Here is a 119942-nt window from a genome sequence, read left to right on the forward strand (position 1 = left end):
CTGGAGGAGAAAAGAAAGGTACGAAATCTCTATTTCTGCTGTTTTACAAGTATAGTTATCCCTTTTACTCTCTTCAGAGAAATAAAGTGCGGGAACGGGATAATGTATAATATAACGAGATACCATCAAAAAGTGATGTATCAACCGCGCAGTCAAGGCACTGAGATATAGCACTACAATTGTCAAATATCTATCGTTCTTCTTTATATTTCGTGCAAGATATAGCCATCTTAAATTAAAAAAAAATACACATATTGTGTATTGTATATTACTAGATATTAATTTACTAGCTGGCCTCGCAACTCCGTCTACTATCTATAGACCGTCCGTATTACCTATATTAAAAGAGATATTATATGAATTAGCAGTAATATGCTAATTAATATAATATCTCTTTAAATTATAGCCTATGTGTTATTCTGATGCATAAGCTATATTATTGTGAAGTTTCTTTAAAATCCGTTCTGTAGCTTTTACGCGAAAGAGTAAAAAACATCCATCCATACTCACAAACTTTCAAGTTTATAATATTAGTGTTAGATGTTACAATTCAATATAGTACAGATTGAACTAAATGTTATATACATAACTTTGAAATACATAAACTAATGTATTTTCTTTTTAAAAGCAATTTCTAAATATTGATTTGTGGGAATATTATTATCCAAAGTTATATTTTATTCAGCAAGTAATCGATTTTTCCGCAACAGATTATTTTTTCACATCCACGTGTAGAACACTATACTATCGGTGTGATAGCGTATCAGTATGATAAAGGCATACGTAAATATTAATTGTGTTTCTACTCAACAACTGTACTGTTTAAGAATTCTTAAACTTTAAGATTTCAATAACATTTGCATGCCTAAAATGTCGTGTACATAAAACATTTTAGCCTTTATGCTAGTTGGATTTATGCAGATAAAGGCAAAGGACGACCCAAGAAAAGATGCATGAACTGATTTGAAAGATGATAGTACAAAAAAGGAGAGTAAGATCAGATATTACAGCGAATAGGGAGATCTATGGAAGATGATATATTGTATCGACAACAGGGCAATGATAATGCCTTGTTTTTTTTATGTTATGTATTGATTATACCGTACAATTAATATGCCAATTTCTATAAGATATATAACTATAAAAGGACAGGAAACTAAACTATACTTCTTATTAGAGTCAATCCGCAAAATATCGGATAAAAATATGTTTATTCTTACTTTCTTACTAATATTATAAATGCGAAAGTAACTCTGTCTGTCTGTCTGTCTCGTTTTCACGCCAAAACTACTGAACCGATTTAAATGAAATTTGGTACACACATAGTCTAGACCCTGAGAAAGGACATAGGCTACTTTTTAATGCGAAAATAGGGTTGTAAGGGTTTGAAATTGGGGATGAAAAATTGTATGGAAGAATCGTCACTTTTGAAGCTAGAATATTGAAACTTGTTTTTGAGGCTGATAAATATATATAAATAAATATGACATACAAAGTTTTTAAAAATTTTACCCTTAAGGGGGTTAAATAAATTAGGGGATAATTTTTTTATGTAAATTCGTCATTTTTGAAGCTAGAAGCTTGAAACTTATTTTTGAGGCTGTTGATTAAATATAAATAAATATGACATTCTAAGTTTGTAAAAATTTTACCATTAGGGCTGTAAAATAAAACAGGGGGTGAAAGTTTTTATGTAAATTCGTCAGTTTTGAAGCTAGAAACTGATGTTTTAGGCTGTTGATTAAATATAAATAAATAGGCCTTCAAAGTTTATAAAAATGTTACCCTTAAGGGGGTAAAATTAAATAGGGGATGAAAGTTTTTATGTAAATTCGTCATTTTGAAGCTATGTGATACCAAGAAATACAGTATTGTGAACAAAATTAATAGGTTTATTGTCCAATACGATTTTTGAATCTTACATTGGGGAGCGTAAATTTGATATATTTAGTTTTATTTGCATTTAGTAGCATATTATTAGCTGTAAACCATTTTAAAACAGAAGAGAGAGCACCGTTTACTTCGTCCAGCAAACAGAACTATGTCAGCTATCTTTTCTACCATGTGAGGAAGATCATTTATGTAAACTAAAAATAAGAAAGGACCTAGAATAGAGCCCTGAGGAACACCTATTTTAATACTAGTTCCCTCAGACTTTCCACCATTTATTTCATCAACTTGCATTCTATTATTTAGATAGGATTTCATCATGTTTAGTGCTTCATATCTAATACCGTAATGTTCAAGTTTGAGCAAAAGTGTTTCATGTTCAACCCAATCAAATGCTTTTGAAAGACACCAAACTGACACCGACTGCATCCTGAGACCTCTCCCAAGAATCAAATATATATTTAATGAGAGCTGTACCGGTATCAGTAGTTGATTTATCAGTCGTGAAACCAAATTGTCGACTGTGAAGCAGTTTAATTACTTTAAAGTGATGCAGCATTTGATTGAGCATTATTTTTTCAAACACTTTACTCAATACTGGTAATATAGATATAGGCCTATAATTGCCTACCACAATTTTTTCTCCTGACTTAGAGTGGAGTTATTTTACTATGTTTAATTAAATTGGGAAAAACACCGTTAGAAATACATTTATTAAAGATAGTTACTAAATATGGAGCAATAACATCTATAGCACAACAGACATGCTCCCATGGTCTTCAGTATTTTTTAAATTTAATTGTTTAAATGTTTTCATAATTGTAGCAATATCAATAAATGTAAATTTAAATGTAACCGGATAAGAAACTATATTGTTGATAAGGGATGATTTAGCTGTACTTGGAGAAGAGTCCAAAGAAGAAGTAATATCAGTAGGAATATTAGCGAAATTTTTTTCAAAAATATTGACAATTTCTTTTGTGGACGTTACTAGTTTATCATTATAATTTAATGTAAAATGGACTTTTAACTTTGCCAGTTTCTTTATTAATAATATTCCACACTGTCCTTATCTTATCTTTGGATTCTTTAATTTTTTTATTTAGACAATTAGACTTTGCAACATTACATACCTTTTTAAAAGTTTTTGAGTATCATTTTACATAATTTACAAATATACTATCAAAACGGTATTTTTTTGAGCATATAAATCAAATAATATATTTCTACATTTAAGAATTCCCTTCGTAGCCCATTCAAAATTTTGAATGAAATGAAAATTTTGTTTTGTTACTAATACTGATAATTTTTTTTTGTTAAAAGCCTTATTATATTCGTTATTGAAGAAATATGTATAAAGTTTGTTAGGTACATTAGATTGAAGATAAAAATATAATTTATTACGTACTGATATTTTAAATTTATTTATCTTATAGACCAATCAAGTCTCTTTTTAATAAATTAATTTTTCCAATTTTATTTACGTGTTTTGGGAAAGTTACTATTTGACCACAGTGATCAGAAGGAAGGTTATTTATTATTATTTTATCTATTTAAATATTCACTGTTGCTAAATGTGTTATCCAAACAAGTAGCAGACGTGGCTGTGATACGAGTGGGTTCGTGAAAGACATTACTCAAGTCAAAAGATTGAAATAAACTCATTAATTTAGTTTTTGCGGTATTATGTGATATGTCAACATTAAAATCACCACAGACTATAATTTTTTTGTTAATATTAAATATTCTTTTTAAAATATCCTCCATTACCTACTTCTACAAATAAATTATAATCACTATTTGGAGGTCTATATACACGCATAACTATATAATTTTTAATTCTGATAACTTTCCCTTTGTCTTTTTCAGCAGTTTAAATCTGCAGTCATGTTGTGCATCAATATGTTCAGTATGTTTAGTATTATTATTAGTACAAATACTACTAATTGGATTAATGCAACGCGTTACATTACTTATAATGGGGTCATTTATATTATAAGCTAGTAAACTAGCTATATTTCTTATTTGCTTTTTTAGGCAGATAATTAATTATTAAGATTGTTCATTCTTAAAACCAAAGTATTTCGTCGAATTAAAAAAAATATTTGCAATATTATTCAATAATATTAAATCTAAAGAATATCCACAATTTCCACCACACATCCACAGTAAAAACAAAAAACCTACGTTCTTAGTAATTTCACTGCCATATCTCAACCCTGTAAATAGCTTAGAAACGAGTAATGTACGTAAGTTTATCTGTATTGGCACCTCATGAAAATTCATTACGGGCATCACATGATGATATGGTTGCCCTCCGTCCGGGTTTCCCCGGATTTGTCCTAGTTTAGAGGGCATCGTTAAGGGGAGCATCCAGGGTAATTAATTTTTTTTAGATTTAATATTAAAGTATATCAATAACTTGTTTTATTTTAAGAACAAAAAAAATCGAACTGATTATTAAAACAATTTGTATCAAACTGTAATAATATTCTGTTTTATCATCCTACATATAATTTAAAAGTCGGAAAATAAATAGAAAGGTGACCTTATGACATTTTTAACTGTTGTATTTATTACATTGACTATTTTTAAAAAAACCTTTTCATATATCCGGGTTCTGGACTCTAATAACCGGGACTTTCACGCGTATTGTTCTAGTTTCTAAATTTTAGAGATGGCAACCCTACATGATTATAACGATAAAATAATGAATAAGGCTTAGCCAAGTTTAGACAATATGTCACTGGGCTTGTTGTTAAAGTTTTTAAGTACCACTTACATTATATCTACCTACTGAGTATAGAAACTTAGTTCAGTCCATTTTGTAACTGTTTTTTGCAAAATACACCTATTATTATTATTGTTGTCTCGTTTTCACAGCTTTTGCTGGCCCCTTAATATTATGTATTGTTTTATATACACTAATATATAAAATTCTCGTGTCACAGTTTTCGTTCCCATACTCCTCCGAAACGCCTTGACCGATTCTCATATTTTGTGAGCGTATTGAGTAGGTCTGAGAATCGGCCAATATCTATTTTTCATCCCCCTAAATGTTAAGGGTAGTCCAACCCTAAATTTTTTTTTTAAATTTCTTAGACAAAATTTTTAGTTTCTATTTTTTTATGATACAACATACAATAATAAATTTTCACCCTTCTATCATCAACCCCTATTTTTTTATAGCGTTATTAATTTATATGGCAAAACAACGTTTGCCGAGACACCTAGTAATATATATATTATTACAGCTTTACGGAGAAGTATGAAAGTAAGTGGGTGAAGTTGTAATTACTTGAGGCTAGTGTGTAAGGATGTTGGAATGGCATCTGTTGACGAGGTAATAATTGGGGGAGTTTTCACTGTTTTTTTATTATAATGTCCATGGCTCTTTTCATATATATCTACGACGGTGGTTACCACAGGTGGGCCGACAGTTTGTTTGCCACTCCAATTAAATGAATAATAACATAATACACCTGGGAAAATCACACAACGCCATGTAGTCACCTGAGGTAGAACAGCTTGTGTTAGGTATGGGTACTAGACAACTCATCATCTGCTTTTTCCTTATCCCATTTATTTGGGGTCGGCGTAATATGTTTTTCGCTTCCATTCATCCCTGTTCGCAGTCATCGCGTTATTTACTTCCTTTCTTATCATATCATCTTTCACACAGTCCATCCATCTCTTTTTCGGCCTTCCTCTGCCCTTATAACCAACCACATTCATTTGTAACTTCTTTCTTAAAATATTATCCTCGTTCTAGTCAACTTCATGGGTACTAGACAACTGATGTAATAAATACTTAGATATATATATATTTATAAATACATACTAATATAAATAGAAAATACCCAGACCGATACAAACAATCATACTCATGAAAACAAATGTTTATACCGTGCGAAAGATCGAACCCGCGACCATCGGAAGTAAAGCAGTGGGCTAAACCGCTAGACCACTGAGACTGTCAATCTGTCGAAGAAAATTTGATTTTGTTACGTGTAGGTACTTATTGCGTCGTTGCTGTATTAATTAATAATTCCATATCTATCTAATTAAACATTATAATGCACCAATAAAGTTTATATACATATAAATATTGTTTTTATGTCTTTATGTAACTCATAAGACAGAAAAGCTGATGATGAATTGCAGCCTTCGTCTTATTATATGACGGCCTCGGTGGTCTAGCGGTTTAACACACGGCCTTACTTGCGATGGTTGCGGGTTCGATTTCTCGCACGGCACAAACATTTGTATTCATAAGTATAATTCAGTCTGGGTGTTTTCTATTTATAATATGTCTATATTTTCGAAAAAAAATATGTATACGTATTTGTATCAGTTATCTAGTACCCATAACACAATCTTTAGATAACTTAACTTGGGTCTTGTGGTGCGAATTGTCCTGAGAGTGTAAATGTAAATTTGCCCTCAAAGTTTTTTGTGTTAGTCAGATCTGCACTCACGACCTCTGGGTGTAAGCCGTGGTAGTAAACCACTAGATTTCGACGTCTTCTGTAAAAAGGGCTGTTTTTTAATAAGGGAAAGGGGAAGAGAAAGCAATTCCTGACAAACAAGAATCGACGACGCGCGACGTTATGGGAAAGTACCTTTACATACTTTGAATTCTATTATCTTCGTTGTATCATATTGATAAGATACACAATAAAAAATAGTCTGTATCGCTTCAATATCCTAATTTATAGAAATTTCTATATCAAGCGAAATCAGACGTGTATTACTTTTACCAATGTGGAATTTTGATTCTGAAGGGGATGAAAATGTTGAAGTGAACAGTGAAGATGACCAAACAATTTACCAAGATGCCGGGGCATATAGCCCAGGCCAATTTGGAGACCAAGACGATACTGTATTGAGCAAGAATGATACACCACCTGAATATGCAGCTACGAAAACAAAAGATGAACCAATACCTAATTCAAATAATAACTTTTACAACTATATGGCATTATCGAAAGACGCCTCCACTTATGAATTAGAGAAGTTTCAATCGAGTATTCTTCTTATTTTCAATCATGTAAAGTTCATCGGTCACAGCGAAAGGCTGGGTTCGGAAAAAGATGTTGAAGCTTTGACAACTACATTTCAGAAACTAGGATTTCAAGTACTACCAACATTTACTGACAAAACGGAAGAGGAAATTAAAACAATATTGAAGGAATGTAAGTAAATTGAAATTTAGATAAATTTAACAGTTCTTTATATTAATAAGAAAGTGTATCTGCCTATCTGTTTGTTACTTTTTTACGATTGAACGGGAGCTTAATGAATTGTGGCGTAAATATAGATTGTATTCAGAGTAACAAAGTTTCAATAGGAAATAATAAACAACAAAAAATAACTATCTCGAGTGACGCATCAATCTAGTTTGTTTCTTTTTTTAAAGATAGAAGTAATCGAATAATCATTGACCTCAATAATTTATCACACATAGATATTACACTTAATATTATAAACAGGAAGTTTGAATGTTTGCAGTAATATCCGATATCAATACTTATTATCCGATTATGAAAATTCTTTCCGGATATCAAAAGGTCCTCCACATTAGTCTATTTTCATAGTGACCATTCGAGGTTTCTCTCCTAGCTTGTTTCCCATTTAAATTCTAATAATAACAACTCCAAGCAGAGTTTCTGTGACTGGTACTAAAGAACTGTTTGAAATTTGTACATACATATATGCGAGTACATAGAAAACATAATGACCGATACAATAATATAAATGAATGCAAATGTTTGTATCCTGCGAGGAACTGAATCAGCGACCATTTGAAGTAAAGCGTTGTGATAAATAGCTACTGATACCATTACATAAAAAAATGAGCCACCGTTTAGGACTGCTATATTCACATATTTTTCATGTATCCTTTGTTAGTGGTACGTTATTGAAAATTGTAACGTGATCACTAGCAGCAAGGTATAAAATTGTTTGAAATTGATACACTATAGCAATGTTCGTGTTATGTACATACAATGTTATGATAACAAACGATATCATACCACATGTTTTAGGGCTGATAACAAGTAGATTTAAGTAAATGAATTAAAGTATAATACACCTTCACGAATAATATAGAAGATGGAGTAGTTAGAGGCATTTTTAAAGGATTGTATGAAGTTATACTGCGGTTGCCAAATCTAGCATGTGGCAGAGAGCGAAACTCCGAGCAGTTCCCGGGACGTATGACCCAGATGTAGGTTTATAGGGCCGTTCTAGACGGTCCAAAATCTTTTAGAGAAATGTAGAGAGGTTTAGCTGGTATATGGCTTGTCGAAATGGGACTACGACCACTTATAAGTTCATTCATTAATTCGTAATATTTATTCGTTTTAATTGCATGTTCTTTACGTATATTTGTTTCTCACGATACAGTGAACTCTACCAGTATTACAGATTTAGTTTTTTTTTTAGTACAGTAATATATCGGGTCTGGATGACGTAGCACCTACATCTACATAGAATTTTACAATGATTTTCATATGTGTCCTTTAAAATAATTCAGTTAGGTGCAATACCAAGAATAGTAAGTTCATAGATTTCCGTACATATAAAATACAAACAAGGTAAACAAGGTACAGATTGACATTGCATTGCAATAATTTCAATACCAACATGCATAAAACTCTGAAGTGCGTTTATATAAAACTAGCTGTCCCGGCAAACGTTGTTTTGCCTTAATATAAAAAAATAAAATTATAGATATTAAAAACATTTAGGGGGATGAAAAATAGATGTTGGCCGATTCTCAGACCTACTCAATACGCTCACAAAATTTCATGAGAATCGGTCAAGCCGTTTCGTAGGAGTATGGGAACGAAAACTGTGACACGAGAATTTGATATATAAAATAAGTCATCGTTTCATATGTCAGATAAGACAGGCACGTTGCCACTTCAGCTATCGCAACTTCCTATATGTAGCATTCTTACGCATATATAATATAATTTGATAGTTTACATACCTATATTTGACGCCCTGGTGATCTAGCGGTATAGCCCATCGCCTTACTTCTTTGTGCTCCTGATGGTTGCGAGTTCGATGCAAACATTCATAATTATGAGTCTTTTAATCCAACAATAATGAAAATTAATATAAAAGCTTCTTAGTAAAAATAAAAAAATATGTATTTCGTCGTTTTCCGAAATTCCTCCTTTAACGCTTCTGCTGAATCCAAAGTGCTGGAAAGAGTCCAGCGCTTTTTTGTTGGACTCAATACAAATTTTAAAGAAATGTTTATTTACAGTTACAAGCCAAGATTTGACTAGTTATGGTTGTATAGCGGTGGCTGTGCTCACTCACGGACAAGATAATGGTATGCTGTTGGCAGCAGACGTCTCATACCCTGAACAAATGATCGTGGACTACCTGAAAGTACAATGGAATCCGTCATTGATTACAAAGCCTAGGATTGTAATTATCCAGGTATGTATAAAATCCCTAAAAGCGCTGATGTTAAATTAATGCACAATGTTATTAACAGATTTTTTAATTATATTACATGCCATTAGGAATGGTGGTCATTCCAGACGTCAGTATACCAGAATTACACGACGTAATCAATTTTATATTTTACCCAGGTATACTTACGTACTTCAGGGTATATAGTTCAGCAGGGTTGGTAACTTTAAAAAACATAGGCTCATGGTAATAAATCAAGTATGTTGTATATTTGGTTTAATTAACTCTCAACTCTCGTACATTATCGCATTATGTGCGTTTTAGGTCAATCAACATCTAATGTAATCTTGAAATAAAATCGTATCTTAGACTAAAATCTCGTACCTATACTAAGCTTTTCGTACGGTTGGCATGTCTGGGAGGCAGGACACTCTCAATCGATATTGTCAAATTATTTTATTATTTTTGTATAGGCTTGCAGAGGCGATGGCGATATATCCGGTGTTAACGTATTAGAACCTCATACAATGATTTTTCGTGACAGTGTTAAGAAACCTGAACCTTACACTCTACCCATGGAGTCAGATATTTTGGTTCTACATAGTTGTTACGCCGGGAACCCTGCTCACAGGTAATCATTACTTATTATTATCAGCTATACCCGCGACTTCGTCCGCGTGGAATTTAACTTTAATTTCTAATTTCTAACTCTACGCTTTTGTATTGATTGCCGCATGCATCCTCATGTAAAGTGCGAATACTATAACTACCATATAGTAATTTTTGTAGCTGTGACGTGGTCGAGTGGAATGAGTAGTCATGCTCACTAAAATGTCATGTGGCGGCGTGGTGGGCCGGGTCATTGGGCTCCCTAAATTATGGTCGAGCGCAGTGATGGCTGGCTCATCCGTCATAGTCGTGAACGAGTGCTGCTTGTAGGGACTGGTCTGCTCTTATCACTACGACTGATTTAATCTTATTGTATATTTATATTTGACCCAAAAAATTGTGCTGGTTGGTAGTTTGTATTCACACGTTTCGACTTGTAAATGTAAATTTACAAGGATTATTTAAAAGAGCAACACACAAGTTTCTTGCTCGTTTTTCTTGTGATGAGTCAGCTTTCCGAACGAGTGGTAGATAAAAAACAAATTGTTATGACTATTCAAAAGTGCTTAAATTAAGTTTATTTGAATAAATGCTTTTCTATTCTATTCTATTCAAAATTAAAAGATTTTTCTAAAACAAAAGCATAAGTTACTCCTTATTACATCAGGTATCTGCCAATAAAAGACCCGTTAAAATCGGTCATTTCAGAGATTAGCCGGACCAAACATACAGACACACAGACAGACAAAAATTGTAAAAAATGTTATTTTGGTGTATGTACCGTATTATATTCATATGCATTTATTAAACAATATAATTAATAGTGATAATTTATCTTGATTACAGGACAATGAAAGGTTCTTGGTTTATAATGACTCTCTGTGAGGAAATAGACAGACTTGCGTGTAGTCTAGACTTGCAGTCAATTGTAACAGTGGTCAAACGTAAAGTCGCTATAAACAATACTCATCCGGTATACAACACACAAACCATGGAACATCAGAACAACAAACAAATGCCTGTGTCGACCTCTACGTTTACAAGGTAAAATAATTTTACTAGCTTTGCGAGCGTCATATATTTATTTTTATCATCCATATATTACATACTTTATTATCCATATATTACAATTTAATTAATATTTTAAGTTAGGATTAATTTATTTTCTTTATATATATGGTCCCATGTGTGGAAAAGCGTCTTCCAACTTATTCCATTGTCCTGTATTCACAGCCACGCTCATCCAGTTTTCCCATATCAGAAGACAACCTTTCTCTCATATTTTTTAATTTTTTTCTTTGTCGACCTACTCTTGCTGAAAGCGTCATACCCTAATGTTATTCATTATTAACATCAGACCACTGAAGGCTACTAGGGTTCTCTTAAGGTACGATCTTTAGATCTTCTCTTGCAGTTGTTAACAGCAACCCTACTGTTGTTATATATCCACCTCGCTGCAGGCCGTTCTACACTACGTTTGCAGATTTGCGGTCTACATGCTAAAACACGTTTACTCTAGTGACTATTGCTTCTATGAGAGTCATAACCAGCCCACTGCCTCTTCAGCTTGCAAATTCGTTGTTAATGTTATTATTATTATCTGAACGGCTGAACAGATCTTAATGAAATTCGACATATATGTAAATAGTATCACTAGAATGGATATAGACTATCTTCGTCAAAAAAAGCAAGCGAAGTTGACAGAAATAGCTAGTAATGGTCACAAGTGCATCATGACCTAACCAGTATTCCGTTAGTTTTCAATAATATTTTCTCTTTTCTCTTCAACGAAAATGGACTTTGTTTGATGTACTGCCTCTATTTCATCTATATCAGTTTGCTTTGTAAGATGTGTTTTGGTTGAAGGAATGAAATAAGGCAGAGAAATTACAGGATACGTAGACGTCACATCTTAATCCTCCAGAATGGCAAAGCATGATCGTGATCTTTTGATAATGTGCCATCACTTACCATTAGGTGAGCTAGCAGTTTGCATGCCATTATAATTGAATAAAGAAATATGTTTTTCTTTTTAAGGAAATTGTTTCTAAGAAAACCAAAGAAGGAAGAATTGGATGAATCAAGAGGGTTAACCCAAGTGGACTGCGTCAACATTGTGGAGAAACTGGAAGAAACTTCCATCACATCCACCGGTTGTGACTGTAGCTTGTCCCGCTTCGACTCCATGGTGGAATGCTTAAAGTAATCTATAAATTCATACTAATTACAAACACAAAAGCGTCTCTATCAGTCTGTTCGTTAAATTTTCACATCTTTCCATTTTTTCCTGAATGGAAACTGTATTTCAACATACATAGATTATATTACGACGATATAGGCTATTTTTAATTGCAAAATAAGCAGTCAAAATAGTGGATGACAGCTAATAATCATATTAATTGGAAAGGGCCTCTGTTTTTATGTCTATCTGTTTCCTACCATTTCTCGATTAAATAACTGACTCACCTTAATATTCAACCAGAAGATAGGCGATATCACGAGGATAGGCATAGGCTATCTTTTATGTCAATAAATAATGTGGAAATAAATTGAAAAAACATTTATTATTATAAAAATATATCAACAATGATAATAATAGTCATCATGAGCTGGCAAAAAACCAGCAAAAGCTGAGAAAATGCGACAATAGTGAAAATAATAATCATCATCTTTATTTGTCTGAAATAAACTAATACAATAATGGCTTATAATAAAATAAAAAAGTAATAGCCGAGACAAATGGATCTATAATTTAGAGGGTGCAGTGAGTCCACCCTGTTTGCTTATATGTTGCAGCCTTTATTTAGTATATTAATACAAAAAAAATTGAATAATATGACAATAACTTAACAAAATAACAAACTAATAAAATTTACTCATTATATTGTATTTATTTTACAGAAAATATTTGAACGATCACCGTGACGATCAGACAGCTACAGATTTCCTAGCTCTCTGCACTACAAGTGATCCACCAACGGCAGAATCGAAGAGTCTTATTATAAAGATGGTTAGTAGACATTTAGCAAGTAAATTAAATGTTTCTTATTTACAATATTTGTATGACCACGATAAGGAGACGGAGTCACCTTAGCACGGGCTGATCTGAAAATTAAAAGTGAATTTTTGAACACAACTCTTTATTAGCTATATTACCTTTAATTCGTGTTTCTGTATAAATTATTTTATTTTAGACATTCAGTAATAATGTAACTGTCCTTATCTGTACGTGAAAGTATTTGAGATGTAACTAATTAATAATTTTCAGGCCATTTAAGAATTGTACCTATTTACCTTTTTTATTCATATGTTTAAAATGTGCATTTTCTTATATATTATAAAGAAGGTTGTTGTTTATTAGATGTTTTATTTTTTTATTCATGATTATATAGACAAAGGACTATATGATTTTTTGTTTTATTAATTAGTATTATTTATTTTTACAATTTTTATAACTAAATTTAATGTATGTTTACCAAAACAACTACCGATAGAAGAAACTTTTCCAAATAATGTGTTCTTGTTTCTCTATTACCTTTCCTTCACTGTCCACCATCTTGAGAAGTAAGGAAAGAACTTTAACTTGTTTGTAGTGTTAATAATAAACATCTACATATGTTTCTTTCCCTTGGAAGTAGAAATTCTCGTTTTTATTGTGTTTTTAGGATACTAGATTAAATCCACATCTCTTAAGAAAACGCCTTAACGAATTTATAGACCAATTATTGATAACCTCAAGTTCAGATACATGGCTGACTCTATTATAACAGGCGTTAGGCACGAGCATGCTGAGGACTATGAGGATATTCTTCATATCCAACGTGGTATTATCACTGATATTACCTTAAAATGCAAAATACAGTTTACTGTTATTCAATCTGAATGCGTTGGCGGGGCCAAGAATCCTATCATAACCGTTAACTCAAGCGGGCGCACCATTCCAATCACAATAATATAAAAAATGTCAATCCTCAAATTTGTTTTGAATTTACAACATTGGCCAGAATATGTACAATGTGTACCAATAATATTCTAAGTAGGTAATACTGCAATACTGCATAGCTAGAGACAGTTACACAGCCAACCGACTTACGAATTAATATAAACTGTATCTAATAGTGAAGACGATTTAATTTCCTTTACTGACTGTGAAACGCTCCAGGAGGCGTGCATAGAGTAAGTATGAACTTTGAACCAAGGCCGTGGAAACAAAATGTTAACCCGCCGGTAAAGTAAACCCAATACACTGGCTATATTTTGTGTCAGTGACCGGCGATAAGTTTTGGTTTTTCAAATATATAAATAAAATTTTATATTAAATAAAAAGATAAATTTGGTCTAGCGATTTTAACACATTCAAGTATTTTTAAGTATTTCTATTACAGAATATAATCTTACATTTTTATAATATTATTTTATAACTACGTAAGAGAATTAATGAATTTACTGTTTTTGTCTTTCGTGACAACAATTGTTGCGACTAAGATTGTTGTTAAGACTAAAACAAATAAGGTCATTAAATTCCCGTATAAAACATTTGTGCAAAAAAAAACATAACTTTAACAATATATAATATTTATGTAAATAACTACAAATATATATTTAATACGACGTAATAATTGTAGAAATGGCCATGGTCGGAGGCAAGGATAGTGGACATTTGGGATCGAACCACCCAGCATCAATTAAGCCCATCATCAAAAGACCTTTTTGACGATGGACGTATAAGACACTTGACACAGAACCTTCTAGAGTGGCGTAAAAGTATCAGTAGGTTTGACCCTAAATAAGGGAAGAACCAGGAGAATGAGAAATGACGATAATGATGATCATTGTAGAATAAAATATCCGGATATAAGTTTAAGATTTTTTTTTATTAATTTGATTTCGTGACACTTTTTGTCGTTGTTATGACCATCGCTGATACTAAATGTATCGCGTGTGCTCAGAATCTTAGGTATTTGTTTCCGTGACCTCAACTTTATGATTTAGCATGCTTGCAGTTTATCTACTCGTATCTTTACTTTCTCTGCGTTTACAGATCCACCTTATGGCGACTTAGATATAGTTTGCGATAGGTGACTTAGATAAAGTTAGAATTTAATACAAATTAAACAAATTAAAGTACGAGAGCCGACCCCGCATAAAGTGGTCAGTGCTAAGAGGAAGAAACAATAAAATAAAGTACGCATACTCAATAAAATGGTGTTAACAATTCAGGACTGTTTGCCCTGAATTATTTGTGTTTGTATGTTACACATAAATTCAGTTTAGAAATGTGTCTGACCAAGTTTCGATATCACCTGACATGTCGAAAATTGGCAATGGTACGGGATGAACCTATCGGTGTCTGTTAGACTAGTCTAATTTGTTATTGGTATTGCCTTTACCAGAGAGCCAGTGAGAAATATAAATAGTCACACAATGATTTTTGGTGTTGATCAGATATGAACTCACTACCCTTCTGTCTCAATTATAATTTCTTGTACATAAACATTTGGAAAAATAATTGTATGAATATAAAAATAATATTAAAGTCGTTTGCGTTGTAGTCTCACCTATTTCAGCCCCTAAGCAGCTTGCTTACGGATGAGGATGTAGTCAGGACAGTTAGTATATCGTTGAGAACTCACCACTAAAAAACTACAATTGTTTCTAGGAGGGACCGCGTGCAGGTGGACCCGAATTGTTTCATTTCTAACCCTAGCCCTCGATACAAACACCCTATCTCCCACGGTCTCAATACAAGTACCCCACGGAATGGTACCATATTGCAAGCAATTGCTAGCATATACCCTATATTGGTAGCAATGGGACCAGTAGTCCTCATCACTAACAATAAGCCCGTCTCAGATCACTGGGTTTGTTCAATTTGCTATCAAATAACGATATGACAAAAGCTTATTGAGACATCATTCCAACAATTAGTTTAATTGAACAACACCTAAAAGTAATTGGTTTGTCCTTAACCCGTCTGCCACGTGTTAACCCTCAAATTCTCATTAAATTATTAAAAGCCACACAATCACAATTGCTCCAGACTTTATTTTTTATTTATGTGATTAACAAACAAGCAGACGGTCCACGTGATAGTAATCGGTAACCGTCGACATCACTTTATCACATAATACCCGTGATAATATGATGTCCGTAAATACGAGTGATAACGTTTCCAATCTAAGATGTCATGCCTATTATCTTGTAATTTCATTGCCTGATCGCTGTCTACAACCGAAACAACAGCATAAAAAGCAAATTACAAGGCGGCTGAAACAGGTGGGTTAAGTACAACCATATCCTGTACTTTTATTACTATATCTCACTCTCTAAAAGGAACGTTTTTATAAAGAACTCAAGTGGCAGTCATCTATGTGCACAGCTTCATGCAAAGTCTTCTGGTATAGCTGGAATTAAAGTATATACTAGATGCCTCGCACCAGCTGTCTTCTGAAACTAAAAATATGAAGATTTTTATTTAGAAAATTAACGAAAGTGTAAAGGGAGCTTTGAGAAAAATATGTAATGTACATATTTTTCTCAAAGCTCCCTTTACACAACACGTTCTTGCATGCGTAATCAAATGTGATTTTTCCTTTTCATTAATTCACTCTAATCTATATTCCTGTTAAAGCTTCCTTTACACAATTCGTTCTTTCACGCGCAATCAGATGTGATTTTTTTTCATTAATTCACACCAATATATATTCCTGTCAAGGCTCAACTCAACAACTCGTTCTTTCACACGCAATCATATGTAATTTCCTCTTTTCATTAATTCAAAGTGATTTTTCCTTTTCATTAATTCACGCTAATGTACATTCCTGTCAAAGCTCCCTTCACATGATACGTTCTTTCACGCATTATCGTATGTGCGCGGGAAACCAAAAGCGCGTAATCGTATTTGTTTTTATTTATTTTTTGTGTCCATTAAATCGCGTGCGATCGCGTCTGATACGTGTACGAATTTTCTTTTGTTTTTTTAAATAACAGATTCATTTTCTAAAGACACGTTTAAGATTTATACATTAGTAACTACTCTTTAATTAAGTTTATGCTCCATAGTCAGTCCGCTATTTTATGTTAATCATTATTTATTTAAAAACCGCATAAAAACAAGCAGGACTTAGCAACGAGGTGGTGCGAGAGGGCGGCGCGTGCGCGCTGTTGCTCGTTTTTTTTGTCTACTTTTATACACTTTTTCGCCGTATGACAGTCGATTCACGTGTGCAAGTTTTAAATAAACACCACTCATTTATGCTGTTTTACGCAACAAAAACTATACGCAAAAGGTTCTTTACACATACGTTACATGTAAATAACCTATTAATATAGTAAAACAGCGAATGTGTGATGTTTATTTAAAAAAAACCCGCGGGAATACCTTTACTGTTATTGTAATATATTCATAATGAAGTCGTTGTTTACGGCTGCTATTTTTAAATGGCCATGAACATAACCGAAATCAATATAGACTGCACAATGTCTGTCAATTTCGTGAGAATGTTACCAAAATACCCCGGTAATAACAGCTCTAGATATTAATAATTACCGAGGTAGAGATTACAGATTACGGAGGCACATGGCACTTTGAAATGGCGGCATCAAAAGCCGAGGGCACTACTAGTTTCTTAATAAGAATGTAGCTTATTCGTGTTTACTCGAACAAAAAAGAACCTCTATATAACCTTGTAGCGTGATAGAATGCAGGTATAAACAATACATTGGTGTAGATGAAGGTAGAAAAATAGAGATGACATTGCAGTGTTGCAGATATAAAAATCTAAAACAAACATCAACGTATCGACTCGAAATAGAATTACGAAATGAAATCGTTGAGAATACCGAATGCTACGTGGTATCCCGAAATAAATCATTCATTTGATACACCATTGAAGTGGTAGTAGACTTGAGACTTTTGGCAAACAGATCCAAAATGGTTAATTTTTGTAACGTGACATACGAATATTTCAAGTGTTAAAAAATTCGCTTCAATAAAAGTTTACCAGTTCATTATAGGATACAAAATATCTAATCGAAATAGTTATACTGGTTATACCTAAAATTGTAAAATACAATAAACGATCCTGTGTGTGCATAGAGATATTCTGCTTTCAGTACACTACTACGCTAAATTTGTCTTATATTATTTTTAAATAATTATAGACAAAATGTACTATTACGATTATTTTCCCAGTTAATTATTGATGTCGCGGTGAACGCAAATTCTTACATGACCACATTTCGCTGATTAACTTTGAATCCAAAGTAGCAAAGAGCGAACCTACAGTCGACTGTCATATATTTTTTGTTTCGGTGATTTCTTCACCTATATGTCGGTCACAAATAGAAATTAACACCATTTTTAGCTAGATGTGAACAGACTACATTTTGGTTGTAAGATCACCTATTTAATGCAAGGCCAAGATACGACTTCTTAGTAGTAAATCTAATGGTTAACCATTACTTACTGCAAAGCTCTTCTTTCATTCCATTTTCAATAAATGGCGATAAAAAATCGCAAGTGTGCATAGTTCAGATAGGTATGCCAATATTAATACTTACATTCCTAATGGAATTCTGATCGAGGCGGTGAGAAGTTAAATTTAGTAAGAGTAATCATACACATAGCTGTTCTAAATATTTGCTTTGTGTTTTTACAGCAGCATATTAACACATTTCTTATAATTGGAATGGCAAACAAGTTGATGGCATATGGTAACCTGATGGTAACCGTCGTTTATTTACAACAACAGTACCATAGAAATCATGTTATTATATGATGCCCATAATTCATCATGTTGCAATTCTAGAGGTGTACGATGTGTGCCCCTTATTCTGTAATTTCAAAGCCTTATTATCCCTGCCTTTTTGACCTTCAACTGAACCAACCCACTACAATAAACAGACCTTGTGTTATGGGTATTGGACAACTGATATATATACTTAAATATATGTAATATACATAGCATCATCCTGACTAATACAAACGTTCATACTCATGCATATAAATGTTTGAAGAATCAAACCCGTGAAAAGGAGTTATGCTAAACCGCAAGACCACCGAAGCAGTCAACCAAAAAGCAGGAGAAGGCGTGGAAAACAGATGTAACTTCGTAAATACCTTTAGTAATTTTATGAATCAGTTTTCTATATTCACAATACTACTCATAAAATCAATGACGTCATGGAAAACGTCATACTACGTCGTGTTATGGTGTACTGTATGACGATGTTTATTCTTGTGGAGATATTATTATGCATTTTGTATTATGACTAACCTCTTAGTCATTACTTACAGCATTTTAAGTACTGCTACATGAATACTTACATTACAAATGCGAAAATGTCTGTCTGTCTGTCTATTTATTACCTTTGTATTGCTAAACGCCCGTATGTATTTTAATTGAAATTGAATTATGTGATAATACCTACTTATATATACGTTTTTCATTAAGATCTGTTCAACCGTAAATAGGTAACAAACAGATAGCTAGTCAGGTGTAGACTTTATAATTTTAGTATGGAAATATACAAAAATAGTTATTACTCGCGTCTTCGAGTTTGCAATCCTTCATCCCAAATTTCACATACCTTCAGAATTTTTTTGCTTTATATCAAATTTCATTAAGAATAATTGAGATTATTATTCATGAAAAGGTACTATATACAGCATTGGTAGTATAGACAGACAGACATGCGCTTGTAATATTGGTACAGATTTAAATACCTTTATATGTATTTATTTATTACTGTTTATGGCATTTGAAAAATATAAACAACAAAATTTAAAGAGTATGAAGATTATAATAGGCGGTCTTATTGCTTAAGCAAGACAACCTTTGGGTAGAGGAGAAACCATTGTATAAGTGTATATTAATTAGATTGTAGATAATTTTAAACTTCAAGTAAGACTGACTTGTAAGCTGTACTTAGCCTGTGTTGAAAATGTTAAGCCTCTTTAAATATTCTTTGTAAGATTCACTTGTAAGTTGTGTTTCGGTTCGAGCGTTTATCTCTGTACCCTGGCATAGACATCCTGCTTGAGACCAGGGTATATACTATCAGGGGCAGTGAAATCACGGCATAGAAGAGATATTTCTTTATTTCTTAACCTTAAAGTCATCTGTTCACTCAATCTCCTCTATTTTTCCGCCAAACACCTTGCTTTCTAAGCTGTGTTTCAGTTGTAGGGTGCAACTGGGCAGTGAAATTACAGAATAAGAAGCATGACATCCTAGTCTTCTGGAATGGTAATGCATGTATCACGGGCGTTATATGTTAACGTGATATCCTTAGTGCTGTTTATGAGTTGGTGCTGTGAGTTGGTGTTGGTTTATGCTGTGATAGGCGTTGGTTGCAACTCACTGTGGAGTGAGAAGTAGTGTTTGTTTATTGCTGTTAAATACTATATATTGTAGGTGAAGTTCATAGGGTTATCTAGTTCAATAAAAGTGTTACGATGTTTATTTATTAGCGGGCCGCATGGCAAATCAGTTGATACGATAAGTGAAGTAGGTAAATGACATATAGTGCACTGCAGGAGTATGAGAATATTAAAAAATACATTTGTGAGCACAACAATACGGATACTATGTAGGTACAGATGTTCCTGATACAATTTTAATTATTAATATATTCTTGTTATCTTATTAATATCAATTTTATAATCATATATATATATACATATAAATAAAATTATAGTGTCTGTTTGTAATATTGAAATAACCGTGTTTTTCTACATGCACATGAATATAAATACGATATATACACCAAAATAACATTTTTACAATTTTTGTCTGTCTGTCTGTTAGTCTGTGTGTTCCGGATAATCTCTGATATGGCTGGATTGATTTTGACGGGACTTATTTTGACAGGTAGCTGATATAATAAGGAGTAACTTAGGCTACTTTTATTTTGAAAAAATAAAGTTAAATTCTACGCGGAAGAAGTCGCGGGAACAGATAGTACATTATATTAATAGAAGAATGAAAATCTTGATATCCCTTCTCACGAAAATTGCGCGGACGGGATATGAAATTCCGCACATTTATAGTTTACCTGCCATGTATATTTATAGCTGTCCCGGCAAACGTTGTTTTGCCGGGACAGCTATAAATAAAAAAAAATTTAGGGGTGGACAACCCCTAACATTTAGGAGGATGAAAAATAGATGTTGGCCGATTTTCAGACCTACTCAATACGCTCACAAAATTTCATGAGAATCGGTCAAGCCGTTTCGGAGGAGTATGGGAACGAAAACTGTGACACGAGAATTTTATATATAAGATATAAAGAAGGAGTACAGAATACTAATATTGTTTTGAAACTAAGCATAAAATACATTAAATCATTAAAAAAAATCATTACACGTACTATCACGTACCTACTTGATATACATAAGCAAAGAAGTTGTTTTTGACAATAGAATCTTAATAATGTTCAAATTAATTGTGATCGAATTTACCCTATTGGGCAACCACAAGTAATGTTAAATTATTTTAATATCATTTTACATTCGTTTGATTAATCTTAATTATTGATATTAGTGAGGGTTAATTATCGTTTTGAACTTAACACTGATAAGTACAATTTAGTATTTACCCTGTGACTAATTAAATTTATTATTTAATAAACTATTGTGTTTTTTATATAATTAATGATCTCATTTATTTACTTCATTGCTACGAGTTGAGTCATGTATTTGCTTATACTCTGTTTTTATATGTAATTGGTTTTACTTTGTAAACTCAATGACTGATCATATTTAATCAGAAGAAATATAATTTAATATACTTTTTATTACTTATGACGACCTCGGTGGTCTAGCGGTCTAGCACATCGCTTTACGACCGATGGTCGCGGGTTCGATTGCTCGCACGGCACAAACAATTATATTCATGAGTATGATTGTTTGTATCGGTCTGGGTGTTTTCTATGTATAATATGTATATATTTACAAAAAAGATCTATGTATATGTATCAGTTATCTAGTACCCATACCACAAGCTTTAGCTAGCTTAACTTGGGTCTAGATGGCGCTGTGCAAATTGTCCTGAGATTATTATTTTTATTTTTCTGCATAAATATATTTAATTATGAATCAGTACTGCGTACTTTTACAAAAATGTTTGGACTGATTGTTATCTATCTTGGGTGCTAATCTCTTATTATTATTATTAATATCATAAACGCGAAAGTTTGTGAGTATGGATGGATGCTTGTTACTCTTTCACGCAAAAAATACTGAACGGATTTTGATGAAAGTAATATAGCTTATACATCAGAATAACATATACCTAGGCCATAAATTTCAGGCGAGTGAAACCGCGGGCACAGCTAATAATACATAAAATAAACATAGAGTGAGAGAGAATAAAAACTTAATTAAACCAAAGGAGATTTTGTAAATAGTCGTTACATTGTCATATCTTATCATTCCGAGATAATGTGTTGTGTTGTGCTTCTGTAGCCATTACTTTTAGTATCTCACACTCAACCGAAACACCAAACTTCTTGGCGACAGCAAGGGTCTATTATTTAAAAATTAATTTTATATTGACGGCCTCTGTGGTATAGTGGTATTGCACACCGCCTTACTTCCGATGGTCGCAGGTTCGATTCCTCGCACGGCAAAAATATTTGTATTCATGAGTATAACTGTTTTTATATTATGTATACATATTCTATGTATATTATGCATGTATTTACGATAAAAATATATATTTAAGTATTTGTATCAGTTATCTAGTGCCCATATTACAAGCTTTAACTAACTTAACTTGGGTTTAGATGGCGCTGTGTGAATTGTCCTGAGATTATTATTATTATTATTATTATGCCATTTACATAAAAATGTATTTAAGTATTTATCACTAAGTATCACTTGTCTAGTACTTACACATAATATAAGTTCTGCTTAGCTTGGGATTAGCTGGACGATGAGAGAATGGGCATAAAGTTACGTCAGTTAGCAAATTAGGACAGGACAGGACCATACGTCCTGATATTATTAATATATATGCATCTTAAGTCTGTCATTCGAATGATATAACACGCAGAACGCACATTCCGATGTCTCGAAGTCATCATCCAAAGCAGTATTTGACGTGTGAACGTGATAAAGACCATACTTGTAGTACAGTCCAACTAAAGCCGTTACACACGTCTTCAAATCAGTGCCTACAATTGGGGCTAAGGTTGGAAATACTCCAAATCACCTAAAACTATAGTATCCTAAATTATATTATAACTACTGCGGCAGTTAAGATGTAAGGCACGCCCCATCTCATTGTTAGGGCGACCTATTTCGCCCTATACGAAACGTTTATCCTAAAGTAACTCAACTTGAGAAAAATATATAAAAAAAAATTCTTATAGCGCGTATATAAATAAAATTATTGACAATAAAATTTATATATTTTTTAATTTATATTAAATATTATATACTTATATATTACTAGCTGTACCCGCTAATTCTTCCGAATTATATTTCGAAAATAAAAGTAGCCTAAGTTACTCCTTATTACATCAGCTACCTGCCAATAAAAGTCCCGTCAAAATTGGTCCAGCCATTTCAGAGATTAGCCGGAACAAACAGACACACAGACAAAAAATTTAAAAATTGTTATTTTGGTGAATGTACCGTATTTATACTCATATGCATGTAGTAAAAACGGTTAGTTCAATATTACAAACAGACACTCCAATTTTATTTATATATGTAGATTGAGATGCCCGCGACTTCGTCTTCATATAGGTATGTAGATCGCCATTTTCTTGGTTGAAATTTGAATATGTATTAATTTCTATCACCTCCCTCTTAAAAGTGATTAATTAAGTATATTAATAATGTTTTTATAACATTGTCATTTTCAAGCTTTCATTGTTAAACTTACGTATTTAATCAATAATGATAAGTATAGTGATGATGATCATACATATCGCTGATAAAATACCAAAGGGCCACAACGCAAAAAGGAATTAAACTATTTTTATTCCAAAAATGATATCTAATTTGTTATAATTTCTATATTAAAAAAAGACTCCCATGATTCTTGAGCTAACACATAGATATACCACTTACAGATTCGTAAAAAAAGTAAAAATACACAGTGAAAATTTTGATGACCTGTCCAGTGTAAAATTTACCGTTCGCATCATGTGGTCCTTTGGCATTTTATCAGCCATATATCATTGTCATTATATACACATAATATCTTTATTTATATCAACTATGACACCTTTCATGCATTAGATTAATATAGGATTCCCACTGTTAAAAATCTTGTGGTTTTTTACTTTACAATTATTAATAATTAGTATTAATAATTAAAACCACAATAATTAACAAGAATTAGTGACGTAGTTATGACATGACTACACAATTATTTAAGGTCTTGTAATGGAGTATTATTAGATAGGCCCGGCTTCGCTCGGGTATTCATAACTTTATGTTTCGTATGTACTATGATAAGCATGTACAGCTTGTGTGACCTCTGGGTTAATACACTTTTCAAATAGTGACAGATTCTTTAAATCCTTAATAATAATAATGTCATATTGTAAGAAAATTTCTTTAATCATGACATGCATCATTACTCATATAACTTAACTCATCCACGCTTGGCTAAGTATGCCGTATTTGAACATATTACCCCCGTTAAAAAGGAGATATATAACATACACATAAATAATAATAATAATAACTCTTTTATATGACAGGTAACATATAAAAATAAAGAACAGTATGTTAAAAAATTAATTACATAATGTGGTCATAAACAATCTGAAGAAAAAAGAGAGATACAGCAATTATTTTTTTTTAATTGGAATGGTAAACCACCTAGTCCCACTTGATCTTAATTGGTAACCATTGCCTGTATAAATGAACCCTATTCTGGACTTCTACTAAGCATTGGTTGTGAAATAAAAAGTATAATCCATTAATTAGTACTGTTGTTGTTAAACAATAGATAGGTGTTAAGTGCGATTGTGATGAAATAAAGAATAAATTGTATTTACTGCTGTGTATCCACTGAATATCTTCATCGACATCACGTTATCATGTGACGCCATTCAGGCGTCCCTGTTCCAGAGGACAGAAATGACTTTTATTCTATAATTTCGTAACAAAAACCACAGCTTACAAAGCAAGCAGCTTGGCGGCGGAAATAGTAATTGTTAAAAACAGAATTACTTAATTAAGGGTGAGTTTGTAAAACATCGTAAGCTGACGGATATCTGTTTATTACATGATATAGTAAACGGACGTCTCGATTGTCCAGATTTAGTATCGAGTATATCATACAATGTACCAATTAACCGTTCACGACGCAACACTCCACCATTGCTACACATACAAAGAGTATACACCAACTGCGCAAGGAACGCACCACGAATGCGACTACCGAAGCTATATAACGATGTTTTTAGTGAAATCGATATATTAAGCTTAAAAAAGGTAACATTTAAATCTAATTCTACAAAGTTGTTACTCCGTAGTAAGAAACTAGTAAAATTTGCATAAATTAGATGGTATAAGCATTATATTGTATAAATTAGACTTGTGGATAAACAGAACAATAATATGTTAATACTATAGTGTTGTAATACTGAATATTATAATTGTGAGAAAACCTTTAATTGGCCTTATTTTTAAATAAATATTATTTGTATTTCGCTGTTGGTTTTCAATATATTATTAAAAAAAAAGGGTGAGTTTGTAAAACATGAAATTAATGGTCTTCTCAGAATTTTCGACTGCCTCGGTGGTGGTTTAGCACACCACTTTACTTGCAATTGTTTGTATTGATCTGGGTGATTTCTACACATACATATATTACGTAGGTATTTACAAAAATGTATTTAAGTGTTGTTGTGCAGTATTATGGATACTGCACAACAACAACAACAATTGGTAGACAAGCAACATAGGTAACATAGGTACAGTACAACTTGATGGCGTTGTGTGAATTGTTAGGGGTTATTATTATTATTACAATCTATATATATAATATATCAATATATATAATTGTAAAGACATTCATAATGTGAACATTCTGTACGTTCGTTCACATTACTTCCACGAATAACTAAAGTATTTTTGAATACACTTAATTGATTTATCGGCCAATTGAGTTGCGTCTTGTTCTTCAATAAAGGCAGGTCGGAGTCCGTTGGTGATTTTTGTAGGAATAATGTACCTTCATGACAGTACGTCAGTGGGTTGTGGAGGCACTTTTAATCAGATTGGCCGTCAGCTTGTTTGTCATTCAAATTACATCAAAGGAGCGTTAACCCTATACTAAAAGAGAGAACATTGTTATTAAAGGATACGATTGCCAGAAATGTACCCTGATTGACAGGTCCTTCATTTTAACACAAAAAGAAGCCTATATGTATATCCCTATCCATCACAATTACTGTACATATTCTAAATTTTATGACGATTTCCTAAGCCTTTTAAGACATAAAAACGTAATAAAAAACTCACATTCTAATTTTCTTTTTTTTATTACCACACAAATTTAACACAATACAAATAAGTGAAACTGATGAGCAGTTTGTCTGCGGCTAAAGCACTTAATATTTATTTTTTATTTATTTAAACTTTATTGCATTGTACAATAGGCGAGCTTAATGCTATTAGCATTCTCTACCAGCCAACCTTAGGGAGTGCAGAGATACTCGAAGGCGATAATACCTATTTATATGCATACATGTGTGTACCTATATACATATAACAATAACGAGTATAGAAAAAGTGTAGATACGACACGACACAATAGTTAAAGTTGTAATTTGTATTAATAAATAATAATAATAATAAATAATCTCAGAACTATTCATAAAGCGCCATCTCTAGATGGCGCTGTGTGAATTGTTCTGTAACTTGGGTCTATTTAAGTTAAGCTAGCTAAAACTTGTGTTATGGGTCTAAGATAACTGATACAAATACATAGTTTTTTTCGTAAATACATACATATTATACATAGAAAACATCCAGACAGATACAAACAATTATATTCATAAATACAAATGTTTGTGCCGTAAGAGGAAACAAACCCGCGACGGGAAGGCGGTGTGCTAAACCGGTGGACCACCGAGGCCGTCGTATATATATTATTTGTATAAAGCAAACCATGTGTGTTATGGTAAACAATATGGGCTATGTCAAAACCCATTGGAATTATTTCGCTAAACAGCGACATCGTATTATTATAATAGGTTAAAATTTGTGAGTAGACTAAAATAATAATTTAATAATAAATAATATATGCAAAGAACAAAACCGACTTGTCATGCATTTTTAAGGATAACTCAAAAGCTACCAGTCAGACCTTTATATAATGGAAATGGAAATGAACTCGGTTACAGATTTTTTTTAACATATTTAATTTAATGAACTTACTATGTTTTCATCTTTTGTGACAATTGTAACCATTTACTATCCAATATTAGTGCAAAATTAACGCAAGTTTTAGAGATAACATCATCAGATCTTAATACAATTTAGACAGAACAATAGCACTAGCTTTCAAAAGTAAGGAAAAATTATTCAAAGTAGAAAAGATGTCTATTGTAACGCAAAAATACAGTCGATACATATTAAATAAATAGCTCCTCCTTTTTTTGAAGCCGATTATAAAATGTAAATGTTGCTTGTATTCTGGGTTAAAAGATAGCCTAGAAATATATACAGACGGGCAGATAATAAACACATTTTATGATCAAAAGTATAGCCTACATTCTTTCTCGCGATAATCTATTTTCACTTTAAATTTTATTAAACCTTGTTAAACCGTTTAATCGTGAATAGGTAACAAATAGACAGACAGACACATTTTCACTTCATAATTAAAATTCAAATTAAAAAATCATTTATGCATGTAGAACATTTCATTCGCTTATGAACGTCAAATTTTTATAAAATATTTTTTTCCCTATCGTCCAGTTCATTATACAAATACAATTGCGAAGAACTGGCAAAAAACTCAATGAAATTTCTTATTATTATTTTTCTTAAAAGTCAGTTTATTTACAACTTTTACTTATACAGGTCTATGTCTAACATTAAATGAAAATCCCGTGCATGAACAACTATTGCCATGTACGCTCGTCATTCAAGTAATCGTTTAGTGAGTAATATACTCTGCTCAGTTTTGCTATATGATTTAACAGATGTTTTTAAATATAATTTGATAGATGATAATAAATCGAATAGATGAAAAAAATAATATAAATTGATACTAATAAAATACGGATTACTAGAAAGTGAAAGCATATGTGTTATGGCAAACATGGCCTACATCAAATCCATAAAGAATTGTTTGAACGGCCTATTAACTATCGTGAGGTTTTGGTTCGCGAAATAATAACGATAGTATATAGGTCAAATATAAATATATGACTATAGATATATTATTATTTACTACTGTGTAAATATCATTTTGAACTCCAATAAAGATTTTATTTCATACATTTTGTACTCTCGATTTTATTCGGTGTTGTAGTTTAGAGTTACGGGTCATACTGACCACCTATTTATTATTATTATTATTATTATTATTATTATTATATACTAGGACTTTCCTATGTCAACATCTGCTTTTTCTGAGAAAGAATATGACATGGATGTACATGTCCATCGTCTATTTTCACGTTGAATTTGATTAAGATCCGTGTATATGCTAATACACATTCTGTACTAGTCTATATATGTTTTATGTTATATATGCAGTATGATTTAACTCGTACAAAGTCAGCATCTGCTTCTTCCTTATCACATTTATTTGGGGTCGGCGTAATATGTTTTTCGCTTCCATTCATCCCTGTTCCCAGTCATCGCGTTATTTACTTCCTTTCTTACCATATCATCTTTCCATCCATTTCTTTTTCGGCCTTCCTCTGCCCTTATAACCATCCACATACATATGTAACACCTTTCTTAAAACTCGTTTAACTCGTACAAAGTCTCCGCTGAAAATAAGCACTGTAATTTATACAGCATACGCTGAGCGAGGTCCTTTTTAACAGATATTTTATAAAAGCATTTTGGTATAGTTTTTTAGAATGTCGTTGTAGCTATGTGTATGAATTTTTTTTATTCTTTTGCACACAAAAATGTATATATGGCGGACTTAATGTCTGATGGCATTCAACAACCAGTCAAACAAGTCAAGTCTAAATGTATATATAGGTATATATGTATATATGTACGTGTATATACATGCTGCCAATTGAATTTAAACTACAGATATATGTATGGTAAGGCCAGTAACATTTCTTAAATAAATATTTGTATTACAATGGAATGGTGCACCCCCCTGCGCTAACGGTTTACGCTTGCGAGGACCAGTGGAGGATGATAAGATGAGCATGAAGTCAGGTCAGTTAGCCCATCGTGACAAATTCACCAGTAATTTATCACGATGGTTTCCAGGGGGAACCGCGTGTAGGTCAATCTGACATGGTACATTGCTAGCAATGAGATCATCAGTCCACATTACTAATATTCCCTTTCCCCCCAATAAATATATATTATTATTACATATCTATTCACGACTTTTTCTATATATATATATATATATATTTATTCTATCCTCGATTTCAAAAGTAAAAATATATTGATATTATAGTTAACAATGTGACTGTCATACTCTAAGATAAAACCCATACAAATTATTTAAATTACCTATAAACCGTCATGGGATATTGCTTCGCAAAATAGTAACCATATTGTTCAAATTGAAATATGTCACTATAGACTATGTCAAATACAATAAAAATATATACACTATTGTGTTATCTGTGATTTTATATGTTTTGTAGTTTTGCGGATGTGGTAACGCCCGGTCATGTAGAACGAACCGATACGATATTGAAACCTTCAAGAAAATAGCTCATTCTTCTTAAAAGGCCGGCAACGCACTTGAATTTCCCTGGTGTTGCAGATGCTTATGAGCTGCGGTAATCACTTACCATCAGGTGAGCTGAAGTCTTGTCCCCTGTACTATATAAAAAAAAACATTTTTTATATGAATTTCTACTTGCATGCACTTTTTTAATAAAGTTAAACTTGGCATATTTACAAGCAATTGATTATTGATATTAATTTTGTACGTAACGAATTATAAGCATTACAGGATATTAAAGGACCAAATTAATAAATCTTTTTAAAATTTTATTTGAAAGACTGTATGTTTCTAGTGGATAAATAAATAAGCATGTTGCGTCACTGAACTAAAACTAAATTAATAAGGCAAAGGTACCCTTTATATGAAGTATAGATTTAAAAAAAAAACACACATTCAATTTAGGTTTCGTTCTCATAAATGGCCAGTGTCATCTCTTAAAACATAATGTTTACCTGCTCATTGATTGTGGTATTTCTATTGTAAGTTCAGAAATGACAGTCCATTGTAAAGAACTCGTTAAGAACTTCGACAGTGAAGAATTATTGCAGTAAGGATATGTATTTACTTCTAAAACAATAGGATTGCTTTTGTTATTGTAATGTCCACAGTTTATCCGTCCATAGGCAATTTAATATTCAAACACACGTGGATTGAGGCGACGTTGACATTAAAATCCTTCATAGATACTGCTCTTTATGGAAAACGTTCGATTTTCAAACGTGAACCTCAAATCAATAGTCTACGGTCTCGGTGGTCTAGCGATTTAGCACACCGCCTTACTTCCGATGGTCGCAGGTTCGATTCCTCGTACGGCACAAACATGTGTATTCATGAGTCAGATTGTTTGTATCGGTCTGGCTGTTTTCTATGTATAAATGCATCTATTTACGAAAAAAAATCTATGTATTTGTATCAGCTATCTAGTATCCATAACACAAGCTATAGCTAGCTTAACTTGGGACTAGATGGCGCTGTGTGAATCGTCCTGAGATTATTATTATTATAGTTGGACAAGACATCTTGCACTCATTTTGGAGGGTTTATCTGCTTTTAAGGGAACATTATCCGCACAATTTTGAGACAAAACATATATTGTGTGATATATTTTGGTTTCAAGAAGGGTTTTGTTAAATAGATTCAATATTAATTATTGTTATTGTACTGCTTCAAGAGACTTAAATAGTTATAATAATAAAAGCTCGAGAAATATTTTTTTTTATACACACGGGACAAACGAGCATGCGGCTCACTTGATGGTAAGTGATTACCGCCGCCCATGAGCAACCGCAACACCAGGGGAATTGCAAGTACGTTGTCGGCCTTTTAAAAAGGAATAACCTCTTTTCTTGAAGGTTTCACATCAAGGAGAGTGTCTTGAAACTGAGGAGATACGATAAATGGATTCTTTTTAGCGGTAAACGCGCAAACTTGTGTCTTCTTGGGGTTGAATTGAACACAATTTTTCTGACCCCAAACCGAAACTTGATGGAGTGAAGTTTCGATTTCGGACACAAATAAACACTTCGTTTGCATTTTTACAATCTATTTTTATTTCATATTCTTCTGTTCAATCCTTAAATTATGAAATGGTAGCAACAAAACTGACAGACTAGTACTATTTTTAATTATTATTTTAGCATAGACTAGCTGTTACTAGCATCTGTCTGCTTTATAGAGTAAAAAACCTAAGATTATTATCATGATATAACCTATCTTGCATGTTAAATTTCAATTTCCGTTCAGCAGTTTGGTAGTGACAAACAAGCAAACATTTAAACCCTTTTGTAATGTAATAAGGATAACTTTATTTAGATACAATCATATATGACGGGCGATAGTAGGATCAGTGAAAGAAGATAACATATTACGCTGATACCTAATATTGGGATAAAGGCAAGGCAATTATGATGATTACAAATTCTGTTAACATTTTTATTTTTTTTATACACATATAACAAAAATATTAATATGTTTTTCTTTATTTCTCCACTCCATCGCCTTCTGTCTTCTCTCCTCTACCCAAAGATTGTTTGGAGGAGATTACTTATACGTAATTTAGTTTCTTTGCAAATTACTTCTGTTGCAATAAAGAGTTAATAGATAAATAAAATGGATTAATTAAAAATTAAAATTAAAGTAAGTCATATTTATGAAAATAATTACAATTAAATACAACTGTCCTATTCACACCTGTAACAACATTAATTAGAAAATGTCTGTAATCAATTGAAATGTTTTGTATTTACCACATCATGACGTGGTGACCCACTTTTGATGGACAAACATTTATTTTCGTATGTGACTAATGAGGAATTCACAGGAATTAGAACGTCGAATAAAGTCCTTGAAATGTTATTGCCTGTTAATGACTTCTTTTTATAGGCTTTTATTCAATTTGTAATTGTACTCATATTTGTTTGAGTCGCATCTTCTGCAAATTTTTAAAGCAGTTATAATCATATATTGGGCCGAAATTATACATTGGTACATGTATTATTCAAAATCCACATTGGCGGAATATATTCATCCAAGATGGCGAGTAGTTATTTCTTAGAAGTTCCATGATATAGTTATCAAATTAAATGGTTTCCTGAGAAGAATACTAAAAATTGTTAAGTCATTAAATAAAATTGATGTAACATTTTTTGGAAAGCCATAAATATATAAATATGCCGTCACGACTTTTCTAAATGGGGAAATCAGAGTAATATCGTAATAAAGAAAAAAATAAGCTTAAACATAAAAATAAAATTATCGTATTTCAACCAATGGACAAGCGTGTATGTATTGATTAAAATTCCAAATCAAAATGAGATTTCATTTTCGCAGAAAGAAGCGAAGTATGCAGATGGAGCGCGCGCTGTTTCTTTGTATAAAAAATAACAACTGCTAAGAACAAAAGCATCTATTTATAAACAAAACATCTCAATTTAATAGCCATTCGATTTTTCACGGTAATATTAATGAAACCATAAAGTGAGGCGAACGATAGAGGTCGCATGTCCCGAATACCAATAAAGTTTAAATGGTTAACCTTCCTTTTTGAAATTTAATGGTTTTGTATTTTATCATGAACAAAAATAGGTAGCCATGCATTACTAGCTGGAACCCGCGACTGTTCCTCCCTACTTCACTCCTTCCAAATTAATTTATGAAGTAGAAATATAACCTTTATTCAAATAAAGTTAATATAATACAAGTACTTTTAAAGTGTGAAATTATTATAAAATATGATTGGTGAAGTCATAAATTTAGGGTAAAATATAATTTTTTTTTGTTTTTTTATACTACTATGGTGGCGAACAAGCACACGGCCCGTCTGATGGTAAATGGTTACCGTAGCCTATGGACGCCTGAAGCACCAGGGGTGTCACGTGTGCGTTGCCGACCCTTAAGAAACCTTAATATACCCTTCTTGAAAAACCCCAAGCTGTAGTCTCGTGAGAAAACCTCGGCAGGAAGTTCATTCCACAATCTAAGTGTACGCGGGAGGAAGCTCTTCTGAAACCGCACTGTCCACTTAGGTTCCAGCGTGTGGGAATGAATTCCCTGTCGATGGCGAGCGGTGCGATGGTGAAAGGTGGCCGTAGGCATCATGTCGAACAATTCCTCAGAATACAGTCCGTTGTATAATCGGTAGAACACACAAAACGAAGCGAAGTCTCGCCTCAAACTAAGTGGCTCGATACCGTCAGAGAGATTGGGATCATCGACAATTCTCATAGCACGTCTCTGAACCGAGTCAAAAGGACCGAGCTGGTATCCAGGTGCTCCTGCCCAAAGATGAGAGCAGTACTCCATGTGCGGCCGAACTTGAGACTTATATAAGAGGAGTCTCTGGTCCGCAGTGAAATACCGCTTCGCTCTATTGAGCACACCGAGTTTTTTGGACGCCAGCTTAACCTTTTCTTCGAGGTGACTACGGAACTCAACTGTGCTAGAGATGTCGATACCGAGCATCCCAATACTCTTAGAGATGGTAATGGACGTGTTCTGGAATTGCGGAGCCACAGCAAAAGGGGTTTTCTTAGCGGTGAACGCACAGGCTTGTGTCTTGGTAGGGTTGAATTGAACTAAGTTCAGTCGCCCCCAATCGGAGACTCTGGTAAGAGTACTCTCGATTTCAGACACAAGCTGTTCACGGTTTGCCTCCACAACAGAAAGAGTGATATTAGCACGGCCCGTGTAAAATGCGTCCCCAGTACTGTCATCCGCATAACAATGAATGTTAACTGTAGTTAACAAATCATTGATATGCAGCAAAAACAGATATAATACAGGATGCCTTTCTACACCTGCCAGGGTTAGATTTTGTGGCGAAACTGAAGTATTGAAAAAAGATATTTCGAATATCAATATCTGAACAGTGTAAAAATATAATGAAATACTCTTGCAATTTATAGACGATTTCTAAAGTTAAAGCTATGCATTCAATGAAATAAGTAAATATTGTAATATTAACAAACATACTCACCACAACCCTTATTAATTAAGGGTATAAACATAGAATCAAGTTACTCTCAGATCTACCGAGTATAATTATAAAACTTTATCAAAATCGGTTATGCCGTTTCGTAAACTATAACAACTAATTCTGGCACTTAAATAAATTGCACTGGCGATATAACCGACTTTTGTACTTAGTTTTATTTAGTGTCTTAATTTTGTCATATGATAATCCTTTCTATTTTGATGTAATAAACAAAAATATATAATATTTGATAACCTCTAATAAATAAAACTGTAGAGACTTTGTTTGTTTGATTGAACGTGCTAATCTCAGGAACTACTAGTTTGAATCGAACAATACTTTAGTGTAGGACAGCTCATTTATCAAGGAATGCTATAGGCTATATAACATCACACTATCACCAATAGGAGCAGAGCTGCATGCGTGCATGTTGCAAATACCACAGATAATATAATCAAATACGGAGAATACATACGCAGATGTTGTTATATTGTGTTTAAAATATAAGGGTGCCATAATGTCAGGTCTATTTTTTTTTTAATTTTATGGCACAGGGATTCCCTTGAAAAGATGACTGTATTTATCATTTCTGGTTTTTCAACAATAATGGGAATATACAAAAATAATTTAATTTATTATACCACAATAAATGCGTATATATTTATTGTGTATTTTCTTTAAATAATTTTATCCGTTTTCGATTATTAATGACGTTTATAAATAAATACTTATTTTTATTCAACAGGGAAAACCATTGATGACATAAATGTAATTAATCATTATATTGCTTACAGTTGTGGAAACAAAGTCAATAGCGGTATATGAAGCACTCTCCCATACTTACAGATTCGAGTCCCGTATGATACAAACTTTTTTGTTACTGAGTATAACTTTTATATTTTTATTTACATGTATGTGTATTATAAAAATAATATTAATATTATGTGAAATCTGTTTGTTTATTACCATTTCATGACTAAACGAAGATAGATTGCACGAGGCTTATTACATCAAAAAAGTAGCGTCTTTGGTTTGGGAACAGATGGCACTTTGTACTAAGTCTAGGATTTTTACTATCTGGTCCAGGAGGAATCTTGCAACAAACATTTTAAAGCGGACGTAATCTTGCAATAAATATATCATATAAGTTATAAAATTACTTTAGAATTTGATAATAAAAGTTTTAAAAGAAAAATGTTAATTTATTATTAAATTAAATATCATTATTATAAAATTTGATTAACAAAAACATACACTTTGTATATTATTTTTTATTCCTCAATATATTAATCCTCCACAGGTGTAGCGCTAACGTGTAGGCTAGTGCATCATCTCATATTAATGTAAACAAAAAAATGAGTCTATCTACCCCGCTTTAAATAGTAGTCGTAAAGATACGTTGTGTTAGTATATAAAATTTTATCCATATCGTTTAAAATATCAACTTAACAGTACGAGTATAAACAACCGTGGAGTATAAGACTTGACATCAATCAGTCGATTGATCAAAGAGTACCCATAAAAATAAAAAATGCGGTCAAAATTTTATATCCCGTGTGTGGTTTCAAGATCAAGGAGATATATGCCATGCTTTTTATGGAATATTCTGCTTTCACCGAAATATATTCTGGACCAATAAATTCAAAATTCTGATTCAATGAATTCAAAATTTTAACGAGCCTAAAAGTCTCCGAACAAAGGGTCTGTCTACATATCTCGTATGTTACTGTAACCAAGCAGCTTGCTTTTAGTTTGAAGGATGAGATATGCTGCAAAAGGCTAAAGGATATGGAATTATAAATACATTTGTAAATATTTACATTTCATTTATTAACACACAAAACAAAACAGTAACAACAAGCCGCAAATTTATTTAGCAATTTGTCTGTAGCAAATTCGTTTGCTTATTCAGCTATTGGTTGTTTATCTATACGCTACACATATAAATAAAATTAGAGTGTCTGTTTGTAATATTGAAATAACCTTTTTTTACTACATGCATATGAATATAAATACGGTACATACATCAAAATAACATTTTTTACAATTTTTGTCTGTCTGTCTGTTTGTTGCGGCTATTCTCTGAAATGGCTGGACCGATTTTAACGGGACTTTTTTTGACAGGTAGCTGATGTAATAAGGAGTAACTTAGGCTACTTTTATTTTAGAAAAATAAAGTTAAATACCACGCGGACGAAGTCGCGGAAACAGCTAGTGTTCCATATAAAAAATGGACTACGGATATCGCGTTATCATATGACACCCGTAATACCACACATCTTACAAAGGAAGGTGCGGCGGAAATAGATACCCCCCAGAGGAGAAAGGGGATTGTTAGTAATGTACCATGTCATATTGATCTCCACGTGGTTCCCCCTGGAAACCATCGTGACAAATCATGGTGAATTGCTAGGGTGGGCTAACTGACCTGACCATACTCATCTTATCATCCTCCACTGGTGCCTGGCCAGCGTAAACCGTCAGCGCACGCAGGTGCACCGTTCCATTACCATCTGGAAGAAAAAATGTACCACCCCACGCAGGCGACTTTTTAGCGTGTACCTCTGGTAGAAGAATGTTTAAAAACCATATTAAAAGAACCATATACTTTCCATCTGGTGTTAGATCATCTGATGATATGGTTGATTTTTCCTAGTACTAAAACTAAAAATAAATAGTTATTTATGTATAAACCGCACTATTTTGTTCATATGGTGCATTCCTCCGTCGTCATACGCCCACAACAGCGTGTCCGCTTTGGCACTATTTATTATGTACGCAGGTGAAACTGTTGTTTTTAACCATCTTAAAAAGGAGATGGTTGTTAATTCTGTCGTATTTTATTATATTTTGTTACCTCAGGACCTTACCTCTTGTCTTGTCGATAAACTTCATTTGATGCTACTGAATTAATTCAAATATCGAGTATTGTTTTGGTGATAACATATATTTATCTGTATTATACATTTAAAATATATTTAAACGTAAATTTATGATTGAAAATAAAAAGTAATTCCCCATTAGGTATTTAGATTTTATGAATTTCATATTAATTTTAATCAATTTGGGTAACGAAATGTAATTAGTTGCTAAAAATCAACAAACAGTATCACAAATTTTCACCATTACTACCCTACAACGCTTTCTAGTTCTACCCAAAGGTTAGCTGGTAGAGAATGCCATATGGAATTAAGCTCGCCTCTTGTACACTCTTTTAAAGTACAATAAAGAATAAAAAAAAATAATAAGGTACAAAATCCCCCTTCAATAGAGAATTAATAGATTTGATATTAATTTTAATCGATTTGGGTAATGAAACGGAATTAGGCGCTAAAAAGCAAACAAGGTAGGTAAGTATGATCTCAAGAAACTCAAACCACTACCCGTATCTTCCTTCTTACGCTCCAGTATTCAATACTTGGCCTCTCTTCAAATGTATCCGATAAATTTGGTCGATGCATATGCATATAAAATGCCCTCGACCCAGTGCATTTAATTTAAGTGTTTGTAAGTAAACTGAATCATTCTTATAAATACAACACAAGTCATCCTTTGAAATACTTAAGTAGGTTATTGAGGTGGATCATTATTTTAAATGAATATGATGATATGGCGTCAGCGCTAACAGTAATATTTACCGAAATGGAGTTAGTATAAAGTCGCCTGTGAAGGTACTAGGTCATGTCTATTTGTGCCAGCAACTTCTTTTGTAAGCTGTGCTTCAATTGAGAGCATTTAGTACATTGGTACAAGGTCAAAGTCCTGGTATCTTAATGCTCTAGAATGGCAAACTATGAGGGATAACACGAGCATCACATTACAAACGATGCTAGTATATAGGAGTTATAGTGTTTGATATTGAATTCGTTTCGAATTGTCCTAGCGCTATAAGACTTCAAAGAAACAACGAAAAGGTTAGTCGACATCACAGAAGACCGAAGAGCTGGCAGCTACCTTGGACAAAGAATTAGTCTAGCTATTCAAAGAGGGAACGCTGCCAGTATCTTCGGAACGTTGCCTAAAGGGACCCCTTTTAATAATATATTTTAGTCATCATATTATTAATTTTTTAAGTTTTTTAATTTTAGGTTCTTAGTTGTACAATTAGGTTATGTAAATACTAGTAATAAATATTGGTTAATACTGTTAGACACTACATATTATGTAAACTTCATTTCAATCTAAGAGAATAATGACAGGGATAATAAATATTACTCTGTTGAAAAAAATTCGTATAAACACATTATACTTTGTTGGATGACGACGATAATTTCGAGGACATCAACCTGATAGATTGCTTTTTATATAACTGCAATAGAAAACAAACTGCTGGTTTAAATCTATATCTAAAGAATAGTCAAGTAGCTGACGTCGCCTATATACATCAACATGTCATGCCTCTTATCCTGTAACTAGCTTTTGCCCGAGGCTTCGCTCTAGTTAATTTATCCCCTTAGGGGTGGAATTTATCAAAATCCTTTCTTAGCGGATGCCTACGTCATAACAAAGTGGTTTGGGCTGTGCGTTGATAGATCACTATATCAGTCACGTTTGAGTTATATATATTTAGATTTCCTGCTCAATTTCAAAATACAACATATAAAAAAGATGTTTGGAGACCAAAATAGGTGAGATTAAAAAAATTATAATCTATACATATATACTCTATACATATGTATAAATATAATCGGAGAGTCTGTTTGTAATATTAAAGTAATCGTTTACCTGCATATGAATATAAATACGGTACATACACCAATACACCAAAATAATATTTTTTACAATTTTTGTCTGTCTGTCTGTCTGGTTGTTCCGGCTAATCTCTGAAATGGCTGAACCGATTTTGACGACTTTTACTGATTTTTATTGGGAGATACCTGATGTAATAAGGAGTAATTTAGGCTACTTAAGCTTTATTTTCGAAAAATACATTTATTTTAGAACAATAAAGTTAAATTCCACGCGGACGAAGTCGCGAGTACAGCTAGTATATAACCCTTCAATTAAGTATGGCAGGCATAGGTAAAAGAGGTAAGCAAACGATAAAGCCTTCGTCTGGTCAATCAGTAGCGAGCGTTTATTTTAGGAGTTCTAGTTCTGCATTCTTTCCGTTTCGTTACTACAAATGTTCCGCTGTATATGACCACTGATATGACGTTGTTGTGTTATGTTATGTATATTGTTGTTCGTCATATTAAAATCAGGTGTTCGGCGTCGCTTGCACACAGTTTGTACGGAGTAAGCTATTGTAACAGTGTGTCCGCGGCAGCCATTACAGTTGGACGTTTATTCCTCGGAGACATTAATTTCGCGCGCGATTCGAAATTTAAATAAAATTTGTTTATTTTTTTTATTATAAAGAATATAAACTTCGAACTGCCAGTGTTATTCCTATGAACAATGGGCAGATGATTTATTTTATTTAAAAGACGTGTTTAAGTAATATTTTAATTGTTTTTTCGTGTATCGATTTGAAAGGCTTAACTAGTACTTAACTTTGGTTTCTTTGGCTGTGTTAGTTATAAGTGATGACAAACGTTATCATGGCTAATAGGTAAGTAAAACATTGTTACAAATATATAGTTCCTAATCTTAACTTTATTAAAATTGTAATTTGAGTGTTCATGGCGGAAAAGTAATTTATTTATATTTCATTAAGTGTCACACATAATATTAAAAAAATATATATAAAGTATTTATAAAAATATGACATTTCAATTATGGTTATCATAACTACTGAATATGCTACCTACGTTACATATCTAATATTCAAACTAAATAGAAACGAAAAATACTTTAAAATGTTGCCAGATTCCCGGAGTCTATTTAGCAAAAAAATTCTTGCATAATAATATTATAAATCCTAAAGTGCGTCTGTATATATATAACAATAACATACGCCATTTGTTATGTAGACAGAAAAATACAGACAAGACTAGTAGGTACTTTATATTAAAACAAATACTACAAATAATAGAACCATAACTATAAATTCTAATCCTGGTATACCTGCAAGATTTGATTGGTCCAGTGTATAAACATAGTGATTGCTTGCTTTCAATGAGCATATATTTTTTAATTACCTATAATGTATTTTCTATTAAAGACATTTAAAGATCATATTATCTACTCACTACTTGAGTAGATAAATATCAAAATATAAAAAAAATATAAATAAAAAAAGAAAATATAATAATTTTAATACATGAATTAAATACATATTAAATAATAAACGTAATACAATTGGCTTAAAATGATTTATGATAGAGATAAATATATATAATATAAATTAATTGTAGATATTTTTATCTGGTTATCTGTAAATTTGGTATTTACATAAAAAACTATTACAAGGGTAGATAAAAAATGATTATACTAGGTTAGTAGTCGTACTCGTCTTCTTATTTTATGTAATGGGAATGGTAAACAAGCTGACGGCCCATCTGATGGTAAATGCGACCTGTCGCCTATATAATGTCATGACTGCCATCACGTCATCATGTAATGCCCGTGATATCACTCGGGTATAATTCTGAGTATAAGGTGTCATATTCCGTTTCCTTATAATTCCACTGTCATATCTCACTTTTCTTAACAACAGACGAAAGGTGTAGTGCGAAACAGAGGAACAAAAGAACTAGGAAACCGATCCCGTCACTCGTTTCATAACCACCCACTTTCTAATGTTTGCTTAAAAAGCAAGAACTTTTTGAGAAGGACAAGAACTCTGACCACTGACTCTCATAAAGCCATGACTCGCTTATGGAAGTCAAACTATTCCGCTCCTTCGGACTTCATTCAATTAGCCAAATACCTGCCACCAGATTGAAAATCTCTAAATAGACTGGAGTACCCAGGTGTACCGTTGCAGGTGCAACTTAGTTAAATGGGGTGTAACTTCAAAGGAGGCTTGCGACTGCGGAGCACCATCTCAGACTATACTCCACTTACTCTACTGTCCTTTGTGTCCATCGTCCTGCACAAAAGAAAAACCTAAAAATGCCACCAAATGGGGAAAATATATTTAGTTGCCATGGAATCGAAAGAAAAAGATTCTAAATTTGATCCTGACTGTTATCATTGATTTGACAATCGATAAATTTAACAATCACAGAAATTGCTATCAGAAGCGGCAAATAATCAATTTAATCAATGATTAAATAGGATGTGATTCATTACCGACATAGACTTTGTATAAATTCTTCTAAATGGGTACCTAGTCTCATGAAGATATTTCAGCTTCTGAGCAACTTGCTCTGTAAGATGTATTTCTGTTGAAGAGTGAGATAAGGTTCTCTAATTTACTTACCATTCTAGTTCAAAAACAAAAAATATTCTATCGTCTAAGGTCTAAGGTCACGAAACAATCGAGAATGTTAATTCAGGATCCACTGGATTTTGATCAAATTTATATATAAGTATATAAGAAAGACTAGGTATTAAATAAAAAAAAGAATCATCGAATAGGACAGTAATAAACTACAGTCAAATTTAGATATTGCCCCTGTTTTTGAAGTCGATTGTAAACAGATTAGATTTTAACATTATTATAACGAAAGGATATTAAAATATATTTTTTTTCCAGTTAATAAGAACATTACTCATAATTTCCTCTTTTAGATTAATAAAAAAATAAATTGATTACAAAAAATAATCGTACACTTCCTGTCCTTATCGTATAATCGTTTAGTTAATAGTTTTCTTAATGCTTTTTATACAATTTATTTTTTATTTTTTTAGTATAGTCACCGTTTCCATTTCTAAATATACTCTGTTGATATAACATTCTCTGGGATGATAAAAATTAACATGAACTTTTATATAATATTCGTTATTACTAACGACTTCGTCTACTTTTCTTAAATGAAAGATCTAGCCGTCCTAGTGATTAAATCTGTTTTCATATCTGATTAAAAACCGTTCATCCGTGAGTTTTAATAAAAAACGTACAGACAGAGACAAAAACACTTTGATTTTATAATATTGTTATAGATATCAATGATAACAAAATTAGCATACAACTATCAGGTGAATTATATTTAATTTTTATTTTTTTCCGAACCGGTAGAGAACGCTACAAGGTTTTAAGTACTTTGATCGCCAAATGTACTTTGATCCTTTATATCTATTCAATATACATAAATAAAGAAATTAAAATATAAATATTCAATTAATAAGAATACTGTTAATATTTAACAGGTATTATCAGAAATTTCTATATTATAGCTATTATAATAGTTAGCTTATTACTCTTTTGATATAATATCCGCCCCAGCGATACAATCTATTGTCATACCCAACACTACCATCTGTTCAGTCATGAAAAGATAACATACAGATAGACAGATACTCTTTCGCATTTATAACTGGCTAGTGAAAAGACTCAGGTCGCTCCACACCGGCACTCCCAGTCGCCCCTTGTCCCATTTAAATGTAGATCGAAATCACAACTGCTTGATATCTATCGCCCAGGGGCGTCTTCAGACTGAATTCTTATACGTCACACAAGATTTGACCTTCAGCCGTTCCATAAATTCTTTCGCGGGTTCAGAATACCATCAACACTAGCCCTTTTTTTCCAGTGAAGTTTTAAAGGCCAGCTACGGCGAACAGCATTAGAATAGTTCTAATATATATAATTCTAGTATGGATATGTAGGAGTGAAGGTGATTGTTAGTAATTTGGACTAATAACACTATTACTAGCAATGTAACCTGTCCGGTTGACCTCCACGTAGTTTCCCCTGGAAACTGTCATGATAAATTCATGGTGAATTTACCGGGATGGCCTAACTGACCTGACCTCATGCTCCACTAGTGCGCCACCTGCGTAAACTGCCAGCGCAGGCGGTTGCACCTTTCCATGATCATTCATAAAAAGTATAAATATGTTATGCTGACGTATATCGATTTTTGCGTACCACGCTATATATATTATTATTCAGTCGGTCAAGTGGTATAGATTTTATTTATGATTCTCCAATTGTTACACTTGCACTCGCCTTGCTCTATTTGAAATTTATGTTTATTAATCGATATTTTCAATTCGATCGTTGGAACTGGATCGAGTACTCGTAATTTGACGATGATTGAACCTTTTAAAATTCGAGTGCTGTTATATACAGCGTGAAGAGAGACGCAAATAACCATCTGAAACGTGTAACAATTTATATTGTTGTTGTTACATGTTACAGACCTATGGCTGTTCTTACATGTAAATTTTGTTGAAGTAATCGAGAAAGTTGTACATTTTGTATACCACGGTGGTTGCAATCAAGCATTAGATACTTAATCTCTGCTCTAATATAAATTCGAAAGTCTGTCTGTCCGTTTGTTAATTACCTTTCTACGATTTAAACAGCAGAACGGATGATAAAAGTAATGAAAGTTAGCGTATAGATAAATTATATCCCGAGGACGGATATAGGCTGTCCTTTATCTTAAAAAAGTAGAACGCAACATTGACATGATCATATTTGGATAATATATCAGAAATAATCAGAATCCAATGTCACAGTAGCAGGGGCGAGCTGGCTGCCTAATAATTTTTGAGAGTCAGAAATATAATTGAAGTTTTATAATCCTTGTCAGATATGAACTCACGATCTTTTGGGAGTAAGTCGGGGTAGCTATTCACTTGGCCATAATGCTCTCAAGGAATAGTTAATTATCTTTTTTAATGTAATTGGAATCGTCCTCCAGCCACCTGTGAACCAGTATGAACAAGCTTGTCGCCGCGGAAATTTTGCGTCGAAAAATTAGGAGAGCCGACCCCGCATAAAGTGGGACAGAACTATGAGGAAGAAGAAGAATGTAATTGGAATGGTGAATGATGTATATATGAACAGCATTACGGATATCACGTTATCATGTGACACCCGTGATATCAATCATGCGTTGCCATTCCAGAGGACTAAGATGTTATGCCTCTTATCCTGTTATTTCAATAAACCTATAAACAATATTTACAATAACTTACCTACTAGACTATACTAACTAGAGCGTTTACATTTTTTTATATCATTATAGAGTTGTATATTGTCTTGTTTAGCTTAGAATAATATTCTATTACTCTAATATGATGTTGATTGAACCTTTTAAAATTCTAACGCGTGTTATAAACATCTGTGAAGACAGAAACAAATAAGCAAATGTAACAAAGTATAACAATCTATTTTAGGCTACTCTTACAACTGTTATTTTACTTACTTAAATAAATTACATTCATTGTTACTATTTATATTTATTCCGCTATCTAGTTCATATCTTTATATAGTATAAAACGAAGTCACTGGCGCTGTCTATTCACTTATATCATTTAAATTACGCAACCGATTTTAATGCAGTTTACATCAATAGATTGATTGATTCAAGAGGGAGGTTTATATGTATAATACATGCGCGTTCTGGTATAGAACAAGCCGAGAAAATCGAAGAATTGTATTGCACCGTGTGAAGCCGGGAAGGGACGCTATAACTATCTAATTAAAAAACGAATTAGTGTGATATGCTGCACCCACTTATAGTACACGGAGGCAGTACACCTGTAGATGATATTAGAATGAGCATAAAGTCACGTCAGTTAGTCCATGAAGAACTCGTTGAACAATGAATGAAATACTATGTTTTCCGGAAAGACCGGAGGTTACTTGATGTGATATAACGTAGGGGTGTTATGGATATAAAATTTCGTATACGGATAGATTTCGGATATAGGAATAATTATTATACCGGATGCGGATATGAAATTATTTCGGATTATCCGTTAGTTTCGGATAAATTCGGTTACGGAGTTACTTTTTAAGGAATTTCAAAAATAAAATACAAATAGCTAATGAAATGGTTACATAACGTGTCTCAATTAGGCTCCGCCCCTATTCGATATTATCCGAAACTTTTATTTCGGATTCGGTTACGGTTACGAATATTTTTTTATATCGGATATCCGATGGTTTCGGTTACAGTTACGGACCTCCCTAACATCCCTGATATAAAGCCCATATTGTCCTACTATGCTGCCACAAATCCCTATTACAAATATTTACATTCTAAAATCCATTTGTCTTGTAAACTTTGCCTAGATCAGAGGTTCCCAAACTTTTTTGAGTCGTAGACACTTTGCCATATTTTTCGGTTTTGGGTAGACCCCCCATTCTTACCTGGTATTGATTTTTTGTAAATTTCTAACTGTAGTAAAGTTTAGTGTTAAAAACAACAAGATGACCGCTGTCGTAGACCCCTTGCAGTGTCATAGACCCCTGGGGGTCCATATAGACCACTTTGGGAATCACCGGCCTAGATAGTAAGATAGCTATGGATGAATTAATGACATCATTATAAAGTTTTATAATATGTTTATTTGTACTCAAATATGGCGATGATTGAACCTTTTAAAATGTTAATACATGTTGTAAACACACTTGAACATAGTCACTAATAACCAGCTGTAATAAGTAATAACAAACTATTTTAGACCTGATTGTTTTAAATAATAATGTTTCAATCGCCTTTTTTGTTGTAACAACCCTTTGCAAGTACACTTTACATTAATAAATACTAGCTGACCCGCGCGACTTCGTCTGCATCCATCGCCCAATTTATATAATATCGTTTTAATTATTGCCTATGTGTTATTCTGATATATAAAGTATGTTATTGTAAAGTTTCATCAAATTATTTTCAGTAATGTTTGCGTGAAAGAGTGACGTACATCCATCCATACTTACCAACTTTCGCTTTCATAATATTAGTAAGATAGAAAAAGTGTTAATTAACAAAGTATATAGTTCAATCTAGGAATTACCAAGTTATGATTATTGTAAAAAAGAAGGTTGCGATTTAAAGAACAATGAATGAATGCTAAGAGAACTAATTACAAAACACAAATCTTCGAGTTAGTTTTAACAACTTTTTTGCCGGGATGTAACTGTTTCGAATGATTTGCATAAACTGGATTATTATCTTTTTTTGTGTTGTCTAAACGAGAGCGAACCGGGGCGGCGCCGGCGCACGTCTGCAGGTGGTGAGTTAACATTAATACCTCTTGACGTACCACTACATCACTAGGTGTCAGCTTTGCTTATAAATTTGAATAATAAATAGACAACCTTTTTTTAAGTAATTGTAATGGCAAATAGCCTTACGATCTATCTTATAAGTAGATAGATATATAAAACTTTAAAGGGCAAATACACAAGTTACAGTCTTATATTATAAACGCGAAAGTCTTAGTGAGTATAAATTGATATTTGTTACTCTTTCATGCAAAAACTGCTTAACGGATTTTGATGAAAATTTACAGTAAAATAGCTCATACATCAGAATAACATATAGCTATAAATGCACGGTGAAACCGCGGGCATAGGTAGTAATATATAAAAAATTAAGTACACAATTACATCGGTTAATTAATAAATGCAAATTAGGTAGAAAAAATGTGAGTAACGTGGTGTGTGTGCATCGCCTATACGCAAAAAAGGCAGCACCTCAATGAGCAGCAAACCACTGAATTTCAGGTATTGGCCAGGGGCATCGCTAGAAAGTAGTCGCCTATATACTCGGGCATTATGTTATCATGTGACATCTATGATACCCGATATGATGTCGTGCCTCTTATCCTGTAATTTCATTAGGCCTTATCTCACCCTTCAACGGAAGCAAGCTACTTGGCGGTTAAAGTAAGTGAGACTGAGTTATCGAGGTGTAATAATAATAATCTCAGGATAATTCGCACAGCGCCATCTAGACCCAAGTTAAGCTAGCTAAAGCTTGTGTTATGAGTAGTAGATAACTGATACAAATGCATAGATAAGTTTTTTTTTCGTAAATACATATATATTCAAAAATAATTATAAGTAAAGAAAATGTAAAATAATTATAAGTTTTCTAATTGTGAACCTGTTTTTGATCCTAAATAAATAATATTATATATAGAAAACACCTAGGTTATACAAACAATCATACTTATGAATACAAATGTTTATGCCGTGCGAGGAATCAAACCAACGACTATCGGACGTAAAGCAGTGTGCTAGACCGCTAGACCGAGGTCGTCAGTGTGTAGTTTTACTTTGTAAAAGTCTTTACAAAGTATACCTTGGGCAAAATATCATACAATACACTTTACATTGCTTTTAAATTTAACTAATAAGATGTCAACTCTTGATTTAGGTACGTAAAAATCTTAGATATGTTGCTCAATATAGTAATTTAAGCTATTGTCACAACTATGTGGATTGCTATATAATAAATGATACGTCTGATACATCTGTACTGTTGCTACCACTGTGTGTTTAATCTCCAAGTATTAGTTTTACACTGTTTACAATTGTAAATATATATATATAGTCAGTTGTAAAACAAAAATTCTCAAGATTACTACAAGGTAGAATACTCATGAACTGAATCAGTTTAATCGAGAAACAAATTGGAAAAATAAAAATGAATTACGAGATTTTCAAAATGATTCCGTTCTCTTTACAATACTAGTTAAAATAGGTGAAAATTAATTGGCTATATAAAAATACAATTAATTCATTTTCATAAACTTTCTTAGCATAAGTTGAATCACCGGCTCTCTTACTAGAGTAAAGGGCTTTCTACAATACTGGCGCCAAGAACTGGTCACTTATATTTATAAAAAAAAAAAAACAATAAATTGAAAATTAAGACTGTTGAAACACTACATTATTCTTTTACGGAAGTTATTATTTAAAAACTAAAACCTTTTTTCTATAATACGGTTCACTTCTTATTCTGTTAGTACTAATTTGTAATTCAATAAGGATTATTCCGAATTTTTAAGTCGGTCAAAGTATTATGTCGTCGCATAGGCATTTCATATTGACTCGTATACATCTCTGGAATTTCAAGGCTATACAGTAATTAGCGGCTCCCCAGCTGCCTGACATTGTTATCGCTTATCTAATCTCACAGATAGATATGATCCAGATGAAATAAAATGCTTCATATTTAACCTACACATATTTTGTATTTATCTTAAATATTGCAATTCAAATCTTATATTAAACAATTTTTATGTAAGAAAGCCTAGGATAGATAGGACAGGATAGACGAATTCATAGATGACAACATATCTAGTAAATAATTAGTTTATTAGCATACAACGTTATAATTTATTTTTCTCATTGCTTTCTTGATTTAATTATTTTAGAAATATGAAAGCGTAGCGGTTTTTGTATTGATTGCCGCATGCATTCTTATGTAAAATGTGAATACTATAACTATCAGATGGCAATTGTAAGTAGCTTTGACATGGTCTGGTGTTTTGAGTAGTCATGCTCACTAAAATGTCCAGACTTGTGGCGGCGTGGTGGGCCGGGTCATTGGGCTCCCTAAAATATGGTCGAGCGCAGTGATGGCTGGCTCATCCGTCATACTCGTGAACGGGTGCTGCTTGTAGGGACTGGTCTGCTCTAATCACTATGACTGATTTCCTCTTATTAATTGTTTAACCAGTTGGTTATATATTAAATATTTTTTCTATTTGAGTATTTAAATGAATTAGTGCTAATAGGTGGTTTGTATTCACACACTTAAACTTAAAAATGTAAAGTAATAATAAAATTATTTAAAAGAGCAACACGCAATTTTCTTGCTCGTTCTTCTTGTGATGAGACAGCTTTCCGAATGAGCGGTAGATTAAAAAAATGTAATGACTATTCAAAAGTGCTTCTATGTAAGTTTATTTGAATAAATTATTTTCTATTCTATTCTTATTCTATTGTTTTTTACCCAATAAAACGCTTCTTATAAATATTACGTACTAGATGACCCGATTGAGACGTTATCCTATCTTAACTAGGAATATTAAATAAAAATTAAATAAAACTTAACGATCATATTAACTTTTCTAATGTTACGCTCAAGTTTTATATTTATTTCATTCATCAATTACCAAAAAGAATTAACGAAATCGGTGCAGCTGTTCCCGCGATATATATTTATCTAAAATATTGTTTTTATCGACAACAACATTATACAAAGTTGTCTGCAGTCATCTATACGGATAACTTAGTCCCACCAATTTCAAACACAAAGCAGCTTGCTTTGTAAGCAATATGTATATAGATTGAGAGCAGTCGGATTATTTCATACCCGTATTCCATAGGACTAGGAATTCCTCTGAAATGGCTACGCATGATATCTACCACGGACGTCACATAATGATGTGATGTCCATTCTATGTTCATGTTTGTCACTTACATCAGGTTATCCAATAACTTTTTCGTTTTCATCAAATTCAAATTCAAATTCAAAATCTTTTCTTTTCTTTTCTTTATTCATGTAGATCTATTAGAGACTCTTATGATATGTCAAATCTACCGTCAGTTCGGAATGATATCGAGATGAGAAGAAGTGACAAGAAAGTCAGCTCGTATTTTTTTCAAATAGTAGTGGAACATGTTTATAATAATACATAATCATTAAAATTCAAATTTGGGAGAATAGAGTGACCACCAGCATATGCTATCGCAAAGAACAAAAAATTTAATCAGTTCAATCTTCAACTTCAATCTAACTATATAAACAAAATATGCAAGTTCAAGATAAATCAGTAGTCATCAGTAAACTCTCAATTATTGACTGCATCAATCCATCGTCAATCATTGACCATATTATTATGTTTTTTGAGACATATCATATGTATCGTCATCGTAGTGGAATTTAAATTCACGTAGTAATCTATACTTATAATAAATATGTAGAGAGGTCAATTCTGTACATGAAATATATTTCCAAAATAACTATCACGGGGTGATTAGTAATCGATACTGATGCCAAAAATGCAATCAGTAAAATTTTTGTCTGCCTGTATGTTCGTTATAGAAACAAAAACTACTCTACAGATTTTAATGAAACTTGGTACAATTATTATTCATACTCCTGGGCAGGTTATAGTATATTTTTCATCACGCTACAATCAATAAAAGATCAGAGCAGTGAAGGGAAATGTTAGGAAAACACATCAAAACCACTGAACCGTGAGGAAGAACATAGGCTATTTATTTTACGAAAACCGACGGAAACGCAGACGAAATCGCAGGCAACAGCTAGTCGTAAATAAGTATTAAACAGTGCAATACAGTATTAAAAGCACCTGTTGGTAAATAATAACCTTTACTATATACAAAACATGGAATATATGAAACAGATGAGACTGTTGTGCCCACGCAAATGACTTCTTAGAAAGTCTACCTCGATAAACAATAATGTTCAGTTGATCTTGAAACTTAACTGACAGGTAATATAACTAGACTTCAGTAAAGAATTTTCTTAATTAATTTTCTAGGTTATTGCATTATCTTCAAATCCATTTTCTAATTAATCATACGAGAATGACACGGAAATTGTTTCCTCACCTTGGAACCTAAAATGTTTTGATAGTAGTGTTATAAACATTAATACAATGGTATATTCTGGTATTTTTGGAATCTAAATAATCATTGTTTATTTCCTGATACTATACATACATATCTCAATATATTTACTTGATTTTTTAATAACTGGAACGTTTGTCACTTATCATGTAGGCCACTAGGTGTACCTGATGTCAAGACTGTGCGCCGTATTAATTACAAGGTGCTACTACTATATCTCACATCTCAAGCCGGAATATACCTTTCTAAGCTGTATAAGAATAGAACAGAAATGATATTTATTCAAATAAACTTCAGTTTAAGGACTTACGATTAGTCACACTTTTTTTAATCTGTCACTAATTCGGAAAGCAGTTTCAGAAGAATGAAAAAGAGTGAAACTTCTTTTACAAAACTTTTTATTTTTAAAAAGTTATAATTGTATATTGTTGTAAATAGTTGTAATCAAAAAATCATATAACTATACATTTTTTATTAAAATTGTTTAGGCTCTAAATATTATATAAAGTATAGAATTGATTATGTAATAAAATAAGTAGTAGTGATCAGTGCAGACCAGTCCGTACAAGCTGGACCCTCAGGATGATTTAGCCATCAGCTAGCTAGAGACAGACATACTCACACAAATGATGTATATTGTATGTTCACAGAAATAGGTTTAGAAAGTAATCTCTGTAGCTACTTAGAACATTCTTTTACTAATAAAAAGCCACGTTATTTGTAGTTTCATAGGCTATACATATACATATATAGGATTTCACTGTGACTAAAAGGAGCGGGGCTTTGATCAAAAATGTTGCAAAATGGAGAAAAGTGACGCTGACGAAGTTGAGTCGAGTCGAGTCGACAAATATATACAATATACTAAATTATTTATTTATTTTTACACTTTTTTGCACCAGTTACAGAAAATATTAATTACTATAAAATAATGTATAATAATGACGAGTACAAAAGGCGGTTTTATTAGGTAGATGGTGAAAATATAAGAAAAACAGTAGGTAAAGGTAGGAGTAGTAAATTAAACATGGTCAATTGATTATGGGCTATCTGACGTGACTTCATCATATTATGCCAATCGTATAATCGGTTACTTCAGTATACTTTCAACGCAGGTAAGTGCAGCATTCCATGTTCATCTATTAAAAAAAACGATTACCCAAACCTTTGCCATATCCGTTACAAATTAAAACAATTTGCCTATATGATACAACTCCTTTGTTATAAATATACCTTGAAATCCACGTGTAATTATGGAAATTGACACCTATTTAGGGGTGGCGCTTTTGATAATTTTAATATTTATTTATAGTAACAGGTACTCGCTACTTCATCTGCACAAATTCATGCCTTATTCAAGCCCCTTTCAGGTTATTTTATGTGATAAAGATTGCTGTGGCTGTCCTGGTAATACAATCTCTCTTTATGTCATATTAAGATCTGTTTATCTATAACGAAGAAACAGACACATGGACAATCTTTCGCATTTATAATATTAGTATGTATTATAATAGTATTAGAAGATTTTTAATCTGTTCCTTATTTAAAAAGATTTTTTTTTGGAATTAGTATATTTTTTTATTTTATTGGTGTGTTTGACCTATTGTCAGTTGCTTGGACCTGTAGCACTAACCAGATGTATTATGGTCGCCCTCTTTCACCACCACCTAGTTAGGGACAAGAATTGAATGATGTTCTTTCTTAGGAGCGATGATTTTTACGTCCTCAGGATAGAGTGTAAATTTTCCAAAAGAGATATTTCGTTATGCATAAGTGGGCTACAATCATTTAGGATGTGTAGTGGAGTTTCCTCTTCAGCTTGGCAAAATCTGCAGAATTAGTACCTATAACCACAGCTGAGATAACATTACTAAGTATGACTTAGTTTAGTTAGTTTAGTTAAGTAACTTAAGTTTGTGACAACCCTAACATTTAAAAGACGTCTTATGAACGTGTCTTTGCTACTGTAACTAAACCACTTGTGTAAACAGACCTTTATATAGTGGTGTCACGTTCTACATAAACATACACACATATGCATCGCTTTCAGTTAAGGTTGGAAGGAATAGTAACAAGGCTACTAATTTACTTCAGAAAAATAAAATAAATGAAAAAGTATCTTTCGCCAAGTTTGCTGTACAACTGTTGTTTAAAAGGGTGGGATATGGCAGTGAAATTATAGGGTACGTAGGCATGACACCTTATCCTTTCGGAATGTCGCCTGAGTGGTATCACGGGCAGCATGGAAAGCAAAACTTAAATAAATAAAAAATAAATAAGCCTAATGGTTGCTGCAGCCTTACCATCAGGCGGGCTGTCAGTTAGTTTGCTATGTACCTATAATATTTACCATATTGAAAAATTGCGGAAGACATTGGAATCTATATTAATACATCACGCAAAAATTCTTTATAACTTTTTAAGAAAATTGTGCGGACAGAGTATGAAATTTCGCATAATTAAAGTTTATATAGAGAAAGAGATTTTTTTAAATTATCCACCATAATACATTAAATCATTAAAAAAAACATTACACTCACTGCACGCATATATACTATTTTGTTAATTAATTAATTGTCGAATTTCGCCTACTGGGTTACCACTAGTTATAATAAATTTCCACATTAATGAAAGATTTACAATAGAGTAAGCCAAGTAAAGCGGAACGTAAAAATTTACGCGAAATTTCGATTTGTACTGTAGTTCCTGCAGCACTTTATGGTCTTCCCTTTGCATCGATCGATCGATCTATTATGTAGCGAGAAGTTACAGGGAGTGTAACTTCTCGCTACATAATATATCGCCCTTCAATGGAACACATCTTATAAAACAAACGACGGTCCCACATACCACGTGTGTCAAATCAAATCAAATTAAAAGTCATTTATTCGTGTAGGATATTTTGGTTGTTTATGAAAGTAAAATTTTTTGAGTTCATATTTTTTCCCCTACTCCCCCGTCTGGTTCAGTCTATAGATACAATTGAGAAGTACTGGTAAGAAAGTTTATATACATTATTTACTAGTTAGGTGTCTATTTCTAATATTAAGTGAAAATGTGATTCAATTAGTGACAAATGTGCATGAACAACTATTGCGTTAACACGTTTGTCACTAATAGTATAGTGAGTAATTAAATAGTTGAAATACTCAGCGTTTCTGTACTACAAGTTGTATATATTATACATATAAACCTTCTTTTTGGATCACTCTGTCTATGGTATACTGTATATATTTGTAAGATAATCATTTCACATCATTACCTCTTTTCATGACAACTGGCCGCTTACAGACAAGACAGACACGATCCATATTTCACCTATAAAATATTCTCACGTCATCCGTCACTTGCCTTATACAGCTATAATTCTATATAATATTTTCTAGTATCAATTTCTATAACTTTTCTTAATATACATTTTTATCATTAGTTGAGGATCTATTTTATTTACATTACTGTTACTACCGACCCCACATATCTATCAAAGAAAACTACATTAAAATTCGTTGCGTAACTCAAAAGATCTAAGTATAGTAGATATACATACAGCGGCAGCTATTTTATTTTACACTATGTACATATTAATTGAGGATCTATATTATTCACGTATTATAACTACCGACCGCATAAAAAAATGCAAGCTAAGAGTCTTGCATCCAAATAAATAGCATCCACTAACATGCTACTGCATCTCTGCGAATCACTTACATAAATCAGTATTACAAACCCAGTAATAAACTGTAAAGAAATTTGAAACCTACTATAGAGGTCATACGGTACAAATTGGGTTTAATAGACAAGAAAGATCATTCGTTGATAAATATAACTTCAATTAGCATGATGAATGGATGTATTTTTATGAGGATTAATGGGTATATGATTGGGTTTAAAGACTGTATATATATTGTTGCATGTAACATCCATACTGCAGTCCATTCATATGATATAATGTCGTGATTTACACTCATATCTGATTGTGTTTGGTTGAATTAAAGCGTTGGTTGATTATGATTATAATAATAGAATCGTTATATACTAAAAATAAGTTAAAACAATAAATGTACAATAATTGGTTACTACAAATATTGCATATCTAGGTATTGTAGAATAAGTTTAAAATATAATATTAATTGTATGTATATTTTCTACATAAGTGGAATGCCTAAGATCAGCCTAATCTTCTATAATATTTTTTAAATAATTCTGGATTAGTTAAAGCGGGCAAGTTTTAGTGAAGTTAGTTAATATAAAATTATAATTAGTCTTTAGTCATTATTCATTCCTTTCAGGTTTTTTCGTGTGTATGTCTATAATTGAAATATCCGTACACACCCGCCGAAAAACTTCTAAATAATTCAGAATATTTATATAAAATATTAGAAGAAATTGAGATGAACAATGATGTTATAAGAAAGTACGAGAAGAAAGCAATTATATTACAACACTGTCATTAGCAAATATGTCTATAATTGAAATATTTTATAGTTTTCTCACTTATGAATAGTCATAACAATTTTTGTAATCTGTCGCTCATTCGGAAATCTGCCTTATCACAAGAAGAATGAGCAAGAAATTTGTGTGTTACTCTTTTAAATAATCCTAAGTTTAGCAAAGAGCAAAATTCTATTTATTCATGTTGAGAACCGGAGAGTCAAAAATATATATTCCAAGAACAGCATTAGATCCCGCGTTCGATATTTATCGATGACTAACTGTGTACCCGAGTTAAATTTATAGCCTATGTATTATTCTAATGTACGAGCTATATTACTGTAAAGTTTCATCACAATCCATTCAGTAATTTTTGCGTAAATAGTAATAATAATAATCTCAGGACAATTCACACAGCGCCATCTAGATCCAAGTAAAGTTAACTAAAGCTTGTGTTATGGGTACTAGATAACTGATACAAATACTAAGATTTTTTTTTTCGTAAATTCATACATATTATACATAGAAAACACCCAGACCGACACAAACAATCATACTCATAAATACAAATGTTTGTGCCGTGCGAGGAATCGAACCCGCGACCATCGGACGTAAAGCGGTATGCTAGACCGCTAGACCATATTCCATCCATACTCACAAACGCGTTTATATTATAATATCAGTAAGGTTCGATGTTTTATCGATAATGTTGTGATTTATGTCACTAACACTGAATAATTTAATTGTTTGTCAAAACATGTCATGTTAAGATGCAGGCTTGATACACTTAGCACAAAATAACGCTAGTTGAAAACTGAGCAACGTATTTTTGCAAGTAAAACAGTTTTATTGTTTAAATAGTTAAGTTGCGTTGCTTGCGCAAGTCCATTTTTTTTTCGGACTACTCTAATGCTGTTGGCCGTAGCTGGCCTTTACAGCTTCACCGGACATTAGGGGCGAGTGCAGATGGCACTTCAAACCCGCGGAAGGACTTATGGAGCGGCTGAAGGCCAACTCCTGCCTGACGGATACGACTTTAGTCTGAGGGCACCACAGCAGGCCGCCGTAATTTCGATCCCCGTTTGAATTGGATAGGGGATCGCTCGGAGGGGGCGCAAGTCCATCCGAAAAAACAAATTGCACACATAAAAGAAATGGAGGTAGCATTTAAAAATATTCTTTCTAACCTTCCCCTCAGTTTACAATCTGTTGTTTTATTTTTACATAAATATTTGGCCTCCAAGAGGTAGTCGTCACAAAGTGAAACTGACACAGATGTTATTGTTATGCGTTGTATTTGTTTGGATTACGTTATCAGACGTATCTTGCATTTTGAGTTTCATGTGAATGTATACATTGTGTTGTTTGATATATATTGGCTAAGCCATTAAGGCGTGAAAGCGTTACATACAAACTCACGAATGTGAGTCGTTGAATTTATAATTTTAATTGGAAAGAATTAGAAACAATTATATCGTTAATAAGAAATTAGATTTTATTAAATTTATTCGTCACATTAACTCTACTTAGTATTTTCGACTCAGTGTTAAGTTCTGGGTTAATAAAAAAATACCATTATGTTTGTATATTTGTTTATTAATTTAGTCATATTTGTACTTTTTTTAGAGTGTGATTACTAATGACACTTATTAATCACACTCTAAAAAAAGTACAAATTTGACTAAATTTATAAACAAATATATAAACATAATGGTATTTTTTTTCTTTATATTCAGTTTCTTTTTTTTTAACAACAAAGATAAATAGGTTAATATTCTTGTCAACTAAATACATATACCTACGTCAGGAATTCACTATACCATATGCCGTCCTCTAACCCAAGAGTCCAGAACATAAATAAATCGCAACAAATAAACCAAACCAACTTCGAGTCGAATTTGTCGGACTCTTATAATATTTTTGCAGTTGGTAACACTTTAGATTACGAGTTTTCTCGAAATATTTAGGAATAAATTATAGAATAAGAAACTATTATTGAAGTATTACAGATTTAAAACATTAAAGTTAAAGATTCTTTACTATTATAACCTTACAAATTGTTCTATATAGTTGTCTTTCTATTTCAATTGCTGGTGTTGTTATTTTACAACTGGCAACTTCGTAATATTTTGTTTCTTAAGATTAGAGAACATCTGTACAGCCAAATAGTTGTCATAATAACTAATGTATTTCTAATTTTAAAAGTATATTTGGACGCTGACACTAATCTAATCAATTTAGCGACAGTCTGCATCGCCGATAAAAATATTTGTGTTTCCCACGCGTTTATTTTGCAGAGTTCATTGCTTCAGTTTATAAAAATATATCGTATAAATGTATGTCGTTGCTAACTAGAATAGGCCCGCAGCATTTAGAATAGAATAATTTATTTATCAAATTGTATTTCGGCACAACGTGTAAATCCTAGCCAATAATGTACAATACTTTGTATTGTAGCGGCTAGGATTTACAATCCCTTATTCCAAATTATAGTGATTTCCAGAATTTTACAGGAACCGAAGAATTATCATAGGTAGACAATAAAAATCATCTGCGTGTTTACCTCAGTCTATTTCAGCAACCAAGTAACTTGCTTTGTAAGCTGTGTTTCTTTGTAGGCTGTAGATTAGGCAGAGAAATTACAAGATAAAAGGTATAACTTTGTCCTCTTGAATAGCAACTGATGAGTGGTATCACATGATGTCTGTAATGCTATTTATAGGTTATGGTTACCTTTTACCATCAGGTGGGTCGGCATGTTTGCCATTCCAATTAAAAAAACATCCTAACGCGGTAATTCCGCGCGGGATTTATTCATCATAGTTTAAGTACCCTTAATTCTCTACAAGGGTTACATAGTTCTACCCTAACTAAAAAACTAACTAGTTTTTAAAATATTTAATAAAATAAATTCAACGTTTTGCGTTGAAAATACAGATTTCATTGCATATTTACAATTGGTTCAATATTTTTTGATCATCCTTTAGATAAAAAAATGAGACAATCATACATACATACCAGCTGTTCAAATAAAAACGAACAGTGCAGTCAAAATTTGCGCATAGAATATAAAATCGATACCAAATACAAAACGTATGTTGTCTTTTATCGTGCACGGCTCTTATCATTAACGATAAGATAATCATGACAATGATGTATAAATAGCCTTATTAAAAATTAAAAGGTCGAAAAGCGACCTACCAAGGTTAAATGCTATACTGAACTACTAGTAACCGCTACATTGTCCCGTATTGTCTTTATATTAATAATAATCTAACGATAATTATAAATAAATAATGTATTAATTATATTATTTTATTAATTCATTAACAATAGAATATAGAATTGAAAATAATTAGATATAAATACTATAATATATGACCTCTTTTGAAAAAGTATTGTATTTATCTAAGATTTCTTTAGCCTGGCAAAAAATTATATAAAAAGAGGATTGTTAGTAATGTGAATTAATTACCTATTAATTCACATTACTAACAATCCTCTTAATTGTTAGTAATGTGAATTATTAACCCCATTATTAGCAATGTACCATGTCAGGTTGACCTCCACGCGGTTCTCCCTGGAAACCATCGTGATGAATTCTTGGTGAATTTGTCACGATGGGCTAACTGACCTGACCTCATGCTCATCTTATCATCCTCCACTGGTGCCCCGCCAGCGTAAACCGTTAGCGCAGGTGGATGCACCATTCCATTATCATACACAAAAAAAAACCCCAATGGTAAATGGTTAGCGTAGCCTATGGACGCTTGAGACACCAGGAGTGTCACGTGCGCGTATGATTTTTAGTAGAATTATTGTATTGTATTGTAGTAGCTTATACATATAATGATTGTGATCATTAATTGTTTATTCGAAGTATGCATACAATTGACGACCTCGTTGGTCTAGCGGTCTAGCATACCGCTTTACGACCGATGGTCGCGGGTTCGATTCCTCTCACGGCACAAACATTTGTATTTATGAGTATGATTGTTTGTATCGGTCTGGGTGTTTTATATGTATAATATGTATGTATTTACGAAAAAAAATATCTATGTACTTGCATCAGTTATCTAGTATCCATAACACAAGCTTTAGGTAGCTTAACTTGGGACTAGATGGCGCTGTGTGAATTGTCCTGAGATTATTATTATTATTATAATTATTATTATTGTATAAGTAGGAGTGTACATTATATACATCATACATCATCACAGATTATATACATCACATGTTACTATATATAAACAATCATAAGAGGTATTTCTTATGAAAGACCTATCATATAACTTCTAGGCTTCATTCCTGGAATTTTTACCACTTACGGCATATGACGTTCCGTTTACTAATTGCAATTATTTATATAGACTGACCGGCTCAGACTGGCTTTGTTAATAATAAACAATGTTGAGATGTTCGTAGCTTATTGGTTTACAATCCTTTCTTACATCCAAGAGGTCGTGAGTTTTAAGTCTGGCAGCTGTTAAAATAAAACTTTGTCCTTTTATATTTCTAACTGATTCCCCTTAAATAAAACATCAATATCAAATCAAAAATTAATACGAGAGACTGCGGGAGGACCCCGTTTGTTGTTAGGTAAAAACTATATACGTCTGTGTTGCATACACAACGATATCAACAAATTAATATGTCTCTATCTACACCATCGACGATAACAGTCCTGATGGTAATAGGTACATTTATGTTTTTTATAATGTAGATTAACAGTGTATAAAACAAAGTAGCCTCCACTTTATGTTTGATAACGTAACGGAGTTTAATGCAGTTTTCAGCAATAGATAGAGTTATTCCAGAGCAATGTTTATATCTATAATATATGCGTGTTAATATAAAACAAGCCGAGAAATTCAAAGATTTGTAATACATCCATGCGAATTCGGGACTAGTCTTTAGCAAATAATAATGAAGTTTTAAACGAGTAATTAAGAAGTAAATAGTTCAAACATATATTTGCATACAAAATATTTATTTATACATTTGCATTAATGTAACAATACAACGTGTATTACAATACAATGTAACAACATGCAATTAAATAGTATTTAATTCTGTATAGATTCTATACAGAATTAAATATCTATATATTATGAGAAATCATTTAATACTTAGTTTCCTGTATATATACCTACTGTATATATAAAAAAAATTGTTCTAATCAAATTGCAATGACAAGCAGACGGTCCTACATAAACAGTATCACGTACATCCTAAAATACAACGAGAAGATCATAATTCCAATCTCGAGGACAAAGTTGTTCTGAGTTTTTATCCTGTACTTTCACTGCTATATTGCTCTTCAAACGACACAGGTCACAAAGCAAATTTCTTGGCTCCTGAAATACATGACACTGAGGTATCTACGGGGACGATCTCATGTTTGAAATGAAATGAATGTTTATTTATTATTATACTGGTAATTGCACAGAGCACAGAGCTTGATTGATAATTAATAAGATGATTAGCAATGTTTACCATTCAAGGTGTGAAAATTATATTACATTTAAAACAATAAAAATATTTAAATTACTATAATAATCATTCTTTATGAAATTTTAATTTAATTAGATTAATAGATATTAGATACATATATTATTTTATGGCAATTGCGTAAGGTCTTACAACAAAATATAGTCTGTTATAAATCTGCATGAAAAAGATTTAAATGTCATATAAAACACTTCCTTTGCAAAAAAGCTTACTATAAAATTGAAGAATTCGTTAACGACAATAATGTTTTTATAGAAAAACTTAAAATCCATAGCACTGACAATATTATCTGATTACACTAATAATGAGTGCGTAGCGATTTCTATGTTGATTGTCGCATGCCTCTTACTTGTTATACTGTAATTATTATATAAAAAACATCTATTCAATAGAGCAACACACAAGTTTCTTGCTCATTCTTCTTGTGATGAATCTGCATTCCGAATGAATGGTAGAATCAAATAAGACTATTCAAAAGTGCGCATAATAAGTTTATTTGAATAAATATTATTTCTATTTCTATTAAATTCTCAAAAATAGTTTACCATCATCATAGTATACTAAAATTATAACGCCCTAAAATACATTATAACGATTGTAGCCCTCTTATGCATTGCTATTCTTGAGGATAAAATTGAATATCCCTGTACCAAGTCATTTCCCTGCCTTCAAACTGGGGACGTATTTAGGTGGCAGTAGGGAATGCAATCCCGACTCGAGATTGCAAATTCGGGATCCCGGAATTTTCGAAATCCCATCTAAATTTAAAAAAAAATGTTGAATTCAGATGACTGAAAAAGCTAATAACTGCTTGTTTGTGATAGTGAGGTTAACTAAAATAACATATTACTCGAAAGAAAATAAAAACCTTTATTCTTTAATCTTACCAACTAAATAATAATCAGGTTGTAAGGAAATTAACGTAGGTAAATTAGGTAATCAAAACAATAAGCTTATTTCAAGGGAATTAGGAAAAAGAGTGATTTTGAAAATGACTCCTTAAAAAACAAAGGGTATTAATAGTTTCATCTGCTAAACGGCATCTAATGTCCGTTGCAATGTACCCCGCTGCTGAGAATGCTCTCTCCGACTCAACGCTGGTTGGCAACAGCGTGGCGAAGCAATTATATCCAAACTGCAAAAATCGCCCCCTTGTTCCTCCACAATTAAACAAATCCATTTCTTTTTTAATGGTAGATTCTAATTTGTCTAAGCTCGTGGACGTGGATATACGTGCAAAAGGACTTTTAGAAGCTCGCAGAGTTTCTTCTAATTCCTCTTGAAGCGATTTATTAGTTTGTGCAGCACGTAAATTCAAATCTTCTGCAATCATTGAAAGAGGCAAGTCATCTTCGATTAGTACTGCCGTATTAATATCTGCTTGGTTTGGTTCTTTACGATATAATTGGTATTTCTTTCACTGCCGCCCAATCCCGTCAATCTCGAACGGGATCTCGTCATATGATGCGTCGGGATTGATCCCGACAAATTACACGAGATCTCGCGAGATCGGGATACCGCGGGATCGCGATTGCATTCCCTAGGTGGCAGTGTACCGAAATATAATGAACTTGAACCAAGATATATATCATATCTCAATATAATATCATAAATAAACCATATAGATAAGATTATAACTGCAATGTCTGACTGAAGTTATTCGAAAACGCGTCATATCTATTAGATAGCCGTCCCAATCACAACAGATATAAATGTGACAGTTTTTTTAATGGATGATGATGGAATGATGCACGACCTTGGTTTACCGGTTTAGCACACCGCTTTACTTACGATAGAGTTTGGGTTCCATTTCCCGCACATTACGAACTTTTGTATATAACAGATTGTATTGGTCTGGTTGTTTTCTATTTACAATATGTACGAGACGACCTCGGTGGTCTAGCGGTCTAGCACACCGCTTTACGACCGATGGTCGCGGGTTCGATTCCTCGCACGGCACAAACATTTGTATTCATAAGTATGATTGTTTGTATCGGTCTGGGTGTTTTCTATGTATAATATGTATTTTTTACCAAAAATAATCTATGTATTTGTATCAGTTGTCTAGTGCTTTAGCTAGCTTTACTTGGGTCTAGATGGCGCTGTGTGAATTGTCCTGAGATTATTATTATTATTATGCCATTTACATAAAAATGTATTTAAGTATTTATCACTAAGTATCACCTTGTCTAGTACTTACTCATAAATTAAGTTCTGCTTAGCTTGGGATTAGCTGGACGATGAGAGAATGGGCATAAAGGCAGGTCAGTTAGCAAATTGTGATTTCATGAGGTTTATAGGGAAGACTGCGTGGAGATCAACCTGACCTGGCACAACACTAGCAATGAAGACATTAGGGATTAATGCCCTTATTGCTAACAATCTCGACCCCTCTTGAAAACTATTGAGTAACACAGGCTGCACTTTAAAATTAAACTAAAACAGAAATCACTACGATTTTACTCGTGCGAAGTCAAGGCTAGTCACTAGTACAAGTCGTACGTTATTTATTATACTAACAAAATTTGGTCAATACCGTATTCTTCAAACATACCATCCTATCCCTTTGTCTTTCACGAACATAAATATCTTATGCTAATGACATGTCAATAAAGCTATAACTAAGAATGGTGAAGTATTTTATACCTTAGTGCATTGTTATAAGGTATATGTAAATTATTGTCAATGGAAACGTAGCGTTGTTAGCATGAAAATAATCGTAAATTTAAAATCATTGCCTGTTGATTTATATAGGGTATAGTGATTTAGGTACGACATACGATACTTTGGTAAAGTAACAGCGCTTGGAGAAAATAGAAACCAACTAGGTACGTGGTTTTTAAATGGCAAATAAGCTATTTATGTAATTTATGTATTCGTATAGTAGTCAAGTAATTAAGTATTATTTTGCGTAAGTCCATTTTATTACTTAATGTATTTATATTATTTTGTTTAATTTCTCTATGATTAGCATGTGTGAGACTACAAAAGAGATCGTAGCGCTTCTAATAGTAGGGTCAGATTTCCGCACTGAATATCTACGGACGAATCTCAAAGATGCTAATTGTAGCGGAATTGAACAAAATAATAGATTTAACGAAGGTTATTAAAGAGAACCACGTGGAGGTAGACCTGACATCGTACATTGCTTGCAGTGGAGTCAGTAGCAACCATTACAAAGAATCCAATGTAAAATAAACTTGTACGATGTATATTGGTTTTAAATGAAATATACCACGGTGGGTAAAACGACCCACTTTGAAAATCTGATAACGTACATAAACAACGCTGTACTTATTCACTGATTGCGCTTTATACCAAGATTTATGGCGAATTTATGTCAGATTACACACGTTTTAGAGTTTAAATTCCATTTGATCCCGGTTTACAGAAGTTATGATTTTGTAGTTTTTTAAATCATGATTTTTGGTTAAAATGAATATTATCCAGCCACAGCTGCCTGATAACGCAAAAATAAAGAATGGGCGATATTTAAAGATTTAATAAAGAATATTTTTGTTTAATAACAATATAATATTAATTTATATTAGGTTTGCTAATATGTATTGTTTTCTTTTGCAGACTTTACCTGTTACTATTGTTGGGGGCTTCGTTGAGTATGGCAATAGGGTACTGGGGCCCAGACCTTCCCCCAGGTCCCTACTGCGGGAGAGGTTCCCCACAATGTTGCCAAGATAGGCAGGACAGCTGTTCACATGAAATACTCTGTAAGTATAATTTAATATAAAGCTTGTTTTCCATTCCAATGACATTCTAAAAAGCAAAATCGAGGTTAATAACTATTATAAATATGATATCGAAATTACAACGGCCTGATCCGAGGTTCTAAACCCTAGCAGCACTCAGACAAAAGTCGTCTCTGTCGAGCAGAAGTTAGCCTTCAGCTCAGTGCCGGATTTATATTTTTAGAAGTGTAGGCCACGTTATATCCGCCCCATGTATATATCTTACTAAAATAATAATTTTCCTTTTGTAGTAAAGAAGACCTTAAAGTTAAATAAACTGTTGCTCTCATCTGTCACTCACGCGATAGTATAGGTTTCAATAGGAATGAGTTTCTGTAGAGATTTATTTAAATTATGAAAAACCATGAGAAAAGATGTGAACGTGTTTGACTTTTATCCTCTGAAATTCTCCTATGAAATCTGCCGCCGGCTGCGCCCTATGTGGTCTATTTACAAATATATGACTGTTTCAGCTGCTCAATAAGTCCTTTCGCGGGTTTGGAGTGCCATGTGCACTCGGCTTCTATCTTTCAATGAAGCTATAAAGGCCAGCTGCCACCAAACAGCATGAGAATAATTCTAAAAAAAAATTTAAAATAGGACCGGTGCAGCAATGAAAACTGTTGTAAAAACTTGGAAATCGTAAACCAGACAAAGTTATGCGGATAAGATAGTTCTACATATATGGCGAGCGTCCATTCTCATTTTGACAAGAGAATATATACCTCACACCCTTATATTATATTTAAGTAAAAATTTACAAAATTTGTAAAATCAACTCTAAAGTTCTAATTTTAAAGCCTAGTTCCAAAAAAATCCAAAATGTTTGTGTTAATGGTGTATTGTATTAGGTGTATATGTAAGCTGAATAAACGAGATAGTGATAAAACCTTAGGTATGCCCTATCTGCTATGACCATAAATCAAGACCCAAGGTTGTCTGTATGTTTGTCTACATTATCAGAGTCAAATATCCGAAAGTGGTTCAAATGGTTTTCAGTATAATTTTTCAAGGATCTGGTTTCCTATTGTTTAATAATATATTCTATGTCTTTTGTACTCGCAATGTGGCCCGGGTTCGCACATGTACTTTAAATGTATGCGTCCCTAATTTTTTTACAACATCGAGAAAGGAGACTAGTACTAGTCTACTAGGTACTAGTCAAACAGACTGTATTTTTATGTGCGTTGTCTTAGGACTTTTTTTTATTTGAAAACTGGTGCTTCGGATGTAGTCTCGTATATATTTAGTCGTAGAAGTAATTAGTTTTTGAGATAAGCTTAACTATGACCTCAGATTTGTACGGGTATTACATTCAAATATCATTTAGAAAACCTTAACGAATTGTACCTACACCTTCTCCCGAAAACACTCTGTTGATATCTGAAACGCGCATAAAGTACTTTCGACATAGTTAATGTGTATATATAAAGTATATCGGCGGAAGAAAGCGGAATTGTGGTAACTTGAAATACAACTTTACACCAGAGAGAGAGATAATAATTAAATCATTATTTAATTAATAAAATTGGAGGTTGTATCACAAAATTAATTCAGAATTCTTTCGTCTATATGTTTGTTATTACATAACAACATATCCCCGGCCATTTCAAACGAAAATGAAAATTAGGACGGTGCGACTAAAACTAAAGTTGTATCCGTCATGCGGGAGTTCAGACGTCCCATAAGTACTTACGCGGGTAGTGCCATCTGCACTATCTTCCGGTGAAGCTGTAAAGGCCTACTGCGACCAGCACTATTAGAGTAGTCCGAAAAATACAACACATACTTTGAAAATTTAATCCTAATTACTTCAGCCGTTTTACTTCAAACGTTAACACACAAACGGACAGTTTTCGTTATATGTAAATGGGATTGAACTTGCTGCTTTGTGGAACACTGCATTATACGATACATATATCAAAGACAGTATCGTTATAAAGTCACATATCCTAATGAATCCCACTAGGTTTTTTGGGGATGGTGGGATATGACACACTCGAAGTAAGACAACAACACAGTTAATGAAATATGCAGTGAAATTCTTGAGAGGTGAAAAATGTAACCAAACGGTATTAACATCAATATCCATAAGAACGCCCAATAATTATGTGCAAGCACGAAGACGGCACTAGTTTGATGTTCCATGGAGAAGAATATAGCTGGCCAAACAGGCTCCTATTTCTCTGGCATTGAGTCTAACGGTATAGTTAATCGATTTCGAAATCTAGACATATTTACTTGTAATTTGCTGGAGTTTCGTAGGATAGCAGATTATTTATGTAGTATGTAAAATTAAAACAACAGTATAATAAAATACACATATTTTATTATAGTGATATATTTAGAACATTATTTAATTTGGTGAATTTCAATTGCTTTATTTCGTTTTATTTTTGACATTTCAACTATAATTGTTAGTTGAACATGTGTTACCCACTCACTAATAGTTATGCCTCATTGTTGGGTTAACTGGTAGAGATCTCTTTTAGAGATAAGTCCACCTTTGCTCACTTTTTATTTAATTACGTTTAATAATGTATTTAAAAGTGCAATAAAATATATATATTAGTAAATAGTGTGTATATAAGTGTATGTATATGTATACAATTTCCTAAGTGGGAATACCTGAAATACCTGAAATAATCGATTAGCTAAAACATCAGACAAACTAAAACCATCGATAATATTTTGTTGTTACGTTAACGGCCGCAGTGGTTTAGTGGTTTAGGACACCTCCATACATCTAATGGTCGTGGTTTCGATTCCATCGTACAACTAATTGGAGTCATGAGTATGATTGTTTGTTCTAGTCTTGTGTTTTTTTAATATATTATTTTTATTTATTTATTTAACTGTAAAGCTCGCGTAGCACGACGTAAATAAATAAATCATTAAATTTAATGTAATTTTCAGCGACCCTATGCTATTGCGATCAATTCTGCAACCGGTCGAGGGTCCACGATGACTGCTGTCCTGATTATGAAGAAGTCTGCTTGGGGATATCACCACCACCGAATGTATTGGAGGGCTGCAAGTATAAGAACAAATTGCATATACCTGGAGATAAGGTGCTGCAAGGCTGTAATGAGTGGTAAGTATTTTATAACTCTTAAATAATTTCAAAATTGATGCTCATCATTTTTAATATCAGGCAGACTTTGTTCTATATATTAAACAAAATCTGCTTGACCTTAAAAATGTAAATTATATTTTTACAATATGATCTGAGTGTATATAATTTGATTTACTTAGATCATATCGTAGAAAAATATTACTAATTTTTACTGTGTTTCTTGTTTAGGAAATATATTTTATTGTAATTTAATTACGATAAATAAAAAAGTTACGTTAACGGCCGCATTGGTTTAGTGGTTTAGGACACCATACATCTAATGGTCGTGGTTTCGATTCCATCGTACAACTATTTGTAGTCATGAGTATGATTGTTTGTTCTAGTCTTGTGTTTTTTTAATATATTAATTTTATTTATTTATTTAAATATAATTAATGTACATACAAAAAAAATGTATTTAAATACTATTTATCATGTGTCAAGTATATATTCATAACACGAACTCTGGATAACTTCGGAAAGATGGCGGTGGGAATTGTCCAAGGTTTTATAACAATAATAATACTCTCAGGATAATTTACAGAGCGCCATCTACTATAGACCCATGGCAGGTTAGCTAAAGCTTGTGTTATTGGATTAGATAACTTATATAAATACCTTGTTTTTTTTCGTAAATACATACACATTATACATAGAAAGTACCCAGACCGATACAAACAATGATACTTATGAATACAAATGTTTGTACATTACGAGGAATCGAACGCGCGACCATCGGAAGTAAGGCAGTGTGCTATACCGCTAGACTACCGAGGCCGTCGGTGGTAATAATATTAATACTATATTTATGAGGTAGTAAATTTGAAATAAATCCATAAATACACAGTAATAATGAAATAATAATATTAGAATACTTAACACATCTGAGATGTTCAGCTGTTTACGATGCAGGTCAAATAGTTGACATTACTATATGTCAAGGATGTACGGATATGTTTTAGAAATCGTCACAAAACTTTGTAAATTGAAGAAATAGAGATAGAAATAATCTTTATTCAAATAAACTGAATACCAGCATTTTTGAATAGTCATATTTTTTTATTCCACGGAAAAATTCGGAAAGCAGACTCGAGAAGACTTTTTTATTTATTTATTAGGCAGACAGATTTTCTTAGATGTTATTTTCTTTATGTTAGGTCGCATTCAAAAGAGCAACTCACAAGTTACTTGCAGTTCTTCTTGTGAATTGCTCTTTTGAATGCGATAAAGAAAATAACATCTAAGAAAATCTGTATATTATACACTAGCCATATGGCCTGATTTTGTATGGGTGCAATTATTACACAATCTCATTTTTTTTTAATTTATCAATAATCTCTATTTTTTTAAAAATTCAGATATGCCCATGGTATTTACTGAAAAATCGAGCCTTAGATTGAATATTTAGAAACGATTACTTGTAATACCTTCACGATTACTCACAATCGACACACTTTACTGGTTCTTATCCGCGAGTATAGAATAACTTTAGCCTTAATTTTCTATCAAAATCTTAGTTATATATTTACCATATTTTTTGGGGACAACAAAAATATTAGTTAAATTTGATTAAACTCACAATTTCAAAGGCTATTATAATAACTACAGCTCGTTAATCTTTTAATTTGACCGTTTAGTTGATGTATTGTCTGTAATAATGAAATAGGTTGACACATTTATTTATTGCGCCAAAAACCATTACAAATGACATCACACAGTGTAAGAATTATACTAAGTGAACATCACAAGAATTCCCGTGTCCCAAATAAAATGTAAGAAACATTAATATCATAGTACTGTCACGAAGAGAATTTATAAAAACAAATTTATTCATTCTGTTGTATGTTTTTTTATTACGGTTTTTTTAATGGATTGAGTGACTCTAGAGGAAGGGATTATATATATAATATATTGTACACCCGTGCGAAGCCAGGGCGCGTAGTTAGTAGTATTATAAATATGAATGGCGTCTGTCTTTCTATTTATTACAGTTTCACAAGGAAACGTATTTTAAAGGCTGAACGTATTTTAACAAAGTTTGACAAAAAGGTAGATTTGATTTATTAAAAGGACAGACTTAGATTATCTTTTATCTCAAAAAAGCAGCCAAAGCCTCGAGTAAGTTGGTATTTAGTATAAATGCGAGAGCGTCTGTTTTATTTTATGTTTATTAAATTCAACACTAAACAATTGAAGGTAGTTGGCTTGATAATAGATTGTATGACAACGACGGATACAAGTTCAAAGAAAGACATAGTCTATTTGTAAAACCCATCAATTTGACTTAATAATAGATTGTACGATAAGTCTATCTTTATCGTACAATCTATTATTAAGTCAAACTATATATCTAAATAAACACAGACAAAGTTGAGAGAAAGATTTATAAATAGTCTATTTACAGCACCTATCGAATGATACTTTATTTTGAATTCACTTCTGTTTACAATAGTACCGTACATATAATGCGTCTAATTGCGAAACAGATGGACATTCATCGCAATAAATAATAAGGTAGCCGACCTAAATACAGGGCGCTGAAACATTAATGAAATCCAATGTGACACTTCATTTCGAGGTAAAGTTTCAGATTACCTGAAAATTGGAGACTGACGTCAACAGGACAACTGGATGTAATTTTGTCATAATTTCAATGCTCTATTTTTTATTCTTCCAATTCTTCTTTGCGGATTTATAAATTATGTTACATAAATTTGTTCTCTTTTTTGGTCAATACTTGTCTCTAACAGGTCTAGGTAGTGACCTCTGAAAAAGGGCGAGCACAATTGATCTATGTAGGTCGCAGTGCTCCAGGTCCAAGGATCAGACAATAGCCCAACTCCCTAATAAAAAAAACTTGATTTCATGATTTTTCTTCTTGTTACAGCTAGTCACATTTGTGACACTCCCCCTCTATAATGTGACGTCATATATTTTCTAATTTTACCAAAGTAAATCGAGTGTAAAAACGTCAATAAAATAATTTAAATATTAGGTTCATATATATGTATAAATGATGTTGGAAGTAATAAAAATAAATAGGTGCTAAAGCAGATCTTATTCAGACTTTTTAAAAAGTTTACCTCAGTGACATTCCGAATGAGCGGTAGATACAAAACAATACTATAGCCTACGTATTACTCTGATCTATAAGCTATATTTCTGCATCTAGTAGTATCATCAAATACCGTTCAGTAGTTTTTGGGTGAAAGAATAACATACATCCATGCGTCTTATTATATCTTTTTTTTGTGTATGATAATGGAATGGTTCACCAACCTGCGCTAACGGTTTACCCTGGAGGGGCACCAGTGGAGGATGATGAGATGAACACGAAGTCAGGTCAGTTAGCCCATCGTGACAAATTCATTAAGAATTTATCACGACGGTTTCCAGGGGGAACCGCGTGGAGGTCGACCTAACATGGTACATTGCTAGCAATGGTGTCTTATTATATTAACTTTCGCGTTTATAATATTAATAGGATTACATAGAACTTAACGAATTAGTTTATACCCAAAAAACTGTCTAGAATTTGGTGTAAGGTTAATAATGTCAAACAGTACTGCAATCAGCTGTTGCTATTTTCATAGACAGACAAGAGAATATAGTCAAATAGATAAGAAGATAAAAACATGTTGATAAAGAAATAAGAATGTATCTTTATTTATATAGACTTGTTTGAATAATATTTGAAGTATGATTTTATCTGATAGTTATTTGGAAATAAAAACAAATGAGAGCGTTTTGGTCTAGTTGTTATTACCACGACTAACGTTATAGAGACGTTGTTGCAATATCAATTACTGTAACTACCCCTTATAGTATAACAGTCGTGAAGATATAAGTAACAAATGTATTATCATACTAGTCGAAAACTGTCGACTAAAGGTACTGTAACTGGAGCGGATCACTACACAATTATCTATACAATAATTCGTGAAACAACTTTGTATCCCATTTTACGAAAATTGTGCGGAAGGAGTATGATATTTTAGCACACTTATTGTTTATATATTTATATTACTATGCATAAAAATACATTAAAAAACATTACACACATTGCCATGTATTTGACACACACAAACATACATACTTATCTGTTTATTGCTTATGCAACTACCACTGCCTGTTATTATAGAAGAATAGTCTTTGACAATAATGTTCAAATCTATAATTTAAATGAATTATGATCCTATTTAGACTACTAGGCGATTACTGGAGTACAATGAAAAGCGGGAATAATTTTGCGTTATATATTTCCCAAGAGGGGATCAGCAAGTGATAAAAAATATATAAAAAGAAAATATCAAAATAATATTAATATTTATAAAAATAATGGTAGACAAGCTGTCAACAACAGTGACCTATATACATATACATACCCGAATTAATAACCATCTTTGGCTGTTTAAAAGAGTTGTGGTTTTTTGATCACGGATTAAAGCATAAAGTTCGTCAGTTGTAATGTTGCGGATACTAAACTTTGTTTCGTGTCGCATCGTATGTTGTACTTTACTGTTGTAATGCGGAATCATTTAGACTCGCTTTTGGACTGTTGTGCGTATTGAACTTTGTGCATCAATATATATTTCTAACCGCCTCACTGGTGATGGAAACCTCAATAACAAACCGACCTCGGTGGTCTAGCGGTCAAGCACACCGCTTTACGACCGATGGTCGCGGGTTCGATTCCTCGCACGGCACAAACATTTGTATTCATGAGTATGATTATTTGTATCGGTCTGGGTGTTTTCTATATATAATATGTATGTATTTACAAAAAAAAAATATCTATGTATTTGTATCAGTTATCTAGTACCCATAACACAAGCTCTAGCTAGCTTAACTTGGGTCTAGATGGCGCTGTGTGAAAAAAAAAATCCAATTCGATTAGATTTACCTTGGTGTCTAAAAGCTCGGATGCCGAAACATTTTAGTGCTTTTATACAAAATAGTAAGTTGTTTATAAAAAAAACAACGCAATTAATTCCACATCATATGATTATATATTTAAATTAATATTCGTTAGGTGTAAAATGTAATCAATTTGCAGGTTTGTATTCATCGTAAATAAAAAACGGCTAATTGTGAATTCAATTCTGAAACCGTGGGTTCCGAATAATATCTAATAATAATATACCAAGAACTATACACCATATGTAAATATGATTGGAATTTTTGTAAAATATATTTATGAACTAGCAATAACAATTCAACGAAAAGTATATATGTGGTGTGTCAAATAGATGGTACTGTTTGTAATAATAATAATAATCTCAGGACAATTCACACAGCGCCATCTAGACCCGAGTTAAGCTATCTAAAGCTTGTGTTACGGGTACTAGATAACTGATACAAGTACATAGATAATTTTTTTTTCGTAAATACATACATAATATACATAGAAAACACCCAGACCGATACAAACAATCATACTCATGAATACAAATGTTATACCGCGACCATCGGACGTAAAGCGGTGTGCTAGACCGCTAGACCACCGAGGTCGTCAAATGTAATGTTTTTTTTATTGATTTAATGTATTTTGTATACATAATAAAAAATATATTAGTAGTCTGCCCTCCTTCGCGATATGAATTATAAATGTCAATTTCATACTTCTCTGTCCGCGGAATTTTCGTAAAAGCATGTACAAAGTTTTCGCTTCACGTATATATCAATATAACGATGAACTTTTAAATATTTGATAATAATTTCTCAAGTAAATTTTATATTTATTATTTTAATGATGAATTTACATCATAAAAGTAATAGATATACTTGTTGAAGGACAAACTGCATGCGTACGAAGAAGAGGTCACCAGTTGTACGTTTATAAAATTGGAGCGATCTAATTGAGTTTGTTTGTGGAGGGTTTTTGATGATATCTCAGTAACTATATCAGTTAGAAGCGTTGTTCTATTTTGCCTGTAATATTTGCATACGACTTTATGATATTTTTTATCACTGAAGTAAATATGTGAAGCATGACATACCTAATTCACTGATTAATGATAGAGGGACGATGGTCTTTTTTATATATTTTTTATTATGACGATATTGACGACCTTGGTGGTATAGCGGTCCAGCACACCGCTTTATGTCCAATGGTCGCGGGTTCGATTCCTCGCACGGCACAAACATTTGTATTCACGAGTATGATTGTTTGTATCGGTCTGGGTATTTTCTATGTATAATATGTATGTATTTACGAAAAAAAATCTATGTATTTGTATCAGTTATCTAGTACCCATAACACAAGCTTTAGCTAGCTTAACTTGGGTCTAGATGGCGCTGTGTGAATTGTCCTGAAATTATTATTATTATTGTTATTCTTTATTTTTTCTCAGCTTTTGCTGGTTTTCTTCTTCTTATTATTATTATTATTATTATTATTATGCCACACAAACGTAACATCACGACTACTATCCTGGTGGAGGTAGTCCGAGACATTGTCAATTATCGACATCATGCATAAATACAACTCTTGACATTTCACTGAATATATTGTGAATCTAACACGGCAGGAAGCGAGCCTATGCTATCGCTGTGATTAATTTTACATTTGTAGTTTTATTTCTTTCACCGGAGAGTGAAACAGAAATAAATATAAATAGACATATTGTTTTATATAGACCAGATTTGAGCTTACGACCTTTAGATGTAAGTCTGGGTAGAAAATTACTGGGCCACGACGTTTTCATATAATATATATATTTGTATAATATTAATATTAATGTCGTGATAGTTTTTATATTAGCAATTGCTAAGCTTCTACAAAGAAAATTAACTTACAGTTCACTGCTTGCCGTCAGCTTGTTTAACTTAGTGATCTGGAGGATTACGACACCAACCTTCCGTTGGTTATGAGTTCAATTCTTCGCTCGGTATAAAAATTTGTATTCATGAGTATGATTGTTTATATCGGTCTGGGTGTTTCTGTGTATGTATGTATTCACAAAAAAATGTATTTTATAATCCACAACACAAGCTTGGTACTGGCATTAGATGGCAGTATATGGGATGTATATATAGATATAATATATATAATATAATATATATAGATATAAGTATATAGATGGCATGTGAATTCCCTGGACAATTCAGTAGTATTATAATTCAAATTACATAAAAAATAAGTTAAAAAATAATTTTATTTTTCTTCAGTTTAGAACCCTAAAAAACAAGTTATTAATTCCAGACTATATCATAATTTAGCATAATAATGGACTAAATTGGACTAGTTTTATATTAAATGCGGATCAGTTAATGAATATATGCATGATGACGTTTTTATTTTAAACTGGCTAAAGCGTACAACTTCGTCTGATCATATTTTCCTCGAATTTACAATTTTTCATTACAGACCCGCTCTTATTAGTCATAGAGTGATGTTATATAGCTTATAGCTTTCCTATATTTCCTACTAGCTGTACTCGTGACGTACCGCGTGAAATTTAACAAAAAAGTTAATTAGATAATTTTTCGAAAATAAAAATAGCCTAAGTTACTCCTTATTACATCAGCTCCCTGCCAAAAAAAGCACCGTTAAAATCGGTCCAGTCATTACAGAGATTAGCCGGAACAAACAGACAGATAGACAGACAAATATTGTAAAAAATGTTATTTCGGTGTATTGATATGCATGTAGTAAAAACAGTTGTTTCAATATTACAAACAGACACTCCTTTTTTATTTATATGTAGGTATAGATTTCTATCCTATAATCCTATTTTCTATCTACTCCACTAGTATAGGGTATACCATCAGCGCAAGCAGGTACACATTTCTACTGTCACTAATTAAAAAATATTATTGTATTCATATTTTGTTTATAAACATTAACATACATTGTATATAAACTATAACATACATTGAATAATTATAGTATACTAGCTGATCCCACTTCGTCTGCATCACACTAACTTGACATTTATCATTATAATTCTCTCAATTTACAAAATATTATTTTTTAAATTATAGCCTATGTGTTATTCTGATGTATAAGCTATATTACTGTACAGTTTCATCAAAATCCGTTCAGTAGTTTTTCATCAAAATCCGTTCATACTGACAAACTTTTGCGTTTATCATATTAATAAGATAGTAACAAAAATACTACATGTATTTATTGCTATATACGTTTGTGAGGAGAAATAAATTTATATTTATAAATTATTATTATTTGTTCATGTTTTTGCCTTTCATGACAATTTTGAATATTAAAAAACGCAATAAAAATTATACTCATTAAATTCCTTTACATATAAAATATTAGTGCCTTTATATATAAATTAATATCGTCCGGTGAAGCTGTAAAGGCCCGCTGCGGCCAACAGCATTAGAGTAGTCTGAAAAAAAAAGCAAAATGAACCTAAGTTTTACAAATTATTAGAATATTACAGCGTTGTATTTGCATAATAAATAATTGCAATTTCACAGCATATGACTGTGTTGTGTACGTTCAGAGTCCAAATATACTTTAGTTATCTCAGGAATTCGAATACCGTAGATGCTGATAACATATCAGAAGAGAATGTCGGATAAACTATTGTGATATTGCAAACACTTTCACTGAATTATCGGCTTATAATATATGAATGTTCGTATGGGAGGTTGCGATTTTTTATCCACACTTATACTATCATAAATGTGACAGTGTGTTTGTCTATCTGTTTGTTATCTTTTGACGACTAAACGGGTAAACTTGAATTAATACCATTGTGTAAGAAAATCGATATTGTGAAACTAGCTGTACGCGCGATATCGTCCGCGTGGTATTTTGCAACATTACTTTATTATTTAAAAAGAAAAATATTTTTCTAAAATAAAAAACCCTAAGTTACTCCTTATTACATTTGCTACCTGCCAAAAAAAGTCCCGTCAAAATCGGTTCCGCCATTTCAGAGATTAGCCGGAACAAACATGTCTGTTTGTTCCGGCTAATATCTGAAACTGACAGACAAAATTGTAAAAAATATTATTTTGGTGTATGTACCATATATATATATATTCATATGCATGTAGTGACGGTTATTTCATTACAAACAGACACTCCAATTTTATTTATATGTGTATATATAGAAATTGTATCAGGAAAATCAGTACCTATTTCCGTATTATATACATATATGTTGTACTCACAAATGTCTTTTTACAATTTACATAATCCTATGTTACGCTGTGTCATTTACCTACTATTGTAATTGTGACAACTGTTTTACAATCTTCTTCATTCTTGCCTCTCCCAGATACGCGGGGTCGGCTTTCCTAATTTTGAGTCGCTTTATATTTTTTTTATTATGACGATATTGACGACCTTGGTGGTATAGCGGTCCAGCACACCGCTTTATGTCCAATGGTCGCGGGTTCGATTCCTCGCACGGCACAAACATTTGTATTCACGAGTATGATTGTTTGTATCGGTCTGGGTATTTTCTATGTATAATATGTATGTATTTACGAAAAAAAAAATCTATGTATTTGTATCAGTTATCTAGTACCCATAACACAAGCTTTAGCTAGCTTAACTTGGGACTAGATGGCGCTGTGTGAATTGTCCTGAGATTATTATTATGCCACACAAACGTAACATCACGACTACTATCCCGGTGGAGGTAGTCCGAGACATTGTCAATTTATGTCAATAATTTATTTATTTCCGTATTATATATATGTTGTACTCACAAATGTCTTTTTACAATTTACATAATCCTATGTTACGCTGTGTCATTTACCTACTATTGTAATTGTGACAACTGTTTTACAATCTTCTTCATTCTTGCCTCTCCCAGATACGCGGGGTCGGCTTTCCTAATTTTGAGCCGCGATTCATTTCGCTGGTAAACTGGTCCTTTGACAGGCCCAACTCCTTCATGTCTTTATGGACATTAGTCGACCAGGTATTTAGTGGCCTACCTCGTCCTCTTTTCATTGTAGCCATGGAAAGACACTTCTTTACTATGTGGTTTATGGATTTACATAGAATATTTTTAACAAAATATATTACAATATTACAAATATATAAATAACTGATATTAATGAAAGACCTGACTATAATATGTCATGAGGATAGACGTAGAACTAGAAATGCAAATTTTTTGAAAGCAACTAGCAAGTTTCTTGTTTAATCTTCTTGACTGAAACTCCTTTCCAAAAGAGTGGTACAATCAGAAAACTGATTAATCGAAAGTAGTTGTATTAAGTATATTTGATAAAAGATTTTTCTAGTTTTATTTATTACTAGCTGTTCCCACGACTTCGTCCGCGTGGAAAATAACTTTATTTCTCTAATATAAAAGTAGCCTAAGTTACTCCTTATTACATCAGCTACCTGCCAAAAAAAGTCTCGTCAAAATCGGCCCAGCCATTTCAGAGATTAGTCGGAACAAACAGACCGACAGACAGACAGACAAAAATGATAAAAAATGTTTATTTGGTATATGTACCGTATATATATTCATATGCATGTAGTAAAAAACGGTTATTTCAATATTACAAACAAACACTCCAATTTTATTTATATGTATATATAATAATAACAATAATCCAGGATTATGAAATGCTATTTCGGTGACAATAAAAAAATAATTTACCGCCCTTTCTTTTATGTCACGCGAATGAAAAATAGGCTGTCACATTGTCAGTGTGAACATTTGTAATAGCATAGTAAGAATTTTTAAAAGTTTTTCAACACAAATCCCATCATTTAACCTTGACCTTGATCCAGACATGATCAACACGAGATTGTAACCTTACTATTTCGGAAAACATTGGATTGCTAAATGCTATTGACTGTTACAATAATATTTACACATCAGCGAATTAAGAACCTTCTTTCTTTGAAGTTGTAAATGAAAACTGGCCGCGGTTCCCAAGGTGTTTGTTGACGTTAATCCTCGTAGATTCCGTATTGAATTGCCCACATTTCACTGCACATTTGAATGGAACTATACAAGGGGCGGCTAGATGTGTTTTTAGCAGGTTTTACGAGCGACAAATTTACATCATCCTATTATAATTTGGCACTGACAATAGAGAGTTGGCTGACGTTGGCTAGAGTGGTTATAATTATAAATACGAAAGAAAGAAACATATGTTATTATCTACTAATATTATAAGTGGGAAAGTGTATTTGTATGTTTTTAATTTGTTACCTCTTAATCACTAAACAGATGAACAGATATTAAATCAAATTTGACATAGATATGTCGTATCATGAGGACGGTAATAAGATATTTGTTTTCTCAAAACAATGTCTGGAAGGGCGTGAAATAAAATATGAAAATTTGCGCATGTTAAATGCCCATGCAGATGAATTTGTATCAAATTTCTCTGTGCGTATTCTCCAAATGTATAGCAATAATATTATTCAATTCCATTAAGCCAAATGAGTAAATAAACGAAATTTCGTTTATTTATTCATTTGGTTACTGACAGCAACCAGTGTTTAGTAGAATGTTTCAATCACTTACTAACACTAATCAACTGACCTACTTGTTACTTGTGTATTTAAGCCACTATGCTATGGTTTATTTTTTCGACCATGAACTCCCATATGTTTCCTTTATTATTTTTAAAACAATTGTTTTCAATTTCATAAATTCGTTCGTGACACACTTAAGTGTATTTGATTGATTCACATTTATTATTTATTTGTGGAACAGATGTGGTGATTTTGCGAATACAGAAACAGGGTCAGCTATAAATTATGTCACATGTTAGGGAAGTGACTGTGTCGACGAAATGTGACATAGTGTGACAAGGGGTAGAAATTTTGTGATATTCGCATTTAAAAATATTTTAGCGAAAATGAAATTAATTTTGTATCTGCTGTTTGCTTGTCAATTCAATTTAATAATTTCTTGATGTTTAATTGTAAAATAAGTGACGTCACACTGGAGAGGTAATCTCTCATGCGTGACCAACTATGACAAGGACCAGAGCGGAGGTCTAAAATCATGATATTCATATGACGTAATTTACGGATGGCGCCTAACAAATATATAATTATTACACAAACAATGACTCAGTGTCAGTTTACATTGAACTTGTAATTATTCGAAAAAAATAATTTACTAAGACAGTATATAAAAAGGTCTTTTATAATATAATGTATTTATTTATTTGCATGAAATATGGTATAAATATATAAGAATGTCAGTATTAATAAAATTGTCCACGTATAAAATTATACAATAGAATTAATGAATTTACATATAAAAATTGTATTATATGTCAAATATAGATAGACATTTATTTTAGTTAGGTGTCAATCAATATTATTTAAATATATCAAACAATACTATTAATTGTATTATCTAATAATTCTAAATATAACTCCTAGATTTTAGCGAAAAATTCATTTATGATATAAAAACAATTGTCAATTAGCCAATTTCGGAATTGGTATTTAAAAGTTGTTTTGTTTCTTTTTACTCTGAAAAATGTAAGTCTAAAGGTTTAGGCCAGAATTACATGTAAGAAATTGACACTTAATTGTTTTAGGATTTCTTTTTCAATATTGGCTTTAGTATATGTATACACTCCTTTTCAATATAAACCTTAACTATTTCATGGTCAAAGGTGTTAACTAAAACTAATTTTTAAACAATTTTTTTTGTATTTAATAAATAGTTAACGATCAACACTACAGATAGTTCCATGGATTCAATTTACATTTCGTTTAACAATGCTATCTTAAAACAAAGTGATTATTTGCTTAACGAAAACGGATACGAATTTAAGTACTGTTTCATAAAGCTGTTGTAAGAGTTTTCTACCTCAGGGTTACTCGTAAAATAAACATTTTCCGATGCTGAAAAGTTTTTTTAAATTAGTCTGCATGCATTAACCCAATGAGACGTTATTTCGAGTGAGTTGTGTTCAAGAAGGAAATTTCACAAGGTTTCAAGTTATTTCGTAATGATGAATTTACATAAACACAATAACAGTAACATTAGCCTTGTACCTACTCTAAAATACATTTTTTTATGTAACTGTAAAGGTAAACAAGCTGACGGCCTATGATGGTAAGTGGTAACGTTTATCACGTCATATGACTTCCGTGGTATCATTTATGATTTGTCATTCCGGAGAACTAAAGTACTTTGTAATTTGACTGCCATATCTCATCGTCCAACTGAAACATATATTAAACTTTGGTATACGATTAAATAAAAAAATAAATATTATAAAAAGAAAGTTTTAATTGTTTGTTTGCATTGAATTGGCTACGAAACTACTGTGTATTTTGATAAATTCTCATACCATTAGAATCCCACATTATCCCTGACGAACATAAGCGATAGAATATTTCTAAAAGCTTAAATATGATAATTTCGATAATGGCAAAGTTATGTACTGGAGATTTATAAAGAACATCAATATCGAAGGGTAATATTGTGTGTGTTAAAATTTATATTTTTTGTTAAATAACCGTGCGAAGCCGGGGCGGCCCATTGGTAGAAAATAAACCCATACTTATGACGCGTAGCATCTAAATGCGATCTCCTGTTTAAAGCAGAAATTGCCATTAAAATAAAGCCTTCCGGGTATTTGGAGCGTCCTCTACACTCGCCCTATTTTGTGCGGTGAAGCTATAAAGGCCAGTCGACAGCAGCTATAGAATAGTTAAAAAAGATTTTCATTGTTTAAAAGCAAAGTGTTTCTTAATAATATTGTAACCTTAACCTTAATAGAAAGAATAGATTACGTGTTGATAGTGTGAACCTAAACTCATGACGTATGTATATTTATGATGCGATCTCGTAAACCTTGTATTAAGTCATTCTAAGTTGATTTCGTCATACATTACCTGATATGTAACAAATAGACAGATAGCGATAATAATCTATACTAATATTATAAGGCTGAAGAATTTGTTTGTTTGTTTGAACGCGCTAATCTCAGAAACAACTGGTTCGATTTGAAAAATTCTTTTCGTATAATAGTCCATTTGTTGAGGAAGACTTTGAGCTATATAACATTACGCTACGACCAATAGAAGCGAAGCATCAGTGAAAAATGTTGGAAAAAGGGGGCAAATTATACACATTTGAGGGCTTCTATAGTGTGCGCAAACGGTTCAAGTTACCCAAAAATATGTATGAAAGAATTATTCCTCTTTAAATGATCTGCGATAGTGATTTTGATAACCACGAAGTCGCGAACACAGCTAGTAGTTCATAATACTAAGTCTGTACTAATATTACAGTTTGCTGTGTCTTTTTTATGTGACTGTATTAGCGAACTATTTACGGCCACCTGATGGTAAATGGCATCCGTCGCAGTTTCTATTCCTCACACGATACGAACATTTGTATTCATGAGTATAATTGTTTGTTGTTGAGTGTTTTCTGTGTATATTATGTATGTATTTATCTAAGTAAAAAAATATATATCTAAGTATTTACATTAGTTGTCTAGTACCCGTAACTTAAGCCTTGCTTAGCTTTGGACTTAGACGGCGTTGTGTGATTTGTCCAGGGATATTATATTATATACTTGAACTGTATTCCGGACATCACGTCATCTCAATTGTTGCAATTCGAATGACTAAGACCTCCGATAGAAAGATGAGATATAGCAGGTAAAATACAGAGTACGCCGTTCATTTGTCCATGAAAATGGTAACTCATGAGCGTTACCACAGTTAGATGACAGCGAGAAATCTGTGCTGCTATTCATGCTGCCACTTACCATCAGGCGGGCCTCCACCCGCCATAGCAACCAACAGATAAAACAGTATTAGTAATGTAGTTGATAATATTGCGTCGTACAACGCTTTTGTTTGTTGATTACGTAAATAAATAAAATATATAGACAGTATGGCTTGCTTATTGTTTGTCTAATCAGTAGTCAGACATTGATACCATATCGCTAAACTCATGTCTTGGTAATAACGATTACCTCTATCTATATTTATAACTAGCTGACAAGCGCAACTTTGTCTGCGTCACATTTTCCTCGTTTTATGACACTTTATTCATTGCAGCTCCGCTCTTATTCGACGTAGCGTCCAGTTATATAGGAAGGCCTATATAGCCTCTAGACTATATAGGCCTTTCATTGATAAATAGGCTATACAATATTAAAAGTATTTTCAAAATTAGATCTGTAGTACCGAAGATTACGCCAAAGATCCAAACTCACAAACTTTACTCTTTTCTAATTTAATTATTTATTCTAAAGTTAACAAAAAAAAAATATTACAATAAGGGAACTTAGTGCCTTATGGCATTATCTCCCAGCTGACTAATATTAGTGTACAAAGATTAGTAAAATATACAAATGATGCGTTTGACGAACAGTTACAATACAGGTAAACATTGTTTTTGACTACAGAATCATAATAACGGTCAAACTTAAAATTTAAATTATAAGGTCAAATTTCGACCACTACGAGATCACTAGAAACCAATACTGATGATTTATAAATTTATGAGGATCAGCCAATAATATATCTTAAACTTCTTATAGATTTCCGGATGTAGTCGAAGTAATTGTCGTGAGATACGAAAATATAGTTATTTAAATTCTCATACATTTTTTACTTCTATTTTACTCCACTACTGTAGCATATAAACATTGACTATATCATTTCAAACTCGGCGTATTTTTGGTGATAGAGGTATGGAGGGATGTAGGGGTGGTTTGCTACTCGCTTTAGTAGAAATAATGGTATAACTTCATGACTATCATCCCAGATGTAGCAGTCAGAGGCTTGCCAACTTTCAACATTTCGAAGAAGTCTCTTTGAATAATTTGGTTCTCTAAACCTCATCATATTATGACCGATTTCCATAGAAATAAAAATCTCGTACAAAATTATCCAACACGGACCAAAGTCTGATACATACATAAGGATTATAGTTAGAAAGTTTGAAGGGTGAATTATGGCAGTAGGTACATAAATAGTACGAAGTCATCATAGTCCTTGAGTGGTAGAATAGGCTTCACATTACGATCAGATGGTCTGTCATCTTATATGCCATTCGAGTTTCATTTAAAAAATATATGCAACATATAAAATTCTCATGTTACAATGTTAGTTACCATACTCCGCTGAAACGGCTTGACCGATTTTTATGAATATTTAAAACATATTCAATAGGTCTGGGAATCGGCTTCAATCTATTTTTCAGTCCTAAGTGATAAGAATTTTTTGTATTTTGGACATAATTTTATTTGTTATTTTCTTATAATGTGGCATTAAAAATACTTACGATCTAAAATTTTCGCCCTTCTACCATCAAGCCCTATTTTTAATAGCGATATTAATTTATATGGGAAAATAACGTTTGCGAGGTTAGATATCCAGATATCTCTAATATAAAAAGTAGTCTACCTGGATACTTCAGTGATTGCTATGTCTGCTGGAATCTTGCCTTGCTTGCTTGCCGTGTAAGTGAGTTTTAGTTGTAAGGTGCGATTAGGCAGTCAAATTACATGATAAGAGGCATGACTTCTTAGTGGTCTGGAATGGTAAAGCATGAGTTATATGGCAAAACAAGGTTTGCGGGGTAAGCTAGTACTATTATTTATTTATTTATTTATATGTACGCATTACATCAATAGTTGTAGACAAGACAATTAACAGCAATCCCTGCACTAAGCTCAAGGCTTGTGTCGCAGGAATATAGATATATATATATATATTATTTTTACTTGATACTACATTCGATTTATATACAATCAGTCTTATTTCATTAGGGTGACGGCACCAATAATGAACAAGACCCTTTTATGGACACTTAAAAAATAATAATTAAATATTAAGCTAGAACACACTTATTTTTGCTCCAGCAACACCTTAACTCAAACGTCCACCTTTTAGCTGTCATAATGTCAAATGTCATCGAAAACGGCCATTTTGCTTCAAAATGGCTGACCGTTAAATTTGTCGTGTTGGTTGTCGCAAACAAAAATCTGTTTTTATTGTGAAAATCGTTAAGAGAGTGAGTATTGTTTTTTGAAAATTACTTCAATGTCTTTGTTGTTTCCTGTACAATCATGTTATTTTACTTAAAGTTAAAGGATTTTAAAAGAAAATTAAAATTAACGTAAACCGGTAGATTCAATATTTTAATATTTTTTACGAGATGTTCATTACTGGTTTCTAGATAATCGAAACCTCTAGTAATGGACATGTGTCGAAAGTTAACTTTTAGAGTATTTTGTGAGAATGTCGCTTAAAATAATTCTTTATGTCATAACAATTATTTATTTAGTCGTGATTTTTATTTTGGACAACTTCTACCAGTAATGAACATGTGTCCAAGATTGGATAATTTTTTGTGTCTATAATTGGTACCACTGGATTTCGTAGATGGCGCCAAAAAAGATTACACCCCTGAGCAGATGGGGCAAGCTGTTGAAGCAGTCAGACAGGGAGAGAAGATTGCTACGGCAGCAAAGAGGTGGGGTGTTCCGCGTATTACACTATATAATAAAATATCGGGCAAAAGTCCTTTGGAGTGTGCAATGGGGCCACAAACAGTTCTTTCAAAAGCCGAAGAAGACATTTTAGTGAAATGGTTAGTAGCAATGAGCGAAAAACATTTTCCAGTAAATCGTGAATTATTAATGGAAAGCGTACAAAAAATAATTGTCGAGCAAGGGAGACCTAGTCCTTTTACTAATAATAAGCCAGGGAAAAAATGGTTTCAATCTTTTTTAAAGAGGCACCCAGATGTCGTCGAGAAAACCGCGCAAAATCTTTCCAAATCGAGAGACGATGTGTGTGAAGAAGCTTTGCGAAAATGGTTTTCTGAAATCGACTCATATTTAGAATAAAGAGGCCTCAAAGACATTTTGAAAGATCCAAGCCGAGTTTTTAATACTGATGAAAGTGCTTTCTTTTTGTCACCAAAAGCAGGCCGAGTGCTTTGCAAACGGGGTGAAAAACACCTTTATAACTTTAGTGGAGACGAAAAAGAGAACCTTACTGTTCTTGTAACAGCTAATGCTGCGGGACACCTTGCTCCCCCTATGATTGTTTTCAAATATGAAAGAGTACCGGCGCACATATCAGCGAGCGTTCCCGGTGATTGGGGAATAGGAAAATCAGAATCGGGGTGGATGTGCGGAAGCACCTTTTATGAATTTATCACAAATATTTTCGATCCTTGGCTACAACAGGAAAACATAAAAAAGCCTGTTCTATTTTTCTTAGATGGACATAAATCACACCTAACGTTGCATTTGTCAAATTATTGTTCAGAACATGGCATTATACCCGAATTCGACGCACATTCTGCAACCTATGGACTTGGCAGTGTTTCGTCCCTTAAAGGTAGCTTGGCGAAAAGAAGTTTCAAGATGGCAGCTAGATCACCTTGGACAAATATTAAAAAAGGAAAATTTCGCCCAAGTATTACGAAATTCATTAACTACAATTTCAAAAGACTGTATCCAAAGCGGGTTCAGAGCTGGAGGTTTGTACCCATTTGGATCGGATTATATTGATATGAGCAAAATAAAAAACAAAAATTTAACCCAAAAAGAGCATGACCCAAAACAAAGTGAGTTTATGAAATATTTAGATAAAGAAATAATTCAGCTTTTTTCACCTCAAAAGTTAGAACTATTCAATAAAATGTATTACAAGGATAGAGACACTTTACAAGAGTTTTTACATCCAGAAGATGAGTCATTGTACGTGATTTGGGCCAAAAATAAACATTTGAGCCAGAGCGTTATCCAACTAGATCCGACATCTCAGACAGATTTAGCTGTAGCTTCAAATGAAGTGCAGCCTTCGACATCGGGTACTGACAATGTTATAGCTTCTAGCCACTTAAATAAAAAGTCCACTAACAACCGTTCAATGCAACAAGAGCAACCTTTGGAATCTGTATTAGACAAAATTATGCCATATAGTCAGAGCGTAATCCAAGTGACGCCGACATCTCAGACAGATGTTGCTGTAGCTTCCAATGAAGTGCAGCCTTCGACATCAGGCACTGGAAATTTTATAGCCCCTAGTTCCATAAATGAAAATACCACTGAAGACCGTATAACATCAACGCCACAAAAGCACCCGTTAGAGACTGTATTAGGTGTAATTATTCCATCACCATTTATAAATGAAAGTTAAACTTGAAGTGGAATTGTTTTATATTAAATTGTTTATTAGTTTTAAGAGCAAAGAGTTAAGATATCTTATAAATGAAAGTTAAACTTGAAGTGGAATTGTTTTATATTAAATTGTTTATTAGTTTTAAGAGCAAAGAGTTAAGATATCTTATAAATGAAAGTTAAACTTGAAGTGGAATTGTTGTATATTAAATTGTTTATTAGTTTTAAGAGCAAAGAGTTAAGATATCTTATAAATGAAAGTTAAACTTGAAGTGGAATTGTTTTATATTAAATTGTTTATTAGTTTTATGAGCAAAGAGTTAAGATATCTTATAAATGGAAGTTAAACTCGAAGTGGATTTTTTTTATATTAAATTGTTTATTAGTTTTAAGAGCAAAGAGTTAAGATATCTTATAAATGAAAGTTAAACTTGAAGTGGAATTGTTTTATATTAAATTGTTTATGTTTATTAGTATGAAGAGTACGTAATATTTCTTTTATGGGTAAGTTGCTAAAGACTGAAAAGCCTACTTTGAAAAGTCGAATGATTAAAGACTGAAAGTAACAATGTTTTTATTTAATCCATCTTCCTTTTGACAAACTTTTATTTAATTTCCTGTCAATACTATTGATAATACATATTCTGTGTCCATAAATGGATGTTCTTAATTGGGGATACATAGTTCAGGGATAGTCCATAATTGGGTGTCCATTACTAGATTTCAGATGTATATCACTGGGGTTTAGCGATCTCCTATTTTTTGTATTTTTTTTGCAAAATGTATCGTTTTGTAGTAAACAGTAGTAAGTTTATTGTATTCTTTGTTTATTAATATATTTGACTACTAACTGTCATCCATGTTCACTCAAAAAATCTGATGTTATTCAAAGAAACAAGAAATCGTCTGCTTAAAATGTCCATAATTGGTGCCGTCACCCTACCACTGTACACTTCGGTTGCCAAACAATGGCACTGTGCCAGTCAACGTGAAAATTCATGGCATTCAAACCACTACACCTGGGACATGCTAAATATAAGACTTATATCATTTCAAATTATAGATATAATGCCTATATTGATATAGCAAAACTAGGTAACCTCAGGTTTCAAACTGCTAACTATGGCTGTGCATTACTGCATCAGTGAAAACAAACGATTTTATATATGTAATAGCTGTGCCCACGGTTTCTATATATTACTAGCTGTCCCAGCAAACGCTGTTTTGCCGTATAAATTAATAATGCTATAAAAAAATAGGGGTTGGTGATAGAAGGGTGAATTTAGGGTTGAATGTCTTTTTTAAAGACACATAATAATAAAATATAAGTAAAAAATTTTGCCCAAAAAATAAAAGAATAATTTTAGGGGTGGACAACCCTTATCACTTAGAGGTATGAAAAATAGATAGTAGCCGATTCTACTAAATAGATAGGAGCCGAGACCTACTGAATATGCATATAAAATTTCATAAAAATCGGTCAAGCCGTTTTAGAAGAGTATTGTAACTAACATTGTGACACGAGAATTTTATATATAAAATTCTGATGTATAAGCTATATTATTGTAAAGTTTTGTGTGAAGGAGTAACAGACATCCATACTCACAAACTTTCGCGTTTATAATATTATGTTAAGATATATATATATATATAGGATTATCACACCCATAATTTATCAATCATAGTTGTCAAGTATAAATTGATTGATAATATCGTATACATATACGCATAATGGTATATATTATATGATAAAGACTTGATTTATTTCCCCTATACTTTATATAGATATATACGGTATGTTTTTTACAATATAATAATAATAATCTCAGGACAATTCACACAGCGTCATCTAGACCCAAGTTAAGCTAGCTAAAGCTTGTGTTATGGGTACTAGATAACTGATACAAATACATTTTTTTTTGTAAATACATACATATTATACATAGAAAACACCCAGACCGATACAAACAATCATACTCATGAATACAAATATTTGTGCCGTGCGAGGACTCGAACCCGCGACCATCGGTCGTAAAGCGGTATGCTACACCGCTAGACCACCGAGGTCATCAGTATATTGAAGCAGGATTTGTTTATTTTATTATAAAATCATATATTTTCGTATTTTCCTGGAAATTTATGTGAATCTTGCTCCTTTCTAGGCTTAGCAAATGATCATTTGCAAAATAAAACTTATGCTTGACACATAGGTTTCCTTATAAAGGTCTGAAAACACTTAAATGTTATTTACTTTTTTGCATACACATTTCTGTGTTGAAAGAGCTTCTTCCCATGCATGCGCAGCTATTGCCAGGTCGATCTAATATTATGTATATTCCAACAAATAGTCACCATTATAAACAGTACCCTCCCCTTTTATAGTTACGTATCGACGGTACATAATCTTATCTGTTGTAGATGTCAATTGAAAACATTATTTTTAACTTATCATACTACTAGGGAAGATAGGATAGGAGATGCCTCATTGTTATTGAATTTTATAACTAAAAGTCTATGTTTTGCTCGTGTTATTCGAATATCATTCATTTAAACGACACTTTTAACGGATGATATTGGAAGGGTATACTCGATTGTACTATTGGATTCTGTTGAAAAACGTAGGATGAGCGTGCAGTCAGTTAGCCCATCATGGTTATAGTTATGATGGGCTAGCTGACTTGAATGAATTCCTAGTCTGTGTATAGTCAACTTAACATAACATGGGCCAGAGCGGGGGAAAGGGGATTGTTAGTAATGTGGATTGATCTTATTGCTAGCAATGCACCATGTTAGGTTGACCTTCACGCGGTTCCCGCTGGAAGCCATCGTGATAAATTCTTGGTGAATTTGTCACGATGGGCTAACTGACCTGACCTCATTCTCATCTTATCATCCTTCACAGGTGCCCTGCGTAACCTGCCCGGCGTAAACCGTAAGCGCTGGCGGGTGCTTTTAAAAAAAATAGAGGGACAAGAGGATTGCTAATAAGAATGATCCCTCATGATCCTCAACGCCCGCATGCAATTTTTATCCTAGCGCGGTTTTCGCTTCCGTATTCATAGTTACATTTTTTATTACAATTGATTAAGTATTCTATAGATTCTATACTTTTAATCCAAATCATGAGATCGCGCCCCCTTCGAGGCGCCCGCATGCGTTGCATGCCAGTTTCCGCCGGCTTTGGCTAGCAATATACCATGTCAGGTTGACGTCCTCGCGATTCCTGCTGGAAACCATTGTGACAAATTCCTGGTGAATTTGTACCCGGTGCCCGGCCAGCGTAAACTGTTAGTGCAGGCGGGTGCACCATTTCATTATCATAACTCAAAAAAAAATATTAGGACCAGTTTCCATTACTAACATTCTACTAACCATTTGTTCAGGATTCGTAATATTTAGTTTAATATATTATAAAATATACATAGATAAAATATTTTCGTAAATGTCGTATTTCTTTTTAATTTTAAGTTGTGTTAATGCAATGTTTGACAAAAATGAGTAAACTAACAATTAAGTGAGAGTACGGAACTTTGAACAAGTCAGGGGCCAACGTCCTGACGTCACCCAGTGACCTTGTACTATAAATTTATGTAACAGTGGCAATCTACGACAGGGTTGCCAATCGTACCGGTACGAGATTTTAAATACCTTGTACGAGATTTTGACCTTAGCAAAATTTTGTTGATTCATTCAAAATTAATACTTAAGTTAATAAATAGAATGTATATTATTTTTTACGTAATTGGTATAATAAAAATGAAGACGTCCCACGTAATGTATGTACACCTCATACGTTGCTAATTCTGTGGACTAACAAATCATGACCACACCTATAATTTAACTATTAACTGCTTAATTAAATATAAAATAAGTTATTCTAATAGAATATTTTAATCTCCAATTAGTCAATTTAAAGTATTTTGTATCAAGTTTGTAAATTTTGTACATCTTCTTTAATTAAAAAATAATAAACCTGGCGATGTTAGTAACAATAAATTACACTTTGCAATCGTTTTAACATACAACGATGTACGTAATAGGATAGTCAATGTACGAGACTTTTGAGTTCACTTGTACGAGGCAACAAGTTTAGTTGGCAACCCTATTTACGCAACAGTAACATACTGTAGTCAATTTGTCACACTGCATGCCTTGGTAATGACATGGTGTCTATATATCCTTTCACTTTCTTTCTGTTGTTGTGCCAACGGTTATCACAATTTATTTATATGTATCATATTTGTAGTACCTACATATATGCAACTACGACCGTAATCTACAGGGACAGTTAGAGGAATTTTTTACATTATGTGTGAGTAGCGGTTCCCGCGACTTCGTCCGCGTGAAAATTATTTTCATACTTTTTTTCCATAATAAAAAAGGATCTAAAAAAAGATAGCCTAAGTTACTCCTTATTACATCAGCTACCTGCCAAAAAAAGTCCCGTCAAATTCGGTCCAGCCATTTTAGAGATTAGCCGGAACAAACAGCCAGACAGACAGACAAAAACTGTAAAAAAATTTATTTTGGTGTATGTACCGTATTTATATTCATATGCATGTAGTAAAAAACGGTTGTTTCAATATTACAAACAGATACTCCAATTTTATTTATATATATAGATGAAGAGTTAGTTATATGTTTGTATCGGTAACCTTATGAATTGAGCTGAAAAAAATCTCTATTTTTGTAAAAGTTTTGGAGAGCCCAGAAGGGTATATAACATCACGCTATAACCAATAGGTGCGGACAGTCATAGAAAAATGTTGCACAAAGAGGGATAAATTATTCCGTTTGACAGCTCTCTCTTAGGTGACACAGACGAAGTTGCGCCGGTGAGCTAGTAAAAAATAAACGTTATGTCACCACTCTCCTTCACAAATATAAATGAAGTCGTGACATCTCGATGTGACAATAATAAATTACACCTGTGACGAATGTTATTTTATTTTTACATTCATTCATTATTCAAAACTATATTAGAGGCTATTCATATATGATGTAACAGAGGTATCGACGATTCGAATGAACGAACGCATCGACTAATATACGATATTATGCGACGACAAATTTGGATATATTTAAGTATAAAATAAATAAATAACTAAGTATAAAAATATGATAATTTAACTATTAATGACAAACTTAAAAATATCGATCAAATCAAACGCGTAATCGAAATTACGAGGGCCACGACACGGCTGAACCCCTAGGACAGACCTGCCCCCAGATTAAAGTCTTATGCGCCAGGCCTTCGTTGGCCTTCAGCCTCTTCATAAGACCTTCCGCGTGTTTGGAATGCCCTCTGCTTTCGCCCCCTATCATTCAGTGAAGCTGTAAAGGCCAGCTGCGGCAAAGAGCATTAGAGTAGTCTGAAAAGAAAGTTATATATCTGAACATAAAGTATAAATTGTTTTGTTGGCGGGTTTGTTTCTCGCTTTACTAAAGTTTCATTACAGATGTAACTAAACCATAAATAAATAAAAAAATGCTCCCAAATATTAAAAACGTATTTTATGATAAGAGTGCCGTAATATATTTTTGAATTGTATTATATAATTGAGTGTATTTTATGAAATCAGGTGGATCGTCAGCTATAAACCTGTCATGCCGGTTATAAAAAAAAACTATATTTTATGGCATTTAAAAAAGTAACATACCTACCTCCAGAGTTGTTACTATGTGGACATACTATAGACAAATATAAATAATCGGTCCCATTTATATGTGTTCAAACAAACTAAAATGCAAAGTTTTACGAGCGAACGTTGAGTAAGTCTGTGATAAATATTTACTTAAACAATTAGTTATTATTCACATAGATGTATTTGTATCCAACATTCCATAGTTATAGTACTGAAGTAGGCTTTGTAAAAAGTCGTCTATGTAGTAGATAGACAAAGGTTCCCCTGACTACTTCAAGCACCAAGCAGCTTGTTAAGTAAGCTATGTTTTGGTAGAATAATATGATATGGTATTGAAATTACAGTTTTAGTGACATGACATTTTAGTCCTCCAGAATAGCAATGCATGAGATAATACCGCTCTTGTCACATGATAACGTGACCATTAGCCATTTAAACATATGTCTCAGTTACAACCAGTTATTTAATCATTATTTGTTTACCATTCCAATTCCTTAAATAAAAAAATTGTTCTATAGAATTAATTATAATATACATTATTATTGCTAATCATTTAGAGGTTATTTAACTTTTCCTCTATGATTAAACCTAATATCATATGTCTAATATACGGGTATTAGCGTGACCTCAATAAATACAGACATTTATAAAATGACTGAATTATAATTAAACATGAATTTATCACGTTTGCCGATGTGTGGTGACATCATTAATATTTCCGCATCAAAAATCATATTTTTGCATGAAGGACACTCATTAATAATGAAAATTATAATAACTATTTATCATGCAGTGATTTAGGCTTACGCTGATCTTATGTTTCAAATTAATTTAATTTGCGATTAGACTCACATTATTGTTCATTAAAAAAAGCTAAATTTGCTTAAATGCCGTCTACATAAAGTCAGTAATTCATTTTATAGTAATTGCGTAAGATTTTACAATAATCTGTCCGAAGCTGCTCAAAATGTGACAGAGCCGAAATTCAAAACAATTTTTGTGTAACAACAAAATTATTTAAAAGAGCAACACGCAAGTTTCTCGCTCATTCTTCTTATTCATGTTTTCTTTCTTAAGCTTTCTTTTTTCTTTAGCTTTCGAATGAGCGGTAGATTGAAAAAAAATTGATGATTATTCAGAAGTGCTTCAATGTAAGTTTATTTGAATAAATGATTTTCTATTCTATTTCGGACGAATCATGTAGACTGCGCCATTCGTTTGGAGTATTTGCAAATGCGCTAATCGAACAGCGTTGTCGTTACGATTCGGTCGACTCTTACAGGAAGTATGTGGCCAGACTAAACGTTCTTAAATTATGATTATTGTCGAAAAACATTTAGTTTTTTATTATAAAGTGCCATAGCAAACATACTGCCGGCATACCTGCAAATTCGTCACAATGATCTCAATGTCCTAACACTTTTTTTTCTTATCCTCCACTGGTGTCCCGCCAGTATACTATATGTACTATTATATACCGTAGCCCAGGTCTTATGGATTATACATGGAATGGTGCACCCACCTGTGATAACGGTTTACGGCGGGGCATCAGTGGAGAATAATAAGTAGAGCATGAGGTCAGGTCAGTTAGCCCATCGTGATAAATTCGCCATAAATTTATCAGAATGGTTTCCTTGTAAACCATCGTGAACCACGTAAAGATCAACTTGATATAGTATAGATATAGACTTACGGAACAGAGACGTGGTCGCTAACTATGGGCTCCATCAACAAGCTCAGAGTCACTCAGAGGGCAATGGAGAGGGCTATGCTCGGAGTTACTCTGCGTGATCGAATCAAAAATGAGGAGATCCGCAGAAGAACCAGAGTGACCGACATAGCCCGAAGAATTGCGAATCTGAAGTGGCAATGGGCAGGGCACATAACTCGTAGGACAGATAGCCGTTGGGGCAGTAAAGTCCTCGAGTGGCGACCACGAACCGGAAGACGCAGCGTGGGAAGGCCTCCAGCAAGGTGGACCGACGATCTGGTCAAGATCGCTGGAAGGCATTGAGTGCGAGCAGCGCAGGACCGATCGTCGTGGAGATCTTTGGGGGAGGCCTATGTCCAGCAGTGGACGTCTTCCGAGCTGCGATGATGATGATGATGATAAGATTTATCGTAATGTAGACTACATTCCTAAAATCCCCTTCACCCCCGTAGCCTAGTTTACCTTGAATAAGTATGAAGGTTAGTAATAGGGCCAGAACTTCATATTATTAAAAATTCCTTCCTACCTACCCAAGAATAGTTGCCTCCTGAGTAGAGCCGTAGCAAAGGAGGGTGCAGACGACCAGGAAATAGAGTGATTTCAAAATATTTATTTATTAATTCTTTACAATACCAAAAATATATGTAATATAAAAATTATACCTTACAGAGTAATTAAGGTATAAAAAGTGATCTAATAAATACTTCCAAAACGATCTTTAAGTGGAGTAAATATATGTATACCATATTTTAATGGCTCATCTTATAATACTGTTTGTGGAGTACAAATAATGTTATTAAATAAAATTAGTGCATGTTATTGTACAGTAAAATAGATGATGGATATAAGAGTAACTTAAATATTTAAATATACTCACTGTCTACACCCACGTGCAGTTATTAATGACCATAATAAGATATGACGACACGTATTGTGTCAATGACAATGATCATGCGTATTGATGATATAATAAAGACATACGTATGTTTATTAGCTAAACTATGAGCAAATCCATCTTTTTTATTAGTCGATAATTGGTATAACTGGCGAGGCGCCCGGCTAAGCATGGGTATGCTATCGTAATGTTGAAGGGATATACTAGCCAGCGTGGAATTTACCTTTTTTTTTATATAATAGATATATATATTTTTTTTAAAATAGAACTAGCCTGAATATTTTTATTATAACATTAGCTCCCCGCCAAAGTAAACCGTTAACGCAGGCGGGTGCACCATTCCATTATCATCCATAAAAAAAAAACATTAGCTATCTGTGAGTAAAAGTCCGGTCAAAATCAGTCCAACTGTTTCAGAGATTAGCAAGAACAATTATTTGATGTAAGTATACGCATTTAGTGAAAAGCTGTTAATTTTAAATCACAAACAGACACTCATATAGAAATAAATATTTAAGTGTCTATTTGTAATTTCAAAGTAACATATATTTTTTATTAATGAACATATATGTACATATAAAAAGTTCTAGGTGTCTGTACCACAAAAACGGAGCTAGCAACAATTATTTTGGGCTGTGACGGTATCAACAAACGGTAAAAAGCTTCACAGTAGCTGCAAGTGATTTGTCGTTATTGACCTTTGATTCAAATACACACGGGTACATATTTTAACTGTGGCCGTTGCGTAAATATATGTTTTTTATAAAAAAAAATTGTAACCTACCTGAAATTACAGCAACTTCTTACATGTACATGATGTACAATTACGTGGAATTCAGAATATAAATAATTTTATGTGTAGCCGTCGTTTAGCTACGGTTGTTCGACAAAAAATTGGTACAATATGAAACCATGAGTCAAGTTGTTTGCTGAAACTATTTTGATTTGACAATATACCTGTATATTTTATTAAAGTTCATATTAGTTTTAGTCATTTGTAAATATCTTTAAAATTAAATATAATATTTATCATTTTCATGTATATATTCAACTTTATTTCATGTAGTCATAGGATGTTTGTCGTTTTTATTTTTAAAACTAATTTATACGTTAGTAGTACAATATAAAATAACACTAACACTACAAAGGTCATAAATAACTTTGAATTAATTATTAATTTTATATTTATTAAATGTAGATATCGTAAATTTCAATAACTATTAATTCATTAATGTTTCCAAAGGAATATATAAAATATTTAGTAGGATGCTATTTTTACACACTACAGAAAATTAGAGTGTTATAAGTCTGACATTCCTGTATATGTTTCTGTGCCTGTCTGCGATATCGTAGCTCCTAAATTGCTAACTGAATTGTTTACGATGAGCTTTTTGTTTGTTTGTAATCGACGAAATCAAAATGAGTGTCATCCTCAATTTAGGTCATTTTTTTATTCGGCAGTTACTTAATTCTTGTAATTATACTAATTTTGATCTCAGAAGCAAAGTTCGCGCTCCAATTACGATCCTGTATGTTTTCATATAGTTACCAGATGATTGACTCAATGTCACATCACAGTATTATATGAATGGAATCAATACCAGATATGCAATTACTTTGAATGATTCTAAATGATGTCATTTTATTGGTATTTGACTACTAATTTCAGTCAGTTATTTTAATTTAGACATTATTGACGGGCAATAAAATTTATTATTGATTGTATTTTTTGCGTTTACCTATTATATTGATATGAGATAATATTGTTACAGCTTCATCATTTAGAACTAGCTGTTACCCGCGACTACGTCTGCATAAACTTTCAATATAAATTGAAGACTATTTCAGCCCTTTCACGTTTATTTTTTTTAATTAAAAATAGTTGGTTTTCACAATCATAACATTATCATAGTATGGACTCATAAGTAGTAACAGACCCGCCTAAGTCTGGGTGTTCATAATTTTGATAACTTTACATATATTAACTTAATATATAGCTCAAATTACCCTGGAATAGTTGTTCCTCTTACTTAGACTTTTATATTAATAATTCTGGAGTTTGATTATAATATTTCCATTTTATGTCACAGTAATTTCATTGCCATATCTCTCTAAAACTAAATATGTATGACTTTGTATAAAGTCAGCCACGGTAAATTATTAGTCCGTGCATTTAAATAAAATTAGTGATGTAATACTCATAAAATGTAGCTGTACCACTGTATATGTGAAGGAGTTTGTAAAATCGGGTATTTTAAGAATTAAAATAAAAAATAAATTCTTTATCTGATACAGTTTAAATAACTAAAATTAAGCGAGGGAATATTGTTTTTTAATTTGTGTCTATATTTATTTTAGTCTAGATTGGTCTAATTCATACCTGGATGATGTCAGTGCTCGTTCAATGTTAAATTTGTTAAATGGGCAGGAAATTAGTTTTGCTTTTTGTATTTGTAATTAAATTAAGACCTGTTTTAGGTTAGGAGCTTTTTAGGATTATGTGAATATTTATATATAATTATTTCTATTACATTAAATAGGGACTTATCCTACAGGTGGGCCATCAACAGTTGAATTGTATATTGGTTTTTTATCCAAACCAAATAATTAATAGTTAGATTTATTATTATATCGTACTCTGTAATTTCACTATCCATCCAGCAGGAGTTAGCTTCCTTTCGCTTCATAAATTCTTGCGATTTTTTAACTACTCTATTGTTGTTGGCTGCAGCAGACCTTTACAACTTTACCAGATGAAAATAGGGACTAGTGTAGAGGGCGAGTTTTCTTAATGGCAGAAGAACTTCTGACTTATGGGGCCGCTGAATTCCAATGCTTAACTTTAATCTGTGGTCACAGTCAGGGGTCCGAACTACGGCTCAGGCTGTTAAAATTTCGATCTCTATTAGAATCAGGGACAAGGAAATGGTTGTAGGAGAACATGTGACAAGGAACCTATTTTTTTTTGGATGATAATAGAATGGTGTACCCGCCTGCGCTAACGGGTTACGCAGGTAGGAGGATGATAAGATGAGCATGAGGTCAGGTCAGTTAGCTCATTGTGACAAATTCACCAAGAATTTATCATGATGTTTTCCAGGGGAAACCGCGTGGATAAGGGACCAATTATAGGAGACGGGATATACCCATACCCCGTCCTATTCGCCTTCTACTCTAGTCCCCATGTTATGATGTAGGTAATATTCGTCAAAATGTAACAAACTGGACTAGACTACAAAGGAATATTAAATCCAGCAAATATTGCTAAAATACCGACAAGTTTGTGAATATGTTTGGCAAATAAGTATTTAGTACCTCGTTGTTAAGTGCGAATTTACATTTTTAGACTTCGATTTTAGGGCTTTGGTTGACTATATAAGCGATAGCGATTTATGTTGTTAATACAACATAAATCGCTGTCGCTTATAGAGGTAAAGATTTTTAATATATATATATACTGTAACAAAAATTGCTTTAATAATAAGTATGATTTATTAATATATGCGTTGGGGACCAATGGCTGCAAATGTCTTTTGTATTTATTATCTATTATTTTTCTTTTTTTGTATGTTTATACATTTATATTTTATAGATATTTCATTCTAAGGTTCGTATCTGTATATATGCTATTTTAGATAATACTATCAATTACCTACTTCATCTGCTATTTTTAGATTAGTGATAGTCTATGTCCGTCGATGTAAAACAATCTTCCCGATAAATTTAATTTAGATCCATTCATACGTCTATATGTGAAAAGATAACAAACAAACAGACTTTGTCATTTATAATGTTAGTATAGTAATCCTATAGTAATATAAACGCTATAGTCTATCGAATACGTCCGTATCTCAAATGCATTAGTCAGTACATCAGCCTTGTATTGACGGGAATTTGCAAAAAATCTACCTTGAGACCACTTAGTGAACACATAATTCCTAAACAAATGCTCTGTAATCGTATTAGAAGTAGTTAGTTCAAATTTACAGTAAAAAATATTTATTCATTGGCCTCTTATTAAAGTCGTAATTTATTATATCTTTCCCTACAGTCCTGTTTGATTAGGTTCAAATTAATTCAAAAATTATTTATACGACATTTGAACTGAATTTTCTTATTAATATTTTTTCCCTACCATCCTATTCAATATACAGATTCAATTAAGAAGAACTGGCATGAAACACAACACATTTCTTTTTTTAATAGACAGTTTTTTTTCATTCTTACGTATGTAGATATCTAAGTCTTTAAGTGAGAATCCCGTGCATGAACTATTATTGCCATACACGTTTGATCAATTGGGAATAAGAAGAAGGTAATTTGTGTTACGTTATTTTTTTTATTCAATCGCAGTTCTGTGACTATTACACAATCGCGTCATGCTTATCAAATATAACGCTTTAAGCATATGTAATATCTACAAATAAATATAATAATTAATGAGAGTTTTTTATGCTTCCGTCTTGTAATGTATACACTGACAGTGTACCAATGAAGAATATAGGATGAACATGAAGTCAGGTCAGCTAGCACATCGTGGCGAATTCACCTAGAATTAAGCACGTTAGTTTCCAGAGGAATACTTTAAAGGTCGACTTGATAAACCACATAGCTGTTAATAAGGCAGCAGTCCCCATTAGCAACAGTCCTTTCTCCCCGTTAGCGAGAGTTAGGTACGTAATGAAGAATATGAAAGTAGAAATGTGGTTGATATGCGAACACTGCCCAGAATCTGCGGTATTACACAAGCTGGCTGGCATACCGCATACGTTTTTTAGAAAATCGTAAGCGAGTCGTTTTAAAAGATATATTAGGTTTTAACATTTCTATATCTTATTTGTTTATTTCTTTTAATTAATCAAGAGACCAAGATCTAAGTGCCTTATTGTCTATGATTATCTTTGATGGGCATGAATGAATCGGCGTTATATCAGTTATAAATAGTTTAAGTAGATTTAATAAGGCAATTGTCACACAATTTCTTCTGCATTTCTTCGCGTTAATTAGTGAACAGTGTCATTTCAAAACTGAGAAAGTACACGTCAAAGTACCTACATGTGTAAGGCCATGTGGAAATAATTCGGAATATATACCACCGTACCGTATATCAAATCAAAAATTTATTAGCCAAATAAGTGCAGTCGTTTAGTTGAGAAGTTATTGAGTTACCGAGGTTGATTGTATAAATAGCCGACTGCAAGCTGCTTGCTTTGTAAGATATGTTTCTGTTAAGAGATAAGATAGGATAGTGAAATTACAGAGGACGGAAGCATGAGGTCTATGTAGGTTGTCTTGAATTACAGCACATGAGGAGACAGTCATCGCATGACGATATGATATCCATACTGTTCTTCATATAGGTATTTGTTGCTACTTCCATCAGTTTCCTGTGAGTTTTTTAGACATTGACAGTCGAGTTAGACTGGTATTTTGTGCATTATTGAATACAAAGGCAACATATTACGTTGTCTGATGTCATCGCAATCAGCTAATCTGGAAAATAAACAACCAATTAGCAAGTCCAAAGTACAATTTTAAACGCAATGCAATCTTGCTGAATGCAGTACAATAATCCATCGCTGAATTAATGAAATTGTATCTTCTGGTATCTAGTTTAGGAATAGTATAAAGCAAAGTAGCTGTTTTATGACTGCCTCAACCTGTTTCACCGTTTATTTTATTTTAATCCATTGCGTGGACTAAATAAAATGAAATTGATATTGCAGTCTTAACACTTCTGACGAAATGCATATGAAAATATATACGGTACTTACGTAAAATATTAATTTTAAAAATTTGTCTGCCTGTTCGCTCTGGTTAATCTTTGAAACGGCTGGTCCGATTTTGACAGGACTTTCGCTCGCAGATAGCTAATATTATAATGAGTAACTCTTGTTTTAGACATTTTTATTTATTATAATAAAAGAAAATGAATGGATTTATTATAATTAAAACCATGAAGATAAGTAGTCGCAGGTAATTGCTAGTCTATACTAATATTGTAAAAAGATAAAGTGTGTAAGTTTAAATATCCATGGTAAACTCCGATACTACTGATCAGATTATGAATAGATATCTGATTTATCTGAGATAGCTATAGAATATCACGCTATGACGAATAGGAGCGAACCTGACGGAAACTGCAATAAAAATGTTACAAAAACGGGGAAAAATATCGCAGACGTAGTCGCCAATAAAGGCTATAGTAACAAGATAAAACAACAATGTAGGTAATATTAATAACGCAATAATAAAATGTATTTATTTGAATTTAATACAACAGAAGGCCTTCACGATTATTATTGGTGTAATTATTAATTAACAATTTTATAACGTATCTACATTGTTTCCTTAATGTTCGTAAAATGATTTTCTTTAATCAAATTGTTTGCTTCCTATTACTCACAGTTGGCTTATTTTATTTAGATCAGTTTGTTATTTTATTTCAGAGTAGCAATTGAAAAAAGGACTATATTTAGAACATGAAAAATAAACAATAATATACCTAACTACATTAGAAACTTTTAGGACGAGCACAATAGATCTATGCAGGTCGCAGTGCTTTAAGTCTTAGCACCTGACAACATCCAAAACCTCCAATTAAAAAAACCCTTAGCAACTAGTGCCATATCTGGGGAATTTATTTATTTTTGTTTTTTTTTTTAACATGCATAAGGTGTCACCTATATTTTTTTAATTTTAATTTATAAATGGCGTAGGGAAAAGTTTCACAAAATTAATTCTTTAGATTGGAAGATATTTTACGCATGTATTATATATCAGCATGCCTCTACTGGACACAAGTTTAACATGTTCTATGAAAATTTTATTGTAATTATTTCAACCATTTTTACGTGAATCATTAACAAACAAAGAGTTTTCGTCCCGTTACGATTTTTTCGTCTTGTTTCTAGATGAAAAAATCTATTATCTAGGTGAAAGTCCCTTTACAACTAGCCTTATGTTTACTACAAATAATTTCCATGTCAACATTAATGTTGCGATATATATAATCTGTTTAAAACCAATCTGTGGTACAAAAAAATACCATACCATGATAACAATGTTAATAACACCTTCAAGTAAAATACAATACATATGTAACGCCTACCTTTTGAGGTTGTGATCGTGTCAAGCCTAGTACAAAGTGAAGCAGGGTTGCCAACATTCAGACATTTAGCCTCGGTATCATTGCCTTACCTTTATCCCATTAACTAGCTGACCCACACAAATTCGTCTGCATTACTCTTATATTTATCATATATAATGATTGACACAATGTACATGGGTAGTCAGTCTCTTTTTAAATTATAGCCTGTGTTATTTTTTTATTTGCTCTTTTTTTTCGTTTGTTGTTTATATTGTATTTTTTACATTGCACTGAATAAAATATTTTTCTTTCTTTCTTTCTTATTCTGATGTATAAGCTATATTACTGTAAGGTTTCATTACTTTTAGTATTTTTGTTTGAAAGAGTAACAAACATCTTGGATGGATGTTTGTTACTTTTTCCATTCATCCGTACTCACCAACTTTTGCGTTTATAGTATTAATAAGATTGGTGTTGCCATTATCTTCTACCTGTCCTTATCTACTCTCTTATTGTGTATATTATTTTCGCACAGACAATAACTTAGCCTCGTACGCAGGAAAAAAATGTGATAAAATCTCGAATATATTGTACATTCTCATATTTGACCGATTTTCGTAAAATCGTATACTAATTTGTACGTGGATTAAAATATCCTCGAAGGCCAAAAATCTTTTATATATACTAAGATCCTCGTATAATTAGTTTTACTGAGTTGTGAAGCTTCGCCAGTATAACTATCTATCTCAGATATCTGCTATATTTTTTTCAAAATTCTCCTAAAATTCAAATTTTGAAGAAAAATACCTTAACTAAGATCATTCCTTAAGGCACGTGATTATAATCCAATATAGTAGTCTATACTGTTTTTTTTTATATTGAATCTGAATACCTTTATTTTATTACGCTTTTCTGTCCACAGATCTGATCTGTTTTAGCCAGCACACTTGTCTTCCTATTTTTATTTACCCCTCCATCCTCCTGTTTAAATTTTCCCCACAATAATTTCCACTAAATATCCCCCAAATGAGGTAAAACACCTAAACTGGCATCACTGAGCCTCGCCTATCCCTTTGTAATGTCAATCAGTTGGCAGGTGACCTTACCTAGTTAACAATGAAGTCATAACTCTGAACATCACGGCAAACACTTTGATTCTCCACTATGACCATAAATAATAATATTTGTTGATGTTGCAAGTGTATAGATTTGTCGAAATGATTGATGAGCGTTTGTTTAAAATATAAACAGATCGGGGCTTCAATATATAATGTCATTTTTTAACTGGAATGGGAAATATGGTGACGATAAGTGTCAATAGGCGCCTATACTAGATGCTTTGCCACGTGGAAAATATAGTATAATAGGTAATATAAATACTATTGATATTTAAATATAAAAAAAAAATATTTATTCGGCAGAAGCCCATATCATAATTCTAACATTTTAATTACCTTTTATTGCAAATAATTCTGATTTTAGACTATAATATTCTTTTATAATGAACGAATAGATATGATACTCTAAGAATAGGAATTATTTATTAATGCCAATTGAATTACAAGAAAGAAATGCTTTTAAAGGATACTTCATTAAAGATGGCGAAAGGGCCGGTTCAGCGTATGCGGACAGGATGCTCCTGTGCAGCGTTGGTTTTCATAAGCCATAGCTGTTCTTGTTTTAAACTTTTTTCACGGTCATTTACAATCATATCTCATTACATAAGCGAAATGTTTACCACAATGACGCAGTCACAAACGTTTTGGTCACGGGTTCACTAGAGATGGCAGATGTAAATAAATAATACGATCTGACATATATGTCTACTTGAAAAAAAGAAAACGAGTAAACAGATTTGTCTAGTTGCGCACAACGCACAGCTAAACAGTCTTTTTTTAACAATCATTAATGTAATATTATGCTGACAGAGTTCCCAATAATAGATTTTCTCATATATCTTGCATACACAGACAACGATCACTTGCATTTCATTCATTTACTAGCCACAAGTCCCGACTTTGCACGGATGCATTAGAAATCTTTCAATTTCTTGGCTTGTTCTATACTATAAGACGCATGTATAGGTACATATAAACCTTCCTCTTGAATCACTCTATCTGTTGCTGAAAACTGCATTCAAATCTGTTGCGTAATTTAAAAGATAAAAGACAACAGCCAGCTGCGCCTATTTTTTTAAATACTATGTTAAGATTAAATTTTTATTATCCTAAACTTGTAATACAAGAGAACAAGAGATTAGAGAAAAGGTGTCAGAAAGTGGTGGCGTATGAATAGAATAGTGAAATATATATACTCGGTTAATAATGAAGTCAATATTATAAATAAAAAATAGAAAATAACACAATATGCTATATATAAAATATATAATAATAATGATAATAATCTCAGGACAATTCACACAGCGCCATCTAGACCCAAGTTAAGCTAGTTAAAGCTTGTGTTATGGGTACTAGATAACAGATATATTGTTTTTTGTAAATACATACATATTATACATAGAAAATACCCAGACCGATACAAACAATCATACTTATGAATACAAATGTTTGTGCCGTGCTAGGAATCGAACCCGCATCCATCGGTCGTAAAGCGGTGTGCTAGACCGCTAGACCACCGAGATCGTCGTGGTAAAAAAACATATAATCATTTTGATTATATGTTTTTTATATTTATTGAGAAAACTACAGCAAATATTTACGAGTAAATTAATTACTGTATGTTAAAAGCAGGATAGCTTTATGCGAGTACAGGGCCGTCTATCGTATAGTATGTATGTACATGCAAAATTAGCGAATAAATATATTTTTAAATTAATGAATAGATAAAAGATACGCATTATATTGTTTTCTTAATTGTGATGCTGTTTGAAATAGCCTCAGGCGTATTATAAACTATTATTACAGTATTATGATAATTTTCAATTATTTTACAATATATTGCTATGAGATGCTCAACAACCTACTTTATAAGGTTGCGAGCCAAGTGCATTTGTGCATTATCAATAGTATAGACCAGCGATTCTTAACCGGTGGTCCGCGGATTACCTGGTGCTCCAGAAGCACCTAAAGTGACCATTCCTTAAATAGGATAAAAAATTAAGATGCTGTTAATTTTGATCCTTTTTATGCGTTATTTTTATATATAACATATATTATGGAAAATGTATTTACGCTAATATTTGTTTAATTGTAGTTATAAACAAAACATACAAACACAAAGAAAATAAAAATAAATCCCCAAGTATGACACTACTCTGCGGTGCAGATGAACAGACATTAATTGTAGCATATTATAGTTCCGGAAGGTAAACTATATGTTGCTGCCTCCTTTATGTTTAAGTTCTAATAAGCGGTGGCAAGATATTTTTGCAGTTTAAAGTCATATCCGTCAGGCAGTCCTTCCACGGATTTGGCGTGCCATCTGCACTCACCCCTATCGCATTAGAGTAGCCCGAAAAAAAACGAAAATGTCATGGGTTCATATTACAATTACAGAATACTGTACTATCCTTAGTTTTCATTTACCATTAAATGGTAAATGGTTTCAGGTCTTTAGATCAGATCTAATAAAGTGCAACCCCTCTTTCAATTATAGTTACGTACTCTAACAGACAAACTGCTTTCTGCGCTTTTGCTGCAGACAAACTGCTAAACAGTTTTGCGGCTTATTGTTTTTATATTATATTGTATAAATTTGTGTGTAAATAAATAAATAAAAGAAAAAGAAATCCATGGCGTAACTAAATTTTCAAAAATGGTCACCCATCGCTAAAAGTTAAGAACCACTGATAGATCACTGACAAATCAAACTTGCATTACCATATTACGAACTCAAGACCTTTATTGTATATACAAACCTTGAATTATTACTAGTTTATTACACTGCAAGGTTTTTTCTGTCTGCGTGGGGTACCTTTGTGTTACCTATTTTAGCCCCTAAGCAGAAGATATGGCAGTGAAATTATAGGGTTCGGAAACATGACAGCCTAGTCCTCCGAAATAGCAACGCCAATAGTAGTTAGGTCTATGGGCGTTACATGATGCCATGATATTCGTGGTAGACTAAAAACTAGGGTACAAACGCTCTCAAAACAAAATTTAATTATTAAAATAAATAAATAATAATAATTATTAGATAACTTTATGAATTTTTTTCTTTCACATATTATGTTATCTATATATCACATCTTATGTGCCTTCACCAATACATTTTGTGATAATTTTTATTTACGTAGACTTGTCTCTACTTGTTACAGCGAGTGTGTGGTAGACTCCAACAATCCTAATCAAGCCATATGGAGTTGTGAACAGGAGTTGTGCCTGATATCTGACGATGTGATCTCCAACGTCAACTACGGCAGCGAATCTTGGAGAGCCAGCAACTACAGTGAATTCTCTGGCAAGAAGTTAAAGGACGGCATCAAGTACAAATTAGGTAAATTACATTCTTTTCTAGAGAGGAAGGGTAAGACCAAGAAACAGCTATATCGAGGAGGTTAAGGAAAAAGTTGGAGTCGTGTCGTATCAACAACTAAAGAGATCGATGGAAGATCGTGGATAATGCCAAGAGCTCCAGTGAAAAGAACGCAGCTCTTAAATTATGAATGATTCTTCATTCTTTTTTATGTAATTGGAGTGGCAAACAAACTGATTTATCGATATGAACAGAACCATGATCATATAACGCCTGGTGACCACTTTGGCGAGACCATTCCAGACGACTATGATGTCATGTCTTCTATCCTGTAATTAGTAAATAGCTACCAAATTCAAATTCAAATTCCAAATATCTTTATTCATGTAGGTCTATTGCAGACTCTTATCGTCTCTCGTCAAATCTACGGTCAGTTCGGAATGATATCGAGATGAGAAGAACTGACAAGAAGCTCGTATTCTTTTCAAATAAATGTTGTACAGGTTTACTAATAATACACAGTCATTAAAATTCAAATTTGGGAGAATAGAGTGACTATTAGCATATGCTATCGCAAAGAACAAAAAATTTATTAGTGTTCCCAACCTGAACAGACCAGGCACCGCCTTATTTCAAAGTTTTTCAAGACATTTCAAAGCTAACAAAGCAAGCAGCTTGTCGACTGAATTTGGCGTTACAGAGGTACACCCATGCTGACGACTTTGTACAAAGTTTAAATATAGTTTAATCATTAACTAAGTAATCTATACATACATATAAATAAAATTGATGTGTCTGTTTGTAATATTGAAATAACCATTTTTTACTACATCCACATGCATATAAATGCGGTACATACACCAAAATAACATTTTTTACAATTTTTGTCTGTCTGTCTGTTTTCTAATGTCTGAAATGGCTAGACCGATTTAGACGGGACTTTTTTGGCAGGTAACTGATGTAATAAGGAGTAACTTAGGCTATTTAGGCTTTCATTATAGAAAAATAACGTTAAATTCCTCGCGGACGTAGCGCGGATACAGCTAGTATTAAATAGAATTGTACCACCAAATCAACAGACAAGCAGACAATATTCTAAAAAGTAGGTTTTGTCCTCGTTAATGTATTTACAACGTATATATTTTTTTTAATTAGAATCAAAATCCCGTGTAAAAACATTACATATAACACGGTTGTTACAATATTATTTTATGTAGGATAAAATATGTAACACAGTAATTAGTCTGACCACTAAACTCCTGTCTGTGGCCTAGACGGAAATGAATCAATTGTTTTAAAATAAATCAAGTTCGTTTACAAAATTACAAACAAGAATTCTATATTAGGTTAGGTACTAAACAACTGATATAAATACTTTTTTTTTTAAATATATACATCATACTACATGAAAACAGCCAGACCAATGCAAAAAAAATAATACTCATGAATACAAATGTTTGCATCGTGCGAGGTTACGAACCCGTGACAAGCGAAAGAAAGGTGGTGTCCTAAACATCTAGACCACCGAGAGCGTCAAACTAAACTGAATATTACATAGTATTAAGTATTTTAATATTTAAGATTTAAAGTTGATTTTTCAAATGCAGTTGGAGAAAGTTTAAACTTTACTTTCACTGCACTGTATTAGTGCTTTCAATTCAATTCTGTTTATCACTAAGTTCGTGACTAGAATATAATTGGTTTCTGCTTTCCAGTTCACAATATCTAGGCATCTAAACCGACTCCATAAAGGGAATAGTACTTAATACTATTGTATTTTTCAACTGACTCCTAAATAGATTGTTCTCAATGTCACGGTTTCTTTGGTAAGACAAATATATTACTGATTATATATTGATTATTTTCAAAGGTAGTCTGTGATATTAGTATTCATATAGAAGTAGCAACCGAACCCGGCTTCGTACGAATGCATTACAAATCTAGCTGTTACACTAGCTGTATTTGCAAAAAAATGTATTTAAGTATTTATACACTAGTTCTTCTTAGCTTGGGACTAACGCTAGGTTATTATTTAATTTCAATATAATAATATCTTCACAGGTACATTCCCGTTAACCGCGGAGACTAAACGCATGGGCGCCATCAGATACGACAAGAACATAGCTTACCCAAGAGACTTTGACTCCAGGTCATACTGGCCAGGGTACATCTCGCCTGTCATCGACCAGGGCTGGTGTGGATCCGATTGGGCAGTCACCATCGCTACAGTTGTTTCCGACAGGTGAGACTCTTAAACTTAAATATAAACTTTTAATTACTAACTATCTTCCAGTTCTGCTCGCTGCCCCCAGATATATACGATACGTATGTAATACTTTCATTACAATATTCTCTTCATTCATACGCATTACATGCCCCATACCATGCTATATAGCACAACATTAGTATGAATTATTATTTTACCAGTAATAGATCGATTTTAGTTATAGCACCACTAAGTAACCTGCCTTGTTACAACTCAAGGCAACTCGAGATGACACCTTGTTATGCTGGAGTGCAACTAAAAATAGGCGACGTGCACTCAGCGGGTACTTGGTTCCGTTTCATTAACTTAGGGTACTTGGACACGATGCGAGAATGCAAGATGTTGTTTTAACACTGAAGTACGCCATGACTTTGAACATAAGTGGTCACTACTGTTTCCACAATGCCGGAAGAAATGAATTTTATAGTGTCACCTCAGAAACACTTTCTACTAGTGTTATCCTATTGTTCTATTTAATTTCTATTAAGTTCTGACCAGTAGTTTTTAGTTATTCTTAATTATGAGATAGATATCGTGGGCTGATAGCGTATTATTCCCATTTTTTTGTGATCGTTTGCAGTTTACCGTAAGTTTCATTAACTTAGGGTACTTGGACACGATGCGAGAATGCAAGATGTTGTTTTAACACTGAAGTACGCCATGACTTTGAACATAAGTGGTCACTACTGTTTCCACAATGCCGGAAGAAATGAATTTTATAGTGTCACCTCAGAAACACTTTCTGCTAGTGTTAACCTTTTGTTCTATTTAATTTCTATTAAGTTCTGACCAGTAGTTTTTAGTTATTCTTAATTATGGGATAGATATCGTGGGCTGATAGCGTATTATTCCCATTTTTTTGTGATCGTTTGCAGTTTACCTTAAGTGGTACCTATTAATTCTGTATCAGTATAATTATTAGTGTAATAGCTGATTTTCTACTTTATCTCTAGGGCTGGCGACGTACCTATTAAATATTTATAAACATGGAAAGATTTAACTTAAATTGGAAATTAGGTACTATTATACTGTCACCTCTATTATGTAGTTAGCTTCGTTTTTTAATTTTAATTTAAATTAATTTTGTATGCTCTTGTTTTTTTAACAACTCGAAGATTTCTTATAATACCTGCTAAGAATTTTTCGTTATCCTATAATTTCACCATACCTACAATTTCACATAATTACACCATACTATCCTATAACACTATAATATAATAACAATCTGCCCGCATAACCGAAACAGGTTACACAGATTACAAAATAAGCTACTTGGTGGCTGAAATAAACGTACCCAGTCCTGACGCCTTTTGACAAAGTCTATCTAGATTATCCCCTACATACACCGTTTAGAATGGTCAAACCCTAAATATTGGCAGCCCTATTTATCTCTAAGAATATAAATATTCATACATACAGACAGATAATATTCTTCTCATGTTACTGTATCATATTAAAATGCATGAGTAAAACATATCCAATATACATTGGAATCCCGTTGATTATTACATTTTATGTACTTAATCTACGAGACTGTAGATTGTACTACAGTATACACCAATTGCAATATTATGAATGCGAAAAATTGTTTCTGTTTATTGCCTCTCTACAACTAAACGGCTGAATGGATTTTAATGAAATTTGACGTGAAGATAGGTTGTATCTCGAGGAAGATCATGGGGAATATTTATATCAAAAAAGCAGACGAACATAGCAAACAACTAGGTACATACACAATATATGGTGAATAGATTTCTTCTAGATAAGTACGTTACATTCTAGATGTTGCTATCATTTTTTAACAGCTGAGATAAGACCAAATGCAAAACCCCATTTATGTTAAAAAAAAACAATGAATTAAGTCTTATTATTGTTTAATTATTCATACGATATTTGAACTTAATTCTATGTCATAACTGATGGTGATATTTAGTGGATCAACAGCAGTAAATATAATTTCTTCTTGGATACATCACATCAGAGTTGCATAGGTATATGTTATTACTGTTGCTAACGGTAAATCAGTAATGTAACGTATGATGGTTTAAACGATTTCATTTCATCAATGTGCCTAATTATAACTATGATGTAGGTACATATAAAATTTACAATCAATTGTAAAACACAATACGCCATCTGTGCTGTGCAATTGGGTAGCAAACACTGAGCTCACTTCAAGGGTGGTTGAACAAGCAAATAAACAGGAGTTAATGTGGCATCGGCTGGTATTAAACACCATTCATAATAAACGAAGCGTGACAAATAAACACAGACAGAAAAACACATCATGCTGAATTATATTTACTCAATTATTTTATATTTGAAATATAGTAAAGACGGAATTGTGAAATTATTATTTGTTTTTGTAATTAGGATATTCTTCGATGATAGTTTCGTTCAGAAACTTTGGTCGAATAAATTGTAATAATAATATTTCTAAACATTCAAGTAATTAACTATACGACATATAAAGAACAACAAATAACTCAGCAGAATTTGTATTATAGATACTATGTTATGATGACAAATAAACACAAATTATTCATATTCATTTGAATATCAGTAATAATAATAAATATAATACTCTTGGATAATTCACACAGTGCATAACTTGGGAGTGCCATCTGACTCCCAAGTTATACACAGCTTGTAATATGGTTGATATACAACTGATAGAAACACTTAATAATATTTTTTTGCAAATACAATATATTGGTATATAAATTTAGTCACAAGGACGTACGTAAGCTATCTTTTATGTCAAAAAATCACTGGTAATGACTGACAGATAGACAGACACATGTAATGATATTAGTTTAGATAGGTTTTTGAATGAATTTGAATCCAGCATTATACCACGCGGACCGTGCTGCGGCATTCAGATAGATTGAAATTTTTTGTAAGGACGGTAAAGGCGCACACGTCTGCGCTAATGGTATACGCTTAGCAGGCACCTGTAGATGACGATAGTTTGAGAATGAAGTCAGGTGAGCAGACCTACCCATCGTGGCGATTCTTAAAAAAATAACCAGTATTGTATACAGGTAATCCTTATTAAGTACTAACAACACCCACCCCGTATAATTAGTCTAATTTCTACCATTATAAGAAGGTATCTAAAGTTTGTGAGTTTGAATATTCGGGGTAATCTCCAAGAGGTACTACAGATATCATTTTGAAAATTCTTTTAGTGTTGGATAGCCTATTTATCGAAGAGGGCTATAGACTATACGCTACGACCAACAGAAGCGGAGCTGCAATAAATAATGTTGTAAATACCGGAAAAATGTAACGCAGGCGACGTTGCGCGGGTCAGATAACAGTGACATAAGAGCCAGTACATGCCATGTTGCACTCCGTCAATGTAAACAAACACTAAGTGAATCACCGCCGCTGGCTAATTTTGCATTTTAGCTCTAATATCGGATAACAGATGCTTTTAATTACTAAGCGGTAATTAGTGCTAACTGTTAGCGAATTAAAATATGCCGGAAAACCCAACGATCAACGATCACGACAGCCTGAGACGCGGATCGACCTAGAAGACCTAGCTATGTCCTCAGATTAAAGTCATATCTCGGTATTTGCCCGACAGGAGTAAGGGTTCAGCAGCTCTATAAATTCTTTTGCGGGATTGTGTCTGCACGCGCCTCTATTATTGTGTGGTGAAGTTGTAAACACCAGCTACGACCAACAGCATTAGGATAGTTCGAAAAAGGCGTTATACGTGATATCATAGCCATGTTTCTCTCTTCAAACCATCAACCAGAATACAGCTTGCATGTAACTGATGGGAAAAGTAGATGAAACGGAGCCACTTATCTGCATATCAATGACATGTTACAAGTCAACAACATTCATTGCTATGCGGATGACAGTACCGGAGATGCCTTGTACAGCGGCCATGCTAATATGTCGCAGGCAAAAGTTATAGAGTACCGGAACAAACTTGTATCTGAAATCGAAAGTTCACTCCATCCAGTTTCGATTTGGGGTCTGAAAAATTGTGTTCAATTCAACCCCAAGAAGACACAAGTTTGCGCGTTTACCGCTTAAAAGATTCCATTTATCGTATCTCCTCAGTTTCAAGACACTCTCCTTGATGTGAAGCCAAATCTCGAGGTCCTTGGCGTTGATATATCCAGTGACGTTGAGTTTTGCGGTCATTTGGAGGACAAGGCTAAAATAGCCTCCAAAAAGCTTGGTGTGCTCAGTAGAGTGGGACGGTATTTCACGGCGGCCCATCGCTTGCAATTATACAAGGCGCAGATCCCGCCGCATATGGAATACTGTTCTCATCTCTGGGCGGGAGCATCACAATACCAGCTACTTCCATTTGACCGCATTCAGCACCGAGCAGCCAGAATCATTGGTAATCAACGTCTATGTGACAGACTCGACCCATTGGCTTTGCGGCGAGATATTGCATCTCTGTGCATTTTCTACCGCATATATCACGGGGAGTGTTCTGAGGAATTGTTCGGATTAATACCAGCTGCTGAGTTTCACCACCGTACCACCCGCCAGAAACTGAAATACCATCCTGATCATCTGGATGAATAGCGGTCTTCCACAGTTCGGTTTTCTAGAAACTTTTTGCCTCGCACAACCACATTGTGGAATCACCTTCCAGCAATGGTATTTCCGAACCGATACGATATTGAAACCTACAAGAAAAGAGCTTATCCCTTTTTAAAAGGCCGACAACGTACTTGCAATTCCCCTGGTGTTGCGGGTGCTCATGGGCGGCGGTAATCACTTACCATCAGGTGAGCCGCGTTCTCGTTTGTCACGTGTTATAAAAAAAAAAATTATGTAGAAGATTTTGTAGTCTCCTTTTCAGTTACTATTTGTTTGAAGTTCTTAATTTTACCTGAAAAACCTTCATTGTGGATTTAGAACACTCTTTGTAAAAAAGTCGTATGCTAGGATAGTTCAATCACAGCTAGCCGCTTTTAGCCGCTTATCAAGATTAGATAAGACAAAGAAATTATAGTATTTGGAGGCGTAACATGATCTTTCAGAATGGCAACGCAACTGTGTGGTAACACGGACGTCTTGATAAAATGATATATTCATATACGAGTATATAAGCGACGGTTACCACTTACCATCAGGTGGGCCATCAGCTTGTTTGCTAATCCAATTAAATAAAATATTACAATATTTTTTTTATGTAAACCGGAGATTTTATAAATTGCAGAAGACAGTGCAACTTCCTATCTAAATTAATAAATAATTCTAAGACCTTTGTAAGCTGTACTTCACAAATATAGAATTTGAATTGAAAAAAGGAGGAATAATAATAATAACCCCAAACTAAGCAGAGTCAACATCATCAAACATCAGTATCTATTTTACTTTTCCGATAAAATTTTCTGCTTCTCAATATATTTATGAAAACATCATGTATGCCAGGAAGAATATAGACAGTTTCAAAAGAGTTAGTGATTGCACTAATAAAAGCTTACGTAACAATAACAAACTGATTTTACCTAAATGTCGTTTGGCTAAAGTTAGTAATTCGTTTTATGGCAATTGCGTAAGGTTTTACAATAAAATACCAGAGTCTGTTATAAATCTGCCAGAAAAAAGATTTAAATGTCAAATAAAACACTTCCTTTGCAAAAAAGCTTACTATAAAATTGAAGAATTCGTTAACGATAATAATGATTTTAAATACATAGCACTGACAATATTATCTGATTACACTAATAATGAGTGCGTAGCGATTTCTATGTTGATTGTCGCATGCCTCTTACTTGTTACACTGTAATTATTTATATAAAAAAAACATCTATCAAAAAGAGCAACACACAAGTTTCTTGCTCATTCTTCTTGTGATGAATCTGCATTCCGAATGAGTGGTAGAATCAAAATATGACTATTCAAAAGTGCTTGTAATGAGTTTATTTGAATAAAGATTATTTCTATTTCTATTTCACCATAAGTTAATTTTTGGCTCCAAAAGTAGTCTCCTACATTTATACACGTTTTACGTAAAATTTTGCTCATAGCGTTTTTTATAATAATAATAATCTCAGCACAATTCACACAGCGCCATCTAGACCCAAGTTAAGCCAGCTAAAGCGTGTTATGGGTACTAGATAACTGATACAAATACATAGATTTTTTGGAAATACCTACATATTATACATAGAAAATGCACAGACCGATACAAACAATCATACTCAAGAATGTAAATGTTTGTGTCGTGCGAGGAATCTAACCCGCGACCATCGGAAGTAAGACGGTATGCTAAACTGCTAGATCACCGAGGCAGTCATAAGGTTTATATTAGCATTTGAAATATTGGTTAATTGTTTTGTTTATTTTATTTATAATTAATATTTTTTTATTTTGTTATAGTAAGTATATAATTCTATTGCAGATTCGCAATCCAATCAAATGGTATAGAGAAGTTGGTGCTGAGTCCTCAGACACTGCTGTCATGCAACAGACGGTACCAACGAGGATGCGATGGTGGCCACATCGATGTAGCTTGGAACTACGTCAGGGAAGATGGGTAAGTAATAGGGATACTACTATCTGTAGAAATAATCGATTTTGCCGTAATTGAATATTTTACTACAACCAAAATTTTTAAGTCCTTTGGTCTAGGGGTTGTCGGGGTTTTGTAACTCTTGGATGAAAAATCGAATAAATAAAATTCATAAATATATTTTTTTGAATATTTGTAATCGAGAACGAAAATTTTTATTTTTATACTAGTAGCACTAGTGGAAGATACACTGAGTTTGAAGCCAGGTCAGTTAGCACATAGTGATAAATTCACTAGAGATGTTGATAAATTCAGGCCAGTTTGAGAGGATCGCGTAACGTACAGTATTCTTTGTTAAATATGTAGATTAGATTGAGGTATACTTTGAGAACCTACTATACATATCTCTGGTTAATCTATAGCAGCCAACAAGAATTGTAAGCTGTGTACCGGTTGATGGGTGAGATATGGGATTGAAATTAAAGCGTATAGATACATTACATTTTATTCCTTCGAAACGGCAACAAATGAGGAATACTAACTGATGATTAGATGTCCGTGGTGCTTCATGTATATTAGCAACTATTACTTACCGGTGGGCCGTAAGCTCGTTTGGTAAACATGTACCAATGACATAAAAAAATTACAGATTACTAGACGACAATTGCTTCCCGTACGTGGCTAAAGTGACGAACTGTCCAGTTAAACCGAAGAGCGACTATCTACCAACCATGTGCACACCTGACATCCCTGAAAGAACCACCAGATACAAGGTTGGACCACCCGGCAAGCTGAAGAAGGAGGAAGACATCATGTACGATATTATGGAGTCCGGACCAGTGCATGGTACGTTCTATTTTATCTAATTTACAACTTATACACTAAGCTAACATCAGCTATCATTAGCCCTACCAATAGGAAAATATGACACGACATTGAGTTTTATGAATGAAAATCAGAGGCGTGCTCTTTATTACGCGCCCTAACAAATACTCCATTCTACTAATCAAGAACGTCGGCTGTTTTTGATTGAAAACCAAAGAATAGGGTTGTCGATACTTTGTAATATCTGTTAAATTAATTACATATTAATATCTGTTTATAAAAAAATATCGCTTTCAGAAAAAATATGATGCGAGATCAATTAGTTATTAGTAATATCAGTTATCAGTGGTTATATGTTACAGTGCTAGCGGCATATCATACTCATTCCGACTAACCTTATATTTGTAGCTCGACTAGGCTAGGGTAGAAGAAAATCTACGTACTGTCATTTAAAACGGTAACTTTCATTTCCTCAGCTATAATGACGGTGTATCAAGATTTCTTCCACTACCGCGATGGAGTCTACCGCCACACGAGATTTGGTGACAATACTCTACAAGGTCTGCACAGCGTAAGGATAATTGGATGGGGTGAAAACAGAGGAGAAAAATATTGGGTAAGTTATCTTTTTTTTTTAATATAATACACCTTTATGTCTGTTGCCCTAAATGACGCTAGAGGTACTTTTTTAATTGATGATAATGGAATAAATGTACCTGCACTAACGGTATAAGCTAGCGGGGCACGAGTAGAGAATGGTAGGATAAGCATGAAATTAAGTTAATACATCGTGGCAAATTCAAGAGGATTTAACGATGATATTCATAAAATACTGCGTGGAGCTCAACATGAGACGAAAAATTATTGGTAATGGTTCCTATTACCCTACCAGTCCCTATGACTAAAAATCCCCTCACCCTGTGCATAAGATTGTCTACAGTTGTAAAACAACTGTTCCTGAACAATTGTGTACCTATTATTAATAATAAACGAACCTCCTATCTCCAGGTTGTAGCCAACAGCTGGGGCGAGCAATGGGGTATTAACGGCTATTTCCATATCGCCCGCGGTGAGAACGAGTCCGGCATCGAGTCATTCGTCGTCACCGTCCTCAGTGACGTCATCAACGCGAAGAAATAACAACCGAGGACACACCTCATCACGCCGCTGTGTGTGGTGACGAGAGTGGTGAGAACCAGAAAGGGATATGTTTTGTTGAATAGCACAAGGAATTTTGCTTGCCCATTTTAGAAATCTTTCGCAGTAATGTTTCTATTGAAGTTTGAACGTATGCGTAGAGCCTTATTTCGATTATTTCGTGAAACGAAAACAGTTAATTGATTCTTTAAGAGAATGCTGATATATATAGTAATGTTGCTAATGTTAATATACATTCATTATGTAGAGACGAAGACAAAAAAACACACATTATATTTATCTTCTAACTACTCTAACATTACTAGAATACACTAGAATTATCCAGTAATAGCAGCTTTATTTTAAACAAAGTATGTTACATCTGTAAAATGGAGTGATGCGATATACGCGCACCACTTTTGAAGGAATAAGGGAAGCTGCAGTTAAATATTATAACGTTCTTAAATATAAATAGATTACTAATGTATCAATATTTCAAACACTAAGTTAACTGGCACGAATAACAAAGATAGACAAATCACAGTGGACCACACATTATATAAGAATTACTGCGAATGAGGTTTTATAGGTGAATTTATAGATTGGTATTTATTCAATAAACGTATTTCCCTTGTCGTTTAGACACTCATTTCTTCATGTTCATCCCAGTATTGTATGATAAGGACTGGAAGTTCAACGGTGTTACTACTCTGCCGACATCCATACGTAGACTTATTTTATTATAATAAGTACTTAAATATATTTCGATCTCGAAAATAAATTTCGAATTAACCAATAAAACATCTATTATAATTCGTCTACATTTTCTATTAATGTACACGTAATTTTCATGTTTTGTAACTTTAAAATTATATGTTTTTTAAGTAATTTCCACAGCATTATGTGTGTGATTCTAATCTTATGTTAGTTTTAACATGCAATGAAAATTACTTGAAATAAAATCATATGCATTGCGATATGGATTTGTAAACTTAATTATTTAGAATAAATATTTAATGTTCTTATACTCGACATTAGAATAATTCAAAGAGTATAATAATATTATTCCATATTTAAGAAAGTAAATCACATTCATTATGAACCAATAGCTTTATGAGTAATCCTGTATAGGTATTACTTGTATGACACATTAAGATATCACCAGATTATAATTATTGTCATCACTATATAATTTGCTATAAAATAAATAGTATTAAAACTTGTTGCACCAATTATCTATGATAAATTATAGCAATTAACTAAAATAGCAACTACATATCACACTTCCATAGAACAAGATAATAACAAATTAGAAAAGATATACACACGACTAACTAATTACTTTGTTTCTATGATATATCGCAGCGTGTATGTCGTTGTATAGCATATAGGGATATACATATACGATCTCCGACCGATTAGGTATGTAAGAAAGTATATTTTTATATAGGACGTAGAATATTTAAGAATCGAAACCATTAAGGTTATATATTTTCGTATTATTATTCAACAATGTAGTAACAAGTAATGCTGGAAGTTAAAAAAAATATTAAAAAAATGTTAAGATACAAGTTAGTTAATATATACTTATTGATTTTACTAGTTGACTAAACATTTTTGTATTCCATTTTCTTCAATTTGCCCTTTTTAAACAGCAAGTACAGTTCTAAACAAATTGATTTTCATTTTATATAAATTACTTTCTCTATTCCAGCGATATGATAATAAAGTAAAGGACTATTTAGTAAAACACGCTTTTATTTTCTTTAATATTATCGTACAGTATTCTTCACTGTACTTTTTGTGAATCTTTAACTGCCATTAAAGTTATTGTAGATTTAACATACTTACTTATATACATTATTAGATGTTTATACATCATTTATTTAACATAATATGTTAATTGTAATCATATAAAAATGTATACAAGTAATATGTACTTAATGTTACTTACATTAAATTAAGTGAAAATATAAATTTAAAAACAAAAAAAAACAACTAGTCTTAGGAGCGACATAACACAATTTAGAATTAAGTAACACATAAATATCTCATTATTAAAGTATGCTTTTAGGTTATAAAAATTATTATGTAGTTTAAATTGAATGCACCAATCTTATAATTGAAATAGAAATCACCATAATAATTATCACCGAGCTAGAATTCCATCATCGACTTATAATTTGCACAGAATACTACTACAGTTAGATACTTTTAACACCTTTATTCACAAAAACGTCTAGAAACAGCTATCGAACTCTTTTTGACTTTATACTTCAAGCTATAGTCTACATTTGAACGAAAGAGACAACTGCATCGCCAATAGTAAAAATTGATTTGTAGTTTTCTAAATTTCATATGAATAAAGGAGTTAGAGTACATAAGTATTTTTTTTTAAACCTAAGAATATAAATATAAGAATTATAAACAGTAACATTATTTATTGTTCATTAAACAAGTATGTGTAACAATGTTAATAAACTTTAGTTATAAACATTTTATTTTTATTCATTAACTCCTTATTCCATTACGAGGTCCAGTAATTTTGATGACCGTCACGAACGCCTCCTTGTACCCCTTATGCGTTGCTATACCGGAGAACTAAAATGTTATGCCCTATAATTTCATTGCTAAAAATTTTTTTTTTGTAAATATAGATAGGATAGGACACACAGTTTCCAACAAACAGATATACTCATGTATACAAATATTTGTATGTAAAATAATCAAACCCGGGACTATAGGAAGAAAGCTGCCACAAAATCAAACTTAATTGTGAAGTACTTTAAAATTCAGTTCTAACTTATATCTACATATATTGTGAAAATAAAT

At 32.7% G+C, this 119942-nt stretch overlaps 2 protein-coding genes and 1 long non-coding RNA gene across 3 annotated transcripts; 2 read left to right on the forward strand and 1 right to left on the reverse strand.

The window, feature by feature from the left end:
• The first annotated feature begins 6652 nt into the window (after positions 1–6652).
• Positions 6653–13027, forward strand: LOC131849662 (caspase-6-like). The gene is made up of 6 exons (XM_059199774.1): positions 6653–7085; positions 9170–9348; positions 9798–9955; positions 10780–10977; positions 11971–12135; positions 12835–13027. Exons 1-6 carry the CDS (start codon positions 6653–6655, stop codon positions 13025–13027), a joined length of 1326 nt encoding a protein of 441 aa, XP_059055757.1.
• Positions 13028–39560: 26533 nt separating this feature from the next.
• On the forward strand, positions 39561–117398 carry LOC131849737 (uncharacterized peptidase C1-like protein F26E4.3). Its single transcript, XM_059199852.1, has 9 exons — positions 39561–39874; positions 64244–64389; positions 67324–67501; positions 106223–106401; positions 108442–108622; positions 115038–115172; positions 115798–115994; positions 116450–116589; positions 116982–117398. The coding sequence occupies exons 1-9, from the start codon at positions 39849–39851 to the stop codon at positions 117111–117113; spliced, it is 1314 nt and encodes a 437-aa protein (XP_059055835.1). The 5' UTR covers positions 39561–39848; the 3' UTR covers positions 117114–117398.
• On the reverse strand, positions 100105–103705 carry LOC131849738 (uncharacterized). Its single transcript, XR_009357805.1, has 3 exons — positions 103535–103705; positions 100631–100726; positions 100105–100349 (listed from the first exon to the last, which is right to left on the reverse strand). It is a non-coding gene; the product is annotated as an uncharacterized LOC131849738 (long non-coding RNA).
• Positions 117399–119942: the final 2544 nt, after the last annotated feature.

This window comes from Achroia grisella, unplaced genomic scaffold, assembly GCF_030625045.1.
Source record: "Achroia grisella isolate CSIRO2021 unplaced genomic scaffold, CSIRO_AGI_Agris_v1 utg660, whole genome shotgun sequence".
NCBI lineage: Eukaryota > Metazoa > Arthropoda > Insecta > Lepidoptera > Pyralidae > Achroia > Achroia grisella.

Bases quoted from the DNA above. Each gene is read 5' to 3' on its own strand.
- LOC131849662 (XM_059199774.1), top strand. From the start codon at position 6,653: ATGTGGAATTTTGATTCTGAAGGGGATGAAAATGTTGAAGTGAACAGT. The intron at 9,956-10,779 runs GTAATCATTACT...TCTTGATTACAG, and splicing joins GCCGGGAACCCTGCTCACAG to GACAATGAAAGGTTCTTGGT. The intron at 10,978-11,970 runs GTAAAATAATTT...TTTCTTTTTAAG, and splicing joins TCGACCTCTACGTTTACAAG to GAAATTGTTTCTAAGAAAAC.
- LOC131849737 (XM_059199852.1), top strand. From the start codon at position 39,849: ATGACAAACGTTATCATGGCTAATAG. The intron at 64,390-67,323 runs GTAAGTATAATT...TGTAATTTTCAG, and splicing joins CTGTTCACATGAAATACTCT to CGACCCTATGCTATTGCGAT. The intron at 115,995-116,449 runs GTACGTTCTATT...TCATTTCCTCAG, and splicing joins GGAGTCCGGACCAGTGCATG to CTATAATGACGGTGTATCAA.